Source organism: Symsagittifera roscoffensis, chromosome 5 (genome assembly GCF_963678635.1).
Source record: "Symsagittifera roscoffensis chromosome 5, txSymRosc1.1, whole genome shotgun sequence".
Classification (NCBI taxonomy): Eukaryota; Metazoa; Xenacoelomorpha; order Acoela; family Convolutidae; genus Symsagittifera; species Symsagittifera roscoffensis.
The window spans coordinates 43,100,298-43,244,476 of NC_087066.1; the positions used below are offsets into that span (position 1 = coordinate 43,100,298).

General features: G+C 31.9%; 2 protein-coding genes across 2 annotated transcripts in view; one reads left to right on the plus strand and one right to left on the minus strand.

Moving 5' to 3' along the window:
* Positions 1 to 2,945: 2,945 nt before the first annotated feature.
* On the minus strand, positions 2,946 to 102,482 carry LOC134846738 (histamine H1 receptor-like). The gene is made up of 7 exons (XM_063864126.1): positions 101,566 to 102,482; positions 27,052 to 27,310; positions 19,771 to 19,911; positions 18,915 to 19,409; positions 17,129 to 17,566; positions 6,507 to 6,654; positions 2,946 to 3,219 (listed from the first exon to the last, which is right to left on the minus strand). The coding sequence occupies exons 2-7, from the start codon at positions 27,139 to 27,141 to the stop codon at positions 3,101 to 3,103; spliced, it is 1,431 nt and encodes a 476-aa protein (XP_063720196.1). The 5' UTR covers positions 27,142 to 27,310; positions 101,566 to 102,482; the 3' UTR covers positions 2,946 to 3,100.
* Positions 102,483 to 106,625: 4,143 nt separating this feature from the next.
* Positions 106,626 to 144,179, plus strand: part of LOC134846739 (rootletin-like) — an 88,943-nt gene continuing 51,389 nt past the window's right edge. The window contains exons 1-12 of the mRNA XM_063864127.1: positions 106,626 to 106,900; positions 115,850 to 115,933; positions 116,096 to 116,223; positions 117,955 to 118,120; positions 118,457 to 118,563; positions 121,087 to 121,314; positions 122,225 to 122,312; positions 122,722 to 122,828; positions 124,136 to 124,334; positions 124,808 to 125,007; positions 125,338 to 125,509; positions 128,357 to 128,495. Of these exons, the coding sequence (XP_063720197.1) occupies positions 106,769 to 106,900; positions 115,850 to 115,933; positions 116,096 to 116,223; positions 117,955 to 118,120; positions 118,457 to 118,563; positions 121,087 to 121,314; positions 122,225 to 122,312; positions 122,722 to 122,828; positions 124,136 to 124,334; positions 124,808 to 125,007; positions 125,338 to 125,509; positions 128,357 to 128,495 (1,750 nt within the window). The 5' untranslated portion in view covers positions 106,626 to 106,768. The remainder of the gene's footprint in view (positions 106,901 to 115,849; positions 115,934 to 116,095; positions 116,224 to 117,954; positions 118,121 to 118,456; positions 118,564 to 121,086; positions 121,315 to 122,224; positions 122,313 to 122,721; positions 122,829 to 124,135; positions 124,335 to 124,807; positions 125,008 to 125,337; positions 125,510 to 128,356; positions 128,496 to 144,179) is intronic.

Genomic DNA, 144,179 nt, shown 5'->3' on the forward strand with positions numbered 1-144,179 from the left:
TATTCATAATTAATAACGTTACGATGGTTAAATATGATATGGACTAGGAAAGCCGCCATAGAATTTTTCACCTGAAAAAATATCATTCCAAAAAATGTTTTCCCCATTTTTTCAAAAAAAAAATAGAGATTTAGTGGGCCTATTGTATATAAAAATAGACTGCGACGTTAATTTATATCATTAATTTTCAAACAAGGTCGCAACAAAGGCTTTCATTGAACATCAACCTGAAATGCTATAAGGGCAAACATTTATTCGCCATAACTCTGGAAACCCAACCAGTGCAGGTTAAGTGCTAAAAGAATTTATTCAAACTCTCACCATAGGGTTCTTAATGGTTGCGCTGCAAGAAAAGATTTATTTTATTTTCTGTCAGTGTTTGCGTAGCTCGCATATTGTCTCATCGGTTTTTGCTTTTGGAAAAAAGTTACCCAACAAAATCTTAAAACAACGCTGGAGATGTTTAATTTTCATTCCCCAGAACGTCGTGTTGTTAATTAATTGTTGTCAACTGAATTTTCACACCATCTAAATTATTAACACCTTGAGCTCAATTAAATCCACAAAAACCACACTTTCCAAACTTTTTTTAACACAAGATTTATCGGAGGAGGGACAACAAGAAAGAACGACTTCTGGTCGATATCGGAGGAATAGAACTAACACAACAACTTTTGCGAGTTGGTTTGAAACTGAATTAAATAATTCAGACGAAAATTTTTTTTGGTTCCGTCGATGTTTTAATGAATAAATAAATCGATATTATTAGTTTCAAAATCAGTTATTTTTTGCATTCAAAACTTAATCAATTTTCGAAGCAAAAAGCAGTTGTAGAAGAAGACGAAGAAGAATAAGGTTTTCGCAAACCTCATGTTCCAGTAACAACTCATTAAAAAAATCTGCGAACTGTTTCTCGAAGCGTTTACCAAAATTTTGGCAGGAAAAAAAATTGTAGGTCAAAGAAATGAACTGCAAGTGTTTTTACCGTCGAAGCATGAAAAAAGCAGGAAAAACAAGTAAAGGTAGAGACGATGGATAGCCTAGATTTTTTCTCCGGTAAAAAAGTGTAACAGAAGTTGCAACTTTTAAATTGGCATCGTATCATTATTTCAAATTTTTGATATAATTGCAACAACTCGCAAAAGGATTAATTTGAAGTTTTGATCTTTATAGGCACAAAATCAAAACACAAGATCAAAATCATTATTGTTCCGTCTTTCGAAGAAAGTAGGAAATATATATGCTCGGGGTGTTTTTTTTTCAGACCAATTCTCAAAATTTTTTCCCACGGGGTACAAAATCTTTCCAAATTCAAATGAAGCAGGCTAATTGGTTTTATTAATTCCATACACGAGTTTTAATATTTAATTTAAAATTCGTAGTTTGCCGATCATTTCATTAATCAAAAATTATTCGAGACCAGTTTATGTACGGTCGGAACATTCAAGGCTTTTACACAAACGACGAATATCATAACAAACGACGAAATCAATTTAAGTGCAGCCATCCAGAAAATCTTTTTTAAACTACAGGTTAACGTGGGTGATTAACTTTTTTATTGGCAATTTAAATCAAAGACTGAGCTTCACTGAGTAATTTTTAAATTTCAACTTGATCCCTATGAAATTGTAGATTGTATTTGATCGACCGCTGAAACTGAAAAGAAAAAAGGTATTGAGAAAAGTGTCAAAATTTACACCATGTCGCCTAACTCGGTTTTATAAGAAATTTCAACAGACACAAGGATTGTATGTTTTAGAAAAGTTTAACTGCATTCCAGAGACACATGACACCTGCACAAAACTCTAACAAAGCTTTGTTGTTCTGAAAGCCAGTGACAAATAATTTTTGGGTTGTTGATGCGAATTGGATTCCAAGCTCTCCAAAATAGATGTTTTCATTAGGTTCCTTTGCAATATATTTGCTGGGTTTCAAAATTTGTCAATTGATTCAAGTATTGTTTGTCAAATATTTCAGAAATTTTTGTTGAATTTTTTATTGGAAATCATCTTTCTACACGTTCTTAAAGTAAAAACTAGCAACTTAGCATATAGTAACGTGTTAGAACAACTAGTTTGCCTCAAGTAAAATTGGAACTGTTTCTGAGCCAAATTAGACAGCCGCTGGCGCGTTAATAGGGCCCGATAGTCGCTCCAATTTCATCAGCTCGATTTTATAAGAAAACTCAACAGACACGAGACTTACTGAGTTGAGTTCAACCAAACTAGAACGCGGCATGAACTCGTTTACGACTGCTGACAGGAACAAGCTTTTAGGAGAGTTATGTGCACCGTAAAGACTGCAATATCTGAGCTAAATTAGGAAAACAGAAAAAAACTTGATCATATCTTGAATAGAAGGGTTTTGGTGGATATTGCAGGGAGACAAAAAGATTCATTTATATACGCAGTACAAAAGCGAAGTCCCGACTGAAGCGAAGTCAATGTATTGCCCGGAGCATTTGTAATTTCGCGCATTTGTCAAAGCACACAGTCATAATATCATCCACCCGAATCATACTCAAAGTTTTGTTGAATCTGTTGCCGGGGCTCATATCAAGACCATTGTGCCGAACTTGGAGAAGCGCAAAAACGCAGAATAAACGAACGACTCTCCGGGACAATCCAAGCGCATCAGAACTCATATTTGTGCAAATTTTCCTGGTGAAAACGGCCAAAAAACCAAGGAACGAAACCTTTTTCAGACAACTTTTGAGATTGCCTCATTTTGGTCTGATTTATATTAATACTCTGACTTATATCAGGTGTGGGGGACATAACTTAAGAAACTAGCGCCAAAAGTGTCTACCTTTATGTTATTCTAATAATCTGGAACCTCAAGACGCGCTCGAGTTAATACGTGTCGAAGTTAAATTAACTCTAAAAATAAAATAAAAAATATATATGGGCATTTGGTTGAATACAACTTTTACTTTTGCACATGGAAAGCGTAAAAAGAAGTTTTAAACACTGAAAGCCGATTCGAACAATGCGAAGCTCATTGCTCACGTGAGCCGCATTTTGTCCAAGCATAAGGAAAAATTAAGGTCAAGTGGGTTCGAAACGTTTTTTTTTAGTCTGAGCTGATAGCTTGTTCTGATTCAACTCTGCTTCCAAATTAATCTGGTTAGTCGGTCTCCGATGATGTTTTTGAGCGCTTTTTTGAAGTCCTCGATGCAGAACGGGTAGAGAATAGGGTTCAAAGTCGAGTTGAAGTAACCTGCAAATTCAAGAAATGGAAATGACCGTAAATACATCCATTTAAGCATATAGCAATTTCTATTTGCAGTATTTCCCATGTGGGATAATGGCGTTAATTGGTTACAGGCGTTTTTGAATAATTTAAACCCGTGAAGGATAGACACCTGAATCATTTTTGTATTTAAATTGCTTGTTCAGCAATTTGTCCGCAATTGGTATTCAAATTAAGCACTGCGCAAAAATCCCAAACCATGTTTAAATTTGGATCGAATCCTTTATAGTTTATGCCAAACTATTGGCAATATCCTTTTCGGTCAACAAAGCTGGCAATAGTTAATCAACTTAAGACTGAAACCAATTTTTTGCTCACTTGAGCTCAAATTGAGGTAACCTCAGGGCACCTTCATCTTTTTTTTACTGATTAAGATGCTCAAGGTCATCGAACAAGAGTAGTCATATCTGGCAAAAACCGTGGAAAGTTCCAACTGCCCTTTAACGTCTTTGAAAACATCAATTGATAAACATTGATAAAATTTTCATAAAAATGAATAAAAAAATCGTTTTTTTTTTCTAAATTCTCCCACATGCTATGTCAAGTACAAATTGATGTTCCGAGCTGAGCGTCAAGTAACGTATTACTCACACCAAATACTTTTCTTCAATTCAAGCTAGCCAAAGTAGTCATAACTTTAAAAAAATGATCACAGAGGTTAATTATAGTTTTACATTTGCTCAGGACATCAATGGTTTTCAGATCGTACCAAAAAACTCCGTTTAAAAAGAAAAGGTTTGGGTTTTGTAAGCGGATTAAGTTGACAACATCCAGCACCTCAATCCATTTTACCTAATTAAAAAAAAGACCCTCCCGTCCTCCAATGTTTCCGACTGGGACTAAATTTATTCAGATCATAAGGTAAAATTTTGATAGAAGGTCCCTGTAACAAATAAGTGTGACAGAGGGTCCAAAGTCACGCTAATTTTGAACAAATATAGCAATTAAGCGAATTAAATGGGCACCGCTCAATCGTTTTGGTTTTTTTGTGAAACGTAGATAACCTCCCGCACTGGAGTCCATGGATAAAATCGATTGAATTTGAGTTTCATTATTTGGTGTCTATAAAAAAGGAATCAATTCTAATCACATGACACTGAAGTATGTTGCCATTACCTAATAAAGCATTATAACCCATTTTAAATCCATAATAACCGAATATTTTTCACTTTTATAGATATCCATTATAACCGATTTTTTAAAAATTTGTTTAGGCGCAATTCTCAACTCTCACAGAGTCGTTTACACAATTTGAACTAAAACTGGTTACTTGTTGTTCAGTTTCAACTTCCTTCTCGGCAATTTTGATTCTTCTTATTTATTTTATGTTGCTCAATTTTGTTACTTTCAAACGTTTTCCAATTTACTTAGACTTGTTTGAGGGCGTAGGTGGTAGGGGAACGGGCTATCAACGTTTGTATCATTTGTACCGAATGTTTGTACCAAAATTTGACAAGGGTTGTGTTGTGCCCAAAAATTGTTTGGCCGAAGTTTTCCAAAAAAGGAATTTTTGACCGGTATTTTCATCAAATTGACTGGCAAAACAAACTGTCAAAACGTTTGCGGGTCAAGATTTACAATGTGGGAGAGAAGTTGGAGTTCTGGTGGTGGTTGTTGGGTCTCGTTGGAGGGTGGTGGGTAAGGGACAAAAGGGCAAACGTTGGGGAGAAGAGGGGTGGTACGGTGGCAAAGAGCTCCAATCGTTATGGGAAGGGAGTGGTTGGTTCTGGTGGGAGGGGAATGTGCTTGGGTAAGGTGCAGGCAAAGGGGCAACGTTGAGGGGGTGGGAAGAGAATTTTTTTGAAATTTGATACTTCTAGGTTTAGAAATCGATTAGGCGTACACTCGTTTTGCAAAGTTTATGCATTACTAATTTGATAACAGCAAAAAACATCGCAAAATTTTGCACGACTCGAACCAATTTTTAAGTGAAAACAAATCATTTTTTATTGATTTTAAGTTAATTAAAATTAATTTCAAATGTGATAAAACAAAGGATTATAATCGATTTTTGGTTCTATTTTGTTGTATGAGGGCAGCATGGGAATCAATTATAGTTGTATGAGGGCAGCATGGGAATCAATTATAATGTGACTAGCTTAGATCACAAAAATATATTATAGTTGTTTTTTTTCTTTTTTTTTAGTTGCGGAAGCCTCATTTTGCGCTAAAATGTCATCAACTAGACTAACCTTTTAGCAATTTTGAAGCACTGATTTTACATTAGGGACCCTGTTAGTTTCATGAGAGCTGTTAGTTTCATTAACACACTTATCTATCATGACTTTAAGCCGTTTCAAGGGTGCGAAAGATAATTTGATCGTAGACCCATTGATCATAGTTCATTAGACAAGAGTGTGACCGATCGTGCACAAGCATCTTTAGCAGTGAAAACCGAAACAAAGTAAATAAGGCTCTGTTTTGGGTTTTATTTCCATTTTTTTCGGAGTTATTCCGAATGCGCGAAAACTTTTTCTACCAATCAGCGCTCAGTATTCAAAAACTCTAGAGAAAGAAGCAATAAATTCAGTCAACTTTGGACAGTTTAAGGGGTGTTGATTTGTTGAGAACTTTGGCGCATTCCCAATTTTTTTGATTGGGCAAAATTGCAAAATTACTTTTGTGAGATGCACAAATTGCAAATTATCTTTTTTGGGCCGCGCAAATTCGGGAAAACATTTTTGCTGCGCAAAAATGCAGTATATTTTTTGGGGTGCACAAAATCTTGGAAAATTTCTTCGGTCGCACAAAGTTGCAATATACCCATTTTGAGTAGCAATTGTCGCAGCATCAACCCTCAACCTGCTCGCATGACTTTAGACAGCTGTCTAGCAAGCATTATGATCGGAACGTGCTCGGTCCAGAATTACTCAGTCCAGAAAAAGCCAATGAAAAACTGCATGTAAATCTTAACTAGGGGCACAACAGCGGTCCTCCGTGAAGAGCTGAACAGCTCGTACATTGGTCCTTTCCCTTGTGGATAAATCATCCTAAACTTTCAACCAAATAATATGAATAAACGGTTACGTAACCATGTTTAGACAACATCGCATCCATACTCGTCAGTAAGCAGACAAATGATGTTATAATCAATTAGAATCGAGACTAGGAAAGTTTAATAAATAATTATTATTATTTCGTAAGTTCGCTTTCTCATCTCGATTCTGATTGGTTAATATATTGTATTTATCTGCTTACTGACGAGCATGAATACGCGGTTGTCGAAATACAGAATGCACTCCGAATAAACTGACCTAGCCAGACGGAAGCTGTGAACAGGTGGTGTCTCCATCCCTCGGAGAAGTCCTTTTTCATCGCCACCAGCACATACAGAACCATATAAGGCAGCCAACACACACAGAATGCCAGCACAATGCCCGCCAGCTTCTTGGCCGCACGGAACTAAAACGAAACAAAACAACTGCTCACATTGCAAAATTTGGGTTTTAAACAGTTACATACTCGGATTGAATGTTGAGGCTTGCAAAAGTGTATATTCGATCATGTGACGTTTTCGTTTTTATTATTTAATCATAAGATGTTTCTTCCATGAATGAACAGCCAGATGCCTAATTCGAAGACTAAAGGTTAATGCTTAATTAACCTATGGATTACTTAGGAGAACGAACCATCAGATGATCAACAAAAAACAAGACTGCTCGTATATCAGGGCAAAACCCTGAGTGTTCCGACTGCCCCTATCGAATAGTTTTTTGCAAAAAACATTGAAAAACTGTAAATTTTGGACATAATGAAAAATCAAGAGTAAAAATTTTAGTGGTACAAACCTATTAGAACCGATTAGCTAGCCTCAATTCAATTTGGAATGATTTTGTTGAGCGGGATATTTCGCGTTACGCTTTCAATATTAATAATTTGCGTTACGCTTTCAGCAATATGAAAAAATCTCCACAACGCACATAAATTAGCCCAGAGCATGGGCAAATTGGTCACAGAACTATGCAAAATTGATCGTAAGTAAAATAATTTTTTATATTTGTAAAATAATAATTTTTTTTTATTTCAGGGAGTCAATTTCTTCAATTTCTAAAAATTTTGCCAGAAACTAATATTTCAATCGCCGGCAGTTGATTCCAGTTTTTGACAGAATATTTTAGAAACGTTCTTTTTACACGTTCTTAAAGTAAAAACTAACCAGTTAACGTATAGTAACTCAATAGAACAACGAGTATGCCTCAAATAAATTTGGAACTGTTTCTGAGCCAAAATAGAAGACTGATGGTGCGTTAATAGGGCTCGATAGTCGCTCGAATATCATCTCGAATGAATTGAACTTCGATTTCCAAATTCTTACAAGACTGCTCGTATCAGGGCGAAGCCCTGAATGTTCCGACTGCCTATTAAGGTTTATGGAGCAGTAATAACATTTAAAAAAATTTTTTTTAAGTAAAACAAAATAAAAAAATTTTTTTCTAAAATTTGAATTTTTTAATGAAAATCATCCCCCCACACGCCATATAAAGTTTAAAAGGACAGATTTTGCTACTTGAAACAAATCACTTATGGCAAATAAGCTTCGTTAAACCAATTTGTAACAATTTCTAAGACGGATTAAATCTCGCTTACGCGTTAATAGCGCGAAATTTATCGCGCGTTAATTGTCCCAAATTGGCCAAAATGGCAATCTTTAAACACCCATAACTTTACAAAAAATGATCACAGGTGAAATATTTTTTCAAATTTGAGCTCAGGACAACAATACCTTTTGAATAATGTAAAAAAAAATCCGTCAAAAATGGCTAGTTAAAAATTCGAAATTTGTCTGAAGAAAAAAAACCCACTCCGAGCACAAATATTTCGTTATTTTCGTATTGAAAGTCGGAACAATAAGTATGCTGAAATTAATCACAAGTAAAATATCTTTTTTAAGTTTGAGCTCAGGCATCAATGGCTTTCAAGTTATAAAAATTATTAATAATTTGCGTTACGCTTTCAGCAATATGAAAAAATCTCCACAACGCACATAAATTAGCCCAGAGCATGGGCAAATTGGTCACAGAACTATGCAAAATTAATTGTTGGTAAAATAATTTTTTATATTTGTAAAATAATAATTTTTTTTATTTCAGGGAGTCAATTTCTTCAATATTAAAAATTTTGTCAGAAACTAATATTTCAATCGCCGGCAGTTGATTCCAGTTTTTGACAGAATATTTTAGAAACATTCTTTTTACACGTTCTTAAAGTAAAAACTAACCAGTTAGCGTATAGTAACTCAATAGAACAACGAGTATGCCTCAAATAAATTTGTAACTGTTTCTGAGCCAAAATAGAAAACTGCTGGTGCGTTAATAGGGCTCGATAGTCGCTCGAATATCATCTCGAATGAATTGAACTTCAATTTCAAAAATCTTACAAGACTGCTCGTATCAGGGCAAAGCCCTGAATGTTCCGACTGCCTATTAAGGTTTATGGAGCAGTAATAACATTTAAAAAAAATTTTTTTGATTAAAACAAATTGAAATTTTTTTTTTCTAAAATTTGAATTTTTTAATGAAAATCATCACCCCACACGCCATATAAAGTACAAAAGGACAGATTTTGCAACTTGAAACAAATCACTTATGGCAAATAAGCTTCGTTAAACCAATTTGGAACAATTTCTAAGACGGATTAAATCTCGCTTACGCGTTAATAGCGCGAAATTTATCGCGCGTTAATTGTCCCAAATTGGCCAAAATGGCAATCTTTAAACACCCATAACTTTACAAAAAATGATCACAGGTGAAATATTTTTTCAAATTTGAGCTCAGGACAACAATACCTTTTGAATAATGTAAAAAAAAATCCGTCAAAAATGGCTAGTTAAAAAGTCGAAATTTGTCTGAAGAAAAAAAAACCTACTCCGAGCACAAATATTCCGTTATTTTCGTATCAAAAGTCGGAACAAAAAGTTTGCTGAAATTGATCACAAGTAAAATATCTTTTTGTTCCGACTTTCGATACGAAAGTAACGGAATATTTGTGCTCGAGGTGGGTTTTTTTTCTTCAGACAAATTTCGACTTTTTAACTAGCCATTTTTGACTGAATTTTTTTATATCACTCAAAAAGTATTGTTGTCCTGAGCTTAAATTTGAAAAGATATTTCACCTGTGATCATTTTTTGTAAAGTTATGAGGGTTTAAAGATTGCCATTTTGGCCATTTTGACCAATTTGGGACAATTAACGCGCGATATAATTCGCGCTATTAACGCGTAAGCGGAGATTTAATCCGTCTTATAAATCGTTCCAAATTGGTTGAACGAAGCTTATTTGCCATAATTGATTTGTTACAAGGAGCGAAATTTATATTTTTGTACTTTATTTGGCGTGTGGGGGGATGATTTTCATAAAAAATATCAAAATTTAGAAAAAAAAAATTTCATTTTATTTTATTTCATTTAATTTTTTAAATGTTTTTACTGCTGCTCCATAAACCTTAAAAGGCAGTCGAAACATTCAGGGCTTGGCCCTGATACGAGCAGTCTTGTTTAAGTTTGAGCTCAGGCATCAATGGCTTTCAAGTTATAAAAATTTATTGTAAAAATTCGCTAGTTAAAGAGTCGAAATTGCTCTTGATAAACAACCCGAGCACAAGTTTTCCGTATCTTTCTTGGAAAACTGGAACAAGAAAACAATCTATTAGAATCGTTGGATTAGTTGTTGTCTGATTAAGAGAAGATGTAGCGATCACATCTTCAAGTTTACTGCTTAATTCGTAGCATAATTGGAAAATATTAACCTGCAAAGCACAACTTATTCGAGTTGAAAAACATTGAGACAAGATAATGGGCAGCTAAAAATCCGTCGCAAGAAGTTTTTTCTAAGTATTTATAATCAACAAGTAGATAGCAAACAATCTGGCTCACAACCTCTCAAAACTGAAAAAAAGGAAATTGAAATTTCAAACGGTGTTTACTACTGCTTACGGTTAGCTTAACATTATCCTTGATTTATGGAGAAAAAAGTAGAAATGGAAACAAGATGCTCGCATCAAGACAACGCTGTGAATATGCCAAATGGCCTTCAACAATTAAAAATTAATTGAATAAAAAAGAATACTTAATAGGAATTGAAAGGATTTTATGGGGAACTATTTAAGAGCCAGGTTCAAGGAAGCGAATGATGCCTTAGTTGCCATTGTCGCTAATTACTACAAATGATGTAATAGATCGAGATAAAACCCAAAAAAAAAAATTTCCTTTTTCTGACGCTCAGCTCGAGATTTTGATACCCTTCAGATCGCTTGGGTGAGTTCCGTTGAAAATGGCACGTTAATGGGTCAAATTTTGTCTGTAGAAAAAACAACGCTGAGCTCAAATTTTTCGGATTTTCTTTGAAAATTGGAGAAATTACGAGAAGTTGGGCTTCTACAGCTACTCTCAGATTTTTTCCATTGGGTTCATAGAATAAAACACGTAGTTCAAAATCTGTATAAATATTCTTTATGTCACAAAAAACGATATGAAAATGCTTTAAGCAAACAAAAGTGCTGTGATTATTGATCTGGGTTGCATTTTTTAAGAGCTCAATTTTTATTAAGACCATTTTATCCACGGGGGAAAGGACCAACACAAGAGCTGTACAGCTCATCACGGCGAACCGCTGTTGTGCCCCTGTTTAAGAACTACATGCAATTTTTTTGGTTATTTTTCTAGGCTGGGTTATGTTGAAAGTCAATTTGGTAAAACATTACATTCAGCAATAAAAAATAAATCTGTCTCAACGCTCTTATGATACATTAGTTTTCATGACATACCTTAATTTTAGGTTTTTTCAAATTTTACTGTATTGTAATCAAATTAAGTTATGATGCTTAATTATTAGTTTTTTTCCTCATGTTTGAAAGACCTTTCATCAAATTTTGCCTGCGATCAACGCTTAGGAGTGGGAAGAAACTATATCACGCAAAAACAGGTTTACGAATTTCAGAGCTGATTAATTGAGTTTGGTTTCATTTCAAAACTGTATCAGCTATAAATCGGAATAAGAAAAAATTTACTCAATTTTTAAAAAACGGCTCTTATAGGTTTCGTTATTGTTTACTTATATTTATATTTGTTTCTATATATATATATATATATATATATATATATATGGAAAATCAGCGATATACAGAGTTTCTCGTCTAAATATACAGCGACCTGCTCCATACAGAAAAGCTCAAAATAATATAAAAAACTCACCTGGAACCAAGTGATGTACGGTTTTGAATGTTTGAAAAGGGACAGGTTGGCGATTACCTTGAATAGCACAATCTGGTCGAGGTCAAATATCAGAACCTTACAAAAAATCACATTCGTCTGACTTTCGCTATTAGGTTGGATATTAACAGACCAATTTCCGTTATAGGAAAAAATTCTTGAATTAAAAATTGTAAACCTCAAGGTAGGTCACCTACTTGAGTACAAAACAAAAAAACTCCTTTGACTGCAAGCCCTTTTCTGATAATTGTTAGTCATGTTTCGGAAAAATTGATGCGCACTATTGAAGACTGCATATGAGGATATTTTATGAAATCGTAATCAAAATCACTGATTATACTACTAAGCGCACAGTGCTGGTTGATTGCTCAATTAACTAGCCTGAATTATAAGTCTCACTTTGTATCGTCAAATTTCTTGACAAACACAAAAGTGAAAACAAGAAAAAGAAAATAGTATAAATACATAAAGGGGATAGTTAAACACAAGTGTTGTAAAAACTGAAAGAACACTGTCTTAAGTTCTAATAGGGATGGCGTCAATACCTAATTTTTGCATTTGAACTAATTTTAATTGCCTGTAGTCTGCGTCTAAAATTACTGATTGCTTTGTCCACCTATTGTTTCTCAGAGTATTGGGTCACCAGTTCTTCGAGATTCGTGTTGCTGCTTTTAATTTTTTGGGAATTTTTTGATAAAAAAATGTATGATCTACGGAGCGAGTGGAAATGAGAAAAGGAATAAAAACATAAAGATTTATGATCTGTCCAATCTTGGTGCAAGAACGCTTTTAAGTACCTGTGTTTTATTGTAATCTTCATAGGCTTTGTTTCATCGGATATATGTTTTATCTTCAGGTCTTTGGGAAGTTTTTGTTTACCTCTTTTCGTTTGATTTTTTCAACTTTTTTTAAAAAAAAACATTTATTAATTTAGTCTTTTTCTGCAGGTGTTCTATTTCTTTGTATCTTTGTTAGGCTGCAAAAAGACCGTGTGCTTCTTGCTTTATTGTCTGCTTTTCAAGGCAGGACACTTTAATCGGTTAGCCTGTATGGTGACTTACTTTGGTATCCCAGAGAACAGTCCGTAAAAATACTGGATGATTCAAAAGGAATCCAATCTTAAAAAATGAAAAAATAGGGTTAGTATTCAAAAAGTTGACAAAAAACAAAGTGGAGAAAGTCCTCTCTAATCTTAAGTAATTTTTTAAAAATAAATTTTTTTGTCCGTGTAGTATTTGTAATACTACAACTCATCTCCTGTTAAAGATAGACAGTTTTTTGCCCCATACATTTTTACTTTACAATGGTATCAAGACTTTTTTTTATTCTTATTGAAGGTTTTGCCTCTCTGAACTTTGTTGAGCCAGGTGAGATTCAAAAAAAATTTGAAGAAAAAATTGTTTTTCAGCATATTTTGTCTCGTCCAAAACCCACTGCAAGACAAAAAGGGTTTGAAATTTGAATTTTTGCTTGTTTTGTCCGGATAATTAAAATCAGCACTGTAGCAGAAAATGAAATAAAGCATACACAGTCAGTGCAATTTCAAAAAAGTTGGGTTGTTATTTTGTATGAAAGATTTGTCAGTCCTGATTCAAATGACATTTGAAAAATTTTAAACAGTTCAAAAGTTGTCCCAATGTTGAGAAAAACTGGTTCAAAATATTTAAAGTTTTTTTTTTATTTTCGAGGGTTTAAAGCGAGCGAGTAAAACGAAAAAGCAAAGCTACAAAAGCTTTAGTTAATAGCTTAAGAGCTTACTGTAGCTTAATATGAGCCGTAAAAACTTAAGTTTTATGTAAGTTAATTTAGTTTTTTTAGTTTTCTAATACTTAAATTCAAAAATTGAAACTGCTAAAAAAAATTAGAAAAAAAATTTAAAGTTTGTTGTTGTTTTTTTTCTAGTCAATTTCCACAAAAATTGTTTTGTTAATTGCTTATTTTAATTTTTTCGGCTCTATTTTTTTGTTCAGATCCTTTTCTCACACCACGCATAGATGAAAAATTTGTTGTATTTTTTCAGAGACTATGGTTGGAACATTCTCTACTACTTGGGCAGCAACTGGCTGTCCTTTTTTCCTTTCTTTCCTTTTGATTGACTTCCACTCAAAATCAGCTAACAAAACTAGGCATCGGAGTGAGTTAAGTGATTGATATTGAGTGAATTGAGTGAACAATGTCCAAGGCTAGTTCAGTCGTGATTCCAACGACATTAGAAAAATTGCCAGTGTCGAGAAAATCCGGTTTTAAATTTTTGATTTTTGGCCGAACTGTCAGATAGTAAATTGAACTGTAGCTTACTTTAAGCCGCAACAACTTAGTTTTACTTGCGTAAAAGTAGTTTTTTTTCCTGAGAATTTTTTGATTTTTTAGTTTTTCTAGTCATTTTTGCACAAAATTTTTTTTCCAAATGGCTGATTTTACTATGACTTTCGAAGATTCCTAAGCTCTAGTTTTTCGTTCAGATTATTTTATTCTACCACGCTGCACAAAACGAATCTAACTTATAAAAAAAATCTCGTTTTTTTTTTCAAAAATTAAGGTCGTAACAATCTGAGGTACTTGCACAGTAACCGGGCTATGGCAATGCTTCAAACCCCATGTATATCTGCAATCTGCGAATTTTATGAACGGTTAGTATTAAGTTTAATATTCTGAATTTATTTGTTTACTTTGATATTTTCGCGATTTCATTCAGGTTGTTGAATTTTTAATACTGATTGGCTGAAAAAAAAATGAAAATTAATTTTCAACATTCGGTCCCTCCATCAAGAGGGACGCCCCCACATGTATGGGCCGCTCATCATTCAAATGCTGTCGCAGTGGTTGTTTGTGACCTCTATTACAGAGTGTTGTTTGTTCACTACAGTTTATAAGGAATTAGAGTAATATAAAGACAGTACTTTTTCTCAATCGTTGTTCAGTCAGTATATATTTATTACTCAATTTGTTTTTTCAAATGCTTAGATTAAGCCGCATAATTCAAATGTGTTTCAAAAAATGGTGATTTTTGAATTGAGTGTATTTGATTTAGAAAGTGAGATATCAAGTGTTTTTTCTTACCAATGAGTTTTCAGTGATTACTTTGACTCCATTTTAAATTGATACGTTTGAAAAAAATTAATTTCCCAGTTGTGAAGCCCATTTTATCTTGTAAAGATTTTTTCATTTAGGAAGGTTTTTCTTCAACCCTGCAGCTTTTTAAAAATCGCCCACTACAAGAAAAAAGATATGAATTGTTTAAATTTTGATGAGAAATTCATAAAAAAATCCAAAAAATTCATCTTACTTAGTTTATATTTGGGAACGTTTTTTCATGCAAATATAAAAATATGTGATTACATATGCGCAAGAATAAAAGAATTCTGCGTGTCGTCATAATTGATTTTTTTTCTCAACACCACACATCATTTTCATGCATCTTCACTGTTTCCTTTTAAAATTCTTTGTTTCCAATTCCTGGTAACTCTTATAGAAATAAACGGGTCTTAAATCTTTATTCACGTGTTTGAAGCTATATCCATCACATCAAACGGTGCTGTTGCCTCCGAAAAAAAAGAGAACCATTCTTTTGTCTTGTTTCTACGAAATCTTGTTGAATCTTGAACTGAAAATTAAAACCGACAGAATACCCACTAGATTCTAACTGTTTTCTGTGTGACATTTCAGAGCTTTTAGCGCGAATATTGAATGAATTTTTCATGCAATTACAGTTTCGCTATTTTATATAGATGCTTTAAACTGAAACTTAAGCCAGCTGACAACTAATTACTTAATAAATTACTATAGTTTGAGGCATAATTTGCGATTTATTGGAATTCAACCGCTTTCATGAAAATTTCGTGGGAGTAATGAACTGGGAGCTATACAGGGGCGTGCTGCATGAATTTATTATTTTTTTGTTTATTAGGCGGAAGTTATAATGGATATTCCAAGTAAAAGACAAGATATAATTAACGAACTTAGTGTTTGTATGGTGCCAAAGCGAAAAATGAAAGAAATGTTTTCCTGGTGCACTGAACTTTGACCGCTTTGAATCAATTGGGTAGCGGATCTACGTTACAATATATCCTATGGTATTTTCTAAAGAATCTGCACCCCTCTAATTAAAAGCAGTAAATAAGCATTAGAGCTTTCCAATGGATATTCTCGTTTTGCCGCATTCTGGTTAGTCGAAATAACTTAATCTGGCTAAGAATCTCCCCCACTCTCTTGAAAGAGAGCGCGGAAAGAGCGGAGAGAGACAGAGAGAGAGAGAGAGAGAGAGGAGAGAGGAGAGAGGAGAGAAGAGATAGAGAGAGAGAGAGAGAGAGAGAGAGAGAGAGAGAAGAGAGAGAGAGAGAGAGAGAGAGAGAGAGGGAGAGAAGAGAGAAAAAGAGAGAGGAGAGGAGAGAAGAGATAGAGAGAGAGAGAGAGAGAGAGAGAAGAGAGAAGAGAGAGAGAGAGAGAGAGAGAAGAGAGAGAAAGAGAGAGAGAAAGAGAGAGAGAGAGAGAGAGAGAGAAAGAGAGAGAGAGAGAGAGAGAGAGAGAGAGAGAGAGAGAGAGAGACATTACCCCGTGAGTTACCAACCCTGGTTAACAAATAATTGCAACTCATTCAATTTTCATTTTTGGAAACAATGCTTGTCATACAATTGCATACTGCTCCAAAACGAAAAAGTGGTGTGAAAATAGCATGGCTAGCTTTTTATACATAAATGAAATTGTTTGACTAGTATTTTTCCATTATCGAAATTGTACCACTAGCATTTTTTCTATAAATATAAATGTTTGACACAATCTTTTGCCATAGATTGAAACAATTGTTTTTGCGTGTTTTGCTTTAAATGTTCGTGTTTTTTTGAAATATTTTGTATGCCCATAAACTTGTGTAGCGACTAAAATGAGAGCGAAAAAAATCTTCAAAATTGTAATGCTTTTTTGGAAAAAAATGCTTGTCATGTAGTTCTCCAAACTGAAAAATGAGCGATAAGCATTTTTCCCATACAACAAAAAATCAAAATTTTGATAGAAAAAGGTTTCTCACTCAGCAAAAAATCCCAATAAATTTTTTCAATTTATTTGAAAATAGTTTTGCAGGGCTTCACAGTTTTTGTTCGTATGGAAAAATCCTTTTCGTACAATTTTCAAAAATGGAAATTATATGACAAGCTTTTTTACATATATTTTTTTAGTGTAACTGTATGATAGGTACTTTTTCGTATAAAGCTGAACTCAGGAAGTTAAGAATCTTCATCCCGAGATTTAATTGTGTGTATAATGTGTTTCGTTTGCGCTGCGTGTATAATAATCGTTTCTGATTGGTTGAAATTTCCGATTCAGAATCAGCAATATGTGGCCAAACTGAATGTTTGGTGAACTGTAAGCGGATTTCGCAATAAGACTGCTTTTTTTATCTTTCTTTGTTCATGTGTTTCCTTTGATCGTGCCAACAAAATTTTAACAGAGACAATAAACAGAGACAAAAGCTTCTGTTTTTCAAATAGACACAGACATATAGTCTGTTTAAAGGCCTGTCTCTGGATTTCAGTGACCTACACACACCAAATGGCTCGCATATCCAGTGCACTGATTGGCCTCGTAATGAAGTTAAATTTCTCGCCCCCTAAAACGCTTGAACTTATGGGCATATAGGTCCGAAACACCCCCCCCCCTCATTCATAAAAACCTCACCTCACGTTGTCGCTCCATACTCTTTTGATGATCTCGTTTGGCAGCGTCTTTAGACCCACGCCAACTCAGTCGCCGCCCGATTGATGTTTTCGGGGCCAGCAGCGCGTTAGACTCGGCCGGTGTTGCCGAAGCCACCCGGTTGATGGCAATGGGCGGAGTGGGCGGGTTACTCAGAGGAGTAGTAGCCACGAGCTTTCGGGAACAGTCCAAGGTTGAAACAAAGTCGAAATGTTCCACTTCCATGCCCATTTTGGGTGAAGATCTCTCCTCGTTTTTGTGTTCCGCTAACCGACTCTCGCTTAGACTCGGTGACTGCTGCACGACAACTTGGATCCGTGGAAGGCTAGGAGTTTCTGCTTTATTTTCTAATGGAATCTCTATCTTCAGGCTGTTATTGTTGTTGCTTACTGGAGTCACAGACCAGTATTTCTTCTTTCTCTGAAAAAAAAATTAGATGTTTTTCACGGCTATGAGAGCTTAGCTGAAGTATGACAAAGATCTTCGCTTCTTATTTGAGTGCTTCGTTTAGGCTGCGCGTAAAAAAATTGAGCTTTTTACTTGCGGGTGATGCAACATTAATCAATGAAATCAGCAAACAGGGATGTTCCAATCATGATTGAAGTTAGGAAAATAAAAAAATAAAAAAAAATAAATTTTAAAAATTTTTTGAGACTTTCTAAATCTGAATTTCGACTCGGCTTTTAATATGATACCACAATTGAGTTTTCCTTGAGGTACTTAAGCTGCGGCGGAAAGAAAACGCTCAACTACTCCATAGTGAGTTCGCCTCACTTAAGTAACTTGGTCTGAACAATATGGCACGAGAAACAATAAAAAACTTATGCAGGCCTTACTCGGGGATACAAGCACATCAGCAATTCTTCGTTAAGAATTGATCAGCTCGTAAATTGAATTTTCCCTTTTATATAGTTGGTCTTCTTATAATTTTTGTTTTTTGGATGACTGCCGTTTCATCATAATTTAGCTGTTCTATAGTAAAATCGCTTGTGGAAAAACTCTTCGGTTTTTCTATTTTATTTTTATTTCAAGCTCTGCCTATGAAGGACCAAGTGATCAATCTCCTCCCTAAGCCAAACAAAGGAGGAGAACGCTCACTTGGTTAGAGGTAATCTTTTTCAGCTAACCAGGTTTAAGCACAGTACATGCTGGTCTTACTGCTTGAGTTTGCATCTTTATTTTAGGGAGAATAGAATGTTCATTTGCTCTATTCAGGGGGAGATTGTCTACCTATGCCCTGAAGTTTGCCAGGTTCCCATCAAATTTTAATCATCACTTTAGAAATGAGAATTAATTTAGAGGATGAGAATGTATAAATTTACTTCATGTGTTCTGTGTGTTTATCGACTAATGACACCATGAGATCAAAAACCCACATTGGAAAGTTGATACTTAAAATCAAACTTGCCATATTATTATGATTTTTTAAATGAGTGTTCAGCTCTTACAACGAGCTCTAAATTTTTCGTACTTTCAAATAAATTCTAAATGCAAATTTATTGCAGATTTTTTTCTTTGCTCACACGATGTCCTGAGAAATACGACAATGTTTCGCAGAAACTGTGCCTCAGTGCTTAAATATTCTCAAACATGATGAAAAATTATACAATTGCTCACCAAGATTAGTTACTGGGCTAACCAAATGTGTCACCTTGGGATCTCAGCAAAACGAAAACGCTGTCGAAAAAAGTCGACAATTAATATACAAAATCTCTTCTCCCTGAAAAAATTTGTCCACAAGACACCAAATAATGTGAGTGTTGTGTACCTCTATGTCTCGTTTGGTGCGTCTGTGAATCTCGACAAAGATGCGAATGTAGACTAAGCACATGGTTATGAATGGGAAAATGAAACTGTAGATAAGACTGATGATCTTGAAGTGAACATTTTCGTGGAACTCTGGGTTGCAAGTTCCCCCCTCTCCCTCCCCCTCCCCTTCCATCTCCGCGTTCGTCACAATTTCAACCCCCGGATGTGACTGATTGATGGATCCCCCAGTGATGGACACCCGGTTCGTGTCTTCTGTATGGCCATCGTCTTCTTTCGGGGGGAACCATAAGTCCCAGCATAAAATGGGAAGCATGTAGATGATTGAACAGCACCACACAATGACAATGACTGTGAACAGTTTGCGGTGGGTGCGTTTGTTGCGGTAAGTGATGGGGGAGACGATGGAAAAGTACCTGTCGATAGCCATGGTCATTAAATTCAGAATCGAACAGGAGGAGGCAACGTAGTCGAACCCAATCCAAGTTGTACACAGCTGTAAACAATGACAGAGATAAACAAAAATGAGCAAAAACCACGAAAAGAGTTCGAAAAGTCAACAACAAAGGGTAAAGTAAGGATAAATTTGACATTCAAGACAAAAATTGAAAAACAAAAAACCTCAAAATGTTTGCTTAGACAAAAACTTACAAAGAAATTTATAAATAGCGAGGACTTAATACTCATCAACTCAATCACATAAAAATCAAATAATGTAGAAGCGCTCAAAACATCCGTGGGTTTTAATTATCATATTCCGTTCAGAACAAAGTTATTTGATTGAATATTGAATTGTTTTTGCTCATATGGGATTATCGGATTCTATTTAATCTACTACTTATAATAAATGGACTGACCCAGTTGGGAAAGGGCCAGTGGCCGACTAGTGCGGAGGCAGAAGCCAGAGGCATGACCACCAGACCTATGATGAAGTCAGCCACAGCGAGGGAGATGATGAACTGGTTGGAGGGTGTCTGCAGCCCAGGTGTACACCAGATCTTAAACACACAAATCGCAACGTGAATTGACGTGTGAATTGACATTGACAAAGAAGCCAACGTTTTTAACCAGAAAAAAGGTGAGGTAAATGTATTTAACCAGGAAAAAATAGAAGGCCAACTAGGCATGTGAATGGATATGGCGAAGAAGCCAATGTTTTTAACAAGAAAAAATTATCTACATTTTTTCATCCCTGAAGTTGTTCTTATAGCTACCCCAATTACATCAAATTTTAAAATCGAGTACAAAATATTTTAGCGAAATACTTTTTCTTGGGAAATTTGCGGAAGCCTGAGATAGCTATCACGCATCCAGAACGATGCTGAAAAAAGAGGCATTATTTGTTTGAATTCGATTAAAAAAAACAAGTCGATCAAATTATGCGACGCCATAAAAGTGTTTTTAAGCGAAGGAGAAGATAGCCGACTTCTCTTCTCCTTCAGGATTTTCAGAATAGTTTGATAATAAGGATTTCGGAAGACATTGAAAAATTCAAAGACGGCTAAAATATTGTTTCAGTAAGCTGATGAAAATCGATCAAAACTTTAGCAGTCCTTTTTTACTTGTCATGTCACTGATTACAGTCATTGTCGATTGATTTTGACGCGATACCTCAAAAATACTTGCAAAGATACCTGCTAAAACTACATGGAAAATTTGAAGAAAACGGAATAAAGGAGCTTCAAAAGTTAAATATTACAAATAATTCGAAATAAGTTGAATGGATATGAAATAACAAACAGTTGAGCTGTTTTGAAAAAAAAAATTACTGGCTCTTACTTAATTGGTAACACGACAAGTAGCTGGTGTAGAAGATAGTTCCAAAAAAACACCAACTTTAAACATTTAAGTGGAGAAGAGTTTGAGAAATTACAACAATTGTTCGGCTCATGCAAGCTAGCATTACTTCAGCTGAATGATATCTGAATACAATAGCGTTTCCAATATTAGCAGGGCCATAAAAAAGAAAAAAAATAAGTCATGCATTAGAAAACTAATTAAAAACTTGCCCCCTTATAGTTAAAACATGTTTTCTTGGTTTATAAATAGAATTATGCGGTAAATATAACTAAGAAAACAATTTGCAATTTTTTAAAACCTAATCGAAAAGAATTGATTTCTCTGATGGTACAGTACAGCCTTCAGCAGCTGTTTGAATAAGTCAGCACATGCTGATTGATAAGCTAATAGATAATGATTAAATTATGACGAATTGTCTAGACTTCAACATATTTCAAGCATCTCACGCAATTGGTTCACTATGAAAAAACTATAAGCTCATTTGATGATCTCCCAATTTTGTCGCCTTCATGAATAGTCAAAAGAGATTGAACAAATTTGGTTGAAATAAATAATTTTTGGTTGTCTCATGCTAGTGAAAAACAAAATTTCTATTGCTCCTAAAACTGTTTTAACACGAAGAATTGGGTTAAAATTGCAGTGTAAGACGGTTTTTGTTGTTATTCTAGGTCCTTAAGAGGTCTTTCACTGAATTTTTTTTTTTTTGGTGAGTAGAGAAGCTGGAAGCTGGTCTGAATTATTATTCCAACCATTTGGAAAATGGGGAGGAACCGGGTGTGTTTTATAGTTTTTTTGTTTTTCACACAAAACCAGGTACCACAATTAATCATCCAATTGAGTCGAGTGATATATCATATTAAAGCTCTGTCAGTCGTGATTCGAGCGACATAAAAAAATTTTTGAGATCTTTCTCAGTGTCAAGAAGAAATTTTTGGATGTTTGGTCTTTTTTCGAGCAAATAAAGTGAGCGAGCAAGCTTATTTCGTTTTCAAAAAAAGTTTACTACAAATATTTATCACAATGAAGTGAATGATATATCATATTTAAGCCCTTCCAATCTTAATTCGAACAGAAAAACATCGCAATGGAGGGAATGATATATCATTTTGAAGCCCTTTCAATGCCAATTCAAAATTTTCAAAAAATTGTCAGTGTCACAGTTTCGATTTTTTAAACTTAAGTCTAATTGCGAGCGATTGAAGCAAGCGAGCAGACTTACTATGAAAATATATGCTATGAAAAACCAATAAAATTATTTTGTTTCATTTTGTTTCGTTTTCTCGAAGCGCTTTTTTGGAATTAAATCATCAAAACTTCAAAACAGTTTCTGCAAAAAAGAAATTTCCAGACAGATTTTTTTTAGGTCATTTTTCAACAAAAATATTTGCCCTTTTTTAGTTTGACCGTCGATTTTACCTATTTTTTAGCTTTCCTTCAGATCCTTTCAACACAGATTACACAAATCATCAACACCAATTTTTAAAAAATGATGAAAAAATGGTCGGAAACATGGGCGGATTTAGGGGGGCGGGGGGGGGGGGGGGGGTTGCGGACGTTCTTCTCTTAGGGTTTCGACCCCCTGTGTTGACCCACAGGGTTCCCCTTTGTACTATTTTGAGGTATGCATTTTTGATGACGGACCCTAAAGTTTTTCTAAAGGCGCCTTGGGCGCCAATATATATTAATTTTGAGGGGGGAGCGCGCGCCGAAAAAACGCGATTGTTTGGTAAAAATTTACCAAAAAGTGCCTAAAAACGCCTTTTAGGCCTCGTTTTTCAAAATTTTGCCTGCGGCGCATTAATTTTGGCAAAAACAGGCTCTTTGTAAGGCTTTGGGAGAGCTTGCAAAATCAATTTGGTCGACCTAAAAAAAAAGTCGACAAAATTTTCGAAACTTTTTTGTTTTTTGAAAATCCCCCCCCTCGAGAAAATCCTAGATCCGCCCCAGGTCGGATGGCTTTGTGCTACTTGCACAGCAACCAGCTATCCTCGCTTTTTTTTCTCAATGATCAGTTTTGTTACTTTTGAAGGACAAATTTTTTAATCCTTTATTGATGAAATTGTGGAGATTGATAAAGTGTCAAATTAGTTAAATTAGAATAATTTGAGCGGGCTTTATAGAACTTATTTTTTGCTCGACAGAGAAAGTCATGCGAAATTGGAAGTTTTCAGAAATACAGCTGCATTGAAACTTTTTTGATAAAAAATCAAGTTAATCAAAAGTCAAGAGGTTGTGCCGGCTCTCAAAAAAGAGGGTTGATCATTTTGTGATTGACAGTGTATTTGTTGAGAAGTCTCAATATTTATTTTCGGAAACTTTCTTGTCAAATTTTTTGACAGAAAACTTCAATAGATATAATAAAGGGCATAGTCAAAATAGTCAGGGTACAGTCAGCTTTTTTAAATAAAAACATTAACCATTTAGTAATAGTCTGGTGTTAATTCTTTTACAGGAGTTCGTCCAAATGTCTTTGAGATGGATGAGCTTCTGTGGCCTAATTTCTATCATTTTCAATCTAAATTTCTACTTCATAGGGCTTATTTGCTTCTAAAAATCATTCATCAATACAATTTTCTGTTGATAAACAGCTACAAGGCTTTTAGTTAGCAATCAAAACTGATACGTCATTTGAATTGTTCTTTCTTTTCAGAGCAAAAGAAAATTGATCAGAGATCAATACTGGTTTCTCTGAAATGCCAATACGGTTATTTGATCCACTATTCAAACGAATGAAAGAAATTCAGTAAAAGAAAAACCCTTTGAGCCTTCCTTGCTTTACAGAGCAGACCATGAAAATGAATAAAATTTTTCAGACTGTTTTAATCTTCTGATTTAATATTTCTGTGTTGCCAAAGTTAATGAAATTATCGATGCAAAAAGCTTATATTCAGAAAAAAATTTGACTACCAGTTTAATCCAATAAACATGCCGTAGAACTTCATGACTATAGAACTCTTTATGTTTCCGTCTTTGTAAAATTGTTTAAAAAACAAGAGTGAAAAAAAAAGAAAAAATGCTCTGGGAAAATATTTCCAGACCATTTTAGGTCGTGTAACTAATATTTCTTGAAGATAAAAAATATATATAATTTGCGAAAATTTAGCTTTAAGTTATAAGTTTACAAAACTTAATCAACTCAGAAAGTATTTGCGGGTCTAATCCACGCGGCAAAATTCTTCCCATATCAGAAAACAGATCACATTTTCTTAATTTTAAGGTAGATGCAAAAATATCACTTAGAGGCAGGGGCAGATCTAGGATTTTCTCGAGGGGGTAGCTATAATGAAATATCCATTTTCCCTGCTGCTCTTAGGTTTGGGACGAGCGGAGTGTCATGCTGCATGTGAACTATTGTTTATTACTAGTCTATAACTTCATCAATCAAGATTTCGAAAAAAAAATCTCCAACCTGATTTTCTTGTCCGAAGACATCCTGTAACCGCTACTAGTTCTCATGAAAGCACTACTAGAAAAACTAAATGAAGCAAGCCAAAATATCATTTAAAAAAGTTGCGATTTCATCTCAAAATTTGAACAAGGACATTGAATTTTTTATGAATTAGTATCATCATGTTTTCTCTGATCTTGGGTTTTGGTTCCAACTTTCAAATAAAGTTGAGAACATATAGCTAGGGATGGTTTATTATTCAGAGAAACTTAACAACGAAAGTTTCGAAAGCTTCGGATTGCCGAGTTTGTAAGCTTCGAATAGCCTAACAGCGGTTTAAAATGCTCGTTCAGCTTACAATAGTTTTACAACGCGAGGTTTTTATGCGTGGCGAATTATCCTGCGCTTATAATTTTTTCAACTTAAACTAATTTAAACAGTGGTAATAACTAAATTGATGATCGCAAATCTGTTTAGAACTCAAGTTTTAGCATCGAAAAATTGATTTTGGCTGTTCAAAAATGATTAACAAATGAAAGAATGAAGAACTAAAACAAACTCATTGTATTTTTTACAAAATACTTGATTAAATTTTATCTAGAGAGAACAGAAAACGGACCCAGAAGGGTCTCATAGCGTTGCCCCAAGCTTATCAAACTGTTACTTAACAAAATATATCGAGACAATTTAAGGGGCAGACGAAACATTCAAGGAATTGCCCTAATACACAAGCAGTCGTGTTTCTATATTCTCTGAGCGTTTTCTAAGTTTTGGTTTAAAGCTCATCGTAGAAACCAACTATTTCATCAACGAACAAAACAACCTATTAGAAGCGGACGGACTAACAAACCGGCATTCTTTTTAATAAAAAGTATGGTCTTGATATCACTTAAATACATAAATAACCGAATGCTGTGCAAATAGCAAGTACGCGTGGTTTCCGAGGACAGTTACCATTTGAACAGTTAATGGTGTGACCTATAATTGGCAGAACAATGTTTTTTGATCCAAATGATTCAAGTTTTTTTTTGCGGAACTTTTTGGAGAAAATCACGGAATATTTATGCGGCCGTTTTTTGTTCTGATAATTTCGACTTCTTCATTAACTATTTTTGACTGAACAATTTGTACCACCTGATAATAACAAAGTTTTAAGCTCAGTTCCAAATATGATTTTCAATTACCACATATGATTACTTTTTGAAGTAATAGGGTTTTAAAAAACATAAATTTGCCGAATACAAAAAAATATTGAGCAAAAACCTCCAGTTATTAATAAACACTTACAAATTTGGCAAATTATTTGAAAAAAAAAACGTTCAAAACCTGTTTGAATGGCGACTATGGATCAAAATAGTGTGTCAGTTTGTAGATTTGCGGTTTACTTTTTTGGGAAGTATTTCATATTAAACAAAAAAATCAAGAAACCGAACGGCACAATCCTGGCTTCTTATTTTAATTATTCTTAACAGAAAAGAAAACAAAATCGTATCTAGAAAACTGATCATAAAAAGAAAGAGAAAAATATAGAAAACGAGAAACTTATACAACTTTATTTACACCCGGAATTTTTCGTTTTCTTAACTGGTTTGTTGCAGCTCATATGACAGTTAAAAAGCCTTTCATTACTTGTGAAACACTCATTCTTTTGTTTTCAGTACCTGAGCTTGCGTTAAAAAAGAATCAAAGTTTTCCCCACATCGTTTTCTCAAATTTTTGTTTTGCTTGGTGTCATCTTTAAAAGGTTCCTGTTCATTTAAGTAAGAGTTCAGTCCTGGTTCAAATGTGCTAATAAAGTGTCTGGTGACTGTATTTTTTGTGTGAAAAAAAGTTTGAAAATTGAAAAGCTCAAATCTTGAAAAGTTTTTTGTTTATTTTTCAATCCATCTCTATTACGAGCCCAAGCTGTGCACTGGATAGGAGCACAATTTTGTGTCTGTATGTTCTTGGATTCGAGAGATAAGTCTTTGAAAAATGTTCCAAAATGTAAGTGGAAGCCACTTACTAAATATCAGTGGATTCCGCGTAACAAAACCTCTAACGTAAGTTTTGTCGGCACATTGATTTTGTTGCGGATTCCGCAACGAGCGAATATAGGTAGTTGTTCTGGATTCCGCAAATGTAAGCGGATTCCGCAAATGTAAGTGGGTTTCGCAAATTTAAGCGGATTCCGCTCACAATGTGCGGACTTCGCTTACAATTTGCGAACAATTTGCGGATTCCGCTTACAATTTGCGGATTCCACTTACAGTTGCGGATTCCGCGACAGCTCAAATTTATTAAACACAAATATAATTATTTGCTCATGGATTCCACAAGTTGGTTCCGGATTCCACACCTTTTGTTGCGGATTCCGCAAAGTTGCCTGTTTTTGAAGCGATTTTGAGCAATACAGTGTTTTAGCTATTTGTGTGTGGAATCCAAAACAGCAAAGATCAAAGAAAAAAAGCTAAGTTGCGGATTACATGTCAAATCTATTTTTTGCCTGTTGCCGGATCCGCCTAAAATTTACAAAATGCACAGTTTGGCCTCGTAATGTCCGCTCTCAAAATTACTGGATATTAATGCAGAAAAAGCATTTTAAAATTTTTTTCGGTCGATTCGAACTTGATATCATAAAGTAGCGCAAAAAAGGATTTTTGGCACTTTTATATTATCGTAGTCTTTTGCAATTCGCTTTCTATTAATTCCTTAACAAAATGCTTAAAAACTCAATGTTGAACTTAAAATTTAACATCACCAAAAAAAGTTTTCTCAGAATTGCAAGAAAAACTTCTGAATCGTGCTTAGAAACTTTTAGGAAAAAATTATCAAAACTTTTAAATATGTGGAAATGTTCGGTTTTGCTTAATAATTGGTATTTCAAACTTCTAAAATTTTGGCAATATTTGGAATACTAGCGGTCACTGATGAAAACGAACTTAATAAAAGTTTCAATCTATGTTCTTACCACGAATATGACGAGACCATTTCCGACTGTAGTGAGAACAGATGCACAGCCACACACGATACCCAGTATGAGAGACACGACAGTATTCATGTTGTTGGATGTCCGATTTAGCAGAAGATGTCTACAACTTCAACGACAGTTTGATCGCTCGAAGATGTCACAGCTGCCACTTCTGGACTAGTTGAATTGAAGTGATCAAATTGGTCAATTGAGTCCGGAAGTTGTTCAAAAGTGTTTCAGGGTTGCACTTTGAACAGATCTGAGATATAAAATTTAGACAACAATTAATTGCAGATTCAACTGAAGTTATAGAGGTACAATTATGATAATTGGGATCATGGATTATAGATATGAAAAACACAATTCTGATTGACTGAAAATGCCAAATTAAATCAAACTCCCTCTAAAACGCTTTTGGTGAGGATGTAAGCTTGGTACAATTTTTATGCGCCTTAACTTATTCGGTGAAACATTTTTTAAATTTGATTTCTTGCGACCTTTGAGCTTCTCATAAAATGGAGGGACCGATATTTCATACATGCTTTTTTTTGAATAAACACCCCCAAACACCCTACTATAACCAAATACAGTAGCGGATCTAGATAAAAACAGATGCCCCCCCCCCCATAATTTGACCCTCTGCCCAGCCAAAGGTTCCTCTTTGTACTATTTTGAGATGTCCATTTTTGGCTGACGATCCCTAATTTTTTTTGTGGTTTGGGAAAGCTCGGAAATTCAATCAAATCGACCAAATAAAGAACTTTTTTTGAAAATCCCCCTCCCCCTCGAGAAAATCATGACTCCACCCCTGACCAATTACTTGACCAAACTTCCAACTATCATGCTTGTACTCACTGACCTCTACGCAAATTAGATGGACTGAAAAATTTCTATGCAGAAATTTTCTAGATAAATTGTGTTGTGGGGATTTGAAGGAGCAATTGCTCTGAATCGTTAGATCAGGTTTGCAATTTAATCGAATAAGCCACGCGGAAATGAATTTCAGATGCAAAATCAAATGTTTTTTTTGTGTTTCAATGATTTTAAAGCAACAATATTCTAAATTAACGTGATGATTTGAATAAATTACTTTGCTCGAAAAATACGCAAGCAATGGGATGCTAAAATTTCATTGGAAAGTAGAATTTATTTAATTCGAATGAAGTGAAAAATTAAAACGAGAAAAGCGATTCCTCAAAAAACATTCTTTGTCCCAATTCAGCAAATTCTTTTAAAAAGCTGCGTTTGTTGATTGTGTAATTTAAAAAATAATGAGTATCTGTTGTTTTCTCATGCACCAAGCAGATTTTCACCAAAAGCAAACCAAAAAAAAACTGTTTTTAGCTGAATTTTTAAAATCTTTTTGTAAAAAGATTTTTGCCAAAAATTCAAAACTTATATTGAGAGTTTAAAAGGAACTCAACAAGAAACTTTTCAATTTTAACTCAACTTGTATTTGATATTGATGGCATTAAATCACTTCTGTACGTTCTAATGACAATATGAGCCGATCAAATTTTTTTTGCTATTAATAAATGGCATTATCCTGCTTAGAACAGTGCGCAGGTGTGAACTTAAGACCAAAGCTGAGAATATCTCCCACCTCTCTTAAATAATAGAAAAGATTAGACTCTCCTGAAAAACTAATCAAGTTGACCGGTACAAAAATCGGAACCATTTTGCCACTTTTACTCTCAAAAAATTAATTCAATTATTGATTACTGTAGTAAATGCTTCAACCGTTTTATGGAAGAGACAATATTCCTACTTAAAATAAATTGATTATTCGTGCAGTTGAAAATATGGTCTCGAAAAAAGCTTGATTCAAGGCTCCAGCTATCATCCATTGCAATGGAGTTTTATAACAGTAGCAATGTAGCATGAAATTTAATTCTTGTAAAATTTCATTTTTTTCCCAGTCTTTTTGCGTAGTAAGCAAAAATAATTGAAACTACGGTCTGATAAAAAAAGCTAGTGGTACGAATTTCATAGAAAGAGAAAAAATTTTGCTTGAACATAGAGCTGATATAGCGATTGGAGGGAGAGATCATTTTTTTCCCCAAAAACGAAAACTTTCTCTGATAAAATGCTGGTAGCAAGGAAAACAAAACATTTTCTTTTTAGTTGTAACGCACTACGTAAATCAATGCTTTGAATTTACCGCATTGAAGGATTTGTTTGTGGTGCGTGAACGATGTTAGCAACAAAAATTAACCTCAACTAAAAGTTTTCGAATTTTCACTCAATTTTAAACTTTAAGTTTTCTTCATCATTTAAAAAAAGTTCAGCATAATTTTTAAATCTGGTAAAATGTTATTTTTTTTCCGAATTTTTTGCGTAGTAAGGAAAAATAATTAAAAATACGGTTTGATAAAAAAATACTAGTCATATGAATTTCATAAAAAGAAAAAAAAACTGCTTAAACAAATACCTGATATAGCGACTGAAGTGAGAGAAAACTTTTTTCCCCAATAACAAAAAAACTTTCTCTTATAAAGTGCTATTAGCATGGAAAAAAAATTGTTTTATTTTCAGTTAAAACACACTATGTAAATCAAGGCTTTGAGTTTACCGCCTTGAAGGTTTTGTATGTTGTGCGTGGACGATGTTATCAACAATATTTAACCTCATGCAAAAGTTTTTATACTTTCTTTCAATTTTGAAATTTTCATTTTCCTTGTCATTTAAAAAATGTTTAGCATAATATTTAGTCATCATAATATTTGAATTGTCTTTTTTTCCAATTTTTTTGCGTAGTCAGCAAAAACAACTGTAAAAAACGACGTGATAAAAAATGCTGGTCATACGAATTTCATAGAAAGAAAAAAAGGTTTGCTTAAACGTAGAAATGATATAGCGACTAGAGTGAGAGATAATTTTTTCCCCAAACTTTAAAACCTTCTCTTATAAAAAGCTTTTAGCAAAGAAAGCAAAATGTTTTACTTTCAGTTAAAACACACTATGTAAATCAAGGCTTTGATTTTACCGCACCAAAGGTTGTGTATGTTCTGCTTGGACGATTTTTTCAACAATATTTAACCTCAAGTTAATTTTTTTGGATTTCACTCAATTTTAAATTTTTCATTTTCTATGTCATTTTTAAAATTTTTAGCATGAAATTTCGTTATCATAATATTCTTTTTTTCTTTTTTTCATTTTTGTGGCTTAGTAAGCAAAAACAAGTGAAAAAACGACCTAATAAAAATTGCTAGTCATAAGAATTTCATAGAATAAAAAACACGTTTCTGTAAACATAGAGCTGATATAGCGACTGGAGTGAGAGATAATTTTTCCCCCAAAATTGAATTTTTCCCCAACAGCATTGAAAGTTGTGTATGTTGTGCGTGGACGATGTTTTGATATTTATTTAAACTAAAGTAAAAGTTTTTGGATTTTCACTCAATTTTAAACATTTAGTTTTCTTCCTCAATTAAAAAACAATTTAGCATTAAATTTAATTCTTGTAAAATTCAAATTTTTTTCCAATCCCCAATTCTGAAACTTTTCTCTGATAAAATGCTAGTAGCAGGGGAACCAGAACGTTTTATTTTTCAGTTGTCTTCTTCATTTAAATTAGTGTTTAGCATAAGGTTTAGTTATCATAATATTTTTATTACATTTTTTCCAATTTTTTTGCGTATTAGGCAAAACAATTGAAAATACGGTTTGATAAAAATTGCTAGTCATACGAGTTTTAAAGAAAAAAACGTTTGCTTAAACATAAAGTTGATATAGCGACTGAAGTGAGAGATACTTTTTTCCCAATTATGAAAATTTTCTCTGATGAAATGCTAGTAGCAAGGGAACCAGAACGTTTTTTTTTTCAGTTAAAACACACCATGTAAATCAAGGATTTGAGTTTACAGCACTGTAAGTTTTGTATGTTGTGCGTGAACGATGTTACCAATAATATTTAACCTCATCTAAAAGTTTTCGGATTTTCGAAAATTTCAAACTTCTAGTTTTCTTCGTCATTTAAAACAGTGTTTAGCATAAAGTTTTTATCATAATATTTTCAGTTTCTTTTTTCCTTTTTTTCGTAGTAAGCAAAATTAATTGAAAATACGGTTTGATAAAAAGTGCTAGTCATACGAATTTCATAGAAAGAAAAAGGTTTCCCTAAACATAGAGCTGATATAGCGACCTAAATGAGAGATAATTTTTTACCCAATTATGAAAAGTTTCTCTGATAAAATGCTATTAGCAAGGAAAACAAAACGTTTTATTTTCAGTTAAAACACACCATGTAAATCAAGGATTTAAGTTTACAGAAATGAATGTTTTGTATGTTGTGCGTGGAGGATGTTATCAACAATATTTAACTTCATCTAAAAATTTTCGGATTTTCATCAATTTTAAACTTTTAGTTTTCTTCGTAATTTAAAACAGTGTTTAGCATAAAATTTAATTATCATAGTATTTTTATTTTCTTTTTTCCATTTTTTTTCGTTGTGAGCAAAATTAATTGAAAATACGGTTTGATAAAAAAAGCTAGTCAAATGAGTTTCATAGAAAGAAAAAAAAGGTTTGCCTAAACATAGAGCTGATATAGCGACCTAAGTGAGGCATAATGTTTTACCCAATTATGAAATGTTTCTCTGATAAAATGCTAGTAGCAAGGTAAACAAAACGTTTTATTTTCAGTTAAAACACACCATGTAAGTCAAGTATTTGATTTTACAGCACTGAATTTTTTGTATGTTGTGCGTGGACGATGTTACCAACAAAATTTAACCTCATCTAAAAGTTTTTGGATTTTCATCAGTTTTAAATTTCCAGTCTTCTTCGTCATTTAAAAAGTGTTTAGCATAAAGTTTAATTATCATAACATTTTTATTTTCTTTTTTCCATTTTTTTTTGTAGTATGCAAATAATTGAAAATACGGTTTGATACAAAATGCTAGTCTTATGAGTTTCATAGAAGGAAAAAAATTTTTCTTAAACATAGAGCTGATATAGCGACCTAAGTGAGAGATAATTTTTTACCCAATTATGAAATTTTTCTCTGATGAAATTCTAGTAGCAAGGGAACCAGAACGTTTTTTTTTTCAGTTAAAACACACCATGCAAATCAAAGATTTGAGTGTACAGCACTGAATAATTTGTATTTTGTGCATGGACGATGTTACCAACAATATTTAACCTCATATAAAAGTTTTCGGATTTTCATCAATTTTAAACTTTTAGTTTTCTTCGTCATTTAAAAAAGTGTTTAGCATAAAGTTTAATTATCATAATATTTTTATTATCTTTTTTTTCCATTTTTTTTTGAAGTAAGCAAAATTAATTGAAAATACGGTTTGATAAAAAAGGCTAGTCAAACGAATTTCATAGAAAGAAAAAAAGGTTTGCCTAAACATAGAGCTGATATAGCGACCTAAGTGAGAGATAGTTTTTTCCCAATTATGAAAACTTTCTCTGATGAAATGCTAGTAGCAAGGGAACCAGAACGTTTTTTTTTTTGGTTTTTCAGGTGAAACACACCATTTAAATCAAGGATTTGAGTACAGCACTGAAAGTTTTTTATGTTGTGCGTGGATGATGTTACCAACAATATTTAACCTCATCTAAAAGTTTTTGGATTTTCGACAATTTTAACCTTCTAGTTTTCTTCGTCATTTAAAACAGTGTTTAGCATAAAGTTAAGTTATCATAAACTTTTTATTTTCTTTTTCCATTTTTTTCGTAGTAAGTAAAATTAATTGAAAATACGGTTTGATAAAAAATGCTAGTCATACGAATTTCATAGAAAGAAAAAAAGGTTTGCCTAAACATAGAGCTGATATAGCGACCTAAATGAGAGATAATTTAATACCCAATTATGAAAGTTTTCTCTGATAAAATGCTAGTAGCAAGGAAAACAAAACGTTTTATTTTCAGTTAAAACACACCATGTAAATCAGTGCTTTGAGTTTACCGCATTGAAGGTTTTGTATGCTGTGCATTGACGATGTTATCAATAAAATTTAACCACAAGTAATGTCTTTGGATTTCTTCGTCTTCTTCGTCATTTAAAAAGTCCTCAAGTAAAAGTCTTCTTCGTCATTTAAAAAGTGTGAAGCATAAAGTTTAGTTCTTGTAAAAATTTAAATACTTTTTTTTTATAATTTTTTTTGCGTAGTAAGCAAATAATTGAAAATACGGTTTGATACTAAATGCTAGTCACTTAAACATAAAGCTGATATAGTGACTAAAGTGAGAGATAGTTTTTTCCCAATTATGAAAGTTTTCTCTGATGAAATGCTAGTAGCAAGGAAACCAGAACGTTTTTTTTCAGTTGAAACACACCATGTAAATCAAGGATTTGAGTTTACAGCACTGAATGTTTTGTATGTTGTGCGTGGACGATGTTACCAACAATATTTAACCTCATCTAAAAGTTTTCGGATTTTCGACAATTTTAACCTTGTAGTTTTTTTCGTCATATTAAACAGTGTTTAGCATAAAGTTTAATTATCATAATATTTTTATTTTCTTTTTTCCATTTTGTTTGTAGTAAGCAAAAATAATTGAAAACACGGTTTGATAAAAATCAAACGAATTTTATAGAAAGAAAAAAGGTTTGCCTAAAAATAGAGCTGATATAGCGACTCAAGTGAGAGATAATTTTTGATCAATCATGAAAATTTTCTCTGATAAAATGCTAGTAGCAAGGAAAACAAAACGTTTTATTTTCAGTTAAAACACACCATGTAAATCAAGGCTTTCCGTTTAGCGCACTGAAGTTTTTGTGTATTGCGCGTGGATTTTATCAACAATATATTTAACCTCAAGTGAAGTTTTTGGATTTTCACTCAGTTTTAATCTTTTAGTTTTCTTCGTTTTTCAAAAGTGTTTAGTAAAAAATTTAGTTCTTGTAAGCATAAAAAATTGAAAGAACGGTTTGATAAAAATGCAAGTCAGTCGAATTTTATAGAAAGGAAAAAAGGTTTGCTTAAACATAGAGCTGATATAGCGACTAAAGTGAGAGATAGTTTTTTCCCAATTATGAAAGTTTTCTCTGATGAAATGCTAGTAGCAAGGGAACCAGAACGTTTTTTTTTCAGTTGACACATAACATGTAAATCAAGGATTTGAGTTAACAGCACTGAAAGTTTTGTATGTTGTGCGTGGACGATGTTACCAACAATATTTAACCTCATCTAAAAATTTTCGGATTTTCGACAATTTTAACCTTGTAGTTTTTTTCGTCATTTAAAACAGTCTTTAGCATAAAGTTTAGTTATCATAATATTTTTATTTTCTTCTTTTTTTTTCGTAGTAAGCAAAATAATTGAAAATACGGTTTGATAAAAATGCTAGTCATACGAATTTCATAGAAAGAAAAAAGGTTTGCCTAAACATAGAGCTGATATAGCGACCTAAGTGAGAGATAATTTTTTACCAATTATGAAAATTTTCTCTGATAAAATGCTAGTAGCAAGGAAAACAAAACGTTTTATTTTCAGTTAAAACACACCATGTAAATCAGTGCTTTGAGTTTATCTCATTGAGGGTTTTTTATGCTGTGCGTGGACGATGTTACCAACAATATTTAACCTCATATAAAAGTTTTCGGATTTTCATCAATTTTAAACTAAGTTTTCTTCGTCATTTAAAACAAAGTTTAATTATCATATTATTTTTATTTTTTTTTCCAATTTTTTTGTAGTAAACAAAATTAATTGAAAATACGGTTTGATAAACAATGCTAGTCAAACGATTTTCATTAAAAAAGGAGAAAAGGTTTGCCTAATCATAGAGCTGATATAGCGACCTAAGTGAGAGTTAGTTTTTTCCCAAGTAAGAAAAATTTCTCTGATGAAATGCTAGTAGCAAGGGAACCAGAAGGTTTTTTTTTTCAGTTGAAACACACCATTTAAATCAAGGATTTGAGTTTATAGCACTGAAAGTTTTTTATGTTGTGCGTGGACGATGTTACCACCAATATTTAACCTCATCTAAAAGTTTTCGGATTTTCGACAATTTTAACCTTGTAGTTTTTTTCGTCATATTAAACAGTGTTTAGCATAAAGTTTAGTTATCATAAAATTTTTAATTTCTTTTTCCCATTTTTTTTCGTAGTAACAAAATTAATTGAAAATACGGTTTGATAAAAAATGCTAGTCATACGAATTTCATAGAAAGAAAAAAAGGCTTGCCTAAACATAGAGCTGATATAGCAACCTAAATGAGAGATAATTTTTTACCCAATTATGAAAGTTTTCTCTGATAAAATGCTGGTAGCAAGGAAAACAAAACGTTTTTTTTTCAGTTAAAACACACCATGTAAATCAGTGCTTTGAGTTTACCGCATTGAAGGTTTTTTATGCTGTGCATGGACGATGTTATCAATAAAATTTAACCACAAGTAAATGTTTTTGGATTTCTTCGTCTTCTTCGTCATTTAAAAAGTGTTTAGCATAAAGTTTAGTTCTTGTAAAAATTTAAATACGTTTTTTCAATTTTTTTTTCGTAGTAAGCAAAATAATTGAAAATACGGTTTGATAAAAATGCTAGTCATACGAATTTCATAGAAAGAAAAAAGGTTTGCCTAAACATAGAGCTGATATAGCGACCTAAGTGAGAGAAAATTTTTTCCCAATTATGAAAATTTTCTCTGATGAAATGCTAGTAGCAAGAAAACCAGAACGTTTTTTTTTTTCAGTTGAAACACACCATATAAATCAATGATTTGAGTTTATAGCAGTGAAAGTTTTGTATGTTGTGCGTGGACGATGTTACCAACAATATTAAACCTCATCTAAAAGATTTCGGATTTTCATCAATTTTAAGCGTTTAGTTTTCTTCGTCATTTAAAACAGTGTTTGGCATAAAGTTTAGTTATCATATTATTTTCATTTTCTTCTTTCTTTTTTTTCGTAGTATGCAAAATTACTTGAAAATACGGCTTGATAAAGAATGCTTGTCATACGAAATTCATAGAACGAAAAAACGGTTTGCCTAAACATAGAGCTGATATAGCGACTAAAGTGAGAGATAATTTTTTCCCCATTATGAAAATGTTTTCTGATGAAATGCTAGTACTAAGGGAACCAGAACCTTTTTTTTCAGTTGAAACACACCATGTAAATCAAGGATTTGAGTTTACAGCACTGAAAGTTTTGTATGTTGTGCGTGGACGATGTTACCAACAATATTTAACCTCATCTAAAAGTTTTCGGATTTCAATCAATTTTAACTTTTTAGTTTTTGTCGTCATTTAAAACAGTGTTTAGCATAAAGTTTAGTTATCATTATTTTTTTATTTTCTTTTTTGAAATTTTTTTCATAGTAAGTAAAATTAATTGAAAACACAGTTTGATAGAAAATGCTAGTCATACGAATTTCCTAGAAAGAAAAAAAGGTTTGGCTAAACATAGAGCTGATATAGCGACCTAAGTGAGAGATAATTCTTTACCCAATTATGAAAATTTTCTCTGATAAAATGCTAGTAGCAAGGAAAACAAAACGTTTTATTGTCAGTTAAAACTCACCATGTAAATCAAGGATTTGATTTTACAGCACTGAAAGTTTGTATGTTGTGCGTGGACGATGTTACCAACAATATTTAACCTCAACTAAAATTTTCGGATTTTCATCAATCTTAAACTTTCATTTTTCTTCGTCATTTGAAACAGTGTTTAGCTTAAATTTTAGTTATCATAATATTTTTATTTTCTTTTTTCCATTTATTTTTTCTTAGCAAGCAAAATAATTGAAAATACGGTTTGATAAAAAATGCTAGTCATACGAATTCTTAGAAAGAAAAAAAGTTTTGCCTAAACATAAAGCTGATATAGCGACCTAAGTGAGAGATAATTTTTTCCCAATTATGAAAACTTTCTCTGATAAAATTCTAGTGGCAAGGAAAAAAAACGTTTTATTTTCAGTTAAAACACACCAAGTAAATCAGTGCTTTGAGTTTACCGCATTGAGGGTTTTGTATGCTGTGCATGGACGATGTTATCAATAAAATTTAACCACATTTAAAACAGTGCTTAGCATAAAGTTTAGTTTTCATAATATTTTTATTCTCTTTTTTCCATTTTTCTTTCGTAGTAAGCAAAATTATTTGAAAATACGGTTTGATAAAAAATGCTATTCATACGAGTTTCATAGAAAGAAAAAAAATTTTTTCCCTTTTTAATAAAAACGACTTAATAATAAATGCTAGTCATACGAATTTCATAGAAAGAAAAACACGTTTCCCTAAATATAGAGCTGATTTAGCGGATAGAATTAGAGATAATTTTTTCCCCAAAATTGAAAATTTGCTCTGATAAAGTGCTGGTAGCAAGGAAAACAAAACGTTTTATTTTCAGTTAAAACAAAACATGTATATCAGTGCTTTGAGTTTACCGCAATGAGGGTTTTGCATGCTGTGCATGGACGATGTTTTCAACAATATTAAACCTGAAGTTAAAGTTTTTGGAGTTTCACTCAATTTTGAACTTTTCATTTTCTGTGTCATTTGAAAAGTGTTTAGAATGAAATTAGTTATCATAATTTTCTAATTTTTTTCCAATTTTTTTTTACGTAGCAAGCAAAATAATTGAAAATACGGATTGATACAAAATGTTAGTCATATGAATTTCATAGAAAGAAAAAATTTTGCTTAAGCATAGAGCTGATATGGCGAATGAAGTGAGAAATAATTTTTTTCCCCGAAATTGAAAACTTTCTCTGATAAAGTGCTGGTAGCAAGGAAAACACAACGTTTTATTTTCAGTTTAAGCACACCTTAATTTTGAGTTTATCGCTTTGAGTTTATTGCATTGAAGGTTATGTATGTTGTGCGTGGACGATGTTTTCAACAATATTTAAACTTTGTTATTTGAAAATTGTTTAGCATGAAATTAGTTATCATAATTTTCTACTTTGTTTCCATTTTTTTGCGTAGTAAGCAAAATAATTGAAAATTTGGTTTGATACAAAATGCTAGTCATATGAATTTCAAAGAGAGAAAAAGGTTTGCTCAAACATAGAGCTGATATAGCAACTGAAGTGAGAAATAATTTTTTTCCCCAAAATTGAAAAATTTCTCTGATAAAGTGCTGCTAGCAAGGAAAACAAAATGTATTCTTGGCAGTTAGAACGCATTACCTAAGCAAATGTTTTGATTTTACCGCACTGAATGTTGTGTATGTTGTGCGTGGACGATGTTTTCGACATTTTTTAACCTCAAATTAAAGTTTTTGGAGTTTCACTCAATTTTAAACTTTTCTTTTTCTTTGTCATTTGAAAAGGGTTTAGCATGAAATTAAGTGATCATAATATTCTAATTTTTTCCATTTTTTGGCGTAGTAAGCGAAAACAACTGAAAAACAACTTAATAAAAATGTTAATCATAAGAATTTCATAGAAAGAAAAAAAAGGTTGTTATTGCGCAAAAACATAGAGCTGATATTGCGACTGGAGTGAGAGATTTATTTCCGCAATAATGGAAACTTTCTCTGAAAAAAATGCTGGTAGCAAGGAAAAGAAAACGTTTTTTTTTGCAGTCAGAACGCACCATGTAAATCAATGATTTGAGTTTACAGCACTGAAAGTTTTGTATGTTGCGCGTGGACGATGTTTTCAACAATATTCAACCTCAAGTTAAACTTTTTGGACTTTCATTCAATTTTAAATTTCCATTTTCTTTGTCAATTGAAAAGTGTTTAGCATGAAATTAGTTATCAAAATATTCTAATTTTTTTTTCCATTTTTTTGCGTAGTAAGCAAAATAATTGGAATTTGGTTTGATACAAAATGCTAGTCATATGAATTTCATAGAGAGAGAAAGGTTTGCTTAAACACAGAGCTGATATAGCGACTGAAGTGAGAAATAATTTTTTCCCCAAAATAGAAAATTTTCTCCGATAAAGTTCTGCTAGCAAGGAAACCAAAACGTATTCTTGGCAGTTAGAACGCACTATCTAAGCAAATGTTTTGATTTTACCGCACTGAAGGAGTGTATGTTGTGCGTGGACTATGTCTTCAACAGTATTTAACCTCAAATTAAAGTTTTTGGAGTTTCACTCAATTTAAAACTTTTCTTTTTCTTTGTCATTTAAAAAGTGTTTAGCATGAAATTTAGTTATCATAATATTCTAATTTTTTTCCATTTTTTGGCGTAGTAAGCAATAACTACTGAAAAAACGACTGAATAAAAATGCTAATCATACGAATTTCTTAGAAAGAAAAAAGGTTTCTCTAAAGATAGAGCTGATATAGCGACTGGAGTGAGAGACTTATTTCCCCGATAATGAAAACTTTCTCTGATAAAATGCTGGTAGCAAGGAAAACAAAACGTTTTATTTGCAGTTAGAACGCACCATGTAAATAATGGATGTGAGTTTACAGTACTGAAGGTTTTGTATGTTGTGCGTGATCTCAAGTTAAATTGTTTGGATTTTCAGTCAATTTTAAATTTTCATTTTCTTTGTCATTTGAAAATTGTTTAGCATGAAATTAGTTATCATAACTTTCTACTTTGTTTCCATTTTTTTGCGTAGTAAGCAAAATAATTGAAAATTTGGTTTGATACAAAATGCTAGTCATATGAATTTTATAGAGAGAAAAAGGTTTGCTTAAACATAGAGCTGGTATAACGACTGAAGTGAGAAATAATTTTTTTCCTCAAATTGAAACTTTTCTCTGATAAAGTGCTGCTAGCAAGGAAAGCAAAACGTATTCTTGGCAGTTAGAACGCACTACCTAAGCCAATGTTTTGATTTTACCGCACTGAAGGTTGTGTATGTCGTGCGTGGACGAAGTTTTCAACAATATTTAACGTCAAATTAAAGTTTTTGGAGTTTCACTCAATTTAAAACTTTTCTTTTTCTTTGTCATTTAAAAAGTGTTTAGCATGAAATTTAGTTATCATAATTTTCTACTTTTTTTCATTTTTTTTTGCGTAGCAAGCAAAATAATTGAAAATTTGGTTTGATACAAAATGCTAGTCTAGTCATATGATTTTCATAGAGAGAAAAAGGTTTGCTTAAACATAGAGCTGATATAGCGACTGAAGTGAGAAATAATTTTTCCCCCAAAATTTAAAATTTTCTCTGATTTAAAATTGTTTCATATTCTAATTTTTTTTCTTTTTGCGTAGTAAGCAAAACCAACTGAAAAAACGACTTAATAAAATTTCCAATCATACGAATTTCATAGAAACAAATATAGGTTTCTTTAAACATAGAGCTGATATAGCGACTGGAGCCAGAGATTTATTTCCCCAATAATGAAAACTTTCTCTGATAAAATGCTGGTAGCAAGGAAAACAAAACGTTTTATTTGCAGTTAGAACACACCATGTAAATCAAAGATTTGAGTTTACAGCACTGAAGGTTTTGTATGCTGTGCGTGGACGATGTTTACAACAATTTTTAACCTCAAGTTAAGTTTTTTGGATTTTCACTCAATTTTAAATTTTCATTTTCTTTGTCATTTGAAAAGTGTTTAGCATGAAATTAGTTATCATAGTTTTCTACTTTTTTTCCAATTTTTTTTGCGTAGTAAGCTAAATAATTGAAAATTTGGCTTGATACAAAATGCTAGTCATATGAATTTTATAGAGAGAAAAAGGTTTGCTTAAACATAGAGCTGGTATAACGACTGAAGTGAGAAATAATTTTTTTCCTCAAATTGAAACTTTTCTCTGATAAAGTGCTGCTAGCAAGGAAAGCAAAACGTATTCTTGGCAGTTAGAACGCACTACCTAAGCCAATGTTTTGATTTTACCGCACTGAAGGTTGTGTATGTCGTGCGTGGACGAAGTTTTCAACAATATTTAACGTCAAATTAAAGTTTTTGGAGTTTCACTCAATTTAAAACTTTTCTTTTTCTTTGTCATTTAAAAAGTGTTTAGCATGAAATTTAGTTATCATAATATTCTAATTTTTTTCCATTTTCTGGCGTAGTAAGCAATAACAACTGAAAAAACGACCTAATAAAATTTCTAATCATACGAATTTCATAGAAACAAATAAAAGTTTCTCTAAACATAGAGCTGATATAGCGACCCGGAGTGAGAGATTTATTTCCCCAATAATGAAAACTTTCTCTGATAAAATGCTGGTAGCAAGGAAAACAAAACGTTTTATTTGCAGTTAGAACGCACCATGTAAATCAAAGATTTGACTTTACAGCACTGAAGGTTTTGTATGCTGTGCGTGGACGATGTTTACAACAATTTTTAACCTCAAGTTAAGTTTTTTGGATTTTCACTCAATTTTAAATTTTCATTTTCTTTGTCATTTGAAAAGTGTTTAGAATGAAATTAGTTATCATAATTTTCTACTTTTTTTTCATTTTTTTTTGCGTAGCAAGCAAAATAATTGAAAATTTGGTTTGATACAAAACGCTAGTCATATGAATTTCATAGAAAGAAAAACGTTTGCTTAAACATAGAGCTGATATAGCGACTGAAGTGAGAAATAATTTTTCCCCCAAAATTTAAAATTTTCTCTGATTTAAAATTGTTTCATATTCTAATTTTTTTTCTTTTTTGCGTAGTAAGCAAAACCAACTGAAAAAACGACTTAATAAAATTTCTAATCATACGAATTTCATAGAAACAAATATAGGTTTCTTTAAACTTAGAGCTGATATAGTTATCATAGTTTTCTACTTTTTTTCCAATTTTTTTTGCGTAGTAAGCAAAATAATTGAAAATTTGGTTTGATACAAAATGCTAGTCATATGAATTTTATAGAGAGAAAAAGGTTTGCTTAAACATAGAGCTGGTATAACGACTGAAGTGAGAAATAATTTTTTTCCTCAAATTGAAACTTTTCTCTGATAAAGTGCTGCTAGCAAGGAAAGCAAAACGTATTCTTGGCAGTTAGAACGCACTACCTAAGCCAATGTTTTGATTTTACCGCACTGAAGGTTGTGTATGTCGTGCGTGGACAAAGTTTTCAACAATATTTAACGTCAAATTAAAGTTTTTGGAGTTTCACTCAATTTAAAACTTTTCTTTTTCTTTGTCATTTAAAAAGTGTTTAGCATGAAATTTAGTTATCATAATATTCTAATTTTTTCCCATTTTCTGGCGTAGTAAGCAATAACAACTGAACAAACGACCTAATAAAATTTCTAATCATACGAATTTCATAGAAACAAATAAAGGTTTCTCTAAACATAGAGCTGATATAGCGACTGGAGTGAGAGATTTATTTCCCCAATAATGAAAACTTTCTCTGATAAAATGCTGGTAGCAAGGAAAACAAAACGTTTTATTTGCAGTTAGAACGCACCATGTAAATCAAAGATTTGAGTTTACAGCACTGAAGGTTTTGTATGCTGTGCGTGGATGATGTTTATAACAATTTTTAACCTCAAGTTAAGTTTTTTGGATTTTCACTCAATTTTAAATTTTCATTTTCTTTGTCATTTGAAAAGTGTTTAGAATGAAATTAGTTATCATAATTTTCTACTTTTTTTTCATTTTTTTTTGCGTAGCAAGCAAAATAATTGAAAATTTGGTTTGATACAAAACGCTAGTCATATGAATTTCATAGAAAGAAAAACGTTTGCTTAAACATAGAGCTGATATAGCGACTGAAGTGAGAAATAATTTTTCCCCCAAAATTTAAAATTTTCTCTGATTTAAAATTGTTTCATATTCTAATTTTTTTTCTTTTTTGCGTAGTAAGCAAAACCAACTGAAAAAACGACTTAATAAAATTTCTAATCATACGAATTTCATAGAAACAAATATAGGTTTCTTTAAACATAGAGCTGATATAGTTATCATAGTTTTCTACTTTTTTTCCAATTTTTTTTGCGTAGTAAGCAAAATAATTGAAAATTTGGTTTGATACAAAATGCTAGTCATATGAATTTTATAGAGAGAAAAAGGTTTGCTTAAACATAGAGCTGGTATAACGACTGAAGTGAGAAATAATTTTTTTCCTCAAATTGAAACTTTTCTCTGATAAAGTGCTGCTAGCAAGGAAAGCAAAACGTATTCTTGGCAGTTAGAACGCACTACCTAAGCCAATGTTTTGATTTTACCGCACTGAAGGTTGTGTATGTCGTGCGTGGACGAAGTTTTCAACAATATTTAATGTCAAATTAAAGTTTTTGGAGTTTCACTCAATTTAAAACTTTTCTTTTTCTTTGTCATTTAAAAAGTGTTTAGCATGAAATTTAGTTATCATAATATTCTAATTTTTTTCCATTTTCTGGCGTAGTAAGCAATAACAACTGAACAAACGACCTAATAAAATTTCTAATCATACGAATTTCATAGAAACAAATAAAGGTTTCTCTAAACATAGAGCTGATATAGCGACTGGAGTGAGAGATTTATTTCCCCAATAATGAAAACTTTCTCTGATAAAATGCTGGTAGCAAGGAAAACAAAACGTTTTATTTGCAGTTAGAACGCACCATGTAAATCAAAGATTTGAGTTTACAGCACTGAAGGTTTTGTATGCTGTGCGTGGACGATGTTTATAACAATTTTTAACCTCAAGTTAAGTTTTTTGGATTTTCACTCAATTTTAAATTTTCATTTTCTTTGTCATTTGAAAAGTGTTTAGCATGAAACTAGTTATCATAGTTTTCTACTTTTTTTTAAATTTTTTTTTGCGTAGTAAGCAAAATAATTGAAAATTTGGTTTGATACAAAATGCTAGTCATATGAATTTTATATAGAGAAAAAGGTTTGCTTAAACATAGAGCTGGTATAACGACTGAAGTGAGAAATAATTTTTTTCCTCAAATTGAAAATTTTCTCTGATAAAGTGCTGCTAGCAAGGAAAGCAAAACGTATTCTTGGCAGTTAGAACGCACTACTTAAGCCAATGTGTTGATTTTACCGCACTGAAGGTTGTGTATGTCGTGCGTGGACGATGTTTTCAACAATATTTAACGTCAAATTAAAGTTTTTGGAGTTTTACTCAATTTTAAACTTTTCTTTTTCTTTGTCATTTAAAAAGTGTTTAGCATGAAAATTAGTTATCATAAAATTCTGATTTTTTTTCAATTTTTTTGGCGTAGTAAGCAAAAACAACTGAAAAAACGACCTAATAAAAATGCTAATCACACGAAATTCATAGAAAGAAAAAAAGGTTTCCCTCAACATAGAGCTGATATAGCGACTGGAGTGAGAGATTTTTTTCCCAATAATGAAAACTGTCTCTTATAAAATGCTGGTAGCAAGGGAAACAAAACGTTTTATTTGCAGTTAGAACGCACTACCTAAGCCGATGTTTCGATTTTACCTCACTGAAGGTTGTGTATATTGTGCGTGGACGCTGTTTTCAACAATGTTTAACCTCAAATTAAAGTTTTTGGACTTTCACTCAGATTTAAACTTTTCATTTTCTTTGTCATTTAAAAGCTTGAAATTTAGTTATCATAATTTTTTAATTTTTTATTCAGTTTTTTGCGTAGTAAGCAAAAACAACTGAAAATATTACTTAAAAAATGCTAATCATACGAATTTCATAGAAAGAAAGAAGGGTTTCCCTAAACATAGAGCTGATATAGCGACTGGAGTGAGAGATTTTTTTCCCCAAAATGAAAATTTTCTCTGATAAATATATGGTAGCAAGGAAAACAAAACAGTTAATTTGCAGTTAGAACACACTACCTAAGCCAATGCTTTGAGTTTACCGCATTGAAGGTTGTGTATGTTGTGCGTGGACGATGTTTTGAACATTATTTAACCTCAAGTAAAAGTTTTTGAATTTTCACTCAATTTTAAACTTTTAGTTTTCTTGTCATTATGAAAGTGTTTAGCATAAAGTTTAGTTCTTGTAAGCATTCATATTTTGTTTTTTTCCAGTTTTCTTTTGCGTAGTAAACAAAATAATTGAAAAAATGGTTTGATACAAAATGCTAGTCATATGAATTTCATAGGAAGAAATAAAGTTTGCTTGAACATAGCGCTGATATAGCGACTCGAGTGAGAAAATTTTTTTTTCCTAAATTGAAATTTTTCTTTGATAAAATGCTGGTAGCAAGGAAAACAAAACGTCTTATTTTCATTTATAACACGATAAGTGAACCAATGTTATGATTTTATCGCACTGAATGTTGTGTGTGTTGTGCGTGGACGGTATTTCCAACAAGATTTAAACTCAAGTTAAAAAGTTTGGATTTTCACTCAATTTTAAACTTTTCATTTTCTTTGTCATATGAAAAGTGTTTAGCATTAAATTTATTTATCATTAAATTCTAATTTTTTTTCAGCCTTTTGGCGTAGTAAGCAAAAACAACTGAAAAAACTACTAATCAAAAAATGCTAATCATACGAATTTCATAGAAAGAAAAAAGGGTTTCCCTAACTATAGAGCTGATATAGCGACTGGAGTGAGAGATTTTTTCCCCAATAATTAAAATTTTCTCTAATAAAATGCTGGTAGCAAGGAAAACAAAACGTTTTATTTGCAGTTAGAACGCACCACCTAAGCCAAAGTTTTGATTTTACCTCACTGAGGGTTGTGGTTGTTGTCCACTCAATTTTAAACTTTTCATTTTCATTGTCATTTGAAAAGTGTTTGGCTTGAAATTTAGTTATCATAATATTCTATTTTTTTCCATTTTTTGGCGTAGTAAGCAAAAACAACTAAAAAAACGACCTAATAAAAATGCTAATCATACGAATTTCATGGAAAGGAAGAAAGGTTTCCCTAAACATAGAGCTGACATAGCGACTGGAGTGAGAGATTCATTTCCCCAACAATGAAAATTTTATCTGATGAAAGGATGCTGGTAGCAAGAAAACAAAACAATTTGTCTCCAGTTGTAGCACACTACGAAATTCAGTGCTTTGATTTCCCGCTTTGAGGGTTTTGTATGCTGTGCGTGGACGCTCTTTTCAACAAAATTTAACCTCAAATTAAAATTTTGGGATTTTCACTCAATTTTAAACTTTTCATTTTCATTGTCATTTGAAAAGTGTTTAGCTTGAAAATTGGTTATCATAATATTCTATTTTTTTTTCCATTTTTTTGGTGTAGTAAGCAAAAACAACTGAAAAAACGACTTAAAAAAAAGCTAGTCACACGAATTTCATAGAAAGAAAAAAGGTTTCCCTAAACATAGAGCTGATATAGCGACTGGAGTGAGAGATTTTTTTTCCCCAATAATGAAAATTTTCGCTGATAAAATGCTGATAGCAAGGAATACAAAATATTTTATTTTCATTTAAAACACGATACGTCAACCAATGTTATGATTTTACCGCATTGAAGGTTGTGTATGTTGTGCGTGGATGATGTTTTCAACAATATTTAACCTCAAGTTAAAAATTTGAGATTTTCACTCAATTTGAAACTTTTCATTTTCATTGTCATTTGAAAAGTGTTTGGCTTGAAATTTGGTTATCATAATATTCTATTTTTTTTCAGTTTTTTGGCGTAGTAAGCACCAAAAACAACTGAAAAAACCACTTAATAAAAAATGCTAATTATACGAAATTCATAGAATGAAAAAAGGGTTTCCCTAAACATAGAGCTGATATAGCGACTGGAGTGAGAGATTTTTTTCCCCAATAATGAAAATTTTCTCTGATAAAATGCTGGTAGCAAGGAAAAAAACGTCTTATTTTCATTTAAAACACGATGCGTCAAACAATGTTATGATTTTACCGCATTGAAGGTTGTGTATGTTGTGCGTGGATGATGTTTTCAACAATATTTAACCTCAAGTAAAAAATTTGAGATTTTCACTCAATTTTAAACTTTTCATTTTCATTGTCATTTGAAAAGTGTTTGGCTTGAAATTTAGTTAGCATAATGTTCTATTTTTTTCCCATTTTTTTGGCGTAGTAAGCAAAAACAACCAAAAAAATGACCTAATAAAAATGCTAATCATACGAATTTCATAGAAAGGAAAAAAAATTTCCCTAAACATAGAGCTGATATAGCAACTGGAGTGAGAGATTTGTTTCCCCAATAATGAAAATGTTCTCTGATGAAAGGATGCTGGTAGCAAGGAAAACAAAACAATATAATTCCAGTTGTATTTTGTTTGCAGTTAGAATGCACTACCTAAGCCAATATTTTGATTTTACCTCACTGAGGGTTGTGTATGTTGTGCGTGGACGATGTTTTCAACAATATTTAACCTCAAGTTAAAGTTTTTGGAGTTTCACTCATTTTCAAACATTTCATTTTCATCGTCATTTGAAAAATGTTTGGTTTGAAATTTAGTTATCATAATATTCCTTTTTTTTCCATTTTTTTTGCGTAGTAAGCAAAATAATTGAAAATACGGTTTGATACAAAATGCTAGTCATATGAATTTCATAGAAAGAAAAAGGATTGCTTAAACATAAAGCGGATATAGCTACTGAATTGAAAAATAATTTTTTCCCTAAAATTGAAAATTTTCTCTGATAAAGTGCTGGTAGCAAGGAAAACAAAACGTTTTCTTTGCAGCTTAAGCGCACTACCTAATCCAATGTTTTGATTTTACCGCACTGAAGGTTGTTTATGTTGTGCGTGGACGATTTTTCAACAATATTTAATCTCAAATTAAAATTTTTGGAGTTTCACTCAATTTTAAAGTTTTCATTTTCTTTGTCATTTAAAAAGTGTTTAGCAAGAAAATTAGCTATCATAATATTCTTTTTTTTCTTTTTTTTTGGCGTAGTAAGCAAAAACAACTGAAAAAACGACTTAATAAAAATGCTAATCATACAATTTTCATAGAAAAAAAATGTTGTGGACGATGTTTTCAACAAAATTTAACCTCAAATTAAAATTTTGGGATTTTCACTCAATTTTAAACTTTTCATTTTCATTGTCATATGAAAAGTGTTTGGCTTGAAAATTGGTTATCATAATATTCTATTTTTTTCCATTTTTTTGGTGTAGTAAGCAAAAACAACTGAAAAAACGACTTAAAAAAAATGCTAGTCACACGAATTTCATAGAAAGAAAAAAGGTTTCCCTAAACATAGAGCTGATATAGCGACTGGAGTGAGAGATTTTTTTTCCCCAATAATGAAAATTTTCGCTGATAAAATGCTGATAGCAAGGAAAACAAAACATTTTATTTTCATTTAAAACACGATACGTCAACCAATGTTATGATTTTACCGCATTGAAGGTTGTATATGTTGTGCGTGGATGATGTTTTCAACAATATTTAACCTTAAGTTAAAAATTTGAGATTTTCACTCAATTTTAAACTTTTCATTTTCATTGTCATTTGAAAAGTGTTTGGCTTGAAATTTGGTTATCATAATATTCTATTTTTTTTCAGTTTTTTGGCGTAGTAAGCACCAAAAACAACTGAAAAAACCACTTAATAAAAAATGCTAATTATACGAAATTCATAGAATGAAAAAAGGGTTTCCCTAAACATAGAGCTGATATAGCGACTGGAGTGAGAGATTTTTTTCCCCAATAATGAAAATTTTCTCTGATAAAATGCTGGTAGCAAGGAAAACAAAACGTCTTATTTTCATTTAAAACACGATACGTCAACCAATGTTATGATTTTACCGCATTGAAGGTTGTGTATATTGTGCGTGGATGATGTTTTCAGCAATATTTAACCTCAAGTTTAAAATTTGAGATTTTCACTCAATTTAAACTTTTCATTTCATTGTCATTTGAAAAGTGTTTGGCTTGAAATTTAGTTAGCATAATGTTCTATTTTGTTTCCATTTTTTTGGCGTAGTAAGCAAAAACAACCAAAAAAAATGACCTAATAAAAATGCTAATCATACGAATTTCATAGAAAGGAAAAAAAATTCCCTAAACATAGAGCTGATATAGCGACTGGAGTGAGAGATTTGTTTCCCCAATAATGAAAATGTTCTCTGATGAAAGCATGCTGGTAGCAAGGAAAACAAAACAATATAATTCCAGTTGTAGCACACTACGAAATTCAATGCTTTGAATTTACCGCATTGAGGGTTTTGTATGCTGTGCATGGACGATGTTTTCAGCAATATTGAACCTCAAGTTAAATTTTTTGGCTTTTTACTCAGTTTTAAACTCCTTATTTTTTTTTGTCATTTGAAAAGTGTTTAGAATGAAATTTAGTTATCATAATATTCTAATATTCTAAAATGCTAATTCCTTTTTTTTTCCATTTTTTTTGCGTAGTAAGCAAAATAATTGAAAATACGGTTTGATACAAAATGCTAGATACAAAATGCTGAATTTCAAAAAAGAAAAAGGATTGCTTAAACATAAAGCGGATATAGCGACTGAATTGAAAAAAAATTTTTCCCTGAAATTGAAAATTTTTTCTGATAGAGTGCTGGTAGCAAGGAAAACAAAACGTTTTCTTTGCAGCTAGAACGCACTACCTAAGCCAATGTTTTGATTTTACCGCACTGAAGGTTGTGTATGTTGTGCGTGGACGATTATTTTTTCAACAATATTTAACCTCAAATTAAAGTTTTTGGAGTTTCACTCAATTTTAAAGTTTTCAATTTCTTTGTCATTTAGAAAGTGTTTAGCATGAATTTAGTTATCAAATTTTTCTAATTTTTTTTTCAGTTTTTTGGCGTAGTAAGCAAAACAACTGAAAAAACTACTTAATAAAAAATGCTAATCATAAGAATTTCATACAAAGAAAAAAAGATTTCCCTAAACATAGAGCTGGTATAGCGAGTGGAGTGAGAGATTTTTTTTCCCCAAGAATGAAAATTTTCTCTGATAAAATGCTGGTAGCAAGGAAAACAAAACGTTTTATTTGCAGTTAGAACGCACCACCTAAGCCAATGTTTTGATTTTACCTCACTGAAGGTTGTGTATGTTGTGCGTGGACGATGTTTCCAACAATATTTGACCTCAAATTAAAGTTTTTGGTGTTTCACTCAATTTTAAACTTTTCATTATTTTTGTCATTTGAAAAGTGTTCAGCATGAAATTTACTTATCATAATTTTCTAACTTTTTTTTCAGTTTTTTGGCGTAGTAAGCAAAAACAACTGAAAAAACTACTTAATAAAAAATGCTAATCATAAGAATTTCATAGAAAGAAAAAAGGGTTTCCCTAAACATAGAGCTGATTTAGCGACTGGAGTGAGAGATTTTTTCCCCAATAATGAAAATTTTCTCTGATAAAATGGTAATAGCAAGGAAAACAAAACATTTTGTTTGCAGTTAGAATGCACTACCTAAGCCAATATTTTGATTTTACCTCACTGAGGGTTGTGTATGTTGTGCGTGGACGATGTTTTCAACAATATTTAACCTCAAGTTAAAGTTTTTGGAGTTTCACTCAATTTCAAACATTTCATCTTCATTGTCATTTAAAAAATGTTTGGTTTGAAATTTAGTTATCATAATATTCTTTTTTTTCCATTTTTTTTGCGTAGTAAGCAAAATAATTGAAAATACGGTTTGATACAAAATGCTAGTCATATGAATTTCATAGAAAGAAAAAGGATTGCTTAAACATAAAGCGGATATAGCTACTGAATTGAAAAATAATTTTTTTCCTCAAATTGAAACTTTTCTCTGATAAAGTGCTGCTAGCAAGGAAAGCAAAACGTATTCTTGGCAGTTAGAACGCACTACCTAAGCCAATGTTTTGATTTTACCGCACTGAAGGTTGTGTATGTCGTGCGTGGACGAAGTTTTCAACAATATTTAACGTCAAATTAAAGTTTTTGGAGTTTCACTCAATTTAAAACTTTTCTTTTTCTTTGTCATTTAAAAAGTGTTTAGCAAGAAAATTAGCTATCATAATATTCTTTTTTTTCTTTTTTTTGGCGTAGTAAGCAAAAACAACTGAAAAAACGACTTAATAAAAATGCTAATCATACAAATTTCATAGAAAAAAAAATGTTTCCCGGTAGCTGATATAGCGACTGGAGTGAGAGACTTTTTTCCCCAATAATGAAAAATTTCTCTGATAAAATGCTGGTAGCAAAGAAAACAAAACGTCTTATTTGCAGTAAGAACGCACTACCTTAGCCAATATTTTGACTTTACCTCACTGAAGGTTGTGTATGTTGTGCGTGGACGATGTTTTCAACAATATTTAACCTCAAGTTAAAATTTTGGGAATTTCACTCAATTATGAACTTTTCATTATTTTTGTCATTTAAAAAGTGTTTAGCATGAATTTTAGTTATCATAATTTTCTTACTTTTTTCATTTTTTTGGCGTAGTAAGCAAAAACAACTGAAAAAACTACTTAATAAAAAATGCTAACCATACGAATTTCATAGAAAGAAAAAATGGTTTCCCTAAACATAGAGCTGATATAGCGACTGGAGTGAGAGATTTTTTCCCCATTAATGAAAATTTTCTCTGATAAAATGCTGATAGCAAGGAAAACAAAACGTTTTATTTGCAGTTAGAATGCACTACCTAAGCCAATGTTTTGATTTTACCTCACTGAGGGTTGTGTATGTTGTGCGTGGACGATGTTTTCAACAATTATTAACCTCAAGTTAAAATTTTGGGATTTTCACTCAATTTTAAACTTTTCATTTTCATTGTCATTTGAAAAGTGTTTGGCTTGAAATTTAGTTATCATAATATTCTATTTTTTTCCATTTTTTGGCGTAGTAAGCAAAAACAACTAAAAAAACGACCTAATAAAAATGCTAATCATACGAATTTCATGGAAAGGAAGAAACGTTTCCCTAAACATAGAGCTGACATAGCGACTGGAGTGAGAGATTCATTTCCCCAACAATGAAATTTTTATCTGATGAAAGGATGCTGGTAGCAAGAAAACAAAACAATTTGTCTCCAGTTGTAGCACACTACGAAATTCAGTGCTTTGATTTCCCGCTTTGAGGGTTTTGTATGCTGTGCGTGGACGCTGTTTTCAACAATGTTTAAACTCAAATTAAAGTTTTTGGATTTTCACTCAGTTTTAAACTTTTCATTTTCTCTGTCATTTGAAAAGTGTTTAGCATGAAATTTAGTTATCATAATATTCTAATTTTTCTCCATTTTTTTGCGTAATAAGCAAAATAATTGAAAATACGGTTTGATACAAAATGCTAGTCATATGATTTTCATAGAAAGAAAAAAGTTGGCTTAAACATAAAGCTGATATAGCGACTGAATTGAAAAGTAGTTTTTTCCCCAAAATTGAAAAAAAAATTATTTTTCAGGAAAACAAAACGTTTTATTTGCAGCTAGAACGCACTACCTAGCCAATGTTTTGGTTTTACCGCACTGAAGCTTGTGTATGTTGTGCGTGGACGATTTTTTTAACAATATTTAACCTCAAATTAAAGTTTTTGGAGTTTCACTCAATTTTAAATTTTCAATTTCTTTGTCATTTAAAAAGTGTTTAGCATGAATTTAGTTATCAAATTTTTCTAATTTTTTTTCTTCAGTTTTTTGGCGTAGTAAGCAAAACAACTGAAAAAAATACTTATTAAAATATGCTAATCATACAAATTTCATTGAAAAAAAGGGTTTCCCTAAACATAGAGCTGATATAGCGACTGAAGTGAGAGATTTTTTCCCCAATATTGAAAACTTTCTCTGATAAAATGCTGGTAGCAAGGAAAACAAAACGTTTTATTTGCAGTTAGAACACACTACTTAAGCCAATGATTTGAGTTTAACGCATTGAAGGTTGTGTATCTTGTGCGTGGACGATGTTTTGAACATTATTTAACCTCAAGTAAAAGTTTTTGAATTTTCACTCAATTTTAAACTTTTAGTTTTCTTGTCATTATGAAAGTGTTTAGCATAAAGTTTAGTTCTTGTAAGCATTCATATTTTGTTTTTTTCCAGTTTTCTTTTGCGTAGTAAACAAAATAATTGAAAAAATGGTTTGATACAAAATGCTAGTCATATGAATTTCATAGGAAGAAATAAAGTTTGCTTGAACATAGCGCTGATATAGCGACTCGAGTGAGAAAATTTTTTTTTCCTAAATTGAAATTTTCCTTCAATAATTTTCAAACTTTTAGTTCTCTTCGTCTTTCAGAAAGTGTTTAGCATAAAGTTTAGTTCTTGTAAAATTTATTTTTTTTTCAATTATTTTTTTGCGTAGTAAGCGAAATAATTGAAAAAACGGTTTGATACAAAATGCTAGTCGTATGAATTTCATAGAAAGAAAAAAAAATTGCCTAAACATAGAGCTGATATAGCGACTGAAATGAGAAATAATTTTTTTTCCTAAAATGAAAATTTTCTTTGATAAAATAGTGGTAGCAAGGAAATCAAAACGTCTTATTTTCATTTAAAACACGATACGTAAACCATTGTTATGATTTTACCGCACTGAATGTTGTGTATGTTGTGCGTGGACGATGTTTTTCAACAATATAACCTCAAGTTAGTATTTTTGGATTTTCACTCAGTTTTAAACTTTTCATTTCCTTTGTCATTTGAAAAGTGTTTAGCAAGAAACTTATTCATCATAATACTCTACTTTTTCTATTTTTTGGCGTATTAAGCAAAAACAACTGAAAAAACGACTTAATAAAAATGCTAATTATGCAAATTTCAAAGAAAGAAAAAAAGGTTTCCCTAAACATAGAGCTGATATAGCGACTGGAGTAAGAGATTTATTTCCCCAATATTCAAAACTTTCTCTTATAAAATGCTGGTAGCAAGGAAAACAAAACGTTTAATTTTTAGTTAAAACAAACCATGTAAATCAGTGCTTTGAATTTACCGCATTGGGGGTTTTGTATGCTGTGCATGGACGATGCTATCAACAATAATTAATCTCAAGTAAATTTTTCGGATTTTTACTCATTCTTAAACTTTTCCTTTTCTATGTCATTTTATATGATATAGCAACTGATATAGCGACTGAAGTGAGAAATAATTTTCCCCCAAAATTGAACATTTTCTCTGATAAAGTGCTGGTACCAAGGAAAACAGAACGTTTTATTTTCAGTTATAACACACTACGTAAAGCAATGTTATGATTTTACCGCACTGAATGTTGTGTATTTTGTGCGTGGACGATGTTTTCAACAATATAACCTCAAGTCAAAATTTTTGGATTTTCACTCAGTTTTAAACTTTTCATTTCCTTTGTCATTTGAAAAGTGTTTAGTATGAAATTTATTTATCATAATATTCTATTTTTTTTCTATTTTTTTGGCGTATTAAGCAAAAACAACTGAAAAAACGACTTAATAAAAATGCAAATCATGCAAATTCCATAGAAAGAAAAAAATGTTTCCCTAAACATAGAGCTGATATAGCGACTGGAGTGAGAGATATTTTTCACCAATAATGAAAATTTTCTCTTATAAAATGCTGGTAGCAAGGAAAATAAAACATTTAATTTTCAGTTAAAACAAACCATGTATATCAGTTTGAATTTACCGCATTGGGGGTTTTGTATGCTGTGCATGGATGATGCTATCAACAATAATTAATCTCAAATAAAGTTTTCGGAATTTTACTCATTCTTAAACTTTTCCTTTTCTATGTCATTTTAAAAGTGTTTAGCATAAATTTCAATATCATAATATTCTTTTTTCTTTTTTTCTTTTTTTTTGCGTAGTAAGCAGAAACTACTGAGAAAACCACTTGATAAAAAACGCTATTTATACGAACTTCATAGAAAGAGAAAAAAATGGATTCAACATAGAGCTGATATAGCGACTGAAGTGAGAGATATTTTTCCCCAAAAATGAAAAGTTTCTCTGAAATGATGCTGGTAGCTAGGAAAAAAATATTTTAATTCCAGTTGTAGCACACTACGAAAATCAGTGCTTTGAATTTACCACCTTGGGGGTTTGTATGCTGTGCATGGACGATGTTATCAACAAAATCTAACCACAACTAAAAAATTTTGGATTTCCTTCAATTTTAAACTTTTAGTTTATTCGTCATTTAAAAAGTGTTCAGCATAAACTTTAGTTCTTGTAAAAATTCAAAGTTCATTTTTCAATTTTTTTGCGTAGTAAGCAAAAATAATTGAAAATACGGTTTGATAAAAATGCAAGTCATTAGAATTTCACAGAAAGAACTAAAAGGTTTGCTTAAACAAAGAGTTGATAAAGCGACTGAGGTGAGAAATAATTTTTTCCCCAATATTGAAAAAATTATCTGATAAAATGCTGGTAGCAAGGAAAACAAAAGTTTTATTTCCAGTTGTAGCACACTACGAAAATCAGTGCTTTGAATTTACCACCTTGGGGGTTTTGTATATTGTGCATGGACGATGTTATCAACTAAATTCAACCAAAACTAAAAAATTTTGGATTTCCTTCAATTTTAAAATTTTAGTTTATTCGTCAATAAAAAAGTGTTTAGCATAAACCTTAGTTCTTGTAAAAATTCAAAGTTTATTTTTCAATTTTTTTGCGTAGTAAGCAAAAATAATTGAAAATACGGTTTGATAAAAAATGCTATTTATATGAATTGCATGGAAAGAAAATAAAGGTTTGCTTAAACATAGAGCTTATATAGCGAATGAAGTGAGAAATAGTTTTTCCCCAATAAGGATAATTTTCTCTGATAAAAAGCTGGTAGCAAGGAAAACAAAACGTTTTATTTTCAGTTAAGACACACTAGGTAAACCAATGCTTTGGTTTGACCGCATTGAATGTTGTGTATCTTGTGCGTGGGCGGTGTTATCAACAAAATTTAACCACAACAAAAAAAATTTTGATTTTTCATCAATATTAAAAATTTAATTTATTCGTCATTGAAAAAGTGTCAGCATAAAGATTAATTCTTGTAAAAAATTAAAGTTTATTTTTCATTTTTTTTGCGAAGAAAATTAAAATAATTGAAAATACGGTTTGATAAAAAAAAGCTGGTCATACGAACTTCATGGAAAGAAAAAAAGTTTGTGGTTAAAAAATTTATTCACAACAAAAAAATTTTGGTTTTTCATCAATATTAAAAATTTAATTTATTCGTCATTGAAAAAGTGTTAGCATAAAGATTAATTCTTGTAAAAAATTAAAGTTTATTTTTCAATTTTTTTGCAAAGAAAGTTAAAATAATTGAAAATACGGTTTGATAAAAAATGCTAGTCATACGAATTTCATGGAAAGAAATTGCTCGTAGCATGGAAATCTCTGATAAAATGCTAGTAGCATGGAAAACAAAACGTTCTATTTTCAGTTAAAACACACCATGTAAGCCAGTGCTTTGATTTTACCGCATTAAGGGTTTTGTATGCTGTGTATGGACGATGTTATCAATAAAATTTAATCTCCAGAAAACGTTTTTGGATTTTCACTCAATCTTAAACTTTTCATTTTTCTATGTCATTTTTAAAATGTTTAGCATAAAATTCAGCAGCATAATATTCTAATTTTCTTTTTTCCATTTTTTTGCGCAATGGGGCAAAAACAACGGAGAAAACTACTTGATAAAAAACGCTATTCATACGAACTTCATAGAAAGAAAAAAAGTTGGCTTAAACATAGAGCTGATATAGCGACTGAAGTGAGAGTAATTTTTCTCCCTAGAAATGAAAAGTTTCTCTGATGAAATGATGCTGGTAGCAAGGAAAACAAAACGTTTCATTTCCAGTTGTAGCGCACTACGAAAATCAGTGCTTTGAATTTACCGCATTGAGGTTTTTGTATGCTGTCCTTGGACGATGTTATCAGCAAAAGTTAACCAAAAGTATAAATTTTTGGTTTTCCATCAGTTTTAAACTTTTAGTTTCTTCGTCATTTAAAAAATGTTTACCATAAAGCTTAGTTCTTGTAAAATTTGAATTTTTAGTTTCAATTTTTTTGCGAAGAAAGCAAAAATAATTGAAAATACGGTTTGATAAAAACTGCTAATCATACGAATTTCATGGAAAGAAAAAAGGTTTGCCTAAACATAGAGCTGATATAGCGACTGAAGTGAGAATTTATTTTTTCCCCAATTATGAAAACTTTCTCTGATAAAGTGCTGGTAGCAAGGAAAACAAAACGTTTTCTTTGCAGCTTAAACTTACTACCTAATCCAATGTTTTGATTTTACCGCACTGAAGGTTGTTTATGTTGTGCGTGGACGATTTTTCAACAATATTTAATCTCAAATTAAAATTTTTGGAGTTTCACTCAATTTTAAAGTTTTCATTTTCTTTGTCATTTAAAAAGTGTTTAGCAAGAAAATTAGCTATCATAATATTCTTTTTTTTTTCTTTTTTTTTGGCGTAGTAAGCAAAAACAACTGAAAAAACGACTTAATAAAAATGCTAATCATACAAATTTCATAGAAAAAAAAAACATTTCCCGGTAGCTGATATAGCGACTGGAGTGAGAGACTTTTTTCCCCAATAATGAAAAATTTCTCTGATAAAATGCTGGTAGCAAAGAAAACAAAACGTCTTATTTGCAGTAAGAACGCACTACCTTAGCCAATATTTTGACTTTACCTCACTGAAGGTTGTGTATGTTGTGCGTGGACGATGTTTTCAACAATATTTAACCTCAAGTTAAAATTTTGGGAATTTCACTCAATTTTGAACTTTTCATTATTTTTGTCATTTAAAAAGTGTTTAGCATGAAATTTAGTTATCATAATTTTCTTACTTTTTTCATTTTTTTGGCGTAGTAAGCAAAAACAACTGAAAAAACTACTTAATAAAAAATGCTAACCATACGAATTTCATAGAAAGAAAAAAGGGTTTCCCTAAACATAGAGCTGATATAGCGACTGGAGTGAGAGATTTTTTCCCTATTAATGAAAATTTTCTCTGATAAAATGCTGATAGCAAGGAAAACAAAACTTTTTATTTGCAGTTAGAATGCACTACCTAAGCCAATGTTTTGATTTTACCTCACTGAGGGTTGTGTATGTTGTGCGTGGACGATGTTTTCAACAATTATTAACCTCAAGTTAAAATTTTGGGATTTTCACTCAATTTTAAACTTTTCATTTTCATTGTCATTTGAAAAGTGTTTGGCTTGAAATTTAGTTATCATAATATTCTAATTTTTCTCCATTTTTTTGCGTAATAAGCAAAATAATTGAAAATACGGTTTGATACAAAATGCTAGTCATATGATTTTCATAGAATGAAAAAAGTTAGCTTAAACATAAAGCTGATATAGCGACTGAATTGAAAAGTAGTTTTTTCCCCAAAATTGAAAAAAAAATTATTTTTCAGGAAAACAAAACGTTTTATTTGCAGCTAGAACGCACTACCTAGCCAATGTTTTGGTTTTACCGCACTGAAGCTTGTGTATGTTGTGCGTGGACGATTTTTTTAACAATATTTAACCTCAAATTAAAGTTTTTGGAGTTTCACTCAATTTTAAATTTTCAATTTCTTTGTCATTTAAAAAGTGTTTAGCATGAATTTAGTTATCAAATTTTTCTAATTTTTTTTCTTCAGTTTTTTGGCGTAGTAAGCAAAAACAACTAAAAAAACGACCTAATAAAAATGCTAATCATACGAATTTCATGGAAAGGAAGAAACGTTTCCCTAAACATAGAGCTGACATAGCGACTGGAGTGAGAGATTCATTTCCCCAACAATGAAAATTTTATCTGATGAAAGGATGCTGGTAGCAAGAAAACAAAACAATTTGTCTCCAGTTGTAGCACACTACGAAATTCAGTGCTTTGATTTCCCGCTTTGAGGGTTTTGTATGCTGTGCGTGGACGCTGTTTTCAACAATGTTTAAACTCAAATTAAAGTTTTTGGATTTTCACTCAGTTTTAAACTTTTCATTTTCTCTGTCGTTTGAAAAGTGTTTAGCATGAAATTTAGTTATCATAATATTCTAATTTTTCTCCATTTTTTTGCGTAATAAGCAAAATAATTGAAAATACGGTTTGATACAAAATGCTAGTCATATGATTTTCATAGAATGAAAAAAGTTAGCTTAAACATAAAGCTGATATAGCGACTGAATTGAAAAGTAGTTTTTTCCCCAAAATTGAAAAAAAAATTATTTTTCAGGAAAACAAAACGTTTTATTTGCAGCTAGAACGCACTACCTAGCCAATGTTTTGGTTTTACCGCACTGAAGCTTGTAAATGTTGTGCGTGGACGATTTTTTTAACAATATTTAAATTCAAATTAAAGTTTTTGGAGTTTCACTCAATTTTAAATTTTCAATTTCTTTGTCATTTAAAAAGTGTTTAGCATGAATTTAGTTATCAAATTTTTCTAATTTTTTTTCTTCAGTTTTTTGGCGTAGTAAGCAAAACAACTGAAAAAAATACTTATTAAAATGTGCTAATCATACAAATTTCATTGAAAAAAAAGGGTTTCCCTAAACATAGAGCTGATATAGCGACTGAAGTGAGAGATTTTTTTCCCCAATATTGAAAACTTTCTCTGATAAAAAGCTGGTAGCAAGGAAAACAAAACGTTTTATTTGCAGTTAAAACACACTACCTAAGCCAATGATTGGAGTTTAACGCATTGAAGGTTGTGTATCTTGTGCGTGGACGATGTTTTAAACATTATTTAACCTCAAGTAAAAGTTTTTAAGTTTTCAATAATTTTCAAACTTTTAGTTCTCTTCGTCTTTCAGAAAGTGTTTAGCATAAAGTTTAGTTCTTGTAAAATTTATTTTTTTTTCAATTATTTTTTTGCGTAGTAAGCGAAATAATTGAAAAAACGGTTTGATACAAAGTGCTAGTCGTATGAATTTCATAGAAAGAAAAAAAAATTGCCTAAACATAGAGCTGATATAGCGACTGAAATGAGAAATAATTTTTTTTCCTAAAATGAAAACTTTCTTTGATAAAATAGTGGTAGCAAGGAAATCAAAACGTCTTATTTTCATTTAAAACACGATAAGTAAACCATTGTTATGATTTTACCGCACTGAATGTTGTGTATGTTGTGCGTGGACGATGTTTTTCAACAATATAACCTCAAGTTAGTATTTTTGGATTTTCACTCAGCTTTAAACTTTTCATTTCCTTTGTCATTTGAAAAGTGTTTAGCAAGAAACTTATTCATCATAATACTCTACTTTTTCTATTTTTTGGCGTATTAAGCAAAAACAACTGAAAAAACGACTTAATAAAAATGCTAATTATGCAAATTTCATAGAAAGAAAAAAAGGTTTCCCTAAACATAGAGCTGATATAGCGACTGGAGTAAGAGATTTATTTCCCCAATATTAAAAACTTTCTCTTATAAAATGCTGGTAGCAAGGAAAACAAAACGTTTAATTTTTAGTTAAAACAAACCATGTAAATCAGTGCTTTGAATTTACCGCATTGGGGGTTTTGTATGCTGTGCATGGACGATGCTATCAACAATAATTAATCTCAAGTAAACTTTTCGGATTTTTACTCATTCTTAAACTTTTCCTTTTCTATGTCATTTTATATGATATAGCAACTGATATAGCGACTGAAGTGAGAAATAATTTTCCCCCAAAATTGAAAATTTTCTCTGATAAAGTGCTGGTACCAAGGAAAACAGAACGTTTTATTTTCAGTTATAACACACTACGTAAACCAATGTTATGATTTTACCGCACTGAGTGTTGTGTATTTTGTGCGTGGACGATGTTTTTCAACAATATAACCTCAAGTTAGTATTTTTGGATTTTCACTCAGTTTTAAACTTTTCATTTCCTTTGTCATTTGAAAAGTGTTTAGCAAGAAACTTATTCATCATAATACTCTACTTTTTCTATTTTTTGGCGTATTAAGCAAAAACAACTGAAAAAACGACTTAATAAAAATGCTAATTATGCAAATTTCATAGAAAGAAAAAAAGGTTTCCCTAAACATAGAGCTGATATAGCGACTGGAGTAAGAGATTTATTTCCCCAATATTCAAAACTTTCTCTTATAAAATGCTGGTAGCAAGGAAAACAAAACGTTTAATTTTAGTTAAAACAAACCATGTAAATCAGTGCTTTGAATTTACCGCATTGGGGGTTTTGTATGCTGTGCATGGACGATGCTATCAACAATAATTAATCTCAAGTAAACTTTTCGGATTTTTACTCATTCTTAAACTTTTCCTTTTCTATGTAATTTTATATGATATAGCAACTGATATAGCGACTGAAGTGAGAAATAATTTTTCCCCAAAATTGAAAATTTTCTCTGATAAAGTGCTGGTACCAAGGAAAACAGAACGTTTTATTTTCAGTTATAACACACTACGTAAACCAATGTTATGATTTTACCGCACTGAATGTTGTGTATTTTGTGCGTGGACGATGTTTTCAACAATATAACCTCAAGTTAAAATTTTTGGATTTTCACTCAGTTTTAAACTTTTCATTTCCTTTGTCATTTGAAAAGTGTTTAGTATGAAATTTATTTATCATAATATTCTATTTTTTTTCTTTTTTTTTGGCGTATTAAGCAAAAACAACTGAAAAAACGACTTAATAAAAATGCAAATCATGCAAATTCCATAGAAAGAAAAAAATGTTTCCCTAAACATAGAGCTGATATAGCGACTGGAGTGAGAGATATTTTTCACCAATAATGAAAATTTTCTCTTATAAAATGCTGGTAGCAAGGAAAATAAAACGTTTAATTTTCAGTTAAAACAAACCATGTATATCAGTTTGAATTTACCGCATTGGGGGTTTTGTATGCTGTGCATGGATGATGCTATCAACAATAATTAATCTCAAATAAAGTTTTCGGAATTTTACTCATTCTTAAACTTTTCCTTTTCTATGTCATTTTAAAAGTGTTTAGCATAAAGTTCAATATCATAATATTCATTTTTCTTTTTTTCTTTTTTTTTGCGTAGTAAGCAGAAACAACTGAGAAAACCACTTGATAAAAAACGCTATTTATACGAACTTCATAGAAAGAGAAAAAAATGGATTCAACATAGAGCTGATATAGCGACTGAAGTGAGAGATATTTTTCTCCAAAAATGAAAAGTTTCTCTGAAATGATGCTGGTAGCTAGGAAAAAAATATTTTAATTCCAGTTGTAGCACACTACGAAAATCAGTGCTTTGAATTTACCACCTTGGGGGTTTGTATGCTGTGCATGGACGATGTTATCAACAAAATCTAACCACAACTAAAAAATTTTGGATTTCCTTCAATTTTAAACTTTTAGTTTTTTCGTCATTTAAAAAGTGTTCAGCATAAACTTTAGTTCTTGTAAAAATTCAAAGTTCATTTTTCAATTTTTTTGCGTAGTAAGCAAAAATAATTGAAAATACGGTTTGATAAAAATGCAAGTCATTAGAATTTCACAGAAAGAACTAAAAGGTTTGCTTAATTAAAGAGTTGATAAAGCGACTGAGGTGAGAAATAATTTTTTCCCCAATATTGAAAAAATTATCTGATAAAATGCTGGTAGCAAGGAAAACAAAAGTTTTATTTCCAGTTGTAGCACACTACGAAAATCAGTGCTTTGAATTTACCACCTTGGGGGTTTTGTATATTGGGCATGGACGATGTTATCAACTAAATTCAACCAAAACTAAAAAATTTTGGATTTCCTTCAATTTTAAAATTTTAGTTTATTCGTCAATAAAAAAGTGTTTAGCATAAACCTTAGTTCTTGTAAAAATTCAAAGTTTATTTTTCAATTTTTTTGCGTTGTAAGCAAAAATAATTGAAAATACGGTTTGATAAAAAATGCTATTTATATGAATTTCATGGAAAGAAAATAAAGGTTTGCTTAAACATAGAGCTTATATAGCGAATGAAGTGAGAAATAGTTTTTCCCCAATAAGGATAATTTTCTCTGATAAAAAGCTGGTAGCAAGGAAAACAAAACGTTTTATTTTCAGTTAAGACACACTAGGTAAACCAATGCTTTGGTTTGACCGCATTGAATGTTGTGTATCTTGTGCGTGGGCGGTGTTATCAACAAAATTTAACCACAACAAAAAAATTTTGATTTTTCATCAATATTAAAAATTTAATTTATTCGTCATTGAAAAAGTGTTAGCATAAAGATTAATTCTTGTAAAAAATTAAAGTTTATTTTTCATTTTTTTTTGCGAAGAAAATTAAAATAAGTGAAAATACGGTTTGATAAAAAAATGATGCTGGTCATACGAACTTCATGGAAAGAAAAAAAGTTTGTGGTTAAAAAATTTATTCACAACAAAAAACTTTTGGTTTTTCATCAATATTAAAATTTTAATTTATTCGTCATTGAAAAAGTGTTAGCATAAAGATTAATTCTTGTAAAAAATTAAAGTTTTTTTTTCAACTTTTTTGCGAAGAAAGTTAAAATAATTGAAAATACGGTTTGATAAAAAATGCTAGTCATACGAATTTCATGGAAAGAAATTGCTCGTAGCATGGAAATCTCTGATAAAATGCTAGTAGCATGGAAAACAAAACGTTCTATTTTCAGTTAAAACACACCATGTAAGCCAGTGCTTTGATTTTACCGCATTGAGGGTTTTGTATGCTGTGTATGGACGATGTTATCAATAAAATTTAATCTCCAGAAAACGTTTTTGGATTTTCACTCAATCTTAAACTTTTCATTTTTCTATGTCATTTTTAAAATGTTTAGCATAAAATTCAGCAGCATAATATTCTAATTTTCTTTTTTCCATTTTTTTGCGCAATGGGGCAAAAACAACGGAGAAAACTACTTGATAAAAAACGCTATTCATACGAACTTCATAGAAAGAAAAAAAGTTGGCTTAAACATAGAGCTGATATAGCGACTGAAGTGAGAGTAATTTTTCTCCCTAGAAATGAAAAGTTTCTCTGATGAAATGATGCTGGTAGCAAGGAAAACAAAACGTTTCATTTCCAGTTGTAGCGCACTACGAAAATCAGTGCTTTGAATTTACCGCATTGAGGTTTTTGTATGCTGTCCTTGGACGATGTTATCAGCAAAAGTTAACCAAAAGTATAAATTTTTGGTTTTCCATCAGTTTTAAACTTTTAGTTTCTTCGTCATTTAAAAAATGTTTACCATAAAGCTTAGTTCTTGTAAAATTTGAATTTTTTGTTTCAATTTTTTTGCGAAGAAAGCAAAAATAATTGAAAATACGGTTTGATAAAAACTGCTAATCATACGAATTTCATGGAAAGAAAAAAGGTTTGCCTAAACATAGAGCTGATATAGCGACTGAAGTGAGAATTTATTTTTTCCCCAATTATGAAAACTTTCTCTGATAAAATGCTAGTAGCATGGAAAACAAAACGTTTTATTTTCAGTTAAAACACACCATGTAAACCAGTGCTTTGATTTTACCGCATTGAGGGTTTTGTATGCTGTGCATGGACGATGTTATCAACAATATTTAACCACAACTAAAAAACTTTGGATTTTCATCAACTTTAAAATTTTAGTTTATTCGTCATATAAAAAGTGTTTAGCATAAAGTTTAGTTCATGTAAAAATTTAAAGTTTATTTTTCAATTTTTTTGCGTAGTAAGCAAAAATAATTGAAAATACGGTTTGTTTAAAATGCTAGTCAATCGAATTTCATAGAAAGAAAAAAGATTTGCTTAAAAATAGAGCTGATAAAGCAATTGAAGTGAGAAATATTTTTTTCCCCAATAATGGAAGTTTTATCTGATAAAATCCTGGTAGCAAGGAAATCAAAACATTTTATTTCCAGTTGTAGTACACTACAAAAATCAGTGCTTGGAATTTACCGCATTGAGGTTTTTGTATGCTGTCCTTGGACGATGTTATCAACAAACAATAAGCACAAGTAGAAATTTTTGGTTTTTCATCGGTTTTAAATTTTTAGTTTCTTCGTCATTTAAAAAGTGTTTAGCTTAAAGCTTAGTTCTTGTAAAACTTGAATTTTTTTTTCCAATTTTTTTGCGTTGTAAACAAGAATAATTGAAAATACGGTTTGATATAAAATGATATTCTTACGAATTTCATGGGAAGAAAAAAAAGGTTTGCTTAAACATAGAGCTTATATAGCGACTGAAGTGAGAAATATTTTTTTCCCCAATAATGAAAATTTTCTCTGATAAAGGGCTGGTAGCAAGTAAAACAAAACGTTTTTTTTTTCAGTTAAGGCAGACTAAGTAAGCCAATGCTTTGATTTCACCGCATTGAAGTCTGTGTATGTTGTGGGTGGACGATGTTTTCAACAACATTTAATCTCATGTGGAGTTTTTGGTTTTTCACTCAATTTTAAACTTTTCGTTTTCAATGTCATTTAGGAAGTGTTTAGCATAAAAGTTAGTATCATAATATTCTAATAATCTTCTTTCCATTTTTTTGCATAGTAAGCAAAAACAACTGAAAAAACGACTGGATAAAAAGGTTGGTCATAGGAATTTCATAGAAAGAATAAAAGGTTTGCTTAAACATAGAGCTGATATGGCCACTGGATTGAGAAATAATTTTTTCCCCAATATGAAGATTTTCTCTGATAAATTGCTGGTAGCAAGGAAATCAAAACGTTTTATTTCCAGTTGTAGCATACTACTAGAATCGGTGCTTTGAGTTTACCGCTGTGAGGGTTTTGCATGCTGTGCATGGACGATGTTATCAAAAAAATTTAAGCAGAACTAAAAGTTTTTGGATTTTTATAAATTTTAAATTTTTAGTTTTTTTTCTTCATTTAAAAAGTGTTTAGCATAAAGTTTTTTCTCGCAAAAAATTTTTTTTTTCGTTTTTCCAATTTTTTTGCGAAGTAAGGTAAAATAATTAAAAATACGACTTGACAAGAAATGCTAGTCATACGAATTTCATAAAAAGAAAAAAAATTGCCTAAACCTAGAACTGATATAGCGACTGGAGTGAGAAACTATTTTATCCCCAATAATGAAAAGTTTCTGCGATAAAATGCTGGTAGCAAGAGAAAACAAAACGTTTTATTTCCAAATGTAGCACAGTACGAAAATCAGTGCTTCGAATGTATCGCATTGAGCGTTTTGTATGCTCTGCATGGTCGATTTTGTCAAAAAAACTTAACCACAAGTGAAAAAATTTTGGATTTTCAATTATTTTGAACTTTTAATTTTCATCGTCATTTGAAAAGTGGTCAGCAAAAATCTTACTTCTTGTAAGACTTTACATTTTGTTTTTTCCAATTTTTTTTGCGTAGTAAGCAAAAATAATTGATATTACGATTTGATAAAATTTGCTAGTCATACGAATTTCACAGAAACAACAAAAAATTTGCTTAAACATAGAGCTGATACAGCGACTGAAGTGAGAAACAATATTTTTCCCCAAAATGAAAAGTTTCTCTGATAAAATTCTGGTATCAATGAAAACAAAACGTTTTTTTTAAGTTAAAAGACACCATGTAAATCAAGGCTTTGAGTTTACCGCATTGAAGGATTGGTATCTTGTGCGTTTTTTCTTGTGCGATTGGTATCGGTATCTTTTTTTTCGTTTTTCCAATTTTTTTGCGAAGTAAGCAAAAATAATTGAAAATACGGTTTGTTTAAAATGCTAGTCAATCGAATTTCATAGAAAGAAAAAAGATTTGCTTAAAAATAGAGCTGATAAAGCAATTGAAGTGAGAAATATTTTTTTCCCCAATAATGGAAGTTTTATCTGATAAAATCCTGGTAGCAAGGAAATCAAAACATTTTATTTCCAGTTGTAGTACACTACAAAAATCAGTGCTTTGAATTTACCGCATTGAGGTTTTTGTATGCTGTCCTTGGACGATGTTATCAACAAACAATAAGCACAAGTAGAAATTTTTGGTTTTTCATCGGTTTTAAATTTTTAGTTTCTTCGTCATTTAAAAAGTGTTTAGCTTAAAGCTTAGTTCTTGTAAAACTTGAATTTTTTTTTCCAATTTTTTTGCGTTGTAAACAAGAATAATTGAAAATACGGTTTGATATAAAATGATATTCTTACGAATTTCATGGGAAGAAAAAAAAGGTTTGCTTAAACATAGAGCTTATATAGCGACTGAAGTGAGAAATATTTTTTTCCCCAATAATGAAAATTTTCTCTGATAAAATGCTGGTAGCAAGTAAAACAAAACGTTTTTTTTTTCAGTTAAGGCAGACTAAGTAAGCCAATGCTTTGATTTCACCGCATTGAAGTCTGTGTATGTTGTGGGTGGACGATGTTTTCAACAACATTTAATCTCATGTGGAGTTTTTGGATTTTCACTCAATTTTAAACTTTTCGTTTTCAATGTCATTTAGGAAGTGTTTAGCATAAAAGTTAGTATCATAATATTCTAATAATCTTCTTTCCATTTTTTTGCATAGTAAGCAAAAACAACTGAAAAAACGACTGGATAAAAATGCTGGTCATAGGAATTTCATAGAAAGAATAAAAGGTTTGCTTAAACATAGAGCTGATATGGCCACTGGATTGAGAAATAATTTTTTCCCCAATATGAAGATTTTCTCTGATAAATTGCTGGTAGCAAGGAAATCAAAACGTTTTATTTCCAGTTGTAGCATACTACTAGAATCGGTGCTTTGAGTTTACCGCTGTGAGGGTTTTGCATGATGTGCATGGACGATGTTATCAAAAAAATTTAAGCAGAACTAAAAGTTTTTGGATTTTTATAAATTTTAAATTTTTAGTTTTTTTTCTTCATTTAAAAAGTGTTTAGCATAAAGTTTTTTCTCGCAAAAAATTTTTTTTTTTCGTTTTTCCAATTTTTTTGCGAAGTAAGGTAAAATAATTAAAAATACGACTTGACAAGAAATGCTAGTCATACGAATTTCATAAAAAGAAAAAAAATTGCCTAAACCTAGAACTGATATAGCGACTGGAGTGAGAAAATATTTTATCCCCAATAATGAAAAGTTTCTGCGATAAAATGCTGGTAGCAAGAGAAAACAAAACGTTTTATTTCCAAATGTAGCACAGTACGAAAATCAGTGCTTCGAATGTATCGCATTGAGCGTTTTGTATGCTCTGCATGGTCGATTTTGTCAAAAAAACTTAACCACAAGTGAAAAAATTTTGGATTTTCAATTATTTTAAACTTTTAATTTTCATCGTCATTTGAAAAGTGGTCAGCAAAAATCTTACTTCTTGTAAGACTTTACATTTTGTTTTTCCAATTTTTTTTGCGTAGTAAGCAAAAATAATTGATATTACGATTTGATAAAATTTGCTAGTCATACGAATTTCACAGAAACAAAAAAAAATTTGCTTAAACATAGAGCTGATACAGCGACTGAAGTGAGAAACAATATTTTTCCCCAAAATGAAAAGTTTCTCTGATAAAATTCTGGTATCAATGAAAACAAAACGTTTTTTTTAAGTTAAAAGACACCATGTAAATCAAGGCTTTGAGTTTACCGCATTGAAGGATTGGTATCTTGTGCGTGGACGATATTATCAAAAAAATTTAACCTCAATCAAAATTTTTTGGGTTTTGACTCATTTTAAACTTTTAGTTTTCTTCGTCCTTTAATAAAGTTTAGCATAAAATTTTTTTCTGGTAAAAATTTTAATTTTAATTTTCCATTTTTTTGCGTAGTAAGAAGAAATAATTGAAATTATGTTTTGATAAAAAGTGCTAGTCATACGATTTTCATATAAAGAAAAAAAATGTTGGCATAAACATAGAGCTGATATAGCGACTGAAATGAGAGATAACTTTTTTCCCCAGAAATGAATTTTTGGTCTGATAAAATGCTAGGATCAAGGAAAACAAAACGTTTAATTTTCAGTTAAAACACACTACGAAAACCAAAGCTTTGATTTTATCGCATTGAAGGTTGTGTATGTTGTGCGTGGACGATGTTTTCAACAATATTTAATCTTAAGTGAAAATTTTTTGATTTTCACTCAATTTTAAACTTTGAATTTTTTATGTCATTTTTCGCAGTATTTTGATTTTTTCTCCATTTTTTTTTGCGTAGTAAGCAAAAACAACTGAAAAAACGACCTGATAAAAATGCTGTTTATACGAATTTCATAGAAAGAGAAACACGTTTCCCTAAACTTAGAGCTGATATAGCGGATGGAGTGAGAAATAATTTTTTACCCAATAATGAAAAGATTCTCTGATGAAGTGATGCTGCTAGCAAGGAAAAACAAAACGTTTTATTTCCAGTTGTAGCACACTACGAAAGTCATTGCTTTGAATTTACCTCTTTGAGGGTTTTGCATGCTGTGCATGGACGATGTCGTCAACAAAATTTATCCACGATTAAAAGTTTTTGGATTTTCATCAATTTTAAATTTTAGTTTTCTCTGTCATTTAAAATGTGTTTAGCATAAAGTTTAGTTCTTGTATAACTTTATTTTTTCTTTCAGTTTTTTTTGCGTAGTAAGCCAAAATAATTAAAAATACGGTTTGATAAAAATGCTAGTCAGACGAGTTTCATGGAAGGAAAAAAATTTGCTTAAACATAGAGCTGATAAAGCGATTGAAGTGAGAAATAGTTTTTCTCCACTAATGAAAGTTTTCTCTGATAAAAGGCTGGTATCAAGGAAAACAAAACGTTTTATTTCCAGTTTCAACAAATTACTTAAACCAATGCTTTCATTTCACCGCATTGAAGGTTGTGTATGTTGTGCGTGGACGATGTTTTCAACAATATTTAACCTCAAGTAGAAATTATTGGATTTACACTCATTTTTAAACTTTGCAATTTCTATGTCAATTTAAAAGTGTTTAGCATAAACATCAGTTTGACAGTATTTTTTTTTCTGTTTTTTTTGCGTAGTTAGCCAAAATAATTAAAAATACAGTTTGATAAAAATGCTAGTCGTACGAGTTTCATGAAAGAAAAGGTTTGCTTAAACATAGAGCTGAAATAACGACTGAGGTGAGAAATAATTTTTCCCGAATAATGAAAGGATTCTCTGATGAAATGATGCTGCTAGCAAGGAAAACAAAACGTGTTATTTCCAGTTGTAGCACACTACGAAAATCAGTGCTTTGAATTTACCGCATTGAGGGTTTTGCATGCTGTGCATGGACGATGTTGTCAACAAAATTTATCCACTAATAAAAGTTTTTGGATTTTCATCAATTTAAAATTTTAGTTTTCTCCGTCATTTAAAAAGTGTTTAGCAAAAGTTTAGTTCTTGTATAACTTTAAATTTTTTTTGCGTAGTAAGCCAAAATAATTAAAAATACGGTTTGATAAAAATGCTAGTCAGACGAGTTTCATGGAAGGAAAAAAATTTGCTTAAACATAGAGCTGATAAAGCGATTGAAGTGAGAAATAGTTTTTCTCCACTAATGAAAGTTTTCTCTGATAAAAGGCTGGTATCAAGGAAAACAAAACGTTTTATTTCCAGTTTCAACAAATTACTTAAACCAATGCTTTCATTTCACCGCATTGAAGGTTGTGTATGTTGTGCGTGGACGATGTTTTCATTAATATTTAACCTCAAGTAGAAATTATTGGATTTACACTCATTTTTAAACTTTGCAATTTCTATGTCAATTTAAAAGTGTTTAGCATAAACATCAGTTTGACAGTATTTTTTTTTCTGTTTTTTTTGCGTAGTTAGCCAAAATAATTAAAAATACAGTTTGATAAAAATGCTAGTCGTACGAGTTTCATGAAAGAAAAGGTTTGCTTAAACATAGAGCTGAAATAACGACTGAGGTGAGAAATAATTTTTCCCGAATAATGAAAGGATTCTCTGATGAAATGATGCTGCTAGCAAGGAAAACAAAACGTGTTATTTCCAGTTGTAGCACACTACGAAAATCAGTGCTTTGAATTTACCGCATTGAGGGTTTTGCATGCTGTGCATGGACGATGTTGTCAACAAAATTTATCCACTAATAAAAGTTTTTGGATTTTCATCAATTTAAAATTTTAGTTTTCTCCGTCATTTAAAAAGTGTTTAGCAAAAGTTTAGTTCTTGTATAACTTTATATTTTTTTTGCGTAGTAAGCCAAAATAATTAAAAATACGGTTTGATAAAAATGCTAGTCAGACGAGTTTCATAGAAGGAAAAAAGTTTGCTTAAACATAGAGCTGAAATAGCGACTGAAGTGAGAAATAATTTCTTCTCCAATAATGAAAGTTTTCTCTGATAAAAAGCTGGTATGAAGGAAAACAAAACGTTTTATTTCCAGTTTAAACACATTACGTAAGCCAATGCTTTCATTTCACCGCATTGAAGGTTGTGTATGTTGTGCGTGGACGATGTTTTCAACAATATTTAAACTCAAGTAGAAATTATTGGATTTACACTCATTTTTAAACTTTGCAATTTCTATGTCATTTTAAAAGTGTTTAGCATAAACATCAGTTTCACAGTATTTTTTTTCCATTTTTTTTGCGTAGTAAGCAAAAACAACTGAAAAAACGACCTGATAAAAAATGCTTTTTATACGAGTTTCATAGAAAGAGAAACACGTTTCCCTAAACATAGAGCTGATATAGCGGATGGAGTGAGAAATAATTTTTTCCCCAATAATGAAAAGATTCTCTGATGAAATGATACTGCTAGCAAGAAAAACAAAACGTTTTATTTCTAATTGTAGCACACTACGAAAGTCAGTGCTTTGAATTTACCGCATTGAGGGTTTTGCATGCTGTGCATGGACAATGTTATCAACAAAATTTATCCACAAGTAAAAGTTTTAGTATTTTCATCAGTTTTAAAATTTTAGTTTTCTTCGTCATTTTAAAAGTGCTTAGCTTAAAGTTTAGTTCTTGTATTATTTCAAATTTTTTCTTCAATTTGTTTTGCGTAGTAAGCAAAAATAAAAAAAAAATACGGTTTGATAAAAAATGCTAGTCATACGAGTTCCATGGAAAGAAAAGGTTTGCTTAAACATAGAGCTGAAATAACAACTGAATTGAGAAATAATTTTTCCCCAATAATGAAATGATTCTCTGATGAAATGATGCTGCTAGCAACGAAAACAAAACAAGTTATTTCCAGTTAGAGCACACTACGAAAATCAGTGCTTTGAATTTACCTCATTGAGGGTTTTGCATGCTGGGCATGGACGATGTTGTCAACAAAATTTATCCACAAATAAAAGTTTTTGGATTTTCATCAATTTTAAATTTTAGTTTTCTCCGTCATTTAAAAAGTGTTTAGCTAAAGTGTAGTTCTTGTATAACTTTATTTTTTTTTTCATTTTTTTTTGCGTAATAAGCCAAAATAATTAAAAATACGGTTTGATAAAATGCTAGTCAGACGAGTTTCATGGAAGGAAAAAAGTTTGCTTAAACATAGAGCTGAAATAGCGACTGAAGTGAGAAATAATTTCTTCTCCAATAATGGAAGTTTTCTCTGATAAAAAGCTGGTATCAAGGAAAACAAAACGTTTTATTTCCAGTTTAAACACATTACGTAAGCCAATGCTTTCATTTCACCGCATTGAAGGTTGTTTATGTTGTGCGTGGACGATGTTCTCAACAATATTTAACCTCAAGTAAAAGTTATTGGATTTTCACTCATTTTTGAACTTTGCATTTTCTATGTCATTTTAAAAGTGTTTAGCATAAACATCAGTTTCACAGTATTTTTTTTTATTTTTTTGCGTATTAAGCAAAAACAACTGAAAAAACGACTTGATAAAAAATGTTGGTTATACGAGTTTCATAGAAAGAGAAAAAGGTTTGCTTAAACATAAAGCTGATATAGCGACTGCAGAGAGAAATAACTTTTTACTCAATAATGAAAAAATTCTCTGATGAAATGATGCTGCTAGCAACGAAAACAAAACGTGTTATTTCCAATTAGAGCACACTACGAAAATCAGTGCTTTGAATTTACCGCATTGAGGGTTTTGCATGCTGGGCATGGACGATGTTGTCAACAAAATTTATCCACAAATAAAAGTTTTTGGATTTTCATCAATTTTAAATTTTAGTTTTCTCCGTCATTTAAAAAGTGTTTAGCTAAAGTGTAGTTCTTGTATAACTTTATTTTTTTTTTCCATTTTTTTTGCGTAATAAGCCAAAATAATTAAAAATACGGTTTGATAAAATGCTAGTCAGACGAGTTTCATGGAAGGAAAAAAGTTTGCTTAAACATAGAGCTGAAATAGCGACTGAAGTGAGAAATAATTTCTTCTCCAATAATGGAAGTTTTCTCTGATAAAAAGCTGGTATCAAGGAAAACAAAACGTTTTATTTCCAGTTTAAACACATTACGTAAGCCAATGCTTTCATTTCACCGCATTGAAGGTTGTTTATGTTGTGCGTGGACGATGTTCTCAACAATATTTAACCTCAAGTAAAAGTTATTGGATTTTCACTCATTTTTGAACTTTGCATTTTCTATGTCATTTTAAAAGTGTTTAGCATAAACATCAGTTTCACAGTACTTTTTTTAAATTTTTTTGCGTAATAAGCAAAAACAACTGAAAAAACGACTTGATAAAAAATGTTGGTTATACGAGTTTCATAGAAAGAGAAAAAGGTTTGCTTAAACATAAAGCTGATATAGCGACTGCAGAGAGAAATAACTTTTTACTCAATAATGAAAAAATTCTCTGATGAAATGATGCTGCTAGCAACAAAAACAAAACGTGTTATTTCCAATTAGAGCACACTACGAAAATCAGTGCTTTGAATTTACCGCATTGAGGGTTTTGCATGCTGGGCATGGACGATGTTGTCAACAAAATTTATCCACAAATAAAAGTTTTTGGATTATCATCAATTTTAAATTTTAGTTTTCTCCGTCATTTAAAAAGTGTTTAGCTAAAGTGTAGTTCTTGTATAACTTTATTTTTTTTTCAATTTTTTTTGCGTAATAAGCCAAAATAATTAAAAATACGGTTTGATAAAATGCTAGTCAGACGAGTTTCATGGAAGGAAAAAAGTTTGCTTAAACATAGAGCTGAAATAGCGACTGAAGTGAGAAATAATTTCTTCTCCAATAATGAAAGTTTTCTCAGATAAAAAGCTGGTATCAAGGAAAACAAAACGTTTTATTTCCAGTTTAAACACATTACGTAAGCCAATGCTTTCATTTCACCGCATTGAAGGTTGTTTATGTTGTGCGTGGACGATGTTCTCAACAATATTTAACCTCAAGTAAAAGTTATTGGATTTTCACTCATTTTTGAACTTTGCATTTTCTATGTCATTTTAAAAGTGTTTAGCATAAACATCAGTTTCACAGTACTTTTTTTTCATTTTTTTGCGTATTAAGCAAAAACAACTGAAAAAACGACTTGATAAAAAATGTTGGTTATACGATTTTCATAGAAAGAGAAAAAGGTTTGCTTAAACATAAAGCTGATATAGCGACTGCAGAGAGAAATAACTTTTTACTCAATAATGAAAAAATTCTCTGATGAAATGATGCTGCTAGCAACGAAAACAAAACGTGTTATTTCCAGTTAGAGCACACTACGAAAATCAGTGCTTTGAATTTACCGCATTGAGGGTTTTGCATGCTGGGCATGGACGATGTTGTCAACAAAATTTATCCACAATTAAAAGTTTTTGGATTTTCATCAATTTTAAATTTTAGGTTTCTCCGTCATTTAAAAAGTGTTTAGCAAAAGTTTAGTTCTTGTATAACTTTATATTTTTTTTGCGTAGTCAGCCAAAATAATTAAAAATACGGTTTGATAAAAATGCTAGTCAGACGAGTTTCATGGAAGGAAAAAAGTTTGCTGAAACATAGAGCTGAAATAGCGACTGAAGTGAGAAATAATTTCTTCTCCAATAATGGAAGTTTTCTCTGATAAAAAGCTGGTATCAAGGAAAACAAAACGTTTTATTTCCAGTTTAAACACATTACGTAAGCCAATGCTTTCATTTCACCGCATTGAAGGTTGTTTATGTTGTGCGTGGACGATGTTCTCAACAATATTTAACCTCAAGTAAAAGTTATTGGATTTTCACTCATTTTTGAACTTTGCATTTTCTATGTCATTTTAAAAGTGTTTAGCATAAACATCAGTTTCACAGTACTTTTTTTTCCTTTTTTTGCGTATTAAGCAAAAACAACTGAAACAACGACTTGATAAAAATGTTGGTTATACGATTTTCATAGAAAGAGAAAAAGGTTTGCTTAAACATAAAGCTGATATAGCGACTGCAGAGAGAAATAACTTTTTACTCAATAATGAAAAAATTCTCTGATGAAATGATGCTGCTAGCAACGAAAACAAAACGTGTTATTTCCAGTTAGAGCACACTACGAAAATCAGTGCTTTGAATTTACCGCATTGAGGGTTTTGCATGCTGGGCATGGACGATGTTGTCAACAAAACTTATCCACAATTAAAAGTTTTTGGATTTTCATCAATTTTAAATTTTAGGTTTATCCGTCATTTAAAAAGTGTTTAGCAAAAGTTTAGTTCTTGTATAACTTTATATTTTTTTTGCGTAGTCAGCCAAAATAATTAAAAATACGGTTTGATAAAAATGCTAGTCAGACGAGTTTCATGGAAGGAAAAAAGTTTGCTTAAACATAGAGCTGAAATAGCGACTGAAGTGAGAAATAATTTCTTCTCCAATAATGAAAGTTTTCTCTGATAAAAAGCTGGTATGAAGGAAAACAAAACGTTTTATTTCCAGTTTAAACACATTACGTAAGCCAATGCTTTCATTTCACCGCATTGAAGGTTGTTTATGTTGTGCGTGGACGATGTTCTCAACAATATTTAACCTCAAGTAAAAATTATTGGATTTTCACTCATTTTTGAACTTTGCATTTTCTATGTCATTTTAAAAGTGTTTAGCATAAACATCAGTTTCACAGTACTTTTTTTTTCATTTTTTTGCGTATTAAGCAAAAACAACTGAAAAAACGACTTGATAAAAAATGCTGGTTATACGATTTTCATAGAAAGAGAAAAAGGTTTGCTTAAACATAAAGCTGATATAACGACTGAATTGAGAAATAATTTTTCCCCAATAATGAAATGATTCTCTGATGAAATGATGCTGCTAGCAACGAAAACAAAACATGTTATTTCCAGTTAGAGCACACTACGAAAATCAGTGCTTTGAATTTACCGCATTGAGGGTTTTGCATGCTGGGCATGGACGATGTTGTCAACAAAATTTATCCACAAATAAAAGTTTTTGGATTTTCATCAATTTTAAATTTTAGTTTTCTCCGTCATTTAAAAAGTGTTTAGCTAAAGTGTAGTTCTTGTATAACTTTATTTTTTTTTCAATTTTTTTTGCGTAATAAGCCAAAATAATTAAAAATACGGTTTGATAAAATGCTAGTCAGACGAGTTTCATGGAAGGAAAAAAGTTTGCTTAAACATGGAGCTGAAATAGCGACTGAAGTGAGAAATAATTTCTTCTCCAATAGTGAAAGTTTTCTCAGATAAAAAGCTGGTATCAAGGAAAACAAAACGTTTTATTTCCAGTTTAAACACATTACGTAAGCCAATGCTTTCATTTCACCGCAATGAAGGTTGTTTATGTTGTGCGTGGACGATGTTCTCAACAATATTTAACCTCAAGTAAAAGTTATTGGATTTTCACTCATTTTTGAACTTTGCATTTTCTATGTCATTTTAAAAGTGTTTAGCATAAACATCAGTTTCACAGTACTTTTTTTTCATTTTTTTGCGTATTAAGCAAAAACAACTGAAAAAACGACTTGATAAAAAATGTTGGTTATACGATTTTCATAGAAAGAGAAAAAGGTTTGCTTAAACATAAAGCTGATATAGCGACTGCAGAGAGAAATAACTTTTTACTCAATAATGAAAAAATTCTCTGATGAAATGATGCTGCTAGCAACGAAAACAAAACGTGTTATTTCCAGTTAGAGCACACTACGAAAATCAGTGCTTTGAATTTACCGCATTGAGGGTTTTGCATGCTGGGCATGGACGATGTTGTCAACAAAATTTATCCACAAATAAAAGTTTTTGGATTTTCATCAATTTTAAATTTTAGTTTTCTCCGTCATTTAAAAAGTGTTTAGCTTAAGTGTAGTTCTTGTATAACTTTTTTTTTTCAATTTTTTTTGCGTAATAAGCCAAAATAATTAAAAATACGGTTTGATAAAATGCTAGTCAGACGAGTTTCATGGAAGGAAAAAAGTTTGCTTAAACATAGAGCTGAAATAGCGACTGAAGTGAGAAATAATTTCTTCTCCAATAATGAAAGTTTTCTCTGATAAAAAGCTGGTATCAAGGAAAACAAAACGTTTTATTTCCAGTTTAAACACATTACGTAAGCCAATGCTTTCATTTCACCGCATTGAAGGTTGTTTATTTTGTGCGTGGACGATGTTCTCAACAATATTTAACCTCAAGTAAAAGTTATTGGATTTTCACTCATTTTTGAACTTTGCATTTTCTATGTCATTTTAAAAGTGTTTAGCATAAACATCAGTTTCACAGTACTTTTTTTTCATTTTTTTGCGTATTAAGCAAAAACAACTGAAAAAACGACTTGATAAAAAATGCTGGTTATACGATTTTCATAGAAAGAGAAAAAGGTTTGCTTAAACATAAAGCTGATATAGCGACTGCAGAGAGAAATAACTTTTTACTCAATAATGAAAAAATTCTCTGATGACATGATGCTGCTAGCAACGAAAACAAAACGTGTTATTTCCAGTTAGAGCACACTACGAAAATTAGTGCTTTGAATTTACCGCATTGAGGGTTTTGCATGCTGGGCATGGACGATGTTGTCAACAAAATTTATCCACAAGTAAAAGTTTTTGGATTTTCATCAATTTTAAATTTTAGGTTTCTCCGTCATTTAAAAAGTGTTTAGCAAAAGTTTAGTTCTTGTATAACTTTATATTTTTTTTGCGTAGTAAGCCAAAATAATTAAAAATACGGTTTGATAAAAATGCTAGTCAGACGAGTTTCATGGAAGGAAAAAAGTTTGCTTAAACATAGAGCTGAAATAGCGACTGAAGTGAGAAATAATTTCTTCTCCAATAATGAAAGCTTTCTCTGATAAAAAGCTGGTATGAAGGAAAACAAAACGTTTTATTTCCAGTTTAAACACATTACGTAAGCCAATGCTTTCATTTCACCGCATTGAAGGTTGTGTATGTTGTGCGTGGACGATGTTTTCAACAATATTTAACCTCAAGTAAAAGTTATTGGATTTTCACTCATTTTTGAAATTTGCATTTTCTATGTCATTTCAAAAGTGTTTAGCATAAAAATCAGTTTCACAGTATTTTTTTTTTCCATTTTTTTTGCGAATTAAGCAAAAACAACTGAAAAAACGACTTGATAAAAAATGCTGGTTATACGATTTTCATTGAAAGAGAAAAAGGTTTGCTTAAACATAAAGCTGCGACTGCAGAGAGAAATAACTTTTTACTCAATAGTGAAAAAATTCTCTGATGAAATGATGCTGGTAGCAAGGAAAACAAAACGTTTTATTTCCAGTTGTAGAACACTACGAAAATCAGTGATTCCAATTTACTGCATTGAGGGTTTTGTATGCTGTGCATGGACGATTTTATCAACAAATATTAACCACAACTAAAAGTTTTTGGATTTTCATCAATTTTAAACTTTTAGTTTTCTTTGTCATTCAAAAAGTGTTTCGCATAAATTTTTTTCTTGTATAATTTCAAATTTTTTTTTCAATTTTTTTGCGTACTAAGCAACAATAATTGAATAAACGGTTTGATAAAAAAATGCCTGTCATACGAAATTCGCGACTGAAATGAAACAAAACTTTTTCCCCCAATAATGAAAGTTTTCTCTGATAAAATGCTTGTGGCGAGGAAAACGAAACGTTTTATTTTCAGTTAAATTACACTACAAACCAATAATTTGGTTTCACGGCATTGAAGGTTGTGTACGTTGTGCGTGGTCGATGTTTTCAACAATGTTTAATCTCAAGTAAAAAAATTTTTGGAATTTCACTCAATTTTAAACTTTTAGTTTTCTTCGTCTTTTGAAAAAGTTTAGCATAAAATTTAATTCTTGTAAAAATAAAAATTTTATTTTTCCAATTTTTTTGCGTAAAAAGCTAAATAATTGAAATTATGGTTTGATAAAAAGTGCTAGTCATACGAATTTCATGTAAAGAAAAAAAGGTTGGCAGAAACTTAGAGCTGATATAGCGACTGAAGTGAGAGATAACTGTTTTCTCTAGTAATGAAAATTTGGTTTGATAAAATGCTAGTAGCAAGGAAAACAAAACGTTTTATTTTCAGCTGAAAAACACAATGTAAATCAAGGCGTTGAGTTTACCGCATTGAAGGATTGGTATTTTGTGCGTGGACGATGTTATCAACAAAATTTTTGCGTTTTGACTCAATTTTAAACTTTTAGTTCTCTTAAACTTAATACAGTTAACATAAAATCTAATTCTTGTAAAAATTTGAATTTTAATTTTCCATTTTTCTTGCGTAGTAAGCAAAAATATTTAAAATTACGGTTTGATAATGTTCGTTGCTTGATTTTTATGAGACAAAGTTACTTAGCCCAGAAAAATAACCAAAGAATGCATGTAATTCACTATCAGGGGCACAACAGCAATGGTTTGCTGTAAAGAGCTGACCAGCTCGTATGTTTTTTTGCTCTCGTTGGTAATTTGTCTTTTTTAAAATGTTTCTACGATTCGGAGAGGATCTATGAAAGGCTATTCAGCCCGTGTAATCACTTTTTTCCCCACATTCCAGGCTGAAATTCCTAAAATGTTTTTTTTTTCTGCTTAGCCTAAATTGGAGAGTCGTTTGCGTGACATTGCAATAGCGACTAAGAACACTAAATTGAACGATGGTTACTACAGGAACATCCTTCTACACACGAATTTCATTGGCATAAACATAGAGCTGATATAGGGACTAAAGTGAGAGAGAAGGTTGGCATAAACATAGAGCTGATATAGCGACTGAAGTGAGAGATAACTTTTTTGCCTAGTAATGAAAACTTGCTCTGATAAAATGCTAGTAGGAAGGAAAACAAAAAACGTTTTATTTTAGTTAAAAGACACCATGTAAATCAAGGCTTTGAGTTTAGCGCACTGAAAAATTGTATGTTGTGCGTTGACGATTTTATGAACAATATATAACTTCAAATAAAATTTTTGAGTTTTCACTCAGTTTTAAATTTTTAGTTTTCTTCGTTTTTAAAAAGTGTTTAGCATGAAGTTTAGTTCTTGTAAAAATTAAAAAAAAAAATTTCCAATTTTTTGAGTAGTAAGCATAAAAAACTGAAACAACGGTTTGATAAAAATGCATGTCATTTGAATTTTATAAAAAGAAAACTTTTCTGATAAAAATCAGGTGGCAAGGAAAACAAAACGTTATATTTTCAGTTGTAAAACACTACGTGAGTCAATGTTTTGAATTTAACGCATTGAAGAATTTATATCTTGTGCGTGGACAATGTTTTAACAAAATTTACCTTCAAGTAAAAATTTTTGGATTTTCACTCAACTTTAAAATTTTAGTTTTCTTTGTCGTTTAAAAAAATTAAGCATAAAAGTTAATTCTTTCAAAAAATTTTTTTTCTTTTTTTTGCTTAGTAAGGAATGATAATTGAAAAAGCGGTTTGTTAAAAAAAAGTGCTAGTCATACGAATTTCATTTAAAAGAAAAGAAGTTGGCAGAAACGTAGAGGTGATATAGCGACTAAATTGTGAGATAACTTTTTTCCCTAGTAATGAAAATTTGGTCTGATAAAATGCTAGTAGCAAGAAAAACAAAACGTTTTTTTTTAAGTTAAAAGACACCATGTAAATCAAGGCTTTGAATTTAACGCATTGAAGGATTTTTATCTTGTGCGTGGACAATGTTATCATCAAAATTTACCTTCAAGTAAAAATTTTTGGATTTCCACTCAATTTTAATTTTTTAGTTTTCTTTGTCGTATAAAAAAAGTTAAGCATAAAAGATAATTCTTTCAAAATTTTTTTTTTCACTTTTTTCGCTTAGTAAGGAATGATAATTGAAAAAGCGGTTTGTTAAAAAAAAGTGCTAGTCATACGAATTTCATTTAAAAGAGAAGAAGTTGGCAGAAACATAGAGCTGATATAGCGACTAAATTGTGAGATAACTTTTTCCCTAGTAATGAAAATTTGGTCTGATAAAATGCTAGTAGCAAGGAAAACAAAACGTTTTTTTTTTTCAGTTAAAAGACACCATGTAAATCAAGGCTTTGAGTTTACCGCATTGAAGGATTGGTATATTGTGCGTGGACAATGCTATCATCAAAATTTACCTTCAATCAAATTTTTTTGGGTTTTCACTCAATTTTAAATTTTTAGTTTTCTTTGTCGTTTAAAAAGTTAAGCATAAAAATTAATTCTTTCAAAAATTTTTTTTTCAATTTTTTTGCTTAGTAAGGAAAGATAATTGAAAAAGCGGTTTGTTGAAAAAAGTGCTAGTCATACGAATTTCATCTAAATGAAAAGAAATTGGCAGAAACATAGAGCTGATATAGCGACTAAATTGTGAGATAACTTTTTTTCCTAGTAATGAAAATTTGGTCTGATAAAATGCTAGTAGCAAGGAAAACAAAACGTTTTTTTTTCAGTTAAAAGACACCATGTAAATCAAGGCTTTGAGTTTACCGCATTGAAGGATTGGTATCTTGTGCGTGGACGATATTATCAAAAAAATTTAACCTCAATCAAAAGTTTTTGGGTTTTGACTCACTTTTAAACTTTTAGTTTTCTTCGTCCTTTAATAAAAATTAGCCTAAATTTATTTTTGGTAAAAATTTTAATTTTAATTTTCCATTTTTTTGCGTAGTAAGAAGAAATAATTGAAATTATGGTTTGTAAAAAAAGTGCTAGTCATACGAATTTCAATTAAAATAAAAGAAGTTGGCAGAAACATAGAGGTGATATAGCGACTAAATTGTGAGATAACTTTTTTCCCTAGTAAAGAAAATTTGGTCTGATAAAACGCTAGTAGCAAGGAAAACAAAACGTTTTTTTTTCAGTTAAAAGACACCATGTAAATCAAGGCTTTGAATTTAACGCATTGAAGGATTTTTATCGTGTGCGTGGACAATGTTATCATCAAAATTTTCCTACAAGTAAAATTTTTTGAATTTTCACTCAATTTTAAATTTTTAGTTTTCTTTGTCGTATAAAAAAGTTAAGCATGAAAGTTAATTCTTTCAAAAAATTTTTTTTTCACTTTTTTTGCTTAGTACGGAAAGATAATTGAAAAAGCGGTTTGTTAAGAAAAAGTGCTAGTCATACGAATTTCATTTAAAAGAAAAGAAATTGGCAGAAACATAGAGCTGATATAGCGACTAAATTGTGAGATAATTTTTTTCCCTAGTAATGAAAATTTGGTCTGATAAAATGCTAGTAGCATGGAAAACAAAACGTTTTTTTTCCAGTTAAAAGACACCATGTAAATCAAGGCTTTGAGTTTATCCCATTGAAGGATTGGTATCTTGTGCGTGGACAATGTTATCATCAAAATTTACCTTCAAGTAAAATTTTTTGGGTTTTCACTCAATTTTAAATTTTTAGTTTTCTTTGTCGTATAAAAAAGTTAAGCATAAAAGTTAATTCTTTCAAAATTTTTTTTTCACTTTTTTTTTCATAGTAAGGAATGATAATTGAAAAAACGGTTTGTTAAAAAAAAGTGCTAGTCATACGAATTTCATTTAAAAGAAAAGAAATTGGCAGAAACATAGAGCTGATATAGCGACTAAATTGTGAGATAACTTTTTTCCCTAGTAATGAAAATTTGGTCTGATAAAATGCTAGTAGCAAGGAAAACAAAACGTTTTTTTTTTTTTTCAGTTAAAAGACACCATGTAAATCAAGGCTTTGAGTTTACCGCATTGAAGGATTGGTATCTTGTGCGTGGACGATATTATCAAAAAAATTTAACCTCAATCAAAAGTGTTTGGGTTTTGACTCATTTTAAACTTTTAGTTTTCTTCGTCCTTTAATAAAGTTTAGCATAAAATTTTTTTCTGGTAAAAATTTTAATTTTAATTTTCCATTTTTTTGCGTAGTAAGAAGAAATAATTGAAATTATGTTTTGATAAAAAGTGCTAGTCATACGAATTTCATATGAAGAAAAAAAAGTTGGCATAAACATAGAGCTGATATAGCAACTAAATTGTGAGATAACTTTTTTCCCTAGTAATGAAAATTTGGTCTGATAAAATTCTAGTAGCAAGGAAAACAAAACGTTTTTTTTTTCAGTTAAAAGACACCATGTAAATCAAGGCTTTGAGTTTACCGCATTGAAGGATTGTCATCTTGTGCGTGGACGATATTATCAAAAAAATTTAACCTCAATCAAAAGTGTTTGGATTTTGACTCATTTTAAACTTTTAGTTTTCTTCGTCCTTTAATAAAGTTTAGCATAAATTTATTTCTGGTAAAAACTTTAATTTTAATTTTCCATTTTTTTGCGTAGTACGAAGAAATAATTGAAAAATTGAAATTATGGTTTGATAAAAAGTGCTAGTCATACGAATTTCATATGAAGAGAAAAAAGTTGGCATAAACATAGAGCTGATATAGCAACTGAAATGAGAGATAACTTTTTTCCCCAGAAACGAAAATTTTGTCTGATAAAATGCTAGTAGCAAGGAAAACAAAACGTTTTATTTTCAGCTAAAAAACACAATGTAAATCAAGGCGTTGAGTTTACCGCATTGAAGGATTGGTATTTTGTGCATGGACGATGTTATCAACAAAATTTAACCTCAATTAAAAGTTTTTGCATTTTGACTCAATTTTCAACTTTTAGTTCTCTTCGTATTTTATTAAAGTTAACATAAAATCTAATTCTTGTAAAAATTTGAATATAGGTTTTCCATTTTTTTTGCGTAGTAAGCAAAAATATTTGAAATTACCGTTTGATACAAAGTGCTAGTCATACGAATTTCATTTAAAGAAACCAAAAGTTGGCATAAACATAGAGCTGATATAGCGACTGAAGTGAGAGACAACTTTTTTCCCTAGTAATGAAAATTTGGTCTGATAAAATGCTAGTAGCAAGGAAAACAAAACGTTTTTTTTTCAGTTAAAAGACACCATGTAAATCAAGGCTTTGAGTTTACCGCATTGAAGGATTGTCATCTTGTGCGTGGACGATATTATCAAAAAAATTTAACCTCAATCAAAAGTGTTTGGGTTTTGACTCATTTTAAACTTTTAGTTTTCTTCGTCCTTTAATAAAGTTTAGCATAAATTTATTTCTGGTAAAAACTTTAATTTTAATTTTCCATTTTTTTGCGTAGTACGAAGAAATAATTGAAAAATTGAAATTATGGTTTGATAAAAAGTGCTAGTCATACGAATTTCATATGAAGAGAAAAAAGTTGGCATAAACATAGAGCTGATATAGCAACTGAAATGAGAGACAACTTTTTTCCCTAGTAATGAAAATTTGCTCTGATAAAATGCCAGTAGCAAAGAAAACAAAAAACGTTTTATTTTAGTTAAAAGACACCATGTAAATCAAGGCTTTGAGTTTAGCGCACTGAAAATTCTGTATGTTGTGCGTTGACGTTTTTATCAACAGTATATAACTTCAAGTAAAATTTTTGAAATTTCACACAATTTTAAACTTTTAGTTTTCCTAGTTTTTTAAAAAGTGTTTAGCATAAAGTTTAGTTCTTGTAAAATTTTAAATTTTTTTTCCAATTTTTTGAGTAGTGAGCATTAAAAACTGAAACAACGGTTTGATAAAAATGCATGTCATTTGAATTTTATAGAAAGAAAAAAAGATTTGCTTAAACATAGAGCTGATATAGCGACTGAAGTGAGAGAAAATTTTTTCCCCAAAAATGAAAAATTTTTCTGATAAAAATCAGGTGGCAAGAAAAACAAAACGTTATATTTTCAGTTGTAAGGCACTACGTGAGTCAATGCTTTGAATTTGACGCATTGAAGGATTTTTATCTTGTGCGTGGACAATGTTATCATCAAAATTTACCTTCAAGTAAAAACTTTTGGATTTTCACTGAATTTTAAAGTTTTAATTTTCTTTGTCGCATAAAAAATTAAGCATAAAAGTTAATTCTTTCAAAGTTTTTTTTTTCACTTTTTTTGTCTAATAAGCAATGATAATTGAAAAAGCAGTTGGTTAAAAAAAGTGCTAGTCATACGAATTTCATTTAAAAGAAACAGAAGTTGGCAGAAACATAGAGCTGATATGGCGACTGAAGTGAGAGATAACTTTTTTCCCCAGTAATGAAAATTTGCTCTAACAAAATGCTAGTAGCAAGGAAAACAAAACGTTTTATTTCTACTTAAAGACACCATGTAAGTCAAGGCTTTGAGCTTAGCGTAGTGAAGGTTTTGTATGTTGTGCGTGGACGATTCTATCAACAATATATAAGCTCAAGTAAAATTTTTGGATTTTCACTCAATTTTAAACTTTTAATTTTCTTCGTTTTTTAACAATACATAACTTCAAGTGAAATTTTTGGATTTTCACTCAATTTTAAACTTTCAGTTTTCTTAGCTTCTTAAAAAGTGTTTAGCATAAAGTTTAGTTCTTGTAAAATTTTAATTTTTAGTTTTCCAATTTTTTGCGTAGTAAGCATAAAAAATTGAAAAAACGGTTTGATAAAAATGCATGTCATTTGAATTTTTTAGAAAGAAAAAAGGTTCGCTCAAACATAGAGCTGATATAGCGACTGAAGTGACAGAAAAAAATTTTTCACCAAAAATGAAAAACGTTTCTGATAAAAAGCAGGTGGCAAGGAAAACAAAACGTTATATTTTCAGTTGTAATGCACTACGTAAGTCAATGCTTTGAATTTAACGCATTGAAGTATTTTTATCTTGTGCGTGGCCAATGTTATCAACAAAACTCAACTTCAAAAAAGAGTTTTTGGATTTTCACTCAATTCTAAATTTTCAGTTTTCTTTGTTTAAAAAATTAAGCATAAAAGGTGATTCTTTCAAATTTTTTTTTTCATTTTTTCTGCTTAGTAAGCAATGATAATTGAAAATGCGGTTTGTTAAAAAAAAGTGCTAGTCATACGAATTTCATTTAAAAGAAAAAAAAGTTGGCAGAAACATAAAGCTGATATAGCGACTAAAGTGTGAGATATGTTTTTCCCTAGTAATGAAAATTTGGTCTGATAAATGCTAGTAGCAAGGAAAACAAAACGTTTTATTTTCAGTTAAAAGACACCATGTAAATCAAAGCATTAAGTTTACCGCATTTAAGGATTGGTATCTTGTGCGTGGACGATGTTATCAACAAAATTTAACCTCAATTAAAAATTTTTGGGTTTTGACTCATTTTAAAATTTTGGTTTTCTTCGTCCTTTAATAAAGTTTAGCATAAAATTTATATCTGGTAAAAAAATTAAATTTTAAATTTCCATTTTTTTGCGTAGTAAGGAAAAATAATTGAAATTACGGTTTGATAAAAAGTGCTAGTCATACGAATTTCATTGAAAAGAAAAAAGGTTGGCATAAACATAGAGCTGATATAGCGACTGAAGTGAGAGATAACTTTTTTCCTCAGTAATGAAAATTTGCTCTGAGAAAATGCTATTAGCAAGGAAAACGAAAGGTTTCATTTCTATATAGAAGTCACCATGTAAATCAAGGCTTTGAGCTCAGCGTACTGAAGGTTTTGTATGTTGTGCGTGGACAATTTTATCAACAATAAATAAACTCAAGTGAAATTTTTCGATATTCACTCAAATTTAAACTTTTAGTTTTCTTCGTTTTTTATCAATATATAAATTCAGGTAAAGTTTTTTGGATTTTCGCACTTAAACTTTTAGTTTTCCTAGTTTTTTAAAAAGTGTTTAGCATGAAGTATAGCTCTTGTAAAATTTTAAATTTTATTTTTCCAATTTTTTGCGTAGTAAGCATAAAAAATTGAAAAAACGGTTTGATAAAAATGCATGTCATTTGAATTTTTTAGAAAGAAAAAAAGTTTGCTCAAACATTGAGCTGATATAGCGACTGAAGTGAGAGAAAACTTTTTTCCCCAAAAATGAAAAACTTCTCGGATGAAAAGCAGGTGGCAAGGAAAAGAAAACGTTATGTTTTCAGTTGTAATGCACTACGCAAGTCAATGCTTTGATTTTAACGCATTGAAGGATTTGTATCTTGTGCGTGGACAATGTTATCAACAAAATTTAACTTCAAGTAAAATTTTTTGGATTTTCACTCAATTTTAAAATTTTAGTTTTCTTTGTCGTTTAAAAAAGATTAAGCATAAAGTTAATTCTTTCAAAAAATTTTTTTTCACTTTTTTTGCTTAGTAAGCAATGATAATTGCAAATGCGGTTTGTAAAAAAAATTGCTAGTCATACGAATTTCATAAAAAAAATAAAAAAAGTTGGCAGAAACAAAGAGCTGATATAGCGACTAAAGTGTAAGATAATTTTTTCCCTAGTAATGAAAATTTGGTCTGATGCTAGTAGCAAGGAAAACAAAACGTTTTATTTCTAATTAAAAGACAACTTGTAAATCAAGGCTTTGCGCTTAGCGTACTGAAGGTTTTTTATGTTGTGCGTGGACGATGTTATCAACAAAATTTAACCTCAATTAAAAGTTTTTGGGTTTTGATTCATTTTTTCAAACGTTTAGTTTTCCTCGTCTTTTAATAAAGTTTAGCATAAAATATATTTCTTGTAAAAATTTAATTTTTGATTTTCCATTTTTTTGCGCGTAGTAAGGAAAAATTATTGAAATTATGGTGTGATAAAAAGTGCTAGTCATACGAATTTCATATAAAGAAAAAAAGGTTGGCATAAACATAGAGCTGATGTAGCGACTGAAGTGGGAGATAACTTTTTCCCCAGTAATGAAAGTTTGCTCTGATAAAATGCTAGTAGCAAGGAAAGCAAAACGTTTTGTTTCTATTTAACAGTTAAAAGACAACATGTAAATCAAGGTTTTGAGCTTAGCGTACTGAAGGTTTTTTTTTGTTGTGCGTGAACGATTTTATCAACAAAATATAAACTCAAGTAAAATTTTTGGATTTTCACTCAATTTTAAACTTTTAATTTTTTTCGTTTTTTAAAAAAAGTTTAGCAGAAAATTTAGTTCATGTAAAACTTTGAATTTCATTTTTCCAACTTTTTGCGTAGTAAGCAAAAAAGAATGAAAGAACGGTTTGATAAAAGTGCAAGTCATACGAATTTTACAGAAAAAAAAAGATTTGCTTAAAAATGGAGCTGATATAGCGACTGAAGTGAGAGTAAACTTTTTTTCTCAAAAATGAAAAATTTCTCTGATAAAATGCAGGTGGCAAGGAAAACAAAACGTTATAATTTCAGTTGTAATGCACTACGTAAGTCAATGCTTTGAATTTAACGCATTGAAGGATTTGTATCTTGTGCATGGACAATGTTATCAACAAAAATTAACTCAAAGTAAAAGGATTTGGATTTTCACTCAATTTTAAATTTTTAGTTTTCTTTGTTTAAAAAAATTAAGCATTAAAGTTAAATCTTTCCAAAAATTTTTTTCACTTTTTTTGCTTAGTAAGCAATGATAATTGAAAATGCGGTTTGTTAAAAAGTGCTAGTCATACGAATTTCATATAAACAAAAAAAAGGCTGGCGTAAACATAGAGCTGATAAAGCGACTGAAGTGAGAGATAACTTTTTTCCCTAGTAATGAAAATTTGCTCTGATAAAATGCTAGTAGCAAGGAAAACAAAACGTTTTTAATTTAGTTAAAAGACACTATGTTAATTAAGGCTTTGAGTTTAGCGCACTGAAAATTTTGTATGTTGTGCGTTGACGATTTAACCAACAATATATAACTTCAAGTAAAAATTTTGGATTTTCACTCAAATTTAAATTTTTAGTTTTCATCGTTTTTTAAAAAGTGTTTAGCATAAAGGTTAGTTCTTGTAAAGTTTTAAATTTTTTTTTCCAATTTTTTGCGTAGTAAGCATAAAAAATTGAAATAACGGTTTGATAAAAATGCATGTCATTTGATTTTTATAGAAAGAAAAAAAGATTTGCTCAAACATAGAGCTGATATAGCGACTGAAGTGAGAGAACACTTTTTTCCCCAAAAAAGAAAAACTTCTCTGATAAAAAGCAGGTGGCAAGGAAAACAAAACGTTATGTTTTCAATTGTAATGCACTACGTAAGTCAATGCTTTGAATTTAACGCATTGAAGGATTTGTGTCTTGTGCGTGGACAATGTTATCAAGAAAATTTAGCTTCAAGTAAAAATTTTTGGATTTTCACTCAATTTTAAATTTTTAGTTTCCTTTCTCGTTTAGAAAAAAATAAGCATAGAAGTTTATTCTTTCAAAAAAAATTTTTTCACTTTTTGTGCTTTGTAAGCAATGATAATTGAAAATGCGGTTTGTTAAAAAAGTGCTAGTCATGCGAATTTCATATAAAGAAAAAAAGTTGGTAGAAACATAGAGCTGATATAGCGACTAAAGTGTGAGATAACTTTTTTTTTCCTAGTAATGAAAATTTAGTCTGATAAAGTGCTAGTAGCAAAGGAAAACAAAACGTTTTTAATTTAGTTAAAAGACACTTTGTAAATTAAGGCTTTGAGTTTAGCGCACTGAAAATTTTGTATGTTGTGCGTTGACGATTTAATCAACAATATATAACTTCAAGTAAAAATTTTGGATTTTCACTCAATTTTAAATTTTTAGTTTTCATCGTTTTTTAAAAAGTGTTTAGTATAAAGTTTAGTTCTTGTAAAGTTTTAAATTTTTTTTTCCAATTTTTTGCGTAGTAAGCATAAAAAATTGAAATAACGGTTTGATAAAAATGCATGTCATTTGATTTTTATAGAAAGAAAAAAAGATTTGCTCAAACATAGAGCTGATATAGCGACTGAAGTGAGAGAACACTTTTTTCCCCAAAAAAGAAAAATTCTCTGATAAAAAGCAGGTGGCAAGGAAAACAAAACGTTATGTTTTCAATTGTAATGCACTACGTAAGTCAATGCTTTGAATTTCACGCATTGAAGGATTTGTATCTTGTGCGTGGACAATGTTATCAAGAAAATTTAGCTTCAAGTAAAAATTTTTGGATTTTCACTCAAATTTAAATTTTTAGTTTCCTTTCTCGTTTAGAAAAAAATAAGCATAGAAGTTTATTCTTTCAAAAAAAGTTTTTTCACTTTTTGTGCTTAGTAAGCAATGATAATTGAAAATGCGGTTTGTTAAAAAAGTGCTATTCATGCGAATTTCATATAAAGAAAAAAAGTTGGTAGAAACATAGAGCTGATATAGCGACTAAAGTGTGAGATAACTTTTTTTTCCTAGTAATGAAAATTTAGTCTGATAAAGTGCTAGTAGCAAAGGAAAACAAAACGTTTTTAATTTAGTTAAAAGACACTTTGTAAATTAAGGCTTTGAGTTTAGCGCACTGAAAATTTTGTATGTTGTGCGTTGACGATTTAATCAACAATATATAACTTCAAGTAAAAATTTTGGATTTTCACTCAAATTTAAATTTTTAGTTTTCATCGTTTTTTAAAAAGTGTTTAGCATAAAGTTTAGTTCTTGTAAAGTTTTAAATTTTATTTTTCCAATTTTTTGCGTAGTAAGCATAAAAAATTGAAATAACGGTTTGATAAAAATGCATGTCATTTGATTTTTATAGAAAGAAAAAAAGATTTGCTCAAACATAGAGCTGATATAGCGACTGAAGTGAGAGAAAACTTTTTTCCCCAAAAATGAAAAACTTCTCTGATAAAAAGCAGGTGGCAAGGAAAACAAAACGTTATGTTTTCAGTTGTAATGCACTACGTAAGTCAATGCTTTGAATTTAACGCATTGAAGGATTTGTATCTTGTGCGTGGACAATGTTATCAACAAAATTTAGCTTCAAGTAAAAATTTTTGGATTTTCACTCAATTTTAAATTTTTAGTTTCCTTTCTCGTTTAGAAAAAAATAAGCATAGAAGTTTATTCTTTCAAAAATTTTTTTTTCACTTTCTGTGCTTAGTAAGCAATGATAATTGAAAATGCGGTTTGTTAAAAAAGTGCTAGTCATGCGAATTTCATATAAAGAAAAAAAGTTGGTAGAAACATGGAGCTGATATAGCGACTAAAGTGTGAGATAACTTTTTTTTCCTAGTAATGAAAATTTAGTCTGATAAAGTGCTAGTAGCAAAGGAAAACAAAACGTTTTTAATTTAGTTAAAAGACACTTTGTAAATTAAGGCTTTGAGTTTAGCGCACTGAAAATTTTGTATGTTGTGCGTTGACGATTTAATCAACAATATATAACTTCAAGTAAAAATTTTGGATTTTCACTCAATTTTAAATTTTTAGTTTCCTTTCTCGTTTAGAAAAAAATAAGCATAGAAGTTTATTCTTTCAAAAAAAAATTTTTCACTTCTTGTGCTTAGTAAGCAATGATAATTGAAAATGCGGTTTGATAAAAAGTGCTAGTCATACGAATTTCATATAAAAAAAAGGTTGGCATAAAAATAGAGCTGATATAGTGACTGAAATGAGAGACAACTTTTTTCCCCAGTAACGAAAATTTGCTCTGATAAAATGCTAGTAGCAAGGAAAACAAAACGTTTTATTTCTAGTTAAAAGACACCATGTAAATCAAGGCTTTGAGCTTAGCGTACTGAAGGTTTTGTATGTTTTGCGTGGACGATGTTATCAACAAAATTTAACCTCAATTAAAAGTTTTTGGGATTTGATTCATTTTTTCAAACTTTTAGTTTTCTTCGTCTTTTAATAAAGTTTATCATAAAATTTATTTCTTGTAAAAATTTAATTTTTGATATTCCATTTTTTTGCGCGTAGTAAGGAAAAATTATTGAAATTACGGTTTGATAAAAAGTGCTAGTCATACGAATTTCATATAAAGAAAAAAAGGTTGGCATAAATATAGATCTGATGTAGCGACTGAAGTGAGAGATAACTTTTTTCCCCAGTAATGAAAGTTTGCTCTGATAAAATGCTAGTAGCAAGGAAAGCAAAACGTTTTGTTTCTAGTGAACAGTTAAAAGACAACATGTAAATCAAGGTTTTGAGCTTAGCGTACTGAAGGTTTTTTTTGTTGTGCGTGAACGATTTTATCAACAAAATATAAAATCAAATAAAGTTTTTGGATTTTCACTCAATTTTAAACTTTTAATTTTTTTCGTTTTCTAAAAAAAGTTTAGCATAAAATTTAGTTCATGTAAAACTTTGAATTTCATTTTTCCAACTTTTTGCGTAATAAGCATAAAAGAATGAAAGAACGGTTTGATAAAAATGCAAGACATACGAATTTTATAGAAAGATTTGCTTAAAAATGGAGCTGCTATAGCGACTGAAGTGAGAGTAAACTTTTTTTCTCAAAAATGAAAAATTTCTCTGATAAAATGCAGGTGGCAAGGAAAACAAAACGTTATATTTTCAGTTGTAATGCACTACGTAAGTCAATGCTTTGCATTTAACGCATTGAAGGATTTGTATCTTGTGCATGGACAATGTTATCAACAAAAATTAACTCCAAGTAAAAGGATTTGGATTTTCACTCAATTTTAAATTTTTAATTTTCTTTGTTGTAAAAAATTAAGCATAAAAGTTAATTCTTTCAAAAAACTTTTTTCACTTTTTTTGCTTAGTAAGCAATGATACTTGAAAATGCGGTTTGTTAAAAAGTGCTAGTCATACGAGTTTCATATAAACAAAAAAAAGGTTGGCGTAAACATAGAGCTGATAAAGCGACTGAAGTGAGAGAAAACTTTTTTCCCCAAAAATGAAAAACTTCTCTGATAAAAAGCAGGTGGCAAGGAAAACAAAACGTTATGTTTTCAGTTGTAATGCACTACGTAAGTCAATGCTTTGAATTTAACGCATTGAAGGATTTGTATCTTGTGCGTGGGCAATGTTATCAACAAAATTTAGCTTCAAGTAAAAATTTTTGGATTTTCACTCAATTTTAAATTTTTAGTTTCCTTTCTCGTTTAGAAAAAAATAAGCATAGAAGTTTATTCTTTCAAAATTTTTTTTTTCACTTTTTGTGCTTAGTAAGCAATGATAATTGAAAATGCGGTTTGTTAAAAAAGTGCTAGTCATGCGAATTTCATATAAAGAAAAAAAGTTGGTAGAAACAAAGAGCTGATATAGCGACTAAAGTGTGAGAAAATTTTTTTTTCCTAGTAATGAAAATTTAGTCTGATAAAGTGCTAGTAGCAAAGGAAACAAAACGTTTTACTTTTCAGTTAAAAGACACCATGTAAATCAAAGCATTGAGTTTACCGCATTTAAGGATTGGTATCTTGTGCGTGGACGATGTTATCAACAAAATTTAACCTCAATTAAAAGTTTTTGGTTTTTGACTCATTTTAAACTTTTGGTTTTCTTCGTCCTTTAATAAAGTTTAGCATAAAGTTTTTTCTGGTAAAAAAAATTAAATTTTTATTCTCCATTTTTTTGCGTAGTAAGGGGAAGTAATTGAAATTACGGTTTGATAAAAAGTGATAGTCATACGAATTTCATTGAAAAGAAAAAAAAATTGGCAGAAACATAGAGCTGACATAGCGACTAAAGTGTAAAGTGTGAGATATGTTTTTCCCTAGTAATGAAAATTTGGTCTGATAAAATGCTAGTAGCAAGGAAAACAAAACGTTTTGTTTTCAGTTAAAAGACACCATGTAAATCAAAGCATTGAGTTTATCGCATTTAAGGATTGGTATCTTGTGCGTGGACGATGTTATCAACAAAATTTAACATCAATTAAAAGTTTTGGGTTTTCTTCGTCCTTTAATAAAGTTTAGCATAAAGTTTTTTTCTGGTAAAAAAATTAAAATTTTATTTTCCATTTTTTTGCGTAGTAAGGGGAAGTAATTGAAATTACGGTTTGATAAAAAGTGATAGTCATACGAATTTCATATAAAAAAAAGGTTGGCAGAAAAATAGAGCTGATACAGTGACTGAAATGAGAGATAACTTTTTTCCCCAGTAATGAAAATTTGCTCTGCTAAAATGCTAGTAGCAAGGAAAACAAAACGTTTTTTTTCTAGTTAAAAGACACCATGTAAATCAAGGCTTTGAGCTTAGCGTACTGAAGTTTTTGTATGTTTTGCGTGGACGATTTTATCAACAATATATAAACTCAATTAAAATTTTTGGATTTTCACTCAATTTTAAACTCTCAGTTTTCTTAGCTTTTTAAAAAATGTTTAGCATAAAGTTTAGTTCTTGTAAAATTTTAATTTTTAGTTTTCCAATTTTTTGCGTAGTAAGCATAAAAAATTGAAACAACGGTTTGATAAAAATGCACGTCATTTGAATTTTATAGAAAGAAAAAAGGTTCGCTCAAACATAGAGCTGATATAGCGACTGAAGTGAGAGAAAACGTTTTTCCCCAAAAATGAAAAACGTTTCTGATAAAAAGCAGGTGGCAAGGAAAACAAAACGTTATATTTTCAGTTGTAATGCACTACGCGCGTCAATGCCTTGAATTTAACGCATTGAAGGATTTGTATCTTGTGCGTGGACAATGTTATCAACAAAATTTAACTTCAAGTAAAAAAATTTTGGATTTTCACTCAACTTTAAAATTTGAGTTTTCTTTGTCGTTTAAAAAAATTAAGCATACATGTTAAATCTTTCAAAAAAATTTTTTTCTTTTTTTTGCTTAGTAAGCAATGATAATTGAAAATGCGGTTTGTTAAAAAAAAAAGTGCTAGTCATACGAATTTCATTTAAAAGAAAAAAAAGTTGGCAGAAACATAGAGCTGATATAGCGACTTAAGTGCGAGATATGTTTTTCCCTAGTAATGAAAATTTGGTCTAATAAAATGCTAGTAGCAAGGAAAACAAAACGTTTTATTTTCAGTTAAAAGACACCATGTAAATCAAAGCATTGAGTTTACCGCATTTAAGGATTGGTATCTTGTGCGTGGACGATGTTATCATTAAAATTTAACCTCAATTAAAATTTTTTGGGTTTTGACTCATTTTAAACTTTTGGTTTTCTTCGACCTTTAATAAAGTTTAGCTTAAAATTTATATCTGGGAAAAAAATTAAATATTAAATTTCCATTTTTTTGCGTAGTAAGGAAAAATAATTGAAATTACGGTTGGATAAAAAGTGCTAGTCATACGAATTTCCTTGAAAAGAAAAAAAAGTTGGCAGAAACATAGAGCTGATATAGCGACTAAAGTGTGAGATATGTTTTTCCCTAGTAATGAAAATTTGGTCTGATAAAATGCTAGTAGCAAGGAAAACAAAACGTTTTATTTTCAGTTAAAAGACACCATGTAAATCAAAGCATTGAGTTTACAGCATTTAAAGATTGGTATCTTGTGCGTGAACGATGTTATCAACAAAATTTAACCTCAATAAAAGTTTTTGGGTTTTGACTCATTTTAAACCTTTGGTTTTCTTCGTCCTTTATTAAAGTTTAGCATAAAATTTATATCTGGTAAAAAAAATAAATTTTAAATTTCCACTTTTTTGCGTAGTAAGGAGAAATAATTGAAATTACGGTTTGATAAAAAGTGCTAGTCATACGAATTTCATTTAAAGAAAAAAAGGTTGGCATAAACATAGAGCTCATATAGCGACTGAAGTGAGAGATACCTTTTTTCCTCAGTAATGAAAATTTGCTCTGATAAAATGCTAGCAGCAAGGAAAACAAAACGTTTTATTTCTAGTTAAAAGACACCATGTAAATCAAGGCTTTGAGCTTAGCGTACTGAAGGTTTTGTATGTTTTGCGTGGAAAATTTTATCAACAATATATAAACTCAATTAAAATTTTTAGATTTTCACTCAATTTTAAACTTTTAGTTTTCTTAGTAGTTTTTTAAAAAAGTGTTTAGCATAAAATTTAAGCCTTGTAAAATTTTAATTTTTAGTTTTCCAATTTTTTGCGTAGTAAGCATAAAAAATTGAAACAACGGTTTGATAAAAATGCATGTCATTTGAATTTTATAGAATGAAAAAAGGTTCGCTCAAACATAGAGCTGATATATAGCGACTGAAGTGAGGAAAAATTTTTTTCCCAAAAATTGAAAATCTTCTCTGATAAAAAGCAGGTGGCAAGGAAAACAAAACGTTATATTTTCAGTTGTAATGCACTATATAAGTCAATGCTTTGAATTTAACGCATTGAAGGATTTGTTTTTTGTTCGTGGACGATGTTATCAACAAAATTTAACTTCAAGTAAAAGTTGTTGGATTTTCACTCAATTTTAAATTTTTAGTTTTCTTTGTCGTTTAAAAAAGTTAAGCATAAAAGTTAATTCATGCAAAATTTTATTTTTTTTTCACTTTTTTTGCTTAGTAAGCGATGATAATTGAAAATGCGGTTTGTTTTAAAAAAAAGTGCTAGTCATACGAATTTCTTATAACGAAAAAAAGGTTGGCAGAAACATGGAGCTGACATAGCGACTAAAGTGTGAGATAAATTTTTTCCCTAGTAATGAAAACTTGGTCTGATAACATGCTAGTAGCAAGGAAAACAAAACGTTTTATTCTCAGTTAAAAGACACCATGTAAATCAAGGCTTTGAGTTTACCGCATTGAAGGATTGGTATCTTGTGCGTGGACGATGTTATCAACAAAATTTAACCTCAATTAAAAGTTTTTAGGTTTTGACTCATTTTTGAACTTATAGTTTTCTTTGTCTTGTAATAAAGCTTAGCATAAAAAATAATTCTTGTAAAAATTTAAATCTCAATTTTTCATTTTTTTGCGTAGTAAGGAGAAATAATTGAAAAATACGGTTTGATAAAAAAAGCTAGTCATACGAATTTCATATAAAGAAAAAAAGGTTGGCATAAACATAGAGCTCATATAGCGACTGAAGTGAGAGATAACTTTTTTCCCCAGTAATGAAAATTTGCTCTGATAAAATGCTAGCAGCAAGGAAAACAAAACGTTTTATTTCTAGTTAAAAGACACCATGTAAATCAAGGCTTTGAGCTTAGCGTACTGAAAGTTTTGTATGTTTTGCGTGGACGACTTTATCAACAATATATAAACTGAAGTAAAATTTTTGGATTTTCACTGAATTTTAAACTTTTAGTTTTCTTAGTAGTTTTTTAAAAAGTGTTTAGCATAAAGTTTAGTTCTTGTAAAATTTTAAATTTTAATTTTCCAATTTTTTGCTTAGTAAGCATAAAAAATGGAAACAACGGTTTGATAACAAAGCATGTCATTTGAATTTTATAGAAAGAAAAAAGATTTGCTCAAACATAGAGCTGATATAGCGACTGAAGTTAGAAAAAACATTTTTCCCAAAAAATGAAAATCTTCTCTGATAAAAAGCAGGTGGCAGGGAAAACAAAACATTATATTTTCAGTTGTAATGCACTACATAAGTCAATGCTTTGAATTTAACGTGAAGGATTTGTATTTTGAGCGTGGACGATGTTATCGACAAAATTTAACTTCAAGTAAAAGTTTTTGGATTTTCACTCAATTTTAAATTTTTAGTTTTCTTTGTCGTTTAAAAAGTTAAGCATAAAAGTTAATTCGTGCAAAGTTTTATTTTTTTTCACTTTTTATGCTTTTTAAGCAATGATAATTGACAATGCGGTTTGTTTAAAAAAAGTGCTAGTCATACGAATTTCTTTAACGAAAAAAAGGTTGGCAGAAACATGGAGCTGACATAGCGACTAAAGTGTGAGATAAATTTTTTCCCTAGTAATGAAAACTTGGTCTGATAACATGCTAGTAGCAAGGAAAACAAAACGTTTTATTCTCAGTTAAAAGACACCATGTAAATCAAGGCTTTGAGTTTACCGCATTGAAGGATTGGTATCTTGTGCGTGGACGATGTTATCAACAAAATTTAACAAAATCAACACTTTTTAACCTAAGGTAAAAGTATTTGGATTTTCACTCAATTTTAATTTCTTCATTTTCTTTGTCATTTAAAAAGTGTTAAACACAAAATTTTGTTATCAAAATTTTTCAATTATCTTTTTTTTCCAATTTTTTTGCGTATTAGGAAAAAAGAACTGAAAAAACGACTTAATAAGAAAAGCTAGTCAAACGAATTTTATAGAAAGAAAGAAAAGTTTGCTTAAACAAAGAGCTGATATAGCGACTGAAGTGAGAAATAACGTTTTTCCAAAAAAAAATAAAACTTTCTCTGATAAAAAGCTGGTAGCAAAGAAAATGAAACTTTTTTTTTCAGTTGTAAATCACTACAAAAATCAGCGCTTTAAATTTAACGTTTCGTATGCTGTGCATGGACGATGTTATCAACAAATTTTAACCACAAATAAAAGTTTTTGGACTTTCACTCACTTTTAAACTTTTAGTTTTCTTCGTCAATTAAAAATTGTTTAGCATAAAATTTAATTCTTCTAAAAATTTAAACTTCTTTTCCACTTTTTTTGCGTTGTAAGCAAAAGTAATTGAATGTACGTTTTGATAAAAAACTATAGTCATACGAATTTCATTGAAAAAAAAACAGGTTTGCAGAAGCATAGAGCTGATATAACGACTGAATAAGAGAGGTGATTTTTTCCCCAACAATGAAACTTTTCTCTAATAAAAGGCTGGCAGCACGGAAAAAAAAACGTTTTAGTTTCAATGGTACCACACTACGTAAAGCAATGCAATGAGTTTACCGCATTGAATGTTTTCTATATTGTGCGTAGACGATGTTATCAACAAATTTTAACATCAAGTAAAATTTTGGATTTTCATTCACTTTTAAAGTTTGGTTCTCTTGGTCATTTAAAAATTGTTTAGCTTAAAACTTAATGATCATAGTATTATAAGTTTTTTTTTCATTTTTTTGCGTAAAAAGCAAAAATAATTGAAAAAAAGGTTTGATAAAAAATGCTAATCAAATGCATTTCTTAAAAACAGAAAAAAATTTGATTAAACACAGAGCTGATATAGCGACTGAAGTAAGAAATAATTTTTCTCCAATAATCAAAGTTTTCTCTGATAAAATGCTGGTACCAAGGAAAACAAAACGTTTACTTTTCAGTTAAAACACAATACATAAGCCAATGCTTTAAGTTTACCGCATTGAAAGTTTCGTATGTTGTGCGCGTGGACGATGTTTTGAACATTATTTAACCTCAAGTGAAATTTTTTGCTTTTTCACTCAGTTTTAAAATTATGATTCTGTTGTCGTTTAAAAAGTGTTGTGCATAAAATTTACTTATCATAATGTTCTGATTTTCTTTTTTTCCAGTTTTTTTGCGTGGTAAACAAGAATAACTGAGAAAACCACTTGATAAAAAATGCTAGTCGTACGAATTTCATAGAAAAAAAAAGGTATACTTTAACATAGAGCTGATATAGCAATTGGAGTGAGAGATAAATTTTCCCCAATAATGTATACTTTTTCTGATAAAATGCTGGTGGCAAGGAAAAAAAACGTTTCATTTTCAGTTGTAACACACTAAAAAATCAGTGCTTTAAAATTAATGCATTGAAAGTTTTGTATGATGCGCATGGATGAAGTTATCAACAAAATTTAAACACAAGTGAAAATTTTTGGACTTTTACTGGATTTCAAATTTTAGTTTACTTTGTCATTTAAAAGTTGTTTAGAATGAAATTTAATTCTTATAATCTATTAATTTTTATTTTTCCACTTTTTTGCGTTGTAAGCAAAACTAATTGAATGTACGGTGTGATAAAAGACGCTAGTCATACGAACTTCTTTGAAAAAAAAACAGGTTTGCTTAAACATAGAGCTGATATAGCGACTCAAGTAAGAGATAACTTTTTCCCCAATAATGAAATTTTTCTCTGATAAAAGGCTGGCAGCATAAAAATTAGTTTTTAGAGTATTAGAAATTTTGTCAGTTTTTTTTGCGTAAAAAGCAAAAACAGCTGAAAATACGGCTTGATGAAAAACGCTAGTCATACGAATTTCGTAGAAAGAAAAAAAGGTTTGCTTAACATAGAGCTGATTTAGCGACTGAAGTGAGAGATAATTTTTTCCGCTATAATGATTTTTTTCTCTGATAAAAAGCTGGTAGCAAGGAAAAGAAATGTTTTATGTTCAGTTGGAGCACACTACGTAAAACAATGCTTTGAATGAATATAACGCAATGAAGGTTGAGTATGTTGTGCGTGGACGACGTTTTGAACATGAGTTATTCTCCAGTAATTTTTTTTGGATATTCAGTCAAGTTTAAACTTTTATTTTCTTTGTCTTTTAAAAAGTGTTTAGCATGAAATTTAGTTATCATAATATTCTTTTTTTTCCATTTTTTTGGCGTAGTAAGCAAACACAACTGAAAAAACGACTTAATAAAAAATGCTAATCACACGAATTTCATAGAAAGAAAAAAAGGTTTCCCTAAACATAGAGCTGATATAGCGACTGGAGTGAGAGAAATTTTTCCCCAATAATGAAAATTTTCTCTTATAAAATGCTGGTAGCAAGGAAAACAAAACGTTTAATTTTCAGTTAAAACAAACCATGTAAATCAGTGCTTTGAATTTACCGCATTGGGGGTTTTGTATGCTGTGCATGGACGATGCTATCAACAACAATTAATCTCAAGTAAAGTTTTCGGATTTTTACTCATTCTTAAACTTTTCCTTTTCTATGTCATTTTGAAAGTGTTTAGCATAAAATTCTGTTATCATAATATTTTTTTTCATTTTTTTTTGCGTAGAGAGCAAAAATAACTGAGAAAACTTCTTGATAAAAAATGCTAGTCATACGAATTTTATAGAAATAAAAAAAGGTTTGCCTTAGCATGGAGCTGATGTAGCAATTGGGTTCAGAGATAATTTTTTCCCCAATAAGGAAAAATTTCTCTGATAAAATGCTGGTAGCAAGGAAAACAGCGTTTCAATTTCAGTTGTAACATACTACAAAAATCAGTGCTTTAAACTTTGAAGATTTTGTATGCTGTGGATGGACAATGTTATCCACAAAATTTAACCACAAGTAAAAGTTTTTGGATTTCCAATCAATTTTGAACTTTTAGTTATCTTCGTCATTTAAAATTTGTTTAGCATAAAATTTAATTCTTATAATAATTATTTTTTACAATTTTGTTGCGTAGTAGGCAAAAGCAATTGAAAATACGGTTTGATAAAAAAAAGCTAGTCGAACGAATTTCATAGAAAGAAAAAAAGGTTTGCTTAAACATAGAGCTGATATAGCGACTCAAGTAAGAGATAACTTTTTTCTCCAATATTGAAAATTTTCTCTGAAAAAATGCTGATAGTACATTTTTCTTTAACAATATTTGTATAATAAGTTTTCTCCCATATTTGAGAAAATCAAGTTTTTTGAGGAACAAACGGCTTTCCTTCATCAAAAACGGCAATAATTTCTTCTAAAAAAACTTTAAAACAAATTTACATGTTTTGTAAAATTTTGTTTGTATGAAAACAAAGTTTATCATAAAAATTTCTCAATAAATTGTATGATAAGCGTTTTATGGATAAATTCCCTTTATTGAATTGTATGACAAGCATTTTTTTTTGTAAGGAGGTCAACCCGGGATTTTTGTGACAAGCGTTTCAATAACCTCAATACACTAGAGAATTTAGATAAAGGGTGGGTGAGCGGACTCTCTCTACCTTCGACAATTCATCGAAAGTTGTCTATAAACGTAGTTTTTTTGGTTTGTTTTTTTTTCAAACTTTTCTTTAAATATGATGATCTAAAAATTTCCTTGTGAAGTTGCCCCCCTCGTGTAAATCCTATATCCGACCATATCTCCAAGTATGATAGTGTAGACTAGTGTTTTTTTGCGTGGTCAACCAAGGTTACTTCGGGAGTGACTTTTTCTTCTATCAATACGAGGCCAAACTGTGCATTTTGTGCATTGTAAGCGGATTCCGCAACAAGGACGCTCCCTTTAATCTCCTTTGTTATTTTTTTCCTTTGATCGTTCCGACAAAAATTTCACATGTTTAAAGACTTGTCTCTGGAATCCAGGAACATACAGACACAAAATTTTGCTCCTATCCAGTGCACAGTTTGGTCTCGTAATGATTGTATAACGGTTTTCATCGTTTTATGAAACGTATTATAACAAAACCGTTGACTCATTTTGACACAACTCATCGACCAATCCAACTTGTAAAAGGAAATATTTTCTATCGGTGAAGTCTAGAACGAAAAAAAAACTCACCTGAGAAGTTTTGACTTTCTTCGAATCCTGAGAAACTTTCCGATGCAGAACTTTCTGAGGATTTCTTCGATGCAAAAGTGACCTGTTATTTCGCCTACAATTATATCTACTTCTAACTGGGCAATATTTGTCAGAGAACTGGGGTGAAAAATTAGCGCACACTGCTTTATGTCATTGCTAACTTTTTTGAAGTGGATGGCGAGACAATTGGATTGCTGCGGTTTATTATCTTCGCTCTAATTAATCCATAAATTTTGTGGGTACAAATCTATTGATGAAGAATTTTGACGTAAAATTGAATAACTAAGAAGTCCACGAATTAAATGGATCTTAACACGAGTTTAATTCAGTGTACACTTATTCTTACATCCATAAAAAGTAAGAAAACGAGAAGGTCAAAAGAAGAACCAGAAATCTTTATAAGGGTGGGGGTTGTTGAATGTTAGTCGTAAATCAATCTTTTAAGAGAAGTTAAGCTATAAAACACAAAACAAATCATCCGCTGCTTTGAATAATTAATTGAAAACGCCTTAGGGCGCCAGTACTGATACAACAATTTGTACAAGTAAATTTCTTCAAAAAATTTAGTGCGTCCATCACGCTACCTTGTAATTTTAGTTCACAATTTGCTCATGCTTGCAGTACAAAAATTGTTTTTCTTCAAGTAATTCTCGTTGGGGAGGGCATTTTTAAGTTGAAGTATGGAGCTGGGTTATTCGAAAAAAGGGCGATAATGAATAAAATATTATTTCACTCTTGCAATTGGTTGAACATGTTATGGGGAAAGGAAATTTAGGATCAGAGCAAAAATAGCTACAACTTCCTAATCTAATTACCAATAGCGGTTGTACTTCAAAACTATCCGGTAACAACTTGCAATGCACCTTGTTCCGGTTTTCCCCACAGAACGAGACCACTTCTCGCGGGACGATGTTTTCAACAAAACAATTGCTAAAACGCCAAATCAGAGCAACTTTTCCTCCTTTTCAAGATAAAACTGTCGAGCCTTTTTCAACCAATTGATTATGTGTTTTCCTTGAATCTACTTAGTGATTGGCTTCTATTGTTGTAAGCGCCCAAATTTTCAGCCTTGGAGTAATTTATTGAGTGGAAATTTGGCTGATTTTCTTGGCGCGTTATCGAGTCTAATTTACATGTGGGAAAATACGTCGCCGTTGGTGGTGTTTTTCACGTGTGCCATATTTCATTCAAAATGCGGCCTTTTCCCCCTCAAAACAACAAAAGGCCTTTTGGGAGTTTGTCAAAATTGCGACACTTGACCTAAGTAGTATGCCCAGTCAACTACCATGATGCCCTTTGGCTGATGTATACTCAAATGTATTAAGGCATGAACGAACATTGCATCGTAAGCCGAAAGATCTTGTCAGTTATAAGAAGATATAACTAGGAGATCAATAGAGCGCGCTTTAACCGCAAAGTTTTTCGTGCTTAATTGAATGCAGTCGCTTTTTTGCCGATATGTTAATTTTTTAAACAGTTTTTCGAGATATTTTAATCCCGTTGTTACATTAAAAAATTACCTTTAACTTAACTTTCATCTCACAATCTTTCAAAAGTTAATGGCTTCTCCGTTAAGTTTTTGGTTTGATAATAGATTCAATGACTTAGTTGAAAATGGGCGACTGAATCAATTAGCGATTGGTGATGTTTTCAGGAATAAAAAAAGGGTTGTCCAGACAGCTCTACTAAAACACTTTGAATACCCGGTTGAACTGTAATAAATAATCATTGCTGATTCAGCCCCCCAATTCTCTGTGATTCAAATCAAAGATCAAAAGCGGCTCAATTGAACTATCTCCCGCGTAGATCAAAATAGGAGAGAGGTTAATCACTTGTTTCAAAGTATGATTTTTTAGCCTATCAAGTTTGAGTATAGTACACTCAGGCCTCAATTTCAGTAAAAGCCTCAATTTCAGTAACGATGATTAACAATGTATCTTGAATTGAACAAAGACACCGATTTGCTGGACGAATAGCACAGAACATTATGTCTACAAGGAGTCAGGCCAGAGTTTGGGTGAAGCAAAAAATTATGAATTTTAAAAACAGTTCGAAATTTTTCTATTTTTTTCTGCATATCTTGAAAATTTTCAAGCAGCGAAAAAATTTGTCACAAGTTTCCAAAATAAAAAAAAATTGTTTTGAAGAAATTAATTTAGATAATTGTTTGAGATAATTGTATTTTAGACCAACTTCGGCAATCGAAATCATAGTTTTAAGCGAAACTTGTTTATACGCCAATCAGCTTTTCGAATACATTAGTTCAAAATGTTTAACCAGTTTTCCCAAAGTTATGAGTGTTGATACATACATTAAGATTCTAAAACGTATGATGATGCTAAAAACGTAACGCAAGTTGTTTATGCTCGGCGAATTGTACAATAATGAAAAGTTTTCATGTGGTATTGATACATCCTATTTGGTCCTAATATTTTCCTATACGATTTCAAGTTGTTCAAATTATTTGTGAAAAACGCTTAGTTGAAAATAATCAATCAATAAAAAAATCTGACTGAACAAAAAAAACCACCCTAGCGTAAATACTCCTAAGTAGCAGAACAATATTTAAAGGATCAATTTTAAATCGTATAGGAAATTAATAGGACCAAATAGAATATGTTAACCCCACATGAGTAATTTTGATTATGGTACAATTCGCCGCGCATAAATAACTTGCTTCACGTTTTCAGCGTCATATATTCACACAATTTTCAATGCGTTTATCATGGCAAAATTTCTAATTTTCAAACACTCAGAACTTTGTGAAAACTAGCAAAAACACATTGAACTCATGTATTCACAATTTTGATTGGCATATAAACAAGTTTCGTTTGAAACTATAATTTCGATCGGCGAAGTTGGTCTTAAATTTTTTTTCTCAAACTATTAACTTCCGTTAATTTCTTCACAACAATTTTTTTTTATTTTGGAAATTTGTGCAATTTTTTTACTGCTTAACAAAAACATCAAGATATACAGAAAAAAAATGGGAAAACTCGTTGAAATAGGAATTATTTTTAAAAGTAATAACCATTTTGCTTCACCCAAACTCTAGAGTTAATCCTTGTAGACATAACGCTCTTCGCTATTCATCCAGCAAACTGGTGTCTTTGTACAATTCAAGATACAGATGGACATCATCGTTAACCTTGGCTTTCACTGAAACTATTCAGAATTTTTCTAAAAGGCTCAAAAATTTTTATAGTGCTCAAAGATAAGGGCATTCGAATATTAAACCAGATCAAAGCATACATTAACATGCCATAGAAAAAAAACGGAGCTTTCAGTGTATGTGAAGAAAGTTATTAGGCGAAAAGAAAAAAAATCCAAGATTAGTGTATCCAGGACTACGTATGCTTGTTTGTTTGAGTACAAAAACCAAAAAAAAATTTCGGGCAATTTCAAAATTACTTAGAAAAATTTTTGTGCCGCCATCAAAAAAGGCTAGTCGTACAGTTTCCATATATGGGAACTGTATGATAAGAATTTTTTCAAAAACACAAATATCTCCAGACTGTTTTCATTAGAATCAAATAGCCACAAAATTTAGTTTCAAATCTTTTTAAACCATTTTCCGAAATTGTACGAAAATTGTATGGCAAGCATTTTTCCATACAATTGCTGTATGAAATTGTATGATAAGCATTTTCGGTGGATGAATGTCAACCCGATATACACTCCTTTGTTTTTTTTTCTGGAGCAGAAGCAAAATACGTTTGGAAGAACGCATGGCTTGTATTTATATTATTAGATAGACTCAGACATGGAATTAAACCAGATTAAGTTATGTTAAACCAGATTAAGATCCCATTGCTCCGACCGCTGTGTCTGCGGGTGCGATCTAAATTTTTTGTCTATCAAATTTTTTCAAAAAAACTCAGTTACCACAAACAACCATATAATTTATTTGGGTAAACGTCAAAATGAAACCCTTTCAACTTTTTTTCAAACTTTTTCTAGAATTGTTTTCTCGAGTGGAGAAAAATTGTGTATGAAAATTGTGGTTTGTAGCTCATTTTGAGCAAATACAGCTAGCGAGCAACCCTTGCTATGCAAAAGTTTGTAGGTAAGCTTTCAAATAGCGCTTCCCTGGCACTTAAAATAAGAAAAATCTGGAAAAAATATGTAAAACTGTTGAATCATTTTAAAAACTCCACCGATTTTTTGTGTTGCTATTCAATTACGATTTTTTTTGAACTTAAGGCCAATGTTGAGGTTTTAAGCGTCTCTCCTACAATTGGCTTGAAGGAAATTTTTTTTTGCTTTTTTTTTCAACCAAATGTGGACGTTTAGAATTTGTATTGGGAAATCGAATTAAACAAACGCACAATTAAAGAAATTAAACGAATCGAATGCAACGAAGAAACGACAGACTCCGTACAAAATTTTCCCATAAATTTAAAGGTCACGTTGAAACCTTGATAATTTTTGTGATACGGAAAAAAAGCTAAAAAAAGCAACACTTTTTTGAACGGTAAATAGCAAAATACTTGAATAAAAAATTAAAGTGGCATATTAAAAAATCTTTGATATTTTAGAAAAAAACGTTATCTCGGGCTGTTCGTTTGTCTTTTCAGGTCTTTTACTTGGTATTTTAAGTGAGTATATAAGTCATCTTAGAACACGCCATCCGCAAAAAAATCGTTCACAAGAAAAGTTTTTGTCTTCTTGGTGGCATGCCATCTAGTTTTCCACTATCCAAATTCAAGGTACTACCTTAGTTTTGATAGTAGAATAGTAGAAGATAGTAGAATAGTAGAATAGTAGAATATGATACTTTTTGTGGGTCAACGATGGTTTTTGCTGGAATCATACAGCACTAGAATGTACAAACTCCAGTTTATGTCGCTACCATGATAGTCTTTTTGCAACCGAAAAAAAAACTGAACAATTTTTGGATTACTGAAGGTTATGACAAAATTTTAGAAAATCGATCTGAAGCACCGCATATTTACTCAAGCTTAGAAGTTTGCTCAAAAACTGCGAGAGAGTAGTAATAAAAACCTCAATCAAGAATAGCTCTTTGCATATACATTTACTTCAATTTGAGTGGTCTAATCAAAAACTTATTACACGCATAATTCAACAATATATGAGACCAATTTGAACATTTTTGTCTATTGAGCTTAATACGTTGTTCATCATTGATAGCATGAGCTAATATCTGGACTGTGCATAAAACATGTCCAGTAGTGGCTACAGATCCAATCCCTCAACAGGGGGAAATCTGGGCTCCCTGGCGTCCGGGAAGTCCCCCAGATTCGACCCAAATGACCCCAAACAACAGGAAATTGTCCAGAAGCTACAGACAAAGGTAATCAAAGTCACTATAAATGTCTTGAATGCTTGGGTTCTTCTGCCGCCTCCCGTCCTCAACAGATATAAATATCAATTTAACTACCAGTAGCCAGTGATATATATAGTTTTTCGTTTCGGTTGGGCAACAATTCTTCGGAAAGGACAATTGGTCAAAGGAAATTAGGATTAAGACGCAGATAGCTAATTTGGGTCAACTGATTTAGTTTTGCTCAGTAAACAAATGGCTAGACAAGGCAACGGATTTACTATTTAAAAATTCACAAAAATAACTTTTGAATTTTTTTGACGAATTGTTGTTCATTAAAATTCCAACAATAACCATTTCAATTTCCTTTAGTCGTCTTTATTGAAAAATTGGCGCCTTGCCATTCGATACAAATGATCGGTTTTACAAAGACATGTACATTAATCCATTATTGATTGCGCTCCGTATTCTGTCTCGGTACGAAAGTAGTTGGTGCCGCTCGATACTTTGAGTTAAAACATGAAGATATTTTCTGGATTTTAGATGTTGGGCTGATTTTCAAATCTTGCAGCAACTTAGAATGCTGATCTCTTGGGCTGAATATGAACGCATTAGATTAAAAATTGAGCGCAAAAAAAAGAAGCAAGATTTCAAATCATCGTGATAATAACGTTTTGTCTGCTCAAAAATCAACCTTGCAAATTTAGTTTGCAATCAAGCCGAAAATGATTTCTTCAAAAATTTCGAAGATTTTTACCGTATAAATATGCTAATAGAATTATGAATCCTTGCTCCAATTTTTTGAAAAAAAATGGAAAATTTATGCTCGGTGTTGTTATTACTTCAAGACAATTTCTGGCTTCTTTTTGACGTTTTATAGTTTGATCATTTCAGACACATTGATAACCAAGCACAAAACAATTTTTGCCAAAGAAAAAATTTTGTAACGTTTTGAGAGTTCAAAACTCGCCAATTTGACCAATTGAGTGTTTTCAATTAGCCTGAAAATACATTTTCATTTATGCATAGCTTAAACGACAAACTAATCTTGCTCATAAGTTTTCCATGCGAATTACGAGAAGCTTATTGATTCAAATAGTACATCATTAGGCGTAAGGTGTAATACTGTGTAACATAATGCGTGACAACGGGAAAACTTACTTTTCAAAAACTACATCAGACACACCTTAAAAGACTGTTTTTCTAAAAATTTAATGAAGACCATTTAATGATTATGGACTTTCAAAAGTTTCACTATAAAAGCAATCCGTTGTAGTATTTCATACTTCTGTTTCAATATAATTGGAACTGAATTTTTTGTAGGAACTGCAGCAGCTTAGATATATTCCGGAAAAAAATGAAAATTATGTTTTTTACTCAGAAACATTAAACAACAGACGAACCGAAATAACAAGTTTGCTGAGCTGATGAATAGAAACAATCTATAAACGTAAGCCCCATTTTATATTGAACATTTAGTATTTTGACAAACACTCAAGCGATGTTTTTGTTCCGACTTTCGATACGAAAGTAACGGAATATTTGTGGGTTTTTCGGGGTGGGTTTTTTTTCTTCAGACAAATTTCGACTTTTTAACTAGCCATTTTTGACGGAATTCTCTTATATCATTCAAAAGGTATTGTTGTCTTAAACTTATATTTGAAAAATTATTTCACCTGTGATCATTTTTCGTAAAGTTATGAGGGTTTAAAGATTTCCATTTTGGCCATTTTGGCCAATTTGGGACAACTAACGCGCGATATATTTCGCGCTGTTAACGCGTAAGCGGAGATTTAATCCGTCTTATAAATCATTCCAAATTGGTTGAACGAAACTTATTTGCCATAATTGATTTGTTACAGGGAACAAAATCTATCTTTTTGTACTTTGTATGGCGTGTGGGGTATGATGATTTTCCTAAAAATTTTCAAATTTTAGAAAAAAAAATTTTCATTTTGTATTATTTCATTTAATTTTTTTTATGTATTACTGCTGCTCAATAAACCTTAAAAGGCAGTCGGAACATACAGGGCTTCGCCCTGACACGAGCAGTCTTGTTATAAATTTTAAATTGAACAGAAATCATCGACTTTGTTCAAGTCAACGATTTTAAAAGAAATTTTGACAGTATTTTTAAATATCAAATCAGCAAAATTTGTTAGTTGTGGTCATCGAATGTTTCACTAATACATTCTCAACGAGTCTAACACAAAATTTGTAGTTGTTTTGAGAGAAATTGAATGATTTTAAGACCTATGAATGTTTTAGTTCATATTTTTAGTGAAATAAACGAAATTACTTTTTTGAAGTAAAGGGTTTTCTTTATAATTTTTTATGATCCACTCAGCTTGGACTGATTCTTGAGTCATACTGACTCGTCACTTACGCTATGATTTTTTAGAAAAATGATAATATAGCGCCCTAAATATTCCAAATTTGTCAATTTAGCTATTTTTAAATCCTACGGTTTAAAAACCATGTTTTTTTAACTTGTTTTGATCCCAAGGTACTTTAATAAGCGTAAATTGGTAGTGGATTGCTTAGTAATTCAAACTAAAATTATAAAAACTAACTAAGATTGTCAACATTTTGAAAACAGTTTCAGATAAGACAAAAAAGGAAAGAGAATAAACAATTATGATGATCAGTACTTAAATAAGAATTTGTGAAATACATTGATCGAACAATTTCTAACAGCCTTTACCGAAAAGATAGGATTGTTTTTTTAGGCCTGTTCACTGTTGTTAATTTACTAGACTTATAGAAAAGTCTTGAGTTGTAATCAGTAGGTTAATTTTTTGAGTTGAAGTCCGCTTCTAAAGTTTGGAGTTCTCGTCTTTATCTCCAATTTAGCCTTTTCGTTTTTGGGTTTTCTTAAGTTGTTTGAGTGTCGCAGGTAATCTCGGGAAGCTAGTCTTGGTTAGTTTTCTAGTTTAAAGGTTGTTTTAGAGAAGATGCAGACTTTATTTTACGGATAATATTTGCCTTACGATTTTTTTTTCACTTTTTCAAAGTGAAGTTTTATGAAAGAAACCGTAGGAAAAATTGTAAACTTAACGAAAAAAAAATAGGGTTTCTTGATTTCAACTGCTTGCAAACTGAAACTCCGAGGCAAATGAATAATCAGGCCAGCTCTAGCCAATAGAAATAGTGACTCAAACTTGTGCAGGTGATCTTATTATCAAAGTTTTTTTGTTCTACATCCACCCTTTTTTCCATCGGATACAACAGACTTCAATTTTTTTTCTTCAATATTCTAGATAAACATCAAATAGATATTTGATCAGGGCATTTTATCTTATATGCACCTGCACTTTAATTTAGTTTTCAAAGAAATTGTTTTCCGGATCGTTTTTCCGGAACTAGGACTGTTAATTTTGCTAACAAAGAAATCAGTCCGCAATAGCGTCTTTGATTACATCTGCAGTTTGAAATAATGAATGAAAAAAGCAATACTCAATACTTTATTGTTCCGACTTTCGTTACGAAAGTAACGGAATATTTGTACTCGGGGTGGGTTTTTTTTTCTTCAGACAAATTTAGACTTTTTAACTACCCATTTTTGATGGAATCTTTTTATGTCATTCAAAAGGTATTGTTGTCCTGAGCTTAAATTTGAAAAGATTTTTCACCTGTGATCATTTTCATAAAGTTATGGGGGTTTAAAGATTGCCATTTTGGTCAATTTGGGACAATTAACGCGCGATATATTTTGCGCTATTAACGCGTAAGCGGAGATTTAATCCGTCTTAAAATCGTTTAAAATTGGTTGAAAGAAGCTTATTTGCCATAATTAATTTGTTACAAGGAGCAAAATCTATCCTTCAGTATTTTAGATGGCGTGTGGGGGGATGGTTTTCATTAAAAAAAACTCAAATTTCAAAGAAAAAATTTTTTTTTTCACATTTAACTTTTTAATGTTATTAATGCCCCATAAACCTTAAAATGCAGTCGGAACTTTCAGGGCTTCGCCCTGATACGAGCAGTCTTGTTAAATTTTGAGCTTTCATTTTACTAAAAGAGTAAATCAATTCAGAATTGACCCTGTTATAAGTCAAAAATAATTCTTAAATTAACTGAGATTAATCTCAGTCACATTAACGTTTTAAACAAAATTTTATATTATTTTGAGTTGTGAACAGGTTATGAATAGAAAAGAATCAATATTTTAGATAAAATAAATAAGAATTTTTTTTAAGTGTAGCAATGCTACAGTACCAATCAATATCTTTCAAAGGGTATGAGAAAATCGTGTCAAAAATGTTTGCCCAAAATTTCGAAACTTTTCCAAAGCAAAATTTTGAGCACAAATAGATTAGAGCGCAATTTCGATAAATTTTTTAGAATTCGTAACAATTTGGCAGTAAAAGACTTCAATTTGACTACGCTCGTGATTTTAAAGATTGTCAGCATTTTTGACTAACATTTCAAAAGCACTCTATAAAACCGACTATTTGATGATTTGACATTCAAATGATATATGCTTGAAGAAAAAAGTTAATAGACACAAAGTTTATCAATAACACTGAAGATTAGCGCTAATCCTTTTTCTTTCTGCCAGGGGTCAATTTTCAACGGAAAAGGCTGAATGAAAACTTACTATTTTGCGGTCAAGGTTTTTGCTATGCATATTGGTGAAGGGAAATTACATTTTGCAATTGTATCTTTCAGCTGACTCAGTACAAAAAGAAGTGCGGAGATCTGGAGACTCTGCTGATCGGTCGAGCCCGGCAAATAGACGACCTCACAGCCGAGGTTAATTCCTGGCAAAAGCTAACCCACATCAACTTACTATTACAATAAAAGGGATTAAATCATTTTCACACTTTGCTGTAATTGTAATGATATTAATCAATCAAAATATTTTATTAAGTAAAATGTATCTTATTTGTTCCAAATTTTGATTAGTACAACATAATATGCAAGATCAAATAGTTTATTTCAAAGCATTTGTCGCAAAAACGCAGATTTTTTCATTGGCATCCAGTGTGCATATATATCAAAGTAACCATCAAAGTTTCATTGTAACTACTCTGCTTACTTCTAGTCCTAAAGAGGGGGGGGGGGGTGGGTTGGTCCCCGGTAAGCTAGTGTAAAAAGGGCGATCATTTTAGCTGGAGAAGTTGAGGAGAGAGACAGAGATGCAGTTGCACGAAGCAGATGAGAAGAATAGCCGACTGCAGGGAAAGATGCAAAACGAGTAACAGGACGCACTCGCTCAACTGAAAGACGCAAAAACAAAGTTTGACAATTTTTTTACAACCTTTTCAACCTCCAGTTTTACATTTTTTTGACAAATTTAGACTTTTTTGAGCTACAATAATCGATTAACAGCAGAAGCACCTGTAGAAATAAGTTTTAGAGCGAGGCGTGGTAGAATTCAATCTGAAAAAAAGTTTACAGACTACTACATTCATTTTTTCCCGAAGGTCAAAGCTGTTCTTATACGAAATCCCTCAGAAGTTTTTCAAGGAACTTTAGATTAGTGTTCTATTTTCCACCCAATTATATTATATGCACAAAACGAAGCCTTAGATAAAGTCGATTGGCAAACTTTTCAAAAATTTTCAGCCATGTTTGAGTTGCTTTATGAATTTTCTGCTTTCTGGCCTATTTTTAAATCAGAGCGAAGAGCAAAGAGTTGATGAAGAACAAGACTAAAAATTTACGATAAATTTGAAGATTTTGATTTTTTGCAAAGAAGAAGTTTGGAAACTATTTGCGTTTCTTGTACATCAACCGGCTAGTTTTATTCAAGCTAACAGAGCTAGATGTACCGGGATCCCCCCTCCTTTCACTAGGCTTACCCCTGCACTACGTTGATTTAAGGCTGCAGTCCCAGCAAAAGAGAGACGACAGTTCACGTCAGGAGTTTGACATGCTCAAGTCGGAGAACAAGTCGCTCAAGGACAAAGTGTCGGAACTGGCGCGGGAGAGCGAAAGTGACAAACTCAAACTGCAGAGGATTGAACGGGAGGCCAAAAAAGAGGAACAGGTATGAAAAACAGTTTTTCGATTCATATTTCAACCATCTCTTCTCTGAAGATTTATCATTCAACTGATTGGTAACCCACGAAAACCTAACAGACACATTGTTACTAAATAGCTGAACGTTTTTGAACATTTTGGATGAATTCGACAAAAATCATGCTCATTCGGCGCACGCGTCTCTCTCGAAACAAGTCTAAATTGTAGCCAAACGCCTTTTTAATTTTTTTGAAGTTGACTCCCATAAAGACTAACTTAACCTTGAACAAAAAAGGGGAAATTCGAAGAAAAATGGCTATCAGAATTGAGAGAAACATGGTGAAAACAATAAAAACAGTAGTGATGTTGATTGTGCAGAAATTCGACAAGTACCTGAGCAGTGAGCGAGACATCCTCCTTGGCATCTGGAGGAGCTTCAAAGGGATCAAAGACGACTTCGTTGCTCTGAAGCGCAATACCGACTGGTAATTGTCAATTTACAGATATTAGTGCAAACCATTACTCACCCGGGTTGGCCAAAACTTCTTATCATACAATTTCCATTCATGAGAAACTTCTTGTCATACAATTCCATACGTACAGAAAACTGTATGATTTCTCTATGAGATCAGTGTATGGAGGTCAACCCATACAACAACCCCTCAACGATTTTAAAAGAAATTTTGACAGTATTTTTAAATATCAATTCAGCAAATTTTGTTAGTTGTGGTCATCGAATGTTTCACTAATACATTCTCAACGAGTCTAAAACAAAATTTGTAAAGTGACTCAAACTTGTGCAGGTGATCTTATTATCAAAGTTTTTTTGTTCTACATCCACCCTTTTTTCCATCGGATACAACAGACTTCAATTTTTTTTCTTCAATTTTCTAGATAAACATCAAATAGATATTTGATTAGGGCATTTTATCTTATCTGCACCTGCACTTTAATTTAGTTTTCAAAGAACTTGTTTCCCGGATCGTTTTTCCGGAACTAGGACTGTTAATTTTGCTAACAAAGAAATCAGTCCGCATTAGCGTCTCTGATTACATCTGCAGTTTGAAATAATGAATGAAAAAAGCAATACTCAATACTTTATTGTTCCGACTGTCGATACGAAAGTAACGGAATATTTGTGCTCGGGGTGGGTTTTTTTTCTTCAGACAAATTTAGACTTTTTAACTACCCATTTTTGATGGAATCTTTTTATGTCATTCAAAAGGTATTGTTGTCCTGAGCTTAAATTTGAAAGGATTTTTCATCTGTGATCATTTTTCATAAAGTTATGGGGGTTTAAAGATTGCCATTTTGGTCAATTTGGGACAATTAACGCGCGATATATTTTGCGCTATTAACGCGTAAGCGGAGATTTAATCCGTATTAAAATCGTTTCAAATTGGTTGAAAGAAGCTTATTTGCCATAATTAATTTGTTACAAGGAGCAAAATCTATCCTTCAGTATTTTAGATGGCGTGTGGGGGGATGGTTTTCATTAAAAAAAATTAAAATTTCAAAAAAAAAATTTTTTTTTTCACATTTAACTTTTTAATGTTATTACTGCCCCATAAACCTTAAAAGGCAGTCGGAACTTTCAGGGCTTCGCCCTGATACGAGCATTCTTGTTAAATTTTGAGCTTTGATTTTACGAAAAGAGTAAATCAATTCAGAATTGACCCTGTTATAAGTCAAAAATAATTCTTAAATTAACTGAGATGAATCTCAGTCACATTAACATTTTAAACAAAATTTTATATTATTTTGAGTTGTGAACAGGTTATGAATAGAAAAGAATCAATATTTTAGATAAAATAAATAAGAATTTTTTTTAAGTGTAGCAATGCTACAGTACCAATCAATATCTTTCAAAGGGTATGAGAAAATCGTGTCAAAAATGTTTGCCCAAAATTTCGAAATTTTTCCAAAGCAAAATTTTGAGCACAAATAGATTAGAGCGCAATTTCGATAAATTTTTTAGAAGTCGTAACAAATTGGCAGTAAAAGACTTCAATTTGACTACGCTCGTGATTTTAAAGATTGTCAGCATTTTTGACTAACATTTCAAAAGCACTCTATAAAACCGACTATTTGATGATTTGACATTCAAATGATATATGCTTGAAGAAAAAAAGTTAATAGACACAAAGTTTATCAATAACACTGAAGATTAGCGCTAATCCTTTTTCTTTCTGCCAGGGGTCAATTTTCAACGGAAATGGCTGAATGAAAACTTCACATTTTCACATTTAACTTTTTAATGTTATTACTGCCCCATAAACCTTAAAAGGCAGTCGGAACTTTCAGGGCTTCGCCCTGATACGAGCAGTCTTGTTAAATTTTGAGCTTTGATTTTACGAAAAGAGTAAATCAATTCAGAATTGACCCTGTTATAAATCAAAAATAATTCTTAAATTAACTGAGATTAATCTCAGTCACATTAACGTTTTAAACAAAATTTCATATTATTTTGAGTTGTGAACAGGTTATGAATAGAAAAGAATCAATATTTTAGATAAAATAAATAAGAATTTTTTTTAAGTGTAGCAATGCTACAGTACCAATCAATATCTTTCAAAGGGTATGAGAAAATCGTGTCAAAAATGTTTGCCCAAAATTTCGAAATTTTTTCAAAGCAAAATTTTGAGCACAAATAGATTAGAGCGCAATTTCGATAAATTTTTTAGAAGTCGTAACAAATTGGCAGTAAAAGACTTCAATTTGACTACGCTCGTGATTTTAAAGATTGTCAGCATTTTTGACTAACATTTCAAAAGCACTCTATAAAACCGACTATTTGATGATTTGACATTCAAATGATATATGCTTGAAGAAAAAAAGTTAATAGACACAAAGTTTATCAATAACACTGAAGATTAGCGCTAATCCTTTTTCTTTCTGCCAGGGGTCAATTTTCAACGGAAATGGCTGAATGAAAACTTACTATTTTGCGGTCAAGGTTTTTGCTATGCATATTGGTGAAGGGAAATTGCATTTTGCAATTGTATCTTTCAGCTGACTCAGTACAAAAAGAAGTGCGGAGATCTGGAGACTCTGCTGATCGATCGAGCCCGGCAAATAGACGACCTCACAGCCGAGGTTAGTTCCTGGCAAAAGCTAACCCACATCAACTTACTATTACAATAAAAGGGATTAAATCATTTTCACACTTTACTGTAATTGTAATGATATTAATTACAATAAAAGGGGGGGGGTGGGTTGGTCCCCGGTAAGCTAGTGTAAAAATGGCGATCATTTTAGCTGGAGAAGTTGAGGAGAGAGACAGAGATGCAGTTGCACGAAGCAGATGAGAAGAATAGCCGACTGCAGGGGAAGATGCAAAACGAGTTACAGGACGCACTCGCTCAACTGAAAGACGCAAAAACAAAGTTTGACTATTTTTTTACAACCTTTTCACCCTCCAGTTTTACATTTTTTTTGACAAATTTAGACTTTACGAGCTACAATAATCGATTAACAGCAGAAGCACCTGTAGAAATAAGTTTTGGAGCGAGGCGAGGTGGAATTCAATCTGAAAAAAAAGTTTACAGACTACTACATTCATTTTTTCCCGAAGATCCCAAGAGACGTTGATTAATTAAATTTGAGGCACTGAAACGCAATTTTTTTAAACCAATTTCTACAAAATGATCAAAAAGATCCTTATCATAAAAACCACCAGTCAAGTCCTTCAAATATTGCACGTAGATCCAAATCAATTATTCTTTTAGTGAATCAATTCTTGACAGAATTTACGTAGAATTAGAGTCTAGCAAAACAGACAAAAAAGGTTCTGGCAGCAAAAAGGTTTCCTCAGTAACATCTGGCAGCAACTGATTAACGTTATTTGATTTTGTATTGGATTGTTTTGTATGGGATTGTTTTGTAAATGCACCATATTTCACGGATAAAGTTTTTTTTTGGAAAATGGTAATCAAAATCAAATATAAGATTTCTATGTTGATTAATTACAGGAGGAGATGTCACTCAACAGGTCGCAAGTTATGCTGACGATCTCCCAAATTAGTGCTTAACCAATTATACCTAATTTGAGTTTTGATAGTATGAAACCCTTATGATATTTATGATTATGATTATTTACAAATTGGTTCATTTTTGGTTCATGTTTTCTAATGGACTCCAGGCAAACACACTGACCTTTGTAAAGGGAAGACTATTTTTTTTCTTATCATTCAAGGAAGACTCAATCGGCTATCTTTTCATAACCAAAGGCAAAAAAAAACGAAAAAAAAAACTATCATTGAAATGCGCAAATTGGAAGGAACCAACAGCTATAATCTTACGTGTTTATCCGCTTTAAACTTCAATTGATGATCAAATTTATCAAACTTAAATTGATAATCAAAACTTATCAAACTCTAATTGATGATCAAAATTTATCAAACTTTAATTGATGATCATGGCGCCATGTTGTAGTTTGATTGTCGGACAATAATCAACTAACAAATTCTGATTTACAAAATGAAGCAATTTCCATCTTGTATTTTTTGCGATATGTCAATAACAGTTCATTTTGATGAAGAATTAAGTCGCGCCGGAGCCAATCATTTAGATTAAAAATTTTGAAGCGGGAAGGAAAAGCAAACATTATCAGACCGGCACTGCTGATTTTGTTTACTACAACTTTTCATTCTACTACGCTAACTAGTTCATGTTTTATTTTTTCTTGAAAGCCTCAATTCGAAGTTTTTGAAGAGGTCATCAAAGCTGTTCTTATACGAAATCCCTCAGAAGTTTTTCAAGGAACTTTAGATTAGTGTTCTATTTTCCACCCAATTATATTATATGCACAAAACGAAGCTTTAGATAAAGTCGATTGGTAAACTTTTCAAAAATTTTCAGCCATGTTTGAGTTGCTTTATGAATTTTCTGCTTTCTGGCCTATTTTTAAATCAGAGCGAAGAGCAAAGAGTTGATGAAGAACAAGACTAAAAATTTACGATAAATTTGAAGATTTTGATTTTTTGCAAGGAGAAGTTTGGAAACTATTTGCGTTTCTTGTACATCAACCGGCTAGTTTTATTCAAGCTAACAGAGCTAGATGTACCGGGATCCCCCCTCCCCTCACTAGGCTTGCCCCTGCACTACATTGATTTCAGGCTGCAGTCCCAGCAAAAGAGAGACGACAGTTCACGTCAGGAGTTTGACATGCTCAAGTCGGAGAACAAGTCACTCAAGGACAAAGTGTCGGAACTGGCGCGGGAGAGCGAAAGTGACAAACTCAAACTGCAGAGGATTGAACGGGAGGCCAAAAAAGAGGAACAGGTATAAAAAAACCGTTTTTCGATCCATTTTTCAACTATCTCTTCTCTGAAGATTTATCATTCAACTGATTGGTAACCCACGAAAACCTAACAGGTAAATTGTTACTAAATAGCAAAATTTTTTCCGTTTTTGAACATTTTGGATGAATTCGCACGCGTCTCTCTCAAAACAAGTCTAAATTTTAGCCAAACGCCTTTTTAATTTTTTTGAAGTTGACTCCCATAAAGACTAACTTAACCTTGAACAAAAAAGGGGAAATTCGAAAAAAAAATGGCTATCAGAATTGAGAGAAACATGGTGAAAACAATAAAAACAGTAGTGATGTTGATTGTGCAGAATTTCGACAAGTACCTGAGCAGTGAGCGAGACATCCTCCTCGGCATCTGGAGGAGCTTCAAAGGGATCAAAGACGACTTCGTTGCTCTGAAGCGCAACACCGACTGGTAATTGTCAATTTACAGATATTAGTGCAAACCATTACTCACCCGGGTTGGCCAAAACTTCTTATCATACAATTTCAATTCATGAGAAACTTCTTGTCATACAATTCCATACTTACAGAAAGTTTTATGATTTCTCTATGATAAGCACATTCAGTGTATGGAGGTCAACTCGGGCAAAAAAATATATCATGGTTCGTTATTTGAAAAAATTTTTTTTTGTTTCTCCGGCGAAAACTATACTTTGGGTGAGATCTTTGTTAATGTGTAAGCTATCCGCTTATGTATAGCAAACCCTTGGATTAATTTTTAAATGCATTTTTAGAAGCATAGCTTAAAAATTATCACTAGTAAGTTGTGGAAAAACTTAGGAAAATGATGGTTAAAGACAAAACCTTTCCCGCACTGAAGTTTCATGGATAAAAATTGAGTATAATAAATTTTTGTTGACTAATAAGTTGTCTATATAATCGGCTATCATGGCAAACTTAGACAAGCCATATAATCCATTATAATCGATTATAATCCATTATTGTTTTCAATATAATGGATTATATTTTGGACATAAAATCCATGAAAAATGAGTAAATTTTGAGAATAATGACTCTACTTTTTGATAAACTTCTGCAAAACTCGAACGAACACGTTCATCCAGGGGCAGCCAGAATGTAGTAACTTTGAAGAGGCCAATGTGTAGTATTTTTCCACAAGTGCCCAAATACGGCATTTTTGACCAGTTCCCCGCACGTAAACCCCCCCCCCCCTCCCCCCCCCCCCCCGATTTTGGTTAATTGACATTAAAGGAGCTGGACGCGATTCGAAATCATGAGAAGAAGTAGTGCAGTATTTCAAGTTATTTTAGAGAGCAAATCGTTTCTCAAAAAGCCCAAGTTTTTTAAGCGAGTTTAATCAAGCAAGGACGTTTTAAGGCATATATTGCCTTAAAAGGAGGTATAGCTTGAATTGGTTTGCAAACATTTCAGGTTTTTTAAGCAAGCTCATCAAGTGATAAAGTTTTGTCAAGCCAATTATTGAGTAAAAAAATTGACGGAATATTTACTTAGTGAGCAGATTGAACCATTTTTTGTGGCAGGCATTGAGTGAAAAAAGTTGGGAATTGTTTCTTTGCATGAATCAGTCGCAGAAGCAAAAAGATCATGTAAACAAGTTTGGGCCCTTTTCCTTTCCCTCACCGGCAAAACTTTACAAGTAAAAATTTTTATCACTTTAATCGATTGTTATGAAAACTGAGAACGAACTAATTAGGCTATGACAAAAATATTTGGTATTCATAATTGTTCCGACTTTCGATACGAAAGTAACGGAATATTTGTACTCGGGGTGGGTTTTTTTTTCTTCAGACAAATTTCGACTTTTTAATTAGCCATTTTTGACGGAATTTTTTATATTGTTCGAAAGATATTGTTGTCCTGAGCTCAAATTTGAAAAGATATTTCACCTGTGGTCATTTTTCGTAAAGTTACGGGGGTTTAAAGATTGCCATTTTGGCCAATTTGGGACAATTAACGGGCGATATATTTCGCGCTATTAACGCGTAAGCGGAGAGTTAATCCGTCTTAGAAATCGTTCCAAATTGGTTAAAAGAAGCTTATTTGCCTTAAATGGTTTGTTACAAGGAGCGAAATCTATCTTTTTGTACTTTATATGGCGTGTGGGGGGATAAATTTCAAAATTTAGAAGAAAAAAAATTTCATTTTGTTTTATTTCATTGAATTTTTTTTGTTATTACTGCTCCATAAACCTCAAAAGGCAGTCGGAACATTCAGGGCTTCGCCCTGATACGAGCAGTCTTGTTAACCTTTAAAAAACACTAGTTACTCCGTAAAATTCATGTTCGTGTGAGGTGGGGGGAAGGTAAAGAGCCGAAACTCAGTCTAAAAGATCGTCACTATCGACTAGCTTGCTTCACTTCAAAAACCTCTGCCTCACGACAAAAAGTTTTTAATGGTTTTTTTCTTCATTTTTTGCGTGTGCATGGAGAAAGAAAAGGGACAAAACGCAAGCTTGGAAATATCACTGATGGTTCTGTTGACTCGAGTTCTTTTTACAAAACCTATGACGAAAAAAACTTTCGAAAAGTTCGAAAAAATTTCGGTAAATTAATGTTTCTTGTCACTAAGAAAACTTTTAGGACTTGTGGTTCCTAATTTTGTTCCGATAAAAAAAAATAAACGCATCGCAGACAAAGTTCATTTGCACTTTCAGTTGTCGGAACAATAAAACCTTGCTGCAATGGGGAACAATTTAAGTCACACGAGTGGTGGGTAATTTGAAAAGGGTTTTCGGCAAATAGGACGACAGCCGTTAAGACGACAACCGTTTTTGATGGGACTTTAAGACGACGCTTCACGCAACTCTCGACATTGTATTTCTGAGAAATTCAAACCGTATTAAACCTCATTTTATATATATTAACGCAAACTTGTTGTCTCAATGTCTAGTCGCCTTAATGGCCTGTCGTCCTATCTACCTAGCACCATTGAAAAGAGCCATTGTTATTAACAGGGACTTGACTGGGATGCAGGAGCACCTGGCTAAAGTGTCTCAGAAGAGTGAGGACTTTGTGGATGAGTTTGGACAGAGGGAGCGTGAACAGGAGAGGGTGAGTAGGGAGAGGGAGGGGCGGGAGGGGAGGAGGGTGGAGCAGATGCAGAAGCAGGTGGGGGAGCAGGAGAAGAAGATGAAGCAGAGGGAGGCGGACTGGAGTCACGAGCGGGAGGCCATGAAGAGCCAGTGAGTAGTGGCAATCAATAAAAACAATAATATCACAGCACTGTCATAATGACAATGATATTATAATAACCAAAACTATTATAACAATCAATGCTTATATAATAACAAAACTTTTATAACATTAAAAACAATAACTATCTTAATAACATAAATAATCAAAGGAAAATAGTTTTCAAATGATATCTTGCTACAAAATGAGGAAGAATTTTTTTCCAAATATTCAACAATATCTATACTATCATCACTATAAATCAGATACTGTAATCTGAAAGCTACCCTGTTTTTCAGAAAATTTTGGTTTTCTCAAAAGAACAAACTGGAATAAATTGAGCTTTTTTTTAAAAAAGTCAGAGCCTTTGAGTTTTCTTCAGCTCACGCTGACAAACTTGAGTTTTTTCTTTGAAAAATATCTGCTTTCGAGCTCAGGTCATCAGAACATATGGTAACTGGACTCTTTTTCCCCTACTTCGGACGAGAATCTATTTTATTGTGTAACGAGTTCTTCTACAAGGTTAATTATGATGGTGAAATGGCGCACAGACAATTCGGACAAAGACAATTCAGCCATTTTGAAAATCAGACAATTCAGGCAGAAATATACAGACAATTCAGCCTGAGACACTTCAGCCAGTTTTACAAAACGCTAAATTCGAAAGAAAAAATCGGAATTGGAGTTGTTTCTCGGTTTAAGGTCGGCTGAATTGTCTTTGACCGAATTGTCTGGACGCGGGTCAAATATGCTTGTCATAGCCTAATTAGTCCGCATGTCATATTTCATAACTATCGGGAAAAATGAACTATCATTTTACCTGTAAAAGTTTGCAGGTAGGAGTAGTGGGAAAAACAGCCGGTAACTGTATTCTTACGATAGATTCTAAATTAATAACCGTTACTTTCTTTCTCTCAACAGAATCGAAGACTTGCGAGATGCGATTGCGAAGCAGCAAGCAGAGGCGGAGGAGAGAAGGGCAAGGGCAGAGGAAGCCGAGAGAACGAGGGCAAGTTAACTCGAAATAAATTTGTATTTCGCTAAAATTTTCGTACAAATTCAAAATGATTCGTACAAAAAATTAACTAGAAAAAAAGCGACTCAATTTTTCTCAACTCAACTTAATTGCACCCCCCCCCCCCCGAAGCAAAGTCGGCGACTAACTTTTAGACTTTCAATTTTGCGCCGATGTTGATTCCTTGACTGAAAACTAGACAGTTATCTGACCAGCTTTTTATAGTCGCGAACAACGTCAAAAATCATGGATTTTGGTCGCGATAATCTGAAATTTAGTCGCGATAGCCTTCTTTCAACGCCTTCTGAAACCTGGCTTTCTTTATGAGGTTTTGTTTTTCTGAACCAAATTATTTTGAATAACACAAAAAGAATAAACAGTTTATATGTCTCATCATTTTCAGGACGGTGATGCGGAAAAGCTGAAGCAATTGGATGATCACGTGTCAACTCTGAATGCATACATTGAGGAGATTGGACAAGCAGTTCTCGCAGACGCCGCCCAGGGAAAGTGAGTAAAGATACACAGCTGTCTTGTTGGAACCTTAGTAACAGGCCGAAATTTCACTAATCACTAGTCTTCGAAGGAGTTTATTTAAGACGATTTATCCACAAAGGATTTATAATAGAAAATGTTGCCTAATTTGGTTACACATAATAATTTATAATGGCGACATTTTCGGCATAATTTTTTCTCAATATATTATATTTTTTTTCCAAGAAAGTTACTCACTGGAGAAAAACACTCATCTTTAAGCTTTCCCGTACTGAACTTTTTGTTCCATTTCACGGCTGATCATCCATTTAGCAGGGGAGAGAAAATTCTCAGGACTGTTCCCCCATTATGCAGGGCTGTTCAGAAGTGAGCATGCGTATTTTTCTACAGACATGGTCGTACCTGGATCTTACATGATCAGACCTGAGTGAAACATGTTCATGCCTGCCGCAGACATGATAACGCCTGACTGAAAACTTGACAAATACATTTAATAATCTTATAATACTGAAGATACCGATTTGAGCATATTCGGTTCAGGCATGGTCATGTATCCTGCAGATGTGAGCATGTTTAGTTCAGGTATGATAATGTATCCTGCAGGTGTGAGCATGTTTAGTTCAGGTATGATCATGTATCCTGCAGGTGTGAGCATGTTTAGTTCAGGTATGATCATGTATCCTGCAGGTGTGAGCATGTTTAGTTCAGGTATGATCATGTATCCTGCAGGTGTGAGCATGTTTAGTTCAGGTATGATCATGTATCCTGCAGGTGTGAGCATGTTTAGTTCAGGTATGATCATGTATCCTGCAGGTGTGAGCATGTTTAGTTCAGGTATGATCATGTATCCGGCAGGTGTGAGCATGTTCAGTTCAGGCATGATCATGCATGCTGCAGGTGTGAGCATATCTTCAGTTAGCACACCTGATGCAGGTCTGATGCAGGTATGTGCATGCCGAATATAGACATGCTGCACATCTGTAACAGACATGAATTTTGCATGATTTTACAATGATCAGATATGATTATGGCCAAAAAGTTCGGTACGGGTTCGGTGCGAGAACATTCGAGCTGTTCAGCTCTTCACGGAGAACCGCTGTTGAGCACCTAGTTAAGATCTACACCCAATTCTACATGCAGATCTATTTTTTTGGCCTGGATAATGTTGCCTCCCTCAAGCAACAAACACGGATAATGGTGCGGGCCTCGTGGATCCAACCTTTTGATTGAGAGGCTGAGACGTAACCACCTCAAGACCGATCAACAGGATTTTTTTTACGACACTATATATATACTATATGACAAATACTTTTGTTTTGCAGCTCTCTCTTTGCGAATGAGTTCGACGTGAAACTCACCGGCGACGACTTCATAAACCTCAGATCCCGATTGGACAACGCGAGCAGGTCATCATCCCTCAGAAGGGGAGGGACAGCTTCTAGGTCTAGATCTCCTGATTTGGCACACTCAGTTTCAAATGCAGTTCAAGTGGCGCTCAAGAAACGACAGATGCAAATTGAGGTGGATCAATTTTTGAGCATTATTTTCTAACTTCCATTTTTATTGATAGGTAATTTTTGTTTTATTGTTTGATGTTGCTGAATGTGAAAAGTGTTATTAGAATATAATATCATCTCACGCTTCAGACTTATAATTTTCAGCAGCAATCTAGGAAGATGTCATATTTTTAGGGCATTTCTAGCGCTCGCCCAACTGTGGTTTTAACTTAATTTACAAGGTCCGGGTTACATGGCCCATAGTTATTACCCATTTTAAAACCATTAAAAATTTAAACGATGTTGGGGGGGGGGGGGTAGGCTGTAAAGTAGCTCATTTTCTTCATGTTTAAACTTCCATATATTCGAACCATAGAATAAGACGGGCCTCAATGCGATACCATAATCATAATCCTGCCGAAAAGCACCCCCCTCCGCTTCCAAAAACGTTCCATCACTGAGGTTTCCTATAACATAAGTATAATTTTTTTTTTGCAGGAAGCCTTGAAGAAGTCAGGCGACACTGTGGAGCAAGTGGAGAGTGCGGAGGCGAGGGCGGAGGCGAAGGAGCGAGAGGCGGAGTATCTGGAGAGGGCCACGAACAGTCTGAAGGGGGAGTTGAATGATATAAAGAAGGTGGCAGACAGTGCGTTGAGAGACAGGGACAGAATGCACAAACAAGTGGCCAAGTTGGAGAGGTGAGCTAGAATTTAGAAAACATATGCAGCAATAGTTGATAGAACTCCTCTATTTTGGCCACTAGTTTTCTCAAAACTAACAAAGTAAGAAAACTTTTCAATGAAATTTTTGAAAGTCAAAATATATAATTATAAAATAATTATCATTTATATTGTTGTTTTCATTAAGAAACTTGGAATAGAAATTGATCGAAAATTTTTATATGAATTTTTACTCCAAATTTTAGATCTTAATGACCGAATGTAGATCGTGATCTCAAGATCTTAATGGCAGAATTTAGACCGTGAAAATGTAATCAAAAACTGCGTTGAACCTCTTTGTTGTTTCAGAGACAAGAGTAATCTTGAGAACATAATGGCTGAAGTGAGTAAAGCGAGGGAGGAGATGGTGGCAGAGAGGGCGGAGATGACCTATAAGCAGGAACAGCTGCTGGCCAAACAGGACGCCTTCGAGGAGACTCTGGCAGATCTGGAGAACGACAACCTGCACAAGTCCAAGGAGGTATTTATTTGCTAATTTGCATCAGAAATTCCCCGAAAAATTAATGACATAACTAAAAACTGTAGACAATTGTTTTGAGTTTATACTTGTTACAACGTTTTTGTTAGAAATAAAATCTCAAAAGGCTTAGATCAAAAAGAGCGCATCGGTTATTTTTAAAGCAAAACAAGGATAGCCGGTTACTGCGCAAGTGACTAGAAAAAAAATGAGTTTTAAGTTTTGGTTTCCAAAATGAAGCTGAAAAACTCCACAAACTAGTTTTACTTGCTTAAGATTCAGTTTTAGGGTCTCAAATAAGGCATAACTCAGCTTGTAAGCCTGCTCGCTTGCTTTAGTCTCTCGAATTAGGACAAAAATATCAATATTTTCAAACCGCTTTTTCTCAACACTGGGAAATTTTTCTAAACATTTTTAAATGCAAATGGAACAAGAAAGCTCGTACATAGAAGCCCTGAATGTTCCGATTAAAGTCCAAATATACATTGTTTTTCATTTTTTCTTTTTTATCCCCTTAATTAACGCTCTGTGAAGTACAAAAGGTGTGCCTGGCGTCTCAAATTGTTTTATAAGATTTAAACTGCTGGCCTCAGTTCGATTTGGAACGCCCTAAATGGCCAACTACACCTGTTATCAGAAACCAATTTATTGCGTGTCAATTATCCCAAAATGACCAAAAAAAGAAAATTTCAAAATTCTGTAACTTAAAAAAAAAATAGTCTCAGGTAAAAAATCTTTCTAATTTTAAGATCAATGCGTGAAAATATTTCGGATAATTTGAAAGTTTTATTCAAAAGTAGCTCGTTAAAAGCCAAAAATTATTCGGGACAAAGAACTTGCGATATTTTTTGCGCTATTGACGCGTGAGCGGAGACTTAATACGCCTTAGAAATCGTTCCAAAAGCTTGTTTGCCATGACTGATTTCTTACTAGAAGCGAATTTTCTCACTTTGTATTTTGTCTGGCGTATAATTGGGGGTAAAGTTTTGAAGAAAAAAAATCATGTAATTTAATTTTTTTCATGTTATTACTGCTCCATGGAGGCAGTAGGAACATTCAGGATTTTGCCTTTTAACTGGTTCCAGACTCTAGAAAGAACTTTTTATAGTCGGTTGCGGTTTACAGCACCAGCAATCCAAAACCATCTATGAAAAAATTTAAAAGAGATTTTGTCAGTATAAAAGAACCTATTTGATCCAAGTAGACACAATGCGCTTTACTTTTTGGTCGAAAAAATTGTTTAATTAATTTTTTTTGCGCAACGCTGGCGGACTAACTTCCCCCGAATAATTTAAACCAGTACTGAATCCCTCATAGTGCCAATTGCCCCATGAAAAATTGCCCCAGTTTTCAATTCAAATTCGAATTGAAGAGCAAAGCAATTTTAAATTTCAATGAAATTATTAAAGATAATTAACAGAAAGTAAATATATACATTAAAGACTAAAAGCTAGAAGGACAAACTAACAGTTATGGCATTGGGGCAACCCAATTTTTTGCATTCAGCGGCAGAGCATACGATTCATTTCATTTTTCTGAAAATCCGACCCAATAAAGAAGACGATTTTACGAATCATGGACTTCCTTGCACATCATTCCCCATCCCCACCTTACTGAACGCGCGTGATTTTTATCTCATGGAGATTAAGTTCTTTTCAAATAACGGATATTTTTTATCGATTAAAAACAGATTCATATTTGGATTTCGAACTCACGCTAAAACTATCAATATTAATTCCCATTTTTTGCCTTACTGACTGTGACCCGTGATTTATTAAATTTTGCAATCGATACGTTTTCGTACATAAAGTTAAATGGAATTTGAATTTTTAGTTTAGTCAAATACCCATGCTTGCAATGAAATCAGTAGAAAAGTGGAAATGTAAATCCATAAAATGTATACTATTAGATTTCGGGAAAATGAATTAAAAAATTGGAATTTTTGTCCTAGGGGGCGCAGCCTTATTAGGGGTTTTTGTCCTGGGGATTTTATCATTGGGAATTTATTGTGAGGATTTTATCTCGGTGGATTTATTGCTAGACCCGTTGCACAAACAACAATCCTTATGTTTTCCTCCTGTTTTTCTTGCTCTAAATAGAAAAGGCAACCCTGAATGCTTGCACTAGAGAAGATTTGTTGGCATGCTGTCAACGACACTAGTTCAAACTCCACTAGCCGTTGAATTGTTTGCGTTCCAATCATTTAACACTTTGATTGGAACTTATTTTCTCTTGTTGTAACCAGATTTTAGGGTTTTCAAAGTCAAATGTGCAACTTATTGAAATAAAATGACGATATATTGTTGTTTATTACTATTTTTTTTTAATTACCTACAAAGGGGAAGTGGACTTTTTGGCAAAAAAAAACGGCATCTAAAATTCAGTGCGAGAATACCAAGGCTAATCATCCCTTTCCCTGTTTGGTCTAGTAACACAGGTGCATCCATTAATCCGATAAGGATAGACTTAGTTGGTTAAATTGGTGCTGATCTCCCATCCACCACCTCGGGATGCTAGTTCTAGCTCGGAATATGCTATGCTTTTAGCGCTTTTAGCGCTGCAATTAATTTTGCCGAAACATACACGAAAACTAGTCATGAAGTCTGCAACAATTGATAAGAAACTCATTTACTGTTGTACTGAATTTAATTTAATGATTTTTTATCATGATTCCTTTCAGTTTGTTGTTAGCTTATAACAAAACTTATTCACCCTTAGGGGCAGAAGCCACTGTAACTCCTATTCAAACCTCGCAACTTGGCAAAATCTTTTCAAGTTTTGTTGAAAACTGTTCGCTTGATACTGTGCTGCAACATAGTCCTTAAGTTCACATCATTTCTTTCCCTGTAGATCAGCGCAAAGGAGCAGCAGATGGGGGAGTTGAGGGAGCACGTGACCCAGTTGGAGAGACAGACGGATGCCATGAAGAGCGAAGTGAGGCGACAGAAGAGGGAGAGAGAGGACGCCCAACACCAACTCAACCAACTCAGTGAGTCATTCATTTATGCTTCCAACTCAGAATTTATGCTTCCACCGAAATGGTCGATCCAAATGCTATTGTGCAGCCAAAAATCTATAATCGCGCAGTACCTATAATCGAATTGAGTGGAAACATAAATTTGAACTGAGTCGAAACATAAAGACGAACTGATTCGAAACATAAGGTCGAACTGATTCGAAACATAAAGTCAAACAGAGGCGAAACATGTAATTGAACTGAGTCGAAAAATATAGTCGAACAGAGTTGAAACATATAGTCGCACTGAATCAGAACATAAAATCGAACTGAGTCGAAACAAAAAGTCGAACTGAGTCGAAACAAGAAGTAGAACCGATTCGAAACATAAAGTCGAACTGAATCGAAACATAAAGTCGAACTGATTCGAAATGTAATTTAGAACTGGATTGAAAAATAAAACGAATTGATTCGAAACATAAATTTGAACTGATGCGAAACGTATGGTCGAACTGAGTCTAAACATATCGTCGAACTGAGTCAGAACATAAATTCGATCAGAGTCGAAATGTGTAGTAGAACTGAATTGAAAAAAAAAAGAACTGAATCAAAACATAAATTTGAACAGATTCGAAACGTATAGTCGAACTGATTAAAAACAATTAGTCGAACTGAGTCAGAACCTAAAGTCGAATTGAGTGGAAACACAAAGTCGAACTGAATCAAAACATAAGTCGAACTGAGTCAAAACATAAACTGGAAATGAGTCGAAAGATAAAGACGAAGTGAGTCGAACTATATAGTCGAACGGAGTCAAAAAATAAATTCAAACTGATTCAAAACATAAATTCGAACTGAATCAAAACATAAATTCAAGTTTGATTGAAACATAAAATCGATTTCATTCAAGAAACGAAGTCGAACTGATTTGAAACATGTAGTCCAACTGAGACAAAACTTAAAGTCGCGATGAGGTAGAGTCGAATCGTAGAGTCGAACTGAGTCGAAACATAGAGTCGAACTAGTCGAAACATGAAGTCGAACTTCTTCAAATCAGATAGTCGGACTGAGTAAAAAAAAGTCGAAACATCTAGTCGAACTGAGTCAAGACACAAAGTCGAACTGAGTCAAAACAAAAAATCCAACTGATTCAAAAAATATTGACGAACTGAGTCAAAACATAAAGTCGAAAAGATTCAAATCATAAAACTGAACCGAGTCGAAACATATAGTCAAACAGAGTCGAAAAATAAAAATAAATTGAGTCGAAAGATAAAGTCGAACTGATTTGAATCACATAGTCGAACTGAGTCGGAACATAAAGTCGAACTGAGTTAAATCAAAAATTCGAACTGATTCGAAACATATTGACAAACTGAGTCAAAACATAAAGTCGAAAAGATTCAAATCATAAAACTGAACCGAGTCGAAACATATAGTTAAACAGAGTCAAAAAATAAAAATAAATTGAGTCGAAAGGTAAAGTCGAACTGATTTGAAACATAATTTTGAACTAAGTCGAAACATGAAGTCGACCTGAGTCAAAACAAAAAGTCGAACTGAGTCGAAATATACAGTCGAACTGAGTGGAAACAAGAGGTATAACCGACTCGAAACATATAGTCGATCGTAGTCGAATCATAAAGTTGAACTGAGTCGAAACATGGAGTTGAACTGAGTCGTAACATTTAGTTGAACTGATTCGAAACATATAGTCGAACTGAGATATAACAAACAGTCAAAGTAGTCGAAACATAAAGTTTAACTGATTTGAAACATATAGTCGAAATCAGTCAAAACATACAGTTGAACTGAGTCGCAACATAAAGTGGAACTGGTTCGAAACAGATAGTCGCACTGCGGATTGATTCAAAAGATAAATTTGAACTGAGTCTTAACAAAAAAAGTTGAATTGAGTCGAAACATAAAATCAAACTGAGACGAAACATCTAGTCGAACTGAGTCGAAACATAAAGTCAAACAGAGGCGAAACATGTAATTGAACTGAGTCGAAAAATATAGTCGAACAGAGTTGAAACATATAGTCGCACTGAATCAGAACATAAAATCGAACTGAGTCGAAACAAAAAGTCGAACTGAATTGAAACATAAAATCGAGCTGACATGAAACATAAAGTCTAACTGAGTCGAAACAAAAAGTCGAACTGATTCGAAACAAAAAGTAGAACTGATTCGAAACATTTTGACAAACTGATTCAAAACATGAAGTCGAACTGAGTTGAAAAATTAAATCGAGCTGAAACATAACCTAGTGCTAACTCAAAACAAGAAGTCTAACTGAGTCGAAACAAAAGGTGGAACTCAGTCGAAACAAAAAATCGGACTGAGTCGAAACAAAAAGCCGAATTGAGTCAAAACAAAAAGTCGAACTGATTCGAAACTTTTTGAATTACTGGGTCAAAACATAAAATCGAAATGAGTCAAAACATAAAATTGAACTAGTCGAAACATACAGTCAGACCGAGTTAAAACATAAAGTTAAACTGAGTCGAAAGATAAAGTCAATCTCATTCGAAACATAAAGTCGAACTAAGTCGAAACGTAAAGTCGAATCGGCTCAAAACATAACTTCAAGCTGGGTCGAAACACTGGAATTGAGTTGCCTGGCCGCATCGCTGTGCTGCGATAGCGTGAACAAAAAGCAAAAAAAAAGGCGGCGGCTCAAAATCAAGTTTCAATAACATTCTGTTCGGAATTTTTTTGTAAAGAGTTCCAATGCAACAATCTTGCTTACAATTTTTAACTGACCGCACACAAGATTCTCAAAAACACTCAAATCAAAAATCTGAGAATTTCTTTTTAAAAAGTTAGGGACCTCGAAATTAAAATAAAGTTCAGGGAAATCAAACATTCATCTAAATGCAAAAAAACTACTTCCCGTGAGTTTTAATAACTTTGAATTTAATGCTTTCTCCCCTTTTTTTTTGAAAAAATATCAGCTCCCAGTTGTAGAAAAAAATTGGCGTTTATTGGTTCATAAAAGTCAACTTTGCTAGACAGCCACACCAAAGGTACCTTTTCTTTGAAAAAGATGCATCTTCCACAAAAAATTCTAAATGAAAAACTTTTATTCGTTTTTGAAATTTTTCCCACCAAACGCAATTTTTAGTACAACTTGAAACTTTTACACGAGTATGAAAAAGCAAAAAGTCGCAGAAGTTAAAAGTCCCTCCTCGACAAAATTGCCAAGTTTAAACGACTATAATTTTACCGAAAAATGAGGTAGTGTTTTTTTTTTTGTTAATTTCGAGCTCCAATAATGCCCAAAGTATATGAAAAATCATTATTAAAAAATTCAGCAAAAAATCGGTTTTTCAATTAGGAATCTTTTGCCTGAACTTTTGAACCATCTGAAAAATGTTTTACCTGTAATTTTTTTATCTAGTTATGAAGGCTGCATTTAAGCACTATATATTTTTAAGTTTTTTTTTCCATCAGCATTAACTTTATGTTGTCAGAAATAAGCGTTTGTTTTTTTATTGCGATCTGAAATTTTTCCTTTTTTAATCGCTCAAATGCTATTTTACTGCAGTGTTATTTTTTTGATCTTTCATTATCAAATTTTATGAATTAGTTTTTCGTCCAACACCCTTTAGGACAGTATGATTATTTAGGTCCTCGCCCTGACAGAAGAATTTATATTCTGTTTCAAAAAACTTACAAATTGCGAAATTTGTTTCGCCGACAATTTTAAAAAATTTTGTTTTCACCTTTGTATTTGGGCGTGTTTTATTTTTGTTTCTCGTTTTTTTTGTTTTCCTTGCAGAATCAGCTACCACAAATAAGCATCGAAAAAATTTGAGTGATATAGTATACTAAAGTTCTTTCAGTTGTGATAAAGCGATTTTTAAAAACTTCCTAATTATTGAAAAAAATATATTTCAAATTATCGGTTTTTCGTCTTTGTTCGAGCGAATAAAGCAACCGAGCTTTCACAAAAGCTCAAATTAATCTTAGAAGTTTCCAATAGTTTATTTTAAATTGTAAAAAACTGAGATATACTTGAGTAACCCTAGATTTTTTTTAGTAGTTTAGCACCTTATTGGAATCTTTTTTGATTTTTCTTTCGTTTTTCTAGTCATTTTTCTGAAAAATTGCTTTTCAAATAGCTTATTTTACTATGACTGTCGAATATAAGTAACGTTTGGTTTTTCGTTGAGATCTTTTTTCACACCATGCAGAAAAAAACTATACTAATTTTTAAAAAATAGTTGTTGAGTTTTCAAGACGATTATCGGAACATTCTGTGCTACTTGCACAGTAATCGTCTATCCTTGTCCTTCATTTGCTTTTACTAAGAGAGTGAGTTGTTCAAGTGTAACACTTCGATTTCTTTTTTTTCTCTAACCAATCATGCATCATGCACTCATAGTCGAAAGAACTTGCAACTTGCTGCTTTCGTTTTTGCTTTTTAAGCATTGATGCACTCTTGCTAAAAAACATTTTTGCTTTTTTTGATAATTGATCGAAATTTTTTTATATTCCTTTCGTTTTCTTTGCAATTGTTTAAATTATGATTTAATATTTGGACATTTACTTCAGGATTTTTTCAGAAAACAGAAACAAAAAGAAAATATTATTTTGAAAATGCCAATTAGAATAATTTTGAGGGGTTATTTTAAATCAAGAAGTTCAAACTTATGGTTTCAAGCCTATTTTACGAAAAACGAACAATCCTTGTTTCATCATAAAATACTTTCCATACAGGAAGATGAAAAAATTATCAGGGCAAAAGTTTCAGTGTGGCCGAAAATCCAGGTGGAATCCCTCATGCGCGAAGGACCGAATGCGCGAAAATAAAAATCAGACAATCAGATTTCAGTAATCTATATTTTGGAAAGAAAGTAAACATTTCCGAGGACTGAATATTGATATTGGCCGAATATAAAAATGGCAGAAACATGCAAAATTTTCAAATTGTCACTGATCGCTGCCGAATTTGAACAATTTTTATATTTCAAGGGTTTCGTTATGAAAGAAGCAATTTAATTGATTTTAATTGATTTAATTGATTTCAACTGAGTGGCAATTGTTTTTTTTTAATTGAGTTTCGGCTAATTTTGTCTTCGGTCCTTAGCCTACAAGTTTTTTTTGCCCATTCGGTCTTTCGCGCATGAGAATAGCCCCCGAAAATCCAAACCAAAATCAAGAAACAATCATTGACTTTTTTTTACTTTCTTTTATGCTGTTTTGTAATTTTTCAAAGTTCTTCACATTTTACTTTCCTAATTTTGATCATTTTACCGGATAACTTATTGTATCACCCGGGTTGAGCTCACAGAAAAAATCAGCACTGCCCCAGAAATGCACATGAATTATATATACAGATCATCAAACAGGAATAATATTTAGCCATCAGAATTTTTAAATTCAAACGTGATATAAATTCGCAGTTCTGGATCCCTGATTAGCGGCAGTTTATCATCAAAGCGCCAGCATTCTATCAAAAAACAAAAATTCGCCTTTACCTACAAATTTAACATGTCAAAGAATAATACGCTTTTTGCGTTCGCGGATACATACTTTGTGCATAACAAAATCCAGTATGCCATTATCCAGAGGTAATGAACGGGCTGGGTAGCATTAGGTTGGGGGCTCGAACTTGGCGAGGTTAATGTTTGCTCTTTAATCGTAAACAGTAACTTTCTTTGAAAACAGCACTGAAACAGTATCAAAAACAATACTGTTACAGAACTACACATTTCCTCAGTGATTTATCTCTGGCCAGAGTTACGTTGCTAACTGCCAGTCTGATTGATAAAAGTGGACACTTTTCTGTTATAATACCCGAGAAGTACTGTATTTGTGATTAATTATACCAATGTTGACCAGCAATATGTTGTAAGCATTTGATGTTTTGATTTTTTTTGAATGGACTGGCATGGCAGTTGAATGATTGTTGACGATTTGGCGATCATTATGAGGTTCGAATCCTCACCCTGCATTTAATTCCGTTGAAGTTTTTTTGATGAGGATTCACTTCGGAGCCTAAGTGAAACTCAGTGAAAGTTTTTTTTCTCTTTTTATCGCCTTTGTTTTCTTTTTTTTTCATTTTGAATTGAAACTAAGCATTTTTAAGGAACGTTCGCTAGCCGATGATTGAAGAAGAAATGGGGTAATGAGACAACCCAAGGGAAACGAATCGAAAATAATTGATCGCCCACCTATTCACCCTAGTTTTCTTTATAGTGCTTTCAGATAGTGGTGATTGAATTAGTGTAGATATAGGTCACATCAGTCCAGAGTTAATCTATGAAAACGCAGTGACGTCAATCGACAATTTTAAAGTTAAATGATGTTAAAAGCATGCTTGGATGTCTCCTATTCATTTATTTGGTAGGGTTTTCCTTCATGAAATGAACCCTTCAATGATGTCTTTATGTTCGCGATCAAAATAGTGTAAGGTAGTTAGCTGAAATCTTGTTAGGATCGAATGAGCAACTTTCTCTCAATGCTAGACTGATGCTGAAAACCTGAAAGTTGCGACTACCCTTTACTAAAGGGACTGATTAGTTCTTTGTAGTTAAGCATTTTGGAGTAGCATGGTTTTACCTTCAAGTGTCTGGTCATAATACTAAATACTAAATGCTCCAACATGTGCTCTCAATAATGTCAACTAGTAAAAAGACACATGGCAGCTGCTATTCCTAAAAATAAGATCTCTGTGGCGCAACTGCAGCCTTATGTATATACCTTGAAGACTTTACCGTCTCTAATTGCAATATAAAAAATTTGGCTTTGCAAAAATGACAATACTTCTAATCTTTGTCTTGATAACTGCTGTCCTCCATTGTTACGAAAAAAAGCTAGAGGCGGGGGAGCTGCGATATAGGTTTCCAATAATTTGAGTCTTTTAACTTTAAATGTCATAGTTACCATGAAGCAAAAGGTAACAAAAAAAATTGAACAAAAATCACATCATGAACATAATCTGTTTCTACAACGCAACGAGTAAATATAATGAAACTTTTTTTTCAGAAAATATAAGGAATAGTTAACTTTATAAGATATAATTGAAGGTTGAATGATGGAAAACTGAGTTTCGGCACTCGTGTCAAAAATGTTTCAATAAAGTTATCAAAACTATTGTGGTCGTTATATAGAATCAAATGTGTGTTTCATCGTAAGCTTCTGTTGGAAAACTAAAACTATTTCATGTAAGCACTCATTGAGTTTGGTGTTTCAATATACGAACGCTCAAACGAAACTAATCTGAATAAAGTGTCAAAATATCAATAGCGCAACCTAGGCATTACTATTTTCAAGAGACCCAATGATTGTGTTGTTACCAGAAAATTAAAAAAGATACATTCAGTGCATTTAAAATGTATTTCTATGGACTGTTCAAAGAAGCAGTGAACAGCTTCCAAAAACTAGTTATTTAAATTGAGCGATCCTCAAGCTCTGCTAAATCTTTTCATTATAAGTGTGCAGGTGTCTACATGATCTTCCAAACTAAGTTGCTTAGAGCATACAATTATTTTCAAGCTTATTTGAAAATATACCAATGGTCATATCGGTTCAATCACTATGTTCACAGAACAAAAATTCCGTCAACTATGAGTTAGGACCGAAGTGTATAACTCATAGAGTAATTTCGGATAGGGTACACCGTCTGATCGTCACGCTATCTTATTTTCGGCCGGATAGATTCGTGCAACTTCTTAGTCTAATACCGATCCTAATCTTACTCTTATACTATCTAGTCTCAGGTTGTTTAACTAGTCTCTGCTAGGCTCAATAGATCTAGGGTATACTGGTTTATTGCGGTTGCTGAAGTACTCGGGAGAGTTCAACTAATTTCTAAGTTAAATTCAAATCTCTCTGGTGCTGAAATTACAAGTAATTTCAGCACTTACAAATAAGTGGATTGTTAGTTAGATGGATCATGATTGGTTAATATTAAATACTTTACATTGGTAAAATATCTAATTTATCCAATCATAAAATGTAGTTTAGATCAGGTTCCACCCATCCGGGTTTTACAGAGTTTTTTAGAATAGTTTTTCTGCAATTCGAAAGATGGATGATGGACGTTGGTATTTGGCGAACATCTTATTTCTTCTGGGTTTTCTTATTAGAGAAGTCCCAGATTCAATCATTGTGTCTTCTCAAGACAACGACTGGGTTTTCGCAACAAACTCAAATCTGATTTCAGAATGGTTGGCTATGTCAGGTTTTTCTGTTTCATTGGTGAGAACTTCTTTGTGTTTGACCTTGTCTGGGAATGGCGTGGAGATTGTGCGTGGTGGGGATGCCTGGTTACTCGGATCTGTACGTATACTTGAACATCGAGGTGGTCATTGGTCTAGTTCAATGAAGTCCTTTTCTGCGAAGTCAAGTCGTACTCTAAATCCTTTGAGTTGTGATTGTGGGCGGCATATTGATTGTAGTTGGCCATTCTTTCTCGAGTGTAGTAGGGTCGTTTTGTCTTTGGATGTTCGTCCTTGGTGTTGTATTCTGATCTATGTATTGCATAATGTAATTTACATTTTATAAAACTTTTATTAGTTTAATATTTTTTAATTATGATTTTAGTTAGTTGTTTTCACAAAAGCTTTTTGTTTTAGTTCAGTTATTTTGAAGAGTTACTCACCCTTGAGTAGCTCTTATTAAAAATAGGAGTGTGGTCACAAATCGTGGATGTAGCACGGTGGGTTAGGCCGGCTATAGAGCATGCTCAGGACGTCCTTCCTGGTGGGTTAGGCCAGGAGTGGGAGTATGATTGCATGCGGTTTTTGTGAGAGGTCCTGTTATGTGACAACGTTTTATGTTGGGTTTGTTGTGGTTTTTCTTATGTTTTGTTGGTTGTGTCCTTTTTTCAAAAATCAAATTGTTTGTGGTATGGGTTTGTCTTTCGACTTTTTTGTGTTTTATTATTTCTTTCTTAGACTTTATAATAGTCTTCAAAAGAATAAATTATCCAGTTTTAAACTGGGTTAATCCGGTTTGGGTACCGTTGGTTTCCTTTTCTTAGTCATGCTGTTATGCTATGTGTTGTGGTGTTTAGTAAGCTGCATTGGTTAGTTTTGTTTAGTGTATAATTCCTTTCCAACCGGGTTAAAGGAAAGTTTGAAACGTGTTATCTTGTGTTAGAGTTATCGAGTGTGAAAGCTTGAAACTGAAATTCATTATTTTAAACAATTCTTCGTGGGCGAGCTGTGCGAGTGTGGATAGAATTCTTATGCGAGTGAATGAAAATATCAAAAGGTTAGTACTGCTTTTGCTTCTTATGAATTTACTACATAGAATTTTAATTTTACTGCTAGTTGTTGGGGGAAATTAAGTTACAAATTTTCATCATTATTAGATTTACTGCTGGTGGGGGAAAAATTTATAAATTAATTTACTGCATTGGTATTATATTTATTTAATTGTTGGTGCAAAAATTTAATAGGGTTTTAAACAGTTTTGAAGAAGTTTGCTATTTTTTATTTTTCTTTTGTGAATTTTTCAGATGATCGTTGGATGAAGGCTAAAATTCTAAAGAAAACATGGATAAAGAATGGTGAGTTTCTAATGTTTGAATTAATTAGTAATATGTATAATTCATACTTACCTGTTAGTCGTCGGGGAAGAAACCGTGGGGGAAAATGTCGTGAATGAGATCTGAAGTTGTTAGTAGTTTGGCTAATATGCGGATGATATTTTTAGTTTGAAGCAGTGGCCAAAGCAATTGAAGTGCCTTAATTGTGGTTAGTTCTTCAGTGCCAACTGCAAATTCATAAGGTGTGTTTTGGATTAGATTATATAATTTGTGGTTGAATTTAGTGTTATGGATGAATTCTAAAATGGGGATTTCTATAGGTTGTACAAACTCGTGTGGGATGAGGAAGGGTCGGGATTCTTCTGCGTTGAAGGTCTTGGTGATGGGACAAAAGATATACATTTGGGTTATGGGATCATAATTTCGAAGAATACCATGAAGGTTAGTATCTTTAATGCAATATGTGAAGTTAAGAAAGAATGGTGAGGTGTATTTGGAATTGATGAATTGAAAACGATGGTGTGGTTGTCTGGAGGGAGTGTGTAGGTCAAAGTGATTTTGGATGAAACGGTAATAAGTATATGTGTGTGTTTGTTTAGTGCGCAACATAATATCGTGTGAGCAGTGCAAATCTCTTTCATGTGGTGCAAGGAAATGAAAGGTTAGTGAAAATATTTGGAAGCGTTCTTTAAAACTTTCGTAGGCTTGCGTGTCTGTTAGTGCTTCTGAGATAATGTGGTCAAACTTGCGATCGAAGATATTTAGTGTAAATACATATGGTGTTTTAATGAAAAATTTCTCGGTGATTTGTGGGTTAGCGAAGCGATCGTCGTCTAAGAATTGATCTTGGTTAGTTCTGATGATGTTATGGTCGTAATATTCTAGTGTATATTCATTAGCTCGGGGTGCAGCGTGTGTTTTTAATGATTTTTTGTATCCAATGTAAGTAAATTGTCTAGGTGTTAGTGGTGTAGTGAGTCGATATAGCATGTCCATATTTCGTTCTATATCGATATGAGTGTTAGATAAAGGTAAGCAAAGGGGATTTGTAAAATGATAATATGAGGTCCAAGGAAGGGTAGGCATTAAAACGTATTCGTCTACAAAGTTACGTGTCTCGTTAGTGTCATGAGGGGTGTTTAAGGTGTATTGTGGAAATGAGGGTAAGGTGATAGCTAAAAATTCTTTTGTGTTTGTGTGTTGTGGATGGTTGATGTATTCACGGGCTGTTCCTGGTTTCGCTGGGAAAGGATGGTTGGGGAACTTTCTTTTAAAAGTGCGGTAAGCTCTATTAGTGTTGAGTGAAGATACAGTAGTTGTGGATGATGGTGCTAATGAATCAGTATAAATTGAGGAGGGTGTAGGGGTAGGAGGGTTGGATGAATCTATTGTGGATGAGATTTGGTTTATGGTTGGGGTGTCAAGGTCATAGGATTGTTGTTGTAGGGTAATGAAATTATCTAGTTCTGGGGAGATTCGGGGGGTGTCTGAAGAATGAGATGATTGGTTTGAGTGAAGTGAGGAGTAGGTTGGAGTGACTTGGGAAGCATAAGAGGGTGTAGAATTGGTTGGGTCAGGGTTATTTGGTAGTATGGGTTGAAAAGGGGGTTGGGAAAAATTTAAGGGATTGGTGTGAAAATTATTTGATGGAGATGGTTCGGAGTCGGCAAATTCATCGGGGGTTTCAATATTCGGGTTATTGAGTTGTGAGATGGAGTATAAAACTGAGATGTGTGAGTTAGTATCGGAATTCATGCCGGATGTTACATTACTGGATGGGAAATCGGGTGGCGGAAAAGCAAAAAGTGGTATTATTGGGATTGGAGTGGTGAGGTTGGTTGGGTGGGAATTTGATCGGTGTAGGGATCCAAGTTGTCGGCTCATCGTGGGCTAAAAAAATTATTATTTTGAGACTGAAAAGCGGTGGTATGGGGTTGTTCTATAATTTGTTCATAAGTATTTTCATCTTGTGAGTGGTGTGGCATTATATGTTGGATGGGACTTTGTGATATGGTTGGTCTAAAATTATTATGTGTTATGGCTAAATTTCGAAAATTACGTGGGACTAGGGATAATGGATGGTTATGTGGTAGGGGTGGTAACTGTGGTGCTGTTGGTGTTGTGTCTGCATTGTTATGTTCTTCGTCGTATGTGTTCTGTCTTGTTGCTATTTTTGTGTTATATTCTTTTATTTGTGCGTCTAAAAGAATTTTGTTTATAGATGTAGAAAATATTCCAAAAAATCCTGCAAATAGTATGCGTGCTACACTTGCTTGTCTATTGACTTGTGTGTGTATAGCACATGTGTTATAGATTCCTTTTAAGAGTGAAAAAAGAAATCCAATAAAGTTAAACATTGCGTATAAAATAGTTAGTTTTTCTAAGATGTAGTAGGGCCATCCTAGAAAATCAAGAATTTCATTCTTGAGTGTAATAAAGCTAAAAATATTGATAGGTGATATATCTTGGGGACGGTATTTTTCACCGTTTAGATATATATAATCTTTAATGTCTTTAAAATATCCGCTATAGTCTTGCGTATAGATGTCTGCAAATCCTGCGGTTTCGGCAAGTTTGCGTAAGTTTTATTCAATTGATTGTCTTTGTATTGTGTCCATTTGTGTTAATAATTCCTGGAATTGTTTTGTTCTAATGTGATGTTGAATATCTGATTTTGAGTATATTCCTATTGATTGTAAGTCTATATTTGGGTTTCGAGCGATAGCGCGAATGCTTTCTGGTGAAAATTTTTTGAGTGATTGCATTAATGTGGGATATGGGGTGAGAAGGTAATATTTATCTTCATCAGGGTTTAGTTGTACTACGCTGTGGCTATTTTCTGATCCACATGGAACTGCGGTATCCCAGAAATAGGTTCTTCGTGAAAGTGTGTCAACGAAATGTACTTTATTCTTATAAAAGATAGGGATTCTTTTATAACATCGTTTATCTTCAAAAACGTATAGTGGTGATACTTTTTTAGTACAAGTATAAAACCATAAGATGTTTCCTTCATAGTCTAAAAAATTTGATCTATTTCCTGATAGTAAATATCCTGCGTAGGGTATTTTTAATACTGCTAGTGCAAGTGATTGTAATATTTGTGTCCTTTCTAATTCGCATAGTTGGTGTAATGTTTCTAATTCGGAGAGTGACATTTCTTGAAAAATTCGGCTAATCGTGTAGTCTAGTTTCATATCTAAGTGAATATCATAGTGGATATTACCAAAACATGTATTATTCATTAGTGATAGTTCTTGTAAACGTGTGCTTTGGTCGTTTTGGGGTTTTAAATGTCCACCAGGTTGACCTGTATTCTTTTGAAAATTAACTGGTATATATGATGTTCCTTCGTTTAGGGGATGACTTGTGGCGTATGGGTCGACTTTTATTTTTCCAGTGGTCATGTCGAATCCATTTTCGTATTCAACTATTATTTCAGAGTATTGTGTTTTGTGAAGTGGGTTTCTGTATTTACATGCAAGTTCTGTTTCTTGATATATTTGGAAACGTGTTAATTTATTTTCTATATTATGAATGTTTTGAAAATTTGAACTTATTTTGCGTAATGGATTTACATGTTCATATGGTATTGATTGTATAAAATATCTTTCGTGAAATTTTATCATACGAGCGTGTATTTTTGCTACTTGAAATGTTGTACATGTGTCTTCGGGGAACCAAACAATTGTTGCTTGTGTTCTGGTTGTAGGGTCGCAATAACCTTGGTCGTTTTTACAAGGTAATCTAATTCCTTGGTAAATCATTGTGTTGTCTGATAAATCTCGTGTGAGTTGTATTTTTTCGAGTTGTATTTTCCAATCGAAAAACATTATTTCTTGGTATCCTTTATTTTTTGTGTCTGCTTTGCAGTTTGATGGGTCATTTATACCAATGTGTGGTATCCAGTGTTTATCGTGTATGTCATAGGTTAATCGTCCGTGTGCGCCGTTGTATGGGTATTTTTCATCTAATTTTATATGTCCTTGATATCTTTCAAGTTCTGCTTGATGTACAGAATCTGAAAAAACTTGGAAATATACTAAATTTCTATCTGTGTTTTTATTTTTGGTGATGTTTAGTCGGAGTAACTCGTTTTTACAATCTTCGGGATTGAGATGTAAAAGTCGTTCTATATTACTCTGGTAGAATGATTCATGGTCAAGTCGGTTTTTATTTCCGTTTGAGACTTGTGAACAATGTACTTTCTTTTCAGAAAATGTTGCTGTGAATTTATATCCTATAACTGTAGTTGCTCGGGCTTTTGAATAAAGTGTTGCTATGACATTTGTAGTTTCTATGGCTTGGGGTTCTGTTTCGCACTGTGATACTTGATTTATTGCATACTTGTGTAGTGTTTTTTGTTCGTTTTCTTCACAATCGTAATGTGTTACTAATAAATCTTGGGGTCCTGTGCGGGGAGAAGGGTTTATGTTTTGATTTGAGATTACTAGAAAAAGGAGTTGGAGAAAAATTAATAATTTTAGAATATACATGTGTATGATAATCCTGAGTATGGGTTATAAAATGTGATGTAACCAATTGTGTTTTTGGTATATCTGTCGTATTTATATATTACTTCAGTGGTTATAAATGGTGGTGGTAGTGATTGAGCTGTTATGTTTGGTGGGTTTAATGGGTAGGGATGTTGAGTAATGTTGTTTAATTTAACTGTGATTTCAAACTTTAATTGTAAACTGTTTTGTTGAAGTATTTGGATATTGTGATCACGGATATCGTCGTGAATGTCTTGTCGGTATTGTAATCTATTAAGTGCCCAGTTGTGGAGGCGATTACTTTCTAGATGTTGTCCAAATAATGGTGGAGGGGCTGTAAATGTATTCCAATCTAGTCTTAAAGGGATATTTGTTGATGATTGTTCTCGATATCTGGCGTCGAGATTATTTGGAAAATTTAAATTAAAAGGTGGTGGTGAAATCTGGCTTATTGATGGTGTTGATGGTAGTGATAATGTTTCTGGTAGTGATGAGGATGTTGTTGTATCCGTAGAAATATCTATTGGATCATTGACTAAATTTAATTCACCTTGTGTAAATGAATGTGTTGTCCAATATGGTAGTCGTGATGCCTGGTTTGGGGGGTTAAAGGGATTTTCACGTATTTGTTCAGATGTTGGTGTTGAACCTAAGTAATCTGATGGTAGGCTTGAGGTGCTACGTTGTGAAAGAAGCGTAGGGGTTTCTGGTAATATACCAATGGGGTTTTCTGGAGTGTTTTGTGATGGGGATTGAGGTATATCAAAATGAACTCGGGGAGTTAGAAAATTCTTGTTCCGTCGAGGATGTATAATTTGTCTGTTTATTTCGACTGTATTTTGGTTTTGACTAGGATTTCTTATTCTACTTAATTCTTGTGGTAGTGTTGGGTATAAGTTATATGTTGGTTCGCTTAGAGGTGCTTGTCGTTGAGCTGGTTCTAGTGGTTCTGATAAACGAGCGTGTCGTTCTTCAAAAGTGTATGGGTTATCTTGAAAGGAAATTCGTGTAGATGTTTGAGGATTATTGGTAGTTGAAGGTGTTGTTGGGTTATCTTGGGATGATGTCGGTGAAGACTGACTTGGTGACTTTTGGGTAGCAATTTTTGATAGCTTTTTGGTCTATTCTTTTAGTGAAAAAGTTAATGTTTATTAAAGTATTCTTCTAAGAAAAGAATTAGGAGGATTGTTGCTAGAGCGAATGTGATGATTGCTTTCTTTATACATTTGCATATAGTCAAAATGAGGGATGATAGAAATGTTATGAAAATTACAAATAGTAGAAAAATATCAGTTCTACTGAAAATAGTTCGTATCATTTAGACAATTTTATAAATCGTACCTGTGTATATAATCAAGGGTTTTTGAAAGTTGGAGAAATAGTTCAAATATAGTGTAGAAAATTAAAAAAAATATTATAAAAAATGATTAAGAGTATTAGAAAAGATTCAAGGATATCAAAAAGAAATATTATGAAAGTTTCAAGTATCGTAAAAAATTGTTTGAGGTTTGTGATAATTTTAGTGACTGTTTGATAGAAGAGCATTTAAGAAATGGCTTCGTGATCGAATATTTTTTGTTGTTTGGGGCAATTTTCAAGTGTGGTCGGATTATTTATTAGTTTTTTGACAAGTGGGTTGAGTTTCGTAAAAAATTGTTGGGGGCAATTTTTATGGTGATCGGGAGGTCTTCTTTGTCTTTATTTTCATTTGTC

Bases quoted from the DNA above. Each gene is read 5' to 3' on its own strand.
- LOC134846738 (XM_063864126.1), bottom strand. From the start codon at position 27,141: ATGAATACTGTCGTGTCTCTCATACTGGGTATCGTGTGTGGCTGTGCA. The intron at 6,655-17,128 runs GTGAGGTTTTTA...GTTTCGTTTTAG, and splicing joins GTATGGAGCGACAACGTGAG to TTCCGTGCGGCCAAGAAGCT. The intron at 3,220-6,506 runs GTCAGTTTATTC...TTGAATTTGCAG, and splicing joins CACAGCTTCCGTCTGGCTAG to GTTACTTCAACTCGACTTTG.